Source organism: Heterocephalus glaber, unplaced genomic scaffold (assembly GCF_053883595.1).
Source record: "Heterocephalus glaber isolate CG9 unplaced genomic scaffold, H.glaber_assembly_v1.0 deba00000122, whole genome shotgun sequence".
In the NCBI taxonomy this organism is placed as follows: domain Eukaryota; kingdom Metazoa; phylum Chordata; class Mammalia; order Rodentia; family Bathyergidae; genus Heterocephalus; species Heterocephalus glaber.
The window spans coordinates 11,418,925-11,544,528 of NW_028258138.1; the positions used below are offsets into that span (position 1 = coordinate 11,418,925).

The following is a 125,604-nucleotide window of genomic DNA, read 5'->3' on the forward strand; positions in this document are numbered from 1 at the left end:
ACACACTGGCTGCCGATGAAGGGGTCATGGCTTAGACCTGCCATGAATGTGCTGCCCAACTTTGGAGAAGTCTTGTTCCCTAGACAGGACTGCAATAGCCCTTTTCCAGGTGGCTATGGTAACGGGTCTAGAAAGTATACATTTTTTTTTTTATGATACAAAACTTAAAAAGTCAAAGCCTTTGGTTCCCAAATAGTTTCGGGCCATCTTCTGAGAAGGGAATACAAGTAACTTGGGCCCTTAAGTCAGAGCCATTTAATTTTTTACCTGTGAATAATAGTTCCCTGGCCTTGTCCTCTCCACATCCAGCCATTTTAAGTTCCTGGATGTGGCTGCCCAAAATGCCTCATTATCTGCACACCAGCTCAGGCATGCATATCTGTGGGAGGGGGCTGCCAAGCCTGAGATGCTTCTATCTTCTCGGTCCAAGTCCACTACCCACCCTTCCCATCCCCCATTTCTGTGTGCTCACAGACAGCAAGTCCTAGACCTCACCGTATGCTGTGAAAGCACATCTACAGAGAAGGACAAATCTGTACCCCCTTTGTCTTTGGAACCAGATGTCTGAAAAGCTCCCTTAAAAAAAACCCTCCCACAAATAATACACTCATTTACTACTCAGGAAACACGCTCCTTTCATTGAAAAGTGATGACATTAAATTGAACCAGCTCCCAGTATTGCTCTCCGTTATTCTCACTGTGCCTGTGGCACATGGAAGATCCTACAAAGAAAACAAATACAATAACCAAGAGGCTTCCAGACCTCCCCTCAAAATATAACAGTCTTGCATTCTTTCTGAAATTTTCTCACTTTATGATACAGCTACATGCAAACAGTTTAAGTGATTTCATCTAGTAAAATCCAATGCCTTTTGATAGGTAAGTAGATAATAAGGCTATCCAAGGGTTGTTGCTTGCTTGGAAGATCTATCGAGGATGAGAGTCCAAAAAGAACACTGTCTATCTCCAGCTTCCATATTTAGTGATGGGTGCTGGAAAGAGTGTGATGTTCAAGCATCGGCAGAGTCGGGAAAGTTATACACAAAATTGTGCAAAATTTCAAGAAGTCACATAATTTTGAGACTAACTTAAAAATGCAAAGACTGGTTCCTTGTAGGAACCTCAAAAATACCTGTTGCCATGACAGCTTGAACTGCTGTTAGCTTTTTCCTCTGACCACAGTGGCCACACTCTGATTTCTCTGTGACCTTAAGGACACTGGCTCCAGTGCCAGCTCATGCAGGACTCAGGTGTCCTTAAACTACCAGGAGCCCCAGGTTTCTCTTCATCAAAAAGGCCAGGCTTGGGACTAAGTTTCTGTCTCCTCAAAAATGTCGTGCTTCTTACAAGAAAGCATCAAAACTCGACACTTGCTCTTTTATCTCACCAATCAAACTTGGGAGAGAGCTTTGGGTAGTGAGAAAATAGAGTCCTTCTACTTTCTAGCCACGCCACCCTCTAAGCCTTCATTCCCTAGTCTGAAAGGGGACACAGGGTTGAAGCAAGGTAGCACATATGAAAAACACTGTGGGAACAGGTCATGAAGTGATAACTGATCCAAACATCGAATCTAACCCCCACACCTCCACAATCTTACCCCATCATCCCTCATCTGGGGCTAAGACAAGGACAATACCCAGAAGCAATGTTTAGCATTCTTCACGAGACATTTCAGAGGCACCATGGGAAATCTGAGCCCTTCAAACTAAAAAGTGCTGACTCATCTTGAACTGCCACGTGCAGTATGTCCGATAGTCCTGTGCAGACAGACCTGCTGCAGGTGAAATACAGCAGGGATGCCGGAGTAGAATATACTCCCAAACACCCCTCAGCTCAATTCCCACTTAGATCTAATTAGTCACGGGCCAAGAACTTAGGCAATTGACTGTACTCTTTACTACGTATTATCAGCAAATAAAGAAGCAGTCATAGTGAGGAAAAAGTATATTTCACAGTCATTATAAAAGTACATATATTTAATAATGGTGACATAAATATAGTCCTTATTTATGACCAAATCATACAATTAAAACGGACTTTTCCCCCTGGACTTCGCCCTCGCGGCAGGTGGGTCATTTCCGTCAGTAGCTACAGGCTGACTGAAATCACAGGCAGAGGCAAATCAAGGGACAGTCATGAGTCAAAGGGACAACACACTCCATACTTACCAAAGGGGTAGTCAAGTTTTCCATATAAATATAATAAAATAATACAGAATTGAACATTTCTTCTTTCACTCAGTTTCATAGATTTCTTTGGTGCTCACACACACCAAAAATACAGCTTATTCCCTTTCCTCAAAGCCCTCTCCTCTCACTGATTCAGAGTAAGCCTGAGCCCGGAGTCCACGTTGCCAATGGCAACCTGGCGGCTGGTGGTACCACATCTGCAGCAGCTCTCGAAGAACAATCAACATGTTCTCCACAAGCTAACAATGGGGAAACACAGGTTGGCAGGAAAGTAAAATGCAGGAAAAGAGACATGAGGGTCGACAGAAAGTTCACGGTGCACTGGTACTTGTTTTCCCAGCCTGCTCAGCGGGGCGTTGTAGGTGGAAGCCATCTTGACAAAAGGATTCTCCACCCATTGAAAATCAAGCATTTCATGTCAAAAGGAGAGAGGGTCTTTTGGATGATTCTTTTTTCTCTGCTTAAAAAGCTCCATTAGAGCTGGGGTGATCTCATCCGAGGGATTGAGCAGCCCCAGGTTCAGCCAACACAGCTAGGTGACTTCCACAGTTAGCTCGAGATCTGGTTTCTCCTTGCCGAATCAGAGCTGGGAGGGGCCCAAGGAAGTCTCCGCTGCAAAGGGCTCGCTGCTGGGGCAATGAAGGCTGTTGTGCCATTCTCAAGGGACGTGGCCCACCTTGGGATCAATGGACTGAGGTGACCCCTGGAGTGGCCACAGTGGTAGTCTCTGGTCACATCTACACTGCATAGTCAAGAGTTGAAAATTCCTGCCAGGAACGGTGCGCATGCTCATTATCCCATCTACTTGGGATGCTGGGGCAAAAGAATGTTAAATTCAAAGGCAGGCCGGGCAACTTAGTGACATCTTATCTCAAAATAAAAAAATAAAAAGGGCTGATGATGTAGCTCGGCACTTGAGTACTTGCCTAGCCCTGGGTTCAGTCTCTAGTACCACAAAAAAAAAAAAAAAAAGTGAAAATTATTTAAAGATTCCAGGCCATTCCACAGCCCATCTCCTAAACTAACTGCTACCCAACCTGTGCCATCTCAGTCCATTGATTCCAAAGTGCACCAATTTTTCCCCTTCTTGCAATTCTGCCCATGACCGAGTGTCTCCTGCCAAAGGCCAGGGCCCAGGCCCTCTGCAGAGAAAGCCCCTATCAGGCTCCAGCTGGATGCAGTCAGACAACAGCAGGGTGTACAAAACGCACACACGGGGATAGCACAGTCACAAAGCGGAGACACATCTTTGGTTCAATCCTTGGTAAAAGGTGCGAAAACACGGCATGGACTGAAACCCTGTTTGGGGGGTGCTGCTTTCCTAGAGGAAGGAAGCGTCCTGTATGTGAACACGCGCCCTGCCCAGCGAGCCTGTTCCCAGCTCACAGCACGAGCTGAGATCTTGGTCTCACTTGTTTCCTGGGCAGAGTGAACGCCACACGGCACGGAGGAATGTTGCCCTCTTGCCACCCGAATCCTGCCGCAGCGCTCTTTCTCTCTGTAAAGAACCAGCTACGTCCCATGCCTTCTTACAGGGAAGGATCTTGGCTCTGTTGGTGCAACAGAATGAACACAGGCCAGCCGGGCTCTTGCCCCTCCTACAGGCCACTGTGGTCCAATGCCCTTAAAAACCACCTGAGCCAGTTTTTCTGCCCTCTGTGCTGCCTCCTCGACTGCAAACATGAGTTTGGTCAGACTGCTTTTCATCTCTCCACCCAGATTTCTAAAACTCATGCTATTTCAATTTTTTTTTCCTTTTTCCAGTACTGGGAATCAAACTCAAGACCTTGTGCTTGCCAGGGAGGTGTGGCACCACTGAGCTACATCCCCAGCCCTATTTCAATTTAATGACATCCCATAAAGAAAAAAATTTCTTTGGACAAGTCCAGGCATCGGTAAGTCCCCTCCACCATCGCCACCAAAGTCTTGCTTGGGAGGGAGTTTCCTTCAGCTGTTTTCTTCCATCAGGGTCCAGACTGTTCCATCTTTAGCCCGAGGATCTGCTCCATGTTCCTTGGGTTCCTGGGGCCCAGTGCGCTGGGACACCGCTAACACCCAGCTGCAGAGATTCGCTGTTAGTTACCAAGAGAAAGGCCGCTTCACTCCAAAGGAATCAGCTATAAGGCCTCGATGAACAGACCTTGGATGCTGCGGGTCTCTCTGAGGCTGGGACCAACTGCTGAGCAGAGAGCGGTCCCTGAGCAGCACACAGGCAGCACAGAGTGAAGAAAGAGCTGTAAGGGTCGGGATCAGTCTTGTCGGATGCCTGGTTTTCAGCCTCGAGCCCAGCAGTGGGAGACAGAAGAGGGCTTGGTGAGTGGGTGGGAGGAAGGACAGTCTGAGGCTGGAATCGACCGCCCCAGTAGCCAGGACTCCTGGGGATTTCCAGCGTCTCAGGAGTCCCCAGGTGAGGTTGGGTTGTGCAGGCTTTGGGTGTGTGGATTTGGGCTGACCCATGGTTGGGAGGTTGCACAACAGGTATAGAAGAGGTCTTTGTTCACACCCTGACAGATGTGTGGAGCTCTGTTCTGTTGCTTTCCTTAGAGACCCAGAATCTCGCCAGTCCAGGTTAACACTGGCCCTTGACCCCATCAGCCAGGTCAAAGGTGAGGCTGCTGGGGGCTGTGGGCTGCAGCGGGGGCATGCTGGCCTCCGGGGGCCTCTCCACCGGGGGCTGCAGGCTCTGGTGGCGCTTCCGAAGCATCTGTCCGATGCCCATCATGGGGAACCTGCCCCGGCTCTTCACACAGTTGGGGCTCCCCAGAGGCTGTGTGGGGCCATTGCTGGGAAGTGGAGGTGGAGAACACACCCCCTCCTCTTTTGGGGGGCTGTTCTTATCCTCGTAAGCAAAAGAGACCAGAGTGGGGTGCAAAGGAGTTTGGAGAGGTGCTGTGCTTCCAGACAGCAGCCCTGGGGACAGTGTCCTCTCGTTGGAATTCCTTCGAGCCAAGCTCACTGGTGAGTTCAGGATCCTATAGCGATGGGATGGCGACAGGAGTTCTATGTGGTCATCGCGGTCGACAGACTCGAAGGAGCGCACCATGTCTAGCATCAGGGGGTCTTCCCGGGGGGGGATGCTGATGCTCCCAGGCCCTTGCTGATGGGAGTCCAGTTTCTTTAGGGTCCTGGGGGTCCTGGGAGGTGGGACAGGGATGAATTCCATGGAAGAAGAGGCCACACAATTGGAATCAGAGGTCTTGCGGAAAATACTGCGGCAGCCGAAGGAATCTGCACATCAAGAAAACAAACAAAATCAGGATGACAACCACAGAGACAGTGCACAGGGCCCTTCTCTTGCCAGTGCGGACCAACACTTGACTGAGTCGGTGACCCTTGGACGGCAGGAGGTGAGAAAGAAATGGCTTAGCTACAGCAGAGAGGAGACGTCTGTAGCATCTGGTCACCCCACATAGGGTGACCCTAGGATGAAGGGTGCAGGAGGAGGTCTCAGTTTAATACAGGCTTTCTGTTTGGTGGCTTAAAATTCTAAACCCTGCCAAAGGGGTTTTGAATAGAAAGGCACATGTGCTCAATGGGACATCTATAAAACTTCCGGAACAGTGCAGAGCCTGACTCACTGAACCCCTCCAAACCTGGTCATCTGACACTGGAAAGACTTTCCCTGACATACCCCCTCAGTACCCAGTTTATTATAGTACAAATACACAGCAGAAATGTTATCACCTTAACTGTACAGTTCAGTAGCATTAAGTATATTCACTTTGTTGCACAATCTCCACAGCTATTTTCATCTGGCAGATCTAAGACTCTGTGCCTACTAAGCACCAACTCCCCATTCTCCTGCCCCTTCCCCTCTTGGCAGCCACCATTCTACTCTGCCCCTGTGAATCCAACTGCTCCATACCAGTGGGATCATACAGTGTCTGCTGTGCTGTGATGGGTTCATTTCCCCCAGGCTCATCCTGGTTGTACCATGTGTCAGGATTCCCCTCCCTGGTAAGGCTCCCTCGTGACTTTGATCTTCATGCATCCAGATCCAATTCTGAGCAGGGAAGTTCATCTGTATGGCTCAGGCACCCAGCCAGGCCACACGGTTCCCATCTCAGGTTGGCACAGACTGGAATCCAGGTTTGCAAACTGTGCCAGAAGTGAGGGAGACCCCTACAGGTTTGGAGCAGAGGGAAATAAAGCCAAATTCATGCAGAGTAAGCTCTGTCTTAGATTCTTTTCTCTGCATAACACTTCATAGGTCCCACAGAAGCCCGGCTGCAGGAGCAAGCTGCTACCTATTGGGAGTGGTTTCGGGAGCCATGGAGGACACTGGGACTCCTCTTTGCCTACATAAATAAATACAGACACCAAAACAAACCTCCTCCTCAATCCCTGAGATTCATCATCAGAAAGAAGCAAATCGCTAATCGCTAATGTCCCAATATTTGCTCAGTGCACAATGTTTGCTCCTCCGTCCAAGGTCCGCTGCATACTCCACACCAGGGAGGCCGGATGTTTGTGCAATGTGGGGCCAGTGGCCACTGCCCAGGAGTCTCACTAAGTGCCCAGCAAATCTGAGCTGCCCTCAGATGGGCACAGCCCTCTGCTTCAGATCAAAGGAATTAGATGCGACTCAACAGTGCTCTGTTACAAGAACTTCTCCTCTACTTCATGGTTGTGTGGCTCCTGTGTCTCCTCCCTCCGCGTTTCTCCTATGTGTGCTAAGCCTGTGCCTGGTGAGCTCCTTTCTACTTCAATGCTCATCCCAGAGCAGGGAGACTCACATGAATCAGCTGTCTACCATGTGCTGGATTCCAAACCATGTGGACAAACTTCCATGCCTATGTTATTTCATCCACCCAATAGTCCCAACAGGCAAAAGCTACTACAAGTAAGGGAACCAAGGGAGACTCTGTGCCTACAACAAGCAGTCCAGCTGGGATTCGAACTTGGCTCTGAACACCCCACCTCCACCCCAGAGCCCAGACTCAGTCACAACTCAATGCCTTACCAGGCTACTCTTCTGGACAAGACTTCAATGAAACCAAATCCCAATCTACGCTTATGTGCACTGTCACTCTCTGCTCCTAAACCTGATTTCTATTTCTGCACTCCGTGTTTACTCCTGCTACACCATGCACCCGTCCCTGGCTCCAGAACACTGTGTCTCAGTCTCAGATCCCACACACCCACCTAGATTCCTACACCTGGGTCTCTTCTGTAACACCTTCTACCCTTACTGTGGCACACAAGACCACGCACCCCAATCTCCACTCCCATACTTCTATATATCCCAGTATCTGCCTCCACATGCCATAACCCCATTCCTGCTCTGCAATCCTGTCTACCCCTACCTCCTCCCATAATGCCATGCACCCATCTTCTCAAATTCACCCTGCACAGGTGGCTAATACCCCACTGCTTGCTCTGGACAGCTCTCTCATTGCCTCAGGTGTGTGAACACAGCTCCCCCAAGGTCGGGAATTTCCTTGCCTGGGGCCACACAGTACTCCCCGGTGAGGGGTGCACAGCAGACACAGCTCCACAGGAGCGCGTGCCGGGGTCCCCAAGGCTGCCTCACCTTTGTCGGGGAAGCCACACTTGGAGGCCTTCCGGTCCCTCAGCAGGGCTTTGGTGTTGTGGATCTGCGTGATGAGTGAGGCCGAGGAGGGCTGCTTGTGTGAGGGCACGTTCTTGTCTGGCTTCTTGGAAAACGGTCGGTGAAGAAAATCCCCTTTCTTCTCTTGTTCTTTGGGCTTTTTGTCCTTGGAATCAGAAGCACACACATACACTCAGACACGCACGAGATTATGCAATGCGATTCCTGTTCAGAAAGTCATCCAAACAGATGAGAATCTCTAGCTTCTCATTGACCAGGTTCTGTTGACCGAGGGAAGAGCTGAGGCTGAGCCAAGACTGCCTCCAGCTCCCGGGCATGGCCTTGTTTAATGTGCACTGATGAGGGCAAGGCTAGCCTAGGAGGCCATTTATTCCAGAAGAAGAAGAAGCTGAATGAACTCAAGTAGAGCAGGCCAAGACTCAGCCACAAAGAGGGGAAACAACTGAGTCATTTATAGGAAAATGGATGTACTTTGAGAGCATAATGCTAAGTGAAATATATCAGACCTAGAAGGTTAAAGATTGCATGGTTTCTCTTACATGAGAAACACAAAATTTAATTAATTTAAAGAAAAAAATAAAAGATACCTGATAGGAAACATGGAGGTGGTCTCTGTGGAGATGGGAAGAGGAACTGGGGACAGGAAAAGATAGGAGGTCAGTGGGGGAAAGAGGAAGTAAAAAGGGTAGATGTGAAATGTATAGGTGCCAACTCCCTACGATGAGCGTAATTATTATGCATCACAAACATGTACTAATGAAACAAAAGAAACTAACAGGAGAGGCTCTGTATGATCAAAACTAAGTGACTGTTTAAATTTTTAAAATTTATTACAGGAAAAAACACACTGCTATTAACCCCCTTCAAAATACTCCCCTTCACTTTGAACATCCTTATCCTACCATTCTCGCCACCTCCTGAGGCAGTTCTGCAAGTCCTCTTTTACGAGTGTCTTTAGCTGTGCTCTCGTGGCTGCCTTGATGTCCTGAATCGACTCAAAATGTTTACTTTCCATGGTCATTTCGACTCTGGGAAAGAGCCAGAAGCCACACGGTGCAGATCCAGCACACAAAGTGGGTGAGGACACATGGTCATGTTTTCATCTGACAGAAGTTGCTGAAATATTTTGAAGTGATTAAGGACACCAAGGCAGCTGTGAAAAGACAGGAAAGATGACTTCCAGAACTGCATCCAAAAGCAGCAGGAACAACGGGCTGAGTGTGTTTGAAATGAGGAGGAATATTTTGAGGGGGATTCGTGGCAATGTCTTCTACCATAAGAAATCTTTTAAATGCACACATTCATTGTATTTTTGATCACACACTTGTAAAGTGGTGCCTTAAGGCTTCACCCACACTAATGACTTTTCAGCTTGAGATGTAGCCCCTTGCATTTTAACATTAGTGAAGACAAGGAAGCGTCCAAGATAACTGGACAACGCCATGGAACTGCAAATATGAGCACTTACTTGAAGACCGAAAACTCACATGTATGCAGCCTGTTTGCTGTAGACCTTGCCTATATGGACCGGATTGTGTTCCCTCTGACAGGAGTGAACTTGACTATTTGAAATATCTTCAACCCCACACCCTGTAGCATAAAGCCAGGGACTCAGAGACAGCATAACAAATAGTTATTGAAACGTAAAGGGAAAAAAAAGGCCAGTGGAAGCCGAACTGAACTCAAATTAATTGAGTTCGAGTTTCTGGGAAGGGTGATACCACTAAGCTCTCTTCTTGGCCCTCAACACTGTTGATGTTTACTGGGAAACATAGGCAACCACATCCCTGACCTTGCCCTGGCTGAGGAAAGAAGACAGATTTCCACATTTTTGCCTTCAACTTGAAGAGCATTTGCAATTCAAGAGAGCTCATCTATTTTTCATGTATGTTGTTGAAAAGCTTCTCAAGGAAACCCATCTCTGCACCTTTGCAACAGTGGCCTCTGTGACGAGGGAGTTGGATGCCATTGGCAAGTGGGACTCACTTTGTTCAGTTTTCCAGTGGGGGAGAAAAACAACAGCGATGAAATGGAAAGTGGGGGAAGGGTGCTGGGGCTTCAGAGCCATCTCGAGAGGCAACAGCTCCCCGGTCTAAGCCTGAGTGGCCCAGCCCACTGGCGATGGAACCCAGCAAGAGGTGACACTTACTCCCTCCGCACCTGCACAGCTGTCACCCGCCTCAATGACACAGGGAACCTGATGCAGCTCTCTAATGAGGTGGATTCTGTTTTCCCCTTTAAAAATCAAGAAACAGCCTGGGGTGGTTAAATAATTCACCCAGGAGCAAACTGAAAACTCAGATTCTCACGGCCCAAGCTTGATGCTGCGAACCCTTGATGTGACTCACACAGCCTGGGTGGGTCCAGGCGATGCCAGGGTGGGAGCTGAAGACCTGACCCAGGCTGTGCAGGGGAGGGGGCCACTGTAGCCCTCCAGCTCCTGACAGCACACTGTGGAGGAGGCCATGTGCTTCACGCTGTTTTCTGATGCTATGCTTTGAATGCTCCTGCAAAGTCTGTGTTGAAACTTAACTGCCATCATAACAGCACTAAGAGGTGGGACCAGAAAGAAGCCTATAGTCCCACCTACTGGGGAGACTGAGGCAGGAGGATCACTTTGTCCAGGAGTTCAAGGCCAGCCTGGGCAACACAGTGAGATCCTGTTTCAAAATCAAAACAAAACATATTCGAAGAATTAGGACCTTTAAGAGGTGATTGGGTCATAAGGGCTCTGCCCTCCAGAAGGGGTGAAATCTGGTCCTCGTGGGAATGTGGGCTCCGAACAAAAGAATGAGTTCAGCTAACTTTTTCTCTGTGTCTTGGACATATTTCCTAACCATGTGATGCCCTGCATCATGCTCTGATGTAGTAAGAAGGCCCTTGCCAGATGTCAGCATCGAGAACAGACCTCCAAGCATCACAAACTATGAAAAATAAATCTCTGTTCTCTGTAAATTACCCATTCTCAGGTACTCAGAGCAGTAGAAAATGGACTAAGACATTTAGGGTGCTACAAAGGGAACCTCGGTGCTCCAGGTCACCTTGGTCAAGGCCAGGAGAGGACAATCATGATTTTCTACTACTTTAAGCTCCTTTGCTTCCATGAGACACTTACAGGCCACTTTCTCTAAGGCAAAGGAGAACAAGCTACACACACACACACACACACATGCACGCACACACATGCACGCATGCAGGCACGCACACATGCACACACACAGCATCAAAAGGGTTAAGTAAGATCTGTCCTGAAAAGTTGGGAAGAATTTCTGCCTTTAGTTCAGTCTCTGCCTGTGTCTCTCCTCATTCCTTCTTTCGCTTTCTATCTCTCTCAAAGTCACTATTTCTACCTGTTAACACATTAAACAGGAAAAAAAATGTACGTTTGTCGGTGGTAACATAAACTTGTACAACTATGATGGAAATCTGTATGGAGACTTCTCAACAAGAAAGTTCGACCCAGCTATTCTTCTAGGAATCTTCCTGAAAGAGTTAAAGATACCATATTCCAGTGATACATGCACACCCAAGTTAATGATCGCAAACTCACGACTGCTAAATGGTAGGAATGGCCAATATGTCCATCAACAGATGAATGGATAAAGAAAGTGTGGTATTTACACACAATGGAGTACTACTCTGCCATGAAGAAAGATATGCTCAAGGCATTAGAAATGGATGCACCTTGAGACCTTGTGTCCTCCCCAAACCCCCAACATCTTCCTCCAGACAACAAGAATCAGAGCTTTCATAGTAACCAGTTTCTAGGGACCTGTCAAGAATTCACTCCTGACCACTCCAAGAGTTCGAGAAACCCTGGGCTTGTCCATGTAGAAGGGTCAACTGCCCAGAAGAAACGTGTTTGTTGACAGCCAGCTGATCTCATTGCCCTCCAAGCACAAGTTACAAATGCAACTGATCACCCAGTTATACCTTTTCATTTGCATGGTTTTCTCCAAAAGAAATTTTCCAGGAAGCAGGATACTAAACTGCTTTACATAACAGATCTTTGGAGGAACTAATCTCATCCTCTCTTCCACAGGCGTGCTCCCCACCCAGTGGTGCTGCTGCCTACAGGGGCCTGGCTTCTCCGATCCTCCCTGGCCAGTGCTCCCAGTAACCATGTAGGCCTCAGGGCTGGCGAGGGAACTCAGGCTCTCGGCTCTTCCCTGCATCTGCAGTACAGTCTTGCATCCTCATGGCAGATCAGAGAGGGGACCACACAGGGCCCAGACAGGGCATGCCTCTCCACAGTACAGCTTTTTGTTCTCTAACAACTCTTTCCATCCACTGGAAATATGCTTGGACATTTACAAAACTGAGTATTTTGAAAATGTGGCCACATGAAGGATTATCTACCCCCAAACTCTTTCAGTGTCTTGTATCACTTGATGGAAGAGGGGGTGCTGGTCGCTGGGCTCCTGGGGAGAAATTTGTGCAGGTGTCGGCAGCAATGAGAGGAGGAGGCTGGGTCCTTCAGAGATCTGGTCCCTCCCAGACTCTTCCCTGATGGTTCTGCCCCTGGGAGCGTGACAGACCCTGAAGAATGACTACAGGATCCTTCCTGGAGCCCCCAGAACACTGGCATGGCAGTGGCTTGTCAGTCTGGATATCTAGAATCCACTCCTGGCTCTGTCTATAACTTGCTGGGTGACCTTGGGCAAGTCACTTCACCTTGAGCTAATTGAGCTTCCTCCTCTGTGATCAAAAGTGTGGCTTTTTGAGGATAAGCACAAATCCACATTGCATCTGCTTTACTGTGTGAATAGCAAGTGCTCTAATTTAACAGGGACGGATGCTCTCAGCTTGCCCATCACCCCAGGCTGGAGGAAGACCTGCCGCCTGGGAAACTGGTCTCTCCTCTCACTCAGAATGGACTATGGAACGTGATTCTGGCAGCAGAGGAGCCCGGGGGTCAAGGCCAGCAAAGCTGTCAAGTCCAGCCCACTGCTGGCTTTTCTGGAGTTTGCTGATTAACCTGATGACAGGGAGCCTTATGCAGCTGTTTGGAGCATCAGAGCCAGGTGCCAAGCACTAACACCTGGGATGGTCCGGGGGCCCATGGACAACTGGGTGATTAGTCTTGGCTCCTTGCTCCATTACATAAGAGAAAGACTGATTGTGCCACAGAAGAAAAGCCATGTGTGAATTAATAAAAAGAAAGCCTAGTTCATAAATTAGGCCACTGAGCTAGGAAACCCTGGACTGTTTGCAAGCTCCACCTCTTACCCAGGTAGAAACAGGAAGGCGTAGACAGGTGTGTAGTTATAGCAAGACAATGAAACACTGTCAGCACAACATAGAAAGCATCCATCTGGTCTGAGGGGATTCTGATAAAGCCACCCACTCACAGCAGGATTCTGCAGGTTTTAACTCAGAATGATGATAGTGTTTGCAGGGCCTGATGCCCAGGGCAGAGATTGGCCCATCCTTGGGATCATTCGTGATGGTGAATTTCATTTGTCAACTTGGCTAGGCTAGGTACCCCGCTGTTTGGTCAGACAACAGTCTAGATGTTCCCACGAAGGTAGTTAGATATGATTAACATTTAAATCAGCAGCTATGAAGTAGATCATCCTCCATAATGTGGGTGGGTCCTAACCAATCAATTGAAGGCCTTAAGACAAAAGACAAGAAGGTCTACAGGAAAAGCTGCCTTACACGCCTCTGGACTTGAACTGCAGCATCAGCTCGCCCCTGGGTCTCAAGCCTGCTCGCCTCCTCTGCAGATTGTGGACTTGCCACCCCCAGAACCAGGTGAACCAATTCAACAATAAAGCTCACTATCTCCTCTTCCCCCAGTGTGTGTGTGTGACAGAGAGAGAGAGAGAGAGAGAGAGAGAGAGAGAGAGAGAGAGAGAGACTATGAATGTATCTGTTTCTCCGGACACCTTGACTTAACATATCAGAACCCCCAAGATCTTACCTGCACAGCATGGAATTCAAAGTCTCTTGTCCAGGTGTCCAGGGAGGCCTGTGAAAAGCACCATTTTTCAACAATTAAGAAGCTGCACCTGCTATTTATTCCCTAAACCCTACCCCCTACCACTTCTCCTATAGCTCTGACTGAAAATTATTCATCTCAGTGTTTATACACACACAAAAAATCCAACCCCCAAATCAGAGTGGAAGTAGGCGGCAGATGTCCTGATTTATATATATGCTGACTAGATTTTTCAAGGTATACCTTTGATTAAAGTCTAAGACTCAGAACAGAGGAAGGTTCTAATGAGGAGCCCTCAGCTGTGTGTGTCTCAAACAGCAAAAAAAAGCCAAGCATGGTGCCGCACGTCTGTAGTCCCAGCACTCTGGGAGGCTGAGACAGGGGATCGCAAGTTCAAGCCCAGCCTGGGCAACTTAGCAACCTAGCAAGGTCCTGCCTCAAAATAAAAAAGGTAAAAAGGGCTGGGGATGTAGGACCTGGGTTCAATTCCCAGTACCACACTAGAACAACAACCAGGAGAAACGCCCACGGAAATGGCACCCAAATGAAGAAGCAGAGCCCAGCCAGGGCCCAAATAACTCCTCATCCCTTCCCAGCCTGTCTGCGCACAGAAGTAACTACAGCTTTGATCGCCCAGAGCACAGACCGTCTGACCTGACTCTGAACTTTGTTTCCCAAAGTTATACTGATTTTTAAATAAGACACAAAATGAGCATTTTAATGTTGCCCCTGTTGTGAGTTGAATGGCATTCTCTCAAAATTCAGAGGTTGAAGTCCTAACCCCCAGGGCCTCAGAATTTGACCTTCCTTGGAGGTCAGGTGTTGAAGGGGGTAATCAAGTTAAAATGAGGTCATTAGGGTGGGGCTGAATCCAAAAATGACGGTGACCTTACAAAAGGCGGAAATGTGGACACAGAGACAAGCACACCAGGGGATCCCATGTGAAGTTAAGGTGGAGAGTGTGGTGAGGGGTCTACAAGCCAAAGATTGCCAGCAACCGCCAGCGGCCAGGGAAGGGAGCCAGAGCAGACTCTCGCAGCCCTTGGGAAGAGCCAGCTCTCTCACCACCTGGACCTAGGGTGTTCAGCCTCCAGAACTATGCGACAATAAACTTCTGCTCAGCCGTGGTCTCTGTCAGAGCAGCCTGATCAGACTCACCCAGTCTCCCTGTTACCCTCTGTGTAATTTTTCTTCCAAAACCCCAATATCACTTTTCGCTTCAGAAAAGACCTCCCGCTTCTCTTTCACATTTTTAATGAACAGTAATTTTTTAAAAGACTAACAAAAATGGCTTTGAGTCCGATATGACTTAAATAGCCATTTAAAAAAAATGACTGCCCACCTCCACCCACCGTGGTCCCCAAAGGACTCTCTGTCTTAGCAAGGGGGTCCTTCGGGCACATGCATAGGTGTTTTCCGATGAGATGGGTGTCCCCCTTTTACAACCCTACTTCCTGCCTTTTATAGGAAGAAGAGATCGAGAGAAGAAATCACAGCGCTGTCGTCCCAACAGGGAAGGTCTTAAAACTGAATTCAGCTCATTTTTCTACTTGGAGAAAAAGACTAGAATGAAGCAGGAATACCAGGCCAGTCTGGTGCCCAGTGCACAGGGCACGGCTTTGTAGCATGCGAGCCACACCCAGCCAGCGCGCACAATCCTGACACTGTCCTCGGCTCCCTGTCCCCATCGCCCTCCACCCCAGTGAGGCCACCTCTCCTCCCACCACAGTGGCAACAGGAGTGCAAGAACGGAGGCTCTGAGCCTGGGCCCTCACAGACCTGCCCCGTGCCTTCTCTAACCGGCCCCACTCCGCTTTCTAGGTTCCGACAGAGACAAGTTGGGCGATCTCGTAATAGCCCGTTATTTAATTAGCAGTAGTACCGCTGCCGTTGGGAGAAAACACATGGATCATAGAAAATTGAAATGTTGTTTGCCCATTAGTGTTCCTATTTAAATCCTAACTGTTCCATATTTTAACAAATGTTGAAAACGTTCGCCATGTGTTTTGGGGCCAAGTGAAATAACCGTCAAGAGAAGAAGGATCTGAATGAAAGAAGGGGCCCTTTCCCTTCAGGGTTCTGGCACTTTCAGACACACGGCTGCACAGGCTGGGTGTGAGGGTCCTGTAGAGAAGCGTGCCAGGTGCATCGCAAGGTGGCAGGGAGCCACGAAGGGCACACACACTGGGCGTTCACTTCGAAGTTTGACTCGAATGCAAACCAAGAGGTAGAGGAGCCCAACCGTGAGCTCCACCCTGGCCTCAGCAGGGCGATCACCTGCAGTGCAGGCACTGTACATGGCCCCTTCCTGCCTTGAGCTGTGGCCATGCATGATGCTAAGCTTTGGGCACCACCTCACTTTAATCCAGCAAGGGGTCCCCCTGCCACAGTCCACCTCTCTTCTTGCTTGTCCCAGTTCCATCTACTTTCTGAGACTCAGGAAAGATCCCAAGGTTAATTCTTTCATTTGCTCATTTCGCAAAACACCTACTATGTGCCAGCTGGGCAGCATGCAGGCTCTAGGATACTGAGTCAATCCCTGCTCTCGAGGAACTCATAGTCCACAGTGGGAGAGAGGTGTTAGCCAAACAATACTCAGGCAAATGAGAATCTGGTACCGGGACCATCCCTGTAGTACAACGTGGTCTAACAACTGGCCTGGAGAGATGGGATCCAGTGGCGGAGGTCAAGGAACGGCAGCGATCCATGAGGAGCTGACCCCGCTTTGGGATCTGAAGACACCTGGACACTGGCTGAGCAAAGAGGGATGGGGAGAACATTCTGGAAGAGGGAAGAGCATGTGCACAGCCCCATAAGCAGAGGGAGCACTGGAAGCCCGAAAGCCATGGGAGTGGGCTGGGTGTGTGCTGGGCGTGAAGCGGCCACAGGAGCTGCGACAGGGTCATGGCATAGAGCCTGCTAGGCTTCCAGCAGGGCAGCGACAGGATGAGAGCAGGGGTGAAAAGCGGGGCCACTTAGGAGGCCATGGCAGAGGTGCAGGGAGAGGCTGGGCCCCTCAGGGTGGGCATGGAGACAGCAGAGGGCTCCGGGCTTAGGAGCGAAGGCAGCAGAGCTCAATGAGGGACTGGCTCTGCGGCTGAAGGAAGAATGCACTTCACAGGCTCCTGGGTTTCCGCCCTGTGCCCAGGGAGGACGGGGCTGTCACGGAGGATGAGTTGGGGAACAGTTTAGTTCCGGGCAGGCTAGATTTGAGACATCTGCGCTCGTGCCAAAGGAGGTCACCATGGAGTAGGAATTGGCCAGAGGGGTCTGGAGCTCAGGGACAGCTGAGCCCCTCACCACCCCACTCGCCCGTCTGCAGTGTGGAAGCCACCCGTGGGCCTGAGGCTCAGCTCCTGCCGGAGACAACACACCCTCTGAAAAGCTCATCTCCAATCTGTCACCCTGGTGCCCTGGGGCCAGCTAAGGGAGGAGGCAGAATCCCATCCCCCACCCTCCGTCCTCTCAACCCTTTGGGTCCGTCCACAGAAGCCCTGTTCTTTCTTCTTTGCCTCCAGCGTCAAGGACAGAGAGGCCGACGTTCACTGACTTCACTTCTCTTCCTCCTACTCTACCCGATCCATGCCTCCTCCACTTCCATAAACCTGGCCCCCCAAACATTCTCTAGAAAGCTAAGTGCTGGGCCAGCTCTGCTGAGGTTTTCGGTGTAACCTCTTCTCTGTTCCCATAGTCTCCCTGGCACCCTTCCCTGGCCATTCATCACCATTGTCCTGCTGGTTTCCCCTCCTCCTCTGCTCCCACGCTCTGTCTAGAATGGGCAGCCAGGCATTCCAGCCCTGGCCTCAAGTTCTCAGCTGGCCCAGTTCCTGAGTTCCAATCGTGTTCAGGCTCAGCGCCATGCACTCGAGGTCCTGGTGTTCCCACACAGGGCTAAGTCAGGTGAACCCCAGAGTGAATTCTTCCCCAGCAAAGTGCAGGACTGGTGTAATCAGGATGAAAACTTTACACTCGAAAGGTACAGAGGGAAGTGGCCAGGGTGCGATGGTGGACCCCGTTTTGATCTCTTCCCCAGTGAAGGAACTCCTGAGTGTCCTAGCAGAGGATTCTGTGACAAGGACTCAGGGGACAGGACAGAGGTTCTGGAGGGGGAATGGGAACAGGTTCCCTGGATAAATCACCAAGAAAGAAACCACCTGACCAAGGTTTTCAGGAAGCCTGTGCTCCCGGCCCTGAATCTGGAGTTCAGAGACCATCTCCTCACACACGTGGGTCTGGGTCCTGAGCTGTGACGATCTGCCACAGGACCCTAAGTTTTATTCTGAAACCAGAGAAGGTTGGTGCTTTTCTCTCAGATGTGTTTAGGTACCATGAACTCAGTGAGGAGAAAAGCTTGCTTTTATCTAGAACTTTCCCTGCTTTCATGTGGAGTTTTCCCCCCTCGTCTTACTTCCTCTTCTTGACGAAAAGAAGCGAGATAGTCAGCTATATTTTGAGCACATTGTTTTCACTTTCTGGAGCTCTGACAGGGGTTTCCAACCCTGGCTGCTCACTGGAATCACCCAGGGAGTGTTACAAAATACCAACCCCAAGTCCTGCCTCCTATGGACAGATACAGTCGGTCTGCAATGCGGCCTGGGTACCAAGATGTTTCAACACTCTGGGGGACTGAGCGTGGACACAGTGAGAACCGTGGTTAGGAGCTGGTGGCTTCGCTGCTCACCAATTCTCAAGGGCTCGATTACAAGGGTATCTATGGGTACTGCCATATCCCACGCTGACTGGCTTCCTCCCCACCGATGGAAATCTTTTTTTTTTTTGTACATATGTATTGGGGATTAAACCAACGGCCAACATAAGCTACATTCCGGGCCCCTTTTACTACTTTTTAATTTGAGACAGTCTCTCTAAGTCGATAAATTGCCCAAGCTGGGTTCAAATTTGTGATCCTATGGTCTCAGCCGCCCAGCGTGCTGGCATTAAAGGTGTGAGCCACCACACTAGCAAATCGACTCTTCTTAAGAGCTCCAGGTTTGCTTCAGGTTCACTTACCTCATAGGGCTCCTTGGTGGTCCTGCACTTTTCTATCTGGTAGAGCTGGGTCTTGTAGCAGACACTGTCCTGGATGTCAGATTTCTACCAGAGAAGGAAAGAAGCATGGCTTAAGGCTTGGAAATAGAGACACCCATTAAGCGGTTATTAATTTTTAAACCAGTGCTTGGCTGAGGAAGTATAAGATGGGTGGCAAGCAAAGCAATGACAACGCGAATTCTCATTCCAGACTGCAGCCTGAGGTATGCCCTGGACCCAGAGGCAGGCTGGCTACTCTATTACAGGCTTTCCCAGCAAAGGGTCAGGTGACCTGGGGCTGGTCACTGGTTCCTTCTGGGCTTCTGTCCTTTCACCTGTACAACAGAGATGACTCTGTGATGGGAAAGGAGATACCAAATAGGTGAGCTGGAAAGAATAACTTATTTCATTGAGCCACTAAAGACATAGATCTTGCTTATTTATTTTAAAATAGGAGGCACACACGTCCCAAAAGGAAAGTCACAGCACTTCATTATATAGCTTTTAAAAGATGAACAACTCATGTAAGATCATGCAGGTGTAATCTTGTCTGGGAACTGAGAAAATTAAATGACTGATTAATTAAACAACCAACAAGTAGTTAATGAGTGCCCCGATGGCTCTCCAGCTTAAAATACATGTTTCTTGGTTATAAAAAAAGAGCAAACTAAGAAAGAAGGGAAGAATTGACAAATAATTAAAATGTAATGTTTTACTTTTTAGTTCCCCAGATTGGATTTCAAAATTATACATGGGTTGTGAGTAACTGGCTGATAAGATTAATAACTGGGACAGTGCATCCAATGCAATTAAGTTAGCCTTGTCTGGAAATTACTGAGCAGACCAGCTGTGTTCTGTGGGGATTAATTCACTCTAGGTTAAAAACAGCCATTGCCTCGACTATGCATTTTGAGACCAGGTATATGCTACAATTGAAGAGTTCAGTATTAAACAGACACAATAAGATAAAAACCCTCTCTGGTTCAAACTATGTCAGCTGAATGTCTAGGGAATGCTTTCCGTAGAGAAAGCTGACCTCAGCCTTGCAACACTTCAAACTCTGATGCTAGACAAAACTGGGGGCAGAAGGCAAGACACCCAGACAAATGAAGACACAGTCAAAGAGCTTCCGGAAAAAGTCTCTCTTGCTTGAGATGATGGGAATGACCAGAACTTGTATCTGTAAATGTGGAAGCAGCCATAAAGAACACCCCTTGGTCGTACTTGGCAAGGCAACCTGGAATGCTTGAATCTGCTAACCTACTAAGAAAAGTAGCAATGTCCTTCTGTAATATGTGAAATCATGAACTGCACAATATGCTCAGCTTCATGAAAACACTTTTACTTTCTGGACATCATTCATCATTTGAAAGAGAACACCAGTCATCAGTGTGTTAGCTTTCTTCACATACCTTGGAATCATTCGATAGCTTAACCTTTACCCTCTATAGTATGATAGTCTCCAAATGAAACCACCTTGAGCCCTTACAAGTGAAAATATTATGTGCAGCCACCTACAATAATGCATATCTATATTTACAAATTACATGCATGTACCATGTCCTCATATACCATCCATATTATAAAATATATGATAAAAAAAAGAATTAATAGGACAGGATAAGAAGGAATCCGGGACATGTGATGTTGTGGTTTACATCTAGATGACCCCTCAAAACCTCAGGTGCTCCTAGGTGAGGCTTTGGGGAGGTGACTGGATCATGGGAGCGAAATACTCATCAGTAGATTCATCCACTTATGAGTTTATAGCTCAGAGTGATATTGGGGGTGAAGCCTGGTCAGAGGAGGAGGTCCCTGGGGGCATGGCCGGAGGTGTCAATCTCCCTCCTCTATCTCTTGATCTCTCTCTGCTTCCTGCTGCATGCCTTGAGCAGGCCTCCTCTGCCAGGCCCTTCTGCCATGCTGCCATGCTGCCATGCTGCCCTGCCTCAGAGCCAGCCAACAGACTGAAACCTCTACAAACTGCGAGCAAAATAAACCTTTCCTCCTTACAGAGTGAGGCCACCCCACATTCTTGGTCCTTCTACCTGTGGTCGTTTCCTTTTCTCCTTTTCTGCCATGTTGTGATGTTGTCAATGGGGCTCTCATCAGAGGCCAAACGGATGGGTCTGCCTACTCTTGGACTCTCGGCCTCCAAAACTGAATGAAATAAACCTCTTTTTGTTATAAAGTGTCAAGACTCAGGTATTTTTTTTTATAGCAACAGAAAATAGAACAATCTATACCCTATGTCAAAAGTCATGTCTTCCTGGGTTTACCACTTCCTGCATAGATTTCCTATGAGCAACACAATCACACAGGCCCATCCCTCAAATGCAGGCTTAAAGCTATAAATCTATCCCCATAGAAGTGCTACTCCATTACTGTTTACACTGAGCACTTTTTCCTCCCTATAAAACATCATCCTTGGTAATTGGCCAGTAATTCTGTAAAGCTTTTTACTGTTGAGAGTGCTTCTTCTCATGTACATCTTTTCTTTGGTGACTCACCAAGAAAAAGGTTCTGCAACTAATTTCCTGTGGAAGCAAAATCTAGCAAATATTCTAAGCTGAATCAGCTTGGAAACATCTGCACTTGAATCCAACCATTTAACAAACCTCTTGTCGAGCTTCTTCACGTATTGAGAAAAGTTTTTAAGCCATCTCCCAAAACTCTCTGCTACTCTGGCCATCTTATCTCATGGGCATCATTTTTGTCATTTCTGCCATGGCAGGGAGAATATCATTTCCCCAATTGCATATGGATTTTCATAATTTTGCTCTAACATAGAAACCTCAAAAACAGGTTTCTAAACTATTGCTGGTAGCATTTTGTGACATATCGGTCTATCCTATGACTTTAAATAGCACTGAAAAAGCTCTAGCAGCTTGTTCTTACCATCTAGATTCTGAGCATCTTCCTAACAGAGATGACTACATGGCATCAGATCTCAAGGTGCAATACATACAGGGTCAAGGTTCTCCTTCATGAAAGTGAATTCCTAATCAAATATCAGATGGGCTTCCTGCCAGTCCTGAATCTCTGGCTGACTTCCTGTTAGATCTGGCCCACAGCTACTCTTCCAGGCATAGGCAAGAGAAATCACGTGCAGAATCCACGTTGACCTGGATCCAGTTTTCCTGGGAGAATTCTTTTTTAATCACTGTCCATTTAAAGAGAGGTGATTTAACCAACACTAGATACTGAACCCCCTTTCCTAGACACACACAAACTTCTTGTGGCCAAAGCATGCAAGGGACCAACAGGTGAGGGTACCACTGCCCACCCAATGCTGTGAGGCTGTCAACTATCTCACATGTGACATAGGGCACTTGGACTCAGACTGTGTGAATGTGCCAGGATCAAGTTGCTGAAGCTCAATTTCATTCTTATTTCCTGGAGAAGTAAATGTAAACACAGCCATTTCTCGGTATCCTTGGGTAATTGGCTCCAGGTTCCTCCGTGGATAGCAAATCCATGGATCCTCAAGTGCCTTATGTAAAATGGTGTGGTGTTTGCATGTAGCCTATGCACATCTTCCTATATACTTTAAATCTCTAGATTACTTGTAATACCTGATACAGTGTAAATTCTACGTAACTAGTTATTATACTGTTACCGTTTAGGGACCAGTGACAAGGAAAAAGTCTGTACATATTCAGTACAGATGCAATCTAAAAATATATATTTTTGATCTGTTGTGGGTTGACTCCTTCTGATACAGAATCCTTGCATACCGAGGGCTGAGGGTAGCGGCTTTCTAAAGCTATCCTTTAGAAGTAAATTCCTGACAGGCACTGCTCTTCAACTGTTATGACCAGAGAAGTCCCCGGTTTCTCTAACATGGGGAACCAAAGAGCTAAGAGGGCACAGAACAAAAACAGGCAACTGAGCTGAAGGAAAATGAGGCTTGAATTCCTCACAATTCTCCCCAGGGCTTGCCTCTATGGGGAGAGAATAAAAAAACATCTTGGATTCAAAGTGCTACCTGAGAAGCAGGTTTTGCTACTATTTTATCCCACGCTCAAGAAACTCAGCCTCACGTTAGGTTAAATAAGCAGTTTGGATCAAGTGTCAGCAACTGAGCAACCCTGGACCGAAGGCCCCACTTACCCCTGACAAGTAGCGCTCAAGTTTCTTGTTTAAGAGGAAGTAGATGGCGAGGGTGTGGCAGGCGCGGTTGGAGAGCACCGTATTGATCACATCACTGTTCTTGAAGCCCAGCTTCTCTGTCATGTGTAGCACCACACTTGGGCTCAGGTCCTCCAGGGAAATCCTGTGGGATGGAGAGTCACAACTGGTCAGCTCTCCAGTCTGATGGAAGGGCTCACAGCAGGGCAGAATAGAGCTAGGCCACACAGGCCTCTGTGGACAATCAGGTTCATTCGTTCACTTGACTTCTTTTTATGCAAGGGTTCACACACACAGAGGAGGGAACAGCACACAGCTGGCCCTGTGTTTTCGTGGGTTCCTCATCCGTGCGGTCCAACCAACTTTGGATGGAAATTATTTGAAAAGACTTTTGCCTGTGTACTGCACACATAAAGACTTTTTTCTCATCGTTCTCTAAACAACACAGTATAATCACTATTTACCTTGTATGAAGTATTGCAAGTAATCTAGAGGTGATTTGAGAGGAAGACGTGCATGGGTCATATTCAAACAGCGTGCCATTTTATGTAAGGAAATTGTATCTGCAGATTTCGGGCATCCTTGGGAGGATCCTAGATACAACTTCCCTTCAGGAATACAGGGGGTGACTGCGGATACCACCTGTGTGTCCTCACCCAGATATATCGATAGCACTTTGCCACACTGGCTTCACCACTGTTTGGGGGCGCTAAAGTATTTTAAATTACAGACATCATGACATTTCACTTATAAATACTTCAGTGCGTGGTTTTAAAGCCCAAAGCCATCCCCTACAGAGCTACAAGACCATCAACACTCGGGTAAAATCTTAATAGTCCTCTTAATATCATCTAATACCATTACATTCAAATTCCCCAACTGTGCCCCCAAATTTCTTTCCAATTAGACATCCTTTCCACAGAATGTATTTCTTGGCCATGGGCGGAGCACACATTTAGCCTGTCTTTGGGCTGGGAAGGGAAGGGATTCAGGAACTAATCAGACCACTAGAGGACCTGTGAGAATGCACAAGTTCCTCCATTTGGGGAGCCCACACTCAGCTAAAAATCGGGTTGCTCTCAGAGGGGGAAAGGCTGAAGCTTGTTCACAGCTGTATTCTGAAAATAAACCCCTTGGGATAAAATGCCAAGGAAATACGAGGCATTCTTTCATTCATCAATTCATTCACTCACCCACCAAATCCCTGCCACGTGGAACTGACTTTCCAGGAAAAGAGAATATAAATCCACTTAGTCCTTGTGACAGTCCTATGAGCGAGGACTATCAGCATCCCCATTTTACAGACAAGGAAACTGAAGTAACTTGTCCGTTGTCACACAGGCAAGAAGTGGCCTCTACAGAATTAAAACCCACGCAGCATGGCTGGAGTCTGGATGCTAAACCTCTACTCTCACTGCCTCTCCACAGACATGTTGAATGGCCACCAAGAACAAGAAATCAAGGTGAGGGTTAGAAGGGGAGTGCACTGGTAATGGGGGTACATCATCAGATAGACCACTAAATCCCTCGGAGATACAAATAGGGCACGAGTGGGCAGAAGACAGTCATGACTGGATGGAGAGCTCCCAGATATTTCTGATGGAGCCTCAAGAGCCGTAATGCCCAGAGAAAGCCCCAGAGTGTAACCCCTACTTGGAAAGAGGAGGAGCCCAACTTCCCTGTCCACATGGCCAGCTGATAGGGGTGCAAGGGCAGGACTAGGTCTCCTGGTGTCACCCACTGCATTGGGGTAACCTTTATTGGCGGCTCCTCCATTAGGCTGGACTAAGCGTGGCCCGAAACACCCACCTAAAACCAACAGTGAAATCTGCTTCCGCATTCCTGTTTGGCCCCAAATTATAAAATTCTAGGTAACATGTGGGAAGGGGAATGAAATAACTAGTGGTTAAAAAAAGATATTCATAACATATTTAAAAGTATATGGTTTGGGGATGCAACTCTAGTAGACCACTTGCTTAGTATGCTTGAAGTCCTGGGTTCTATCTCCAGCACCATGAAAAAAATTTTAAATAAATAATACAATTATTGGCCTTATGATGACTACAGTTTCTTGTCAAAATGCTTAACCCAGGAGGGTGCAATTGTTTAAAACTATCTGGTAACACCAGTGTAGGAATGATAATGGTCCCATCCCTAGCCAATCAGAGCACACCTGAAGCTGAGCCCCAGGCCAATCCAATCGTGGCCTTATAACCTCAGCCCCACCCTCTGTCTGGAGCCTGAGCCTTCATGGTGGGGGAGAGTGTAGAGTAGCACAGGGTGCAGGGCTGCAGGGCTGCAGGTAAGAGGGGGATATGCACAGGGGCAGACACTCCATTTCTGCCTTTTATGTATGATGTCTCCAAAACCAGGAGAGTCCTGCCAAAATGTAGGCTGTCGACCCACTCTTGACAGACAGTAATACATATTTTAAACATTTTCCAATAAGTAATGTATATATTGGGTGCTATCCAATGTCTGTTATGGAATTCGTGTTATATCTGGGCATTTGGATGATACAGAAAATGGAAAAGTGTCCCACCACACAAGGTATAACTTGAACTAAGCACATTCACAGTAGGCCCATTTTTATACTACTTTGGTCTCATGCTGTCCCGTATTACCCATGACCTGCTTTCCTCCCACCGATCTCCACAGCTAACTGGAGGGGTGGAGAGCTGTCTAGACTCCTTCAGGGAGACAGGAAAAGGCAGCCGGGCCAGCCCTGTAAAATGTCTGTGCCCAGATCAGCAAGGCCAGCAAGGGATCCAGAAAACATCTGCTGACTGACTGGCATGAACATTTATTATAAAAATTTATGCTTACAGCTGTTTTCCTCTTGCCTTATGGACATCAACTCAGAGATCCAAATGCCTCTCTAGGAGAAGTCTTTACAGAAGAGCAGTGTGAAGTTTAGGGACTTTATTCTCTCTACTTTTCTAAAAGGCAAACATTGACAACATCTAAAACAATTAAATCTGGGTTGTATGAATCTGTTTTGTCCCTGGAACAAAATATCTGCCATATACAACTTAAAGAAGCAAAGGTTTATTTTGGCTCAGTTTTCAGAGGATTCAGTCCATGGTCTGCAAGGCAGAGCAGCAGAAACAGCATGGTGGAGGGACTCTGCTCACAGCCGGGAAGCCAGAAGCAGAGAGGGAGGGCGGGAGAGCCAGAGAGAGCCAGACAGCCTCTCCTAGGGCAGGCTCCCCATGACCCCCCCTCCAGCTGGGCCCAGCTCCTAACAGTCTGTCCAGCTATGAAGTCACCAGAGGATCTACTGTTGAGGAAAGCCCCACCTCCGAACATGGGAGACTGGGGGACCTTCGGATGTAAACCATAACATGGGGCTAGAAATGCAGGGAGACTATACGCCACACTCTGTACAGAAAACATTTCCTTTTTTAAATTGTTTTAGTTCTTTCTCCTTTTATCTATAGGCTGGTAAAACCAAAAAAAAAAATTATCGAAAGTACATTTTTGCCTTAAAGATAAATGTCTTTCAAAATAGCGTCAATAACAGGTACCTCTCCCAACAGTTTATAATTCTGGTTTCCTGTCTTAAAAACTGATCACTGATCAACCTGTAGCAAAAAACGAGCAACAGGCTTTGCAAAGGCAAAGATCGTCAACGTGGCAAAACCAGTGTAGGAAGGTGAGTTTAAGTGTTAACCTACCAAAGCCTACCTACAAACCCAGGAAGAGCTACAAGGTGAGATGTCCCATCCTGATTCTTTGTCAGTGGTGTCAGTGTTTGTGGTGAATAAGGAGAGGCTCACTGTGTTTCTGATACGGCATCACCTACTTCAAGAGCCATGCAGTGAGTGGACCGAGGATGCTCATTTAGATGGTGATCACATTAACTTCACAACCCACTGGGCTGCCCGCAGTGGCCCCCTTTAACGGAAAGCATGCCTGTGTGCTGCTATCTGCTGGCAATGAGGCACGGCCCCTCAGCTCTGCTTTCTGGCTCTTGTTGGGGATAGTACTGCTGGTGTCTGTTTCAGATACTGGCCCAAATTGAGCAGGTGTTGGAAAACAGCAAATCTATTTCCAGGTTCCCTTGGTAACCCAAGTAATCTAGACTCTGTCTAAATTACCACCCATAAGCCAAATGCTAGAATTCTAGATGGCAACCAAGAGAAACCACCTCCTCTGAGGCCACAGAGTGTGTAAATTGGGTCCAGCAGCTCGGATCAGGCTCCCTAGAATGTCCACTCCTGTGTCCCCTTAAGTTGTAGAACTCCCGCCCCAAGGAGCGGCCCTGCTGCCCATCTTGGTGGGAGAAGTGGGCGCTCAGCGCTGATGGGCTTGGTGGATGTTTCCAGCACTTCCCAGGCACTCTGAGAGCAGGACCACAGAGGAACCCCCTCCCTGGGCTTTCGGTCTCCCACCTGTCCCCTCGGTCAGTGGTTCTGTGGTCCTCATCCAAGGTCAGACAGACGTGCAGGCCTGGCCTGGTGGGATCGGAAGGAAGGAGCAAGGGGGACCCAGTGACATAGTCCCAACAGTCAGAGACCACCACTGGGACAAAGGAGAAAATTCCTGGGCTTTTAGCCTACTATTTATTAAAAGCATGATTTGTGTTTTCTTCTGAGGCAGGGACTTAAAAGTGGTTTTTGCTAAAAGCTGACTCTTCACTCAGGAGTACAAATGCCCAATAGGTAACTAAAAGGAGAACAAAGCTTGCCCTTCATTTGTAAAACTCTGGATCAACTCCTTCTAGTTCTGCATAAAACACATGAGTCATTTAAGGAGTGTCTGACTAGAAGTTGGCTAAACAACGTTTGTTAGCCCAAATTCACCTACCCTCCCTTAGGATAAGAGATTTACAGGGACATTCGGCTATGCCCAGAATCTCCACTGCCCTAAACCTGTGGTCACCGTGGATCAGCAGAGCTTCACGTGACCGAGACTGCCCTTTAAGTCGTGAGGATTAGTCCTCTGGGAATCAAACTGTCCCTCAAGTCACAAGGGTTCAATTTGAACTACAAAACCAGGGCTGAGATAATAACCCATGGGACCTTGGCCTGCCTCTGCTAATCCTGAAAAGCCAGCATCCTGCTTTGTCGAGTGGGCCGATCTGAACCCCCGCATCGGAGTGTGTGCCTCCAGCCCCTCGAGGTGCAGAATTTTCCTTATTTGCTTTTCCTCTGCTTGTTAGGGGGCTGGCTTGATCTTTATCAGAGCTGTGTTTCCCCCTATTTTCTCTCACTTTTTATTAAAGTTTTTTTTTCCTGCAAAATTCACGCTTCAGTCTTAATTTCCATTATCATAAAGTAAGAGCCCACTCTCGCCAGTAACACCTCCCTGTCTGCTCTACAGAAGCCAAAGCGAGGGTACCCATTCCCTTACTCAGGATGGTTAGCAAAATGCCAAGCAAGCTTAAGAAAAGCACATGAAGTGTTTCCCTGGACTCATTTTCAACTCCAGTCTGCACCCGAACAAAGTGTGAGCTTCATGAAAGCCCCTCGGTGGCCGTGTGCCATGGGTTCCCGTGTGTCGGCCCCGTCCTGTATCCCACCGCCTGGTCACTCAGGCAAGTCCCCAGGGAAACTCAGCCTCAGTGATTCCTAAGTTTTCTTCTTGCCTCAACACTTCAGGCAGGAGGCTTGGGGCTCAATGAAGCAGCAGAAGAAGAGTCTAAGGGTGATTTTGAAAGAAACAGTTTTTTAAAAACTTAAGAGTTTAGGACTTTTAATTTGTCCTAAAATCACTGAAACAAAAATTATGATAAGACATTCTGCTTCCCTTCACAAGCCTGGAAAACAAACACACACACACACACACACACACACACACACACACTCAGGCCAAGGTTTCTCTAAACAGCCCCTTCGTGGGAACTGGAAAGAGGTGTCCCTCAGGGAAGATGTGACCCCTTAGAACAAGGGTTGGCATAGGGAACGTGGCCTGATTTCAGCCTCCACTGGGCCTCTGTACAACCGCATGCTGTGGCCCCGTCTATACTTCCTCTCCCACATGGAGACTGGCCTGGCTGTGGCCATGTGGGCTGGAGGTATAGAAGGACAGCCAGGAGTAAAGGCCACTTCGTCTCAAGTGAGGAAGAGTTTCCTGGCCAGGACTCCTCGGGGCAGTGGCCCAGCCTGGTCTTGCCCTGGAAGGAGTCCCTCTGGGTAAGCCACATTACCTGTTGGGATAGGTGACATTACAGGGCACTTTGCCCATGTAATTCTCATTGAGCCAGCGATTTGCCAGGGCTTGCTGAATATTTGGCCTCTTCACAGGATCTGGTTCCAGCAGGGAGCGTAGGAAGTTGATGGCCCCTGAAAAACATCGGGTGAAGAATGGACCTGTGTTATACGCTGCACAAGATACCACTGAAAGCCACGGCAGGTCACCTGCCACCTCACCTGCCCTGACTTCCCACCACTGCTGGGGTGATCTATTCTCTGGGTCTTGAGGAGAATGCGGGTTCAGCCCCACCTCCCTAGGAATATGTGCCAATGAATCTTGTCATCGTTGTTCAGCCTAAACACTTTGCTATAGTCACGTCAGCTGTGCTAACCATAAAGTAAGGGAAGGATATGCAAAACCATAAAATCCAGACAACTCCTTGTTGTGGATTAGATCAAAAATGTTCCCCCAAAGGCTCACATGTTCTAAAGCTGGGCTTTTGGAAGGTGATTAGATCAGGGGCCATTACACACATCAGTGGATGTATCCCCTGAAGGTTCAGGGCAGACTATGCTGGTAGGAGGAGGGGCCTGGATGGAGGTGGGTCACTGGGTATGTGGCCTGGAAGGGTGTGGTCTTGTCTCTAGCTCCTCCCTTCTCTCCTTGCTTCTTGGGTTCATGGTGTGAGCAGCTTTCCACCGCTGAGGCCCTTCTGCTAGGTGACTATGGACTGAATCCTCTAAAAACCACCAAAATAAAAGTTGAGTATTTTGCCCCAGCAATGGGAAAGTAATTAAGATACTCCATTTCCTTGCATCCCAGCCAAAAGTAACTTTAAAAATGCCCTCTGTCTCCCTGCATCAAACATTTCTAGAATACCTGCTATTTATTTACCCAAGCACTAGAGACAGGAAGCTAAGTTCATCTCCATGAGGAACATTTCCATCCTTTAAGATTGTAACAAGGGTGACATACATAACATGTAAAAATATCCAACGAAGGTCACGAGCTACAAAACTGTTCAGCAACAAAACAGGCAGTAGGTCCAGATACGAAATATGGATTCCAGGGATCACTTCAATCTGAAAAGACTCCGCCTTGCTTGAGTCCTATAGCATTCTATTTTCTCATTCTATAATCCTTCTTTTATGGGACACTATTATATTGTCTCCCAGTATTTTAAAAAAATTCTTTTGTGTAACTTTATACATGACATCCAATTTCTAACATACCAACAAATAAGCCCCAGAAAATAATCTTAGTTTGCTTGGTTGCCAACTTTTTCTATCTTTTTCTCCAAAGCTATTTTTTGGTTTTCTAAGAGAATCTTGCTTTGCAAAGAAAAATCATAAAAATTCTGTCTCATTGGCTTTAAGTCGTCATTTCAATGCTGCTCTTAAAAGAACGATGGGTTTTCTATGAATAGATTTTCTGCAGGGCGGAAATAAGGCCATCAAAAGAGGACCCCCTTGTGAAGTGAGAAGCAACCCTTGCTAAGTCCCCCTCCAGCAGGTCCTAATGCAGCTGACGAGGTCACAAGGTCATCTGCCTTCACGAATGCAGTGGGTAAAGATATGTAGAGACACCATAAAAATCACATTTAATACTACAGATCTCATGTGCTTGAGGATCTAGTTCAATCCCCAGCACCACCAAGAAAACAAATTCAGTGGACCTTTGACTTATGAACTCGATTGGTTCCCGAGGGCTGGGTGTAACTCAGTCAATACAGCTGAGATCCGGGTGTTTACCTGGGCACACGCTATAGGCAAATGACTCTTCCATTAACCTAACTAACCCAAGTTGTTTGTATGTCAGGGTGGTCATAACTTGAGGGTACTAAAGTACTATAGCTGGGTCTCCAAACTTTCCTAAACTATTCTTTGTTGGTCTGGAAAGCAAACAGAACTTCAAAAGGACTCCCTGTTCCGAGCCCCTTACTCCCTTCCTTCAACACCCCTACACTGCGAGACCCATTTGGATCATAACGAGGTGCACCTATCAGGCAAAGGGAATCGAACCCGGCACGCTGTGGAGTCAGGATGCTCTCTGAATGGCCCCTCCCAGGACACAGCTCAGCCTTTTCAGACTATGATTAACCAGAGGAACAGGGATAAACCGGATGTGCGTTTCGTTCTATTTTCATAATCGAGTGCTCTACATCTTCACAAACTACTGATGAGCACAAGTAATTTTAGTCCAAATCTCTGCTGATGAATTTGATTTCTCTGAACGTCATAAGCATTGCATTACTATCCTAAAAGGACTTTGAGAACATCCTTGTAGCTCTTTAAAGTTTTTGTTAGGGTTTTGAAAAATCGCTATGTCTCTGGGGTAATAGGGATTCAAATATTCCTTACCATCCAGGACAGCCATGCCCAGCATAGTCACATGCCACCCCCAACCCTTTAACCCTTGGGCCTCCATTCTGTCCAGGAGCCCTGGGACAAGCCACATGGAGTGCTCTGTCATCCTGCTTAGCATAATATGAGTCACACATTCCCATGGTGTGAAAGGTCCTGTCCTTTACTTGCTGAGCTAGCAGCTTTCCCCAGTCTGGACCACCACATGTGAGCACCGGGATGTTATGCCAAGGCTAAAGGTGACAGATGAAGCCATCCGACTTCTCCTCAATGCTGCCTGTTGCATGTAAATGAACCCACCCACCCCACTAGAGGCCACTTCCTCATCACCTCCAGACTAAGACTAGGCTGATCTGTGATCATCCCAACAGTTAGGCCTCCTTGGAAACCTTAACTGGCACTGGCTCAACAATCGGCTGTGCTAACACTTCTCCCTTAGCTTCCTGGCAGTGTATCTGTGGCACACAACCCTCTTAATCAGAAGTGGCTGGAATGTGTTGTAAATGCTACCTACCGCCAAGGTTTGGTGATGGAAGAGTAAACTGTGTAGAATGACTAATCCCTGAAAGGTGCTCACTTCTCTGTGACATATAAGTGCCAAAAAGCAGAAAGATAAACTGGCCCAGAAGAGAGAATTGGAAAGGCCCCCAAAGCTTATGGTTTCCAACTATGTGGCAGAAAAAAAGGGTGCTTCTTTGAAGGCATGTTCTATGAATTCATAAGGGCAACAATGCTGTATTTTTTCAACTCAAATTTGGTAAAAATTCTTCAAACTGAATATAAAGAGAGTACTAGGATATAACAAATGGGATCGTCCAAATAGGAGTGGCATATTCATCAAATTAATAAAGATGCATGCTCATGACACACAATAAAATTGACATTTTCTATTTGGACTGACATTACCCAAAATATAAGGACTTAAAGACAACAGATAATGTCCTCAAACTGGGAGGGGGTACATCATACTCAATAGAATAAGGATGGGAGAGAAGTACCACAGTAGGGTAGAAAAATCCATTTTCACCCAATCACACTTAATCCTTCTGAGACTCATTTCCTCACTGGTAAATTGGAAACTTGCACGATTGTGTGAAAACAAGATGAACATAAAAAAATACGTACACGTGGTCATTCAATAAATGGCCAGAAATGGTGAAGCAGTATTTATGGACATAAGCGGATGACATCATATGGGATATAAAGTTGGACTATGCTTGCTAGGAGGAGGAGAAAATAAGCTTGGTAGAGTACAGAGGCCCACAAACAGAGGGGGCAGTCAGAAGGGCAGCAGCTGATCCCCAAGCCTGAAGTCACTCAGTTTATAAACAAGATACAATGGCCTGGGCTATGTATGCAGCTGGCGCCCAGCTCTGGGACCTACACTGGGCCAATGCTCGATCCTGAGTGCCCAAATGACTCCATCAGCCACCTTCCCAGGTCACACACACACACTCCTTTACACCAGAGTCGGCAGCCTATATTCTCTGAGCATCGATCACATGCAAGCACCACTGGAGTAAAGCCTAGTTGAAGACAGATGTTTATATATACCATAAGGAAAAGCAAATGGAGGAGGCATCAGACTCCTTAGCTGGAAAAGCAGATCTAGAAATGCAGCTGATGCTTGGCACGTCAAAACAAGTACAAAGAGGACGAGGCCCCAGTACCGCTCTCTGCTCAAAGCAGCAGCATGTGAAGTTAGATCCAACTCCTGCAGTACTCAGATTGCGTGGAACATTTTTAGTATTTCTTTTCTGCAGGGATCTTTGGACTGAATTTTAACATTTTAAGGCATATATACATTTTTTTACTTCTTTAAGGATAAATTTAATTTCCCCTAATCAAAAAACACTTAGTTCATAGGGCCGGGGATTTAGCTCAGTGGTTCCGGCGCCTGCCTCACAAGTGTAAGGTCCCAAGTTCGATCCCCAGTACCAAAAAAAACCACTTAGTTCATGATCGGCTAAGGTGAATAAAGCTCCTACGAGTAAACATGGTATGACTCTGAAGTTGTGAGAAAGATTTTCTTGTATTATTAAACTCCATGACCTTTCCTGGCTGCCCAGCCCAGGCCTGAGTTCTTTCTCCTCCTCTTATAGGCTATGTGTTCATAAATACGTCTGGCTTCCACACTAGGGTTCCACTGCCTTGTCCCAATACTTGAGTGAGGCCATTTCCATGTTTCAGAAGCTTGAAGGTATAAGTGGAAAGAGATTTCATGCTGGTGAAAGACTGGCTGTTTCTCTTTTGCTCATTCTTTTCAGCAATATTGAAAATGAAGGCTCTTCACTAAGATTAGAGGTTCCATTTGACCCAGCTATTCTCCTGCTGGGAATCTTCCCCAAAGAATTACAAGAACCATACCACGGTGATATATGTGCACCCATGTTCATAGCGGCACAATTTATGATAGCTAAAACTTGGAATCAGCCCAATTGCCCATCAACTAGAGACTAGATAAAGAAAATGTGGGGTTTTTTTAATAAAATGGAGTACTACTCAGCCATAAAGAATCAGAAATTAGAGACACTTATAGCTATATGGATACACATCGAGGCAATACTCATAAGTGAAATAAATAGGACACACATGTGTAAATACCGAATAGTTTCTTTAGTGTGAGAAACAAAGTGTAAATAAGGACTAAAAGGTATAATAAATAATGTGAAATAGGAAGAAGAGGTGCAAAGGGGAAGGGGATGTGGGAGGGGTAGGGGAAAGGAAAGAAGGGAATGGAATTAATATGACAAAATGAAAAGATGGAAACAAAGTCTTTGTAAATAGGGAGGGGTGGAGGGGTTGAAGGGAGGGCAGGGGAAGGGGGCAAAAATAAGAACCATGACATATTATATGAAGGTACAGATTTCCAGTGATGAATGTCACTATATTGTGTACCTAAAATGTACCTACAAAATTACTTTAAGAAAAAGAAAATGAAGGCTCTTCCTTCAGCCTAGAGCCCTAAGACAGGCAGAGCTCTTCAATCCTTGATCCAACTCTCCATAAATACAACCTGAGTGAGACTAAACCTGTGTAGTCTCAAGCCACTGAGAACCGGAGGTTGATTATTACTGTAGCTTAACCGGGCCTATTGTGCCCAATACAATGAGAAGGTGGCAGATCAGCAGTTCTCCAGCTCCTCAGATCCCCAGGAGGATTTGGAGTGAGCGCTGTTTACCCTTCCCAAGGATGTAGGTGTAAATATCCTTCTACCTTTCCGAATGCTGGGTCATTTAGGACAAAGCAGGCTCTGACGATCAGAGGAACGTTAGAATCACTCCGAGAGCTGCCAGTGTTTATCACTAATGCTGTTCTAAATGGATCTTGCCTGTGGGAATACAAAATGGTACAGCTGCTCTGAACAAAAGTATGGCAGTTCCACACAAAACTAAATAAATACCTGTATGTGCTTCCTATCTGACCCTGCAGTTTTACTCTTAGGCATTTGTCCCGGGGAAATGAACCGTGTTTACACCAATACCTGTACGTGAATATTTATAGCATCTTTACTCATGACAGTCCTAAACTGGAAACAACCCAATGGTCATTCGCTGGGCAAATGGTTAAACAGTACTGATGTCCACGCCAGGGAACACTGCTCAGCAATAAGAGGAAACAGAGTTCTGAGGCATGCAGCAACAGCAACTCGGGTCTCAAATTTCTATATAGCATTTTTGAAGTGACAAAATTATAGGGACAGAGAACAGGGTAGTGGGGCAAGGGTTAGGCAGAGTAGAAGGACAGGATGTGGCTGTGGCCGTGAGGGTAGCACAGGATCCCTGAGATCAACTACACCATGTATGCTCCATGAACTAACAAGTGTGATGAAATCGCTCAGAACTAAACACACAGCAGCGTACACACGAAACCATTCAGAACTTATGAAACTGGAATAAGGTCAGGAGCTGTAATCAACAGTAATTTGATCAAATAATACGCTACCATTATACCAGACCCTGCCATTGGAAGACACTGGACGAAGGACAGACGGGCCTCTTATTATTACAACTGTGTGTAAATCTTCTTTTTAAAAATTCTTATTTGTTTACAAAAAAATAAAACTATGCCCGCTATTCTCTACCCCCATATCCTGATGTTTTTAGTTGGAGCATAAACACTATCAAATATCACACATTTCTATATTCTTTCCCACTGATAACAGCGTACAAGCTCAGGAGGGTAAGAGACTGTTCCTCATCTTCCTGCCACCTAGAACACACCCAGCACGTAGCTGGTGCACATTTCATATGCATGGAGTAAGTGAATGAATATGAAATATGAGTGAATGAATGAACATTCTTCACAGTGCTTTGCAGCACTTTCTACATTTCTGGAAGCACTAAAACTTAAATATAACAATTCTATCACCAGTTTTGCACATTTCCTAACTCTGAAAGTTATGGCTCTCAGAGAAGAAATATTTTTAGAAGACAGAACTGTAACTTATCTTCCCAAGGACATAAAGCCTCCTTTGCCAGCAACCTCCAGGGATTCCACCCTCCTTCACAAAGGTGAAAGTATGGCCAGAAGTAGATAATTATATACTGGAACTCATTTCGGCTTGGATTACATTGGCAAGCACAAATTCTGGGTCAGCTTTGTGGACACTTTATTAATTCAAGAGACAAATACTTAACAGCAGTAAAATAAAGTGCTAGACTTTAACCATGTATCATAAGATGAAGTTAAATAGCTGGTTTGGTTTGGTTTTTGAGATAGGATCTTGCTTTGTTGTATAGCCTGGCCTTGAACTCACAATGTAGCTCAAGCTGGCCTTGAACTTGTAAGGATGCTCCTGCCTCAGCCTCCCGAATGCTAGGATTATAGGCTCGTGCCACCACGCCTGGCCTGAATTCTTCTTTTATTTTTTGGTCAAATGCCTCATCCCAGTGAAGCTGAGTTTATCTAAGAGGACAATTAAATGACCATCCAAACCAAGCCTAGGCCACATACTTGATATGAATTTTGATGTAAACAAAAAGATTTAACTGGGTTAATTTACTGGATCTGAAACCAAACCTTAATACAAACTGTTTACTGAAACGTAAACCAGCTAAAGTTTGAGAGTACTTTTCAAACACACCTGATGATTAAGTCAGATGAGTAACTGAACCTCTATACATTGAAAAGCTTTTGAATAGGCTCAAAAGCTCACATAACCCAACAAATTACAGTACAGACCCAACCTGAATGAAACTAATATTTCTTTACAGTGAGTTGACTAAAGAAAACACAATAGAAATGGATTATAAACCTTCTTTTCCAAGCCAAGATTATAATATGATGAGTTTTAAAACAATCAAGCCTGCAATTATTTTCCAAGTAGAGAACAGAAGATCTTTTGATATGTGCGTTTTGTGCAGAAGGAGGAAGGAGGAAGTTGGGGTTTTGGAATTCTAAAGGAACAGAAAAAGATACAGGTGAGTGAAGGGAGTGGCTGGCCAGAGATGGGAAATCAACCACCCCTTGAGACTTCGCCTTAACAGTGGGAAGAAACTGACCATCATGGGATCATTATAACAGCACTGCTGCAAAACAAAATACTGCTTCACAAATGGCTCCAAATCAGTCTGGGCAAAGGTCCTTGAACTTTGAGTCCAGAGCAGCAGATGCCTTACCTGTGGACAGCTGGGTGGGGAGGGGGTTCATCTCTTTGTCCACCATCTTCTGGTACAAAGCCCTCAGGCTGAAAGGCTCCACTGTGAAAGGCAGGGTCCCAGTCAACATGGCATACATGTTCACACCTCTGAAAAGAGAAACCAAAGCATGAAACCAGAATGCAGCCCCAGGGTGGGGAGGACAGAGGACAGAAGCTTCCGTGTTGCCGCTGTGCGGTCCTGTGACCTCAGCAGTCCTCCTTCCTAGCCACCCTTCTAGACCCTCAGCAACACACTGCTGCATAGACACTGAAAGGCTCTACCCTGGCTTCTGGAGATGAGCAAGACTGGAGCTTCCAGAGCCACCCTTGAGGACAGAACCACCACCCTCTCTGTTTTCTCAATCATGTACGGGTTGAGCATTCCTATTCCCAGATTCCAAAATACTCCAAATTCTGAAATTTTCTGAGTGCCACCATGATGTCAGAAGTGGAAAATTCCACCTCTGGCCTCACGAGACAGGTTGTAGTCAAAGCACAGGCAAAGGAGAGGTGCTGTGTGACATTACTGCCAGGCCATCTATATGAGGTGTCTGTAGTACATCAGTGAGCTTGTGTGATTAGATTTGGCTCCCACTCGCAAGATATCTCATTAGATATATGCAAATATTCTAAAATCTGGACAAAAAATCCAAAATCTGAAACAATTCTGAGCCCAACCTGCAGTGGGAAGAAGTGAACAGTAAGGAATTTCAGACGAAATTATGGAAGATATTAGGATGCTCAGATAAAAGTAAGTCCTGCTGTTATGTGGTCTTCCAAGTATAATTTATAAGGTAGCATCTGGAAGAGGCCACACTAAAAGCTACAGGGCAAAGACTCATCTGGGAAAACCAGTTCCAGGTTGGATAAGCCCACCGGGTCCCCACTCAGCCCTCTGAAACCAGAGCCTCCCTCCTAAATCCAGTGTTTTGCTATCTTCTTGAATTTTGCCTTGGCCTGTCACTGGACATTCCTTCCTCCCCTCACTTTTTATTTTATGACTTATTGTGTGACTGGCACCTGGCCTTGGCCCAGTATCTCAGCTGTGGTTGAAATACCTTCGGAGTGGGCTGAGCTGCTTATATCCAAAGCCAATCAAGCAGTCTAGAGAACAGCAACATCTTCTTGGAGGTTTTTTCTTTTCCTGACGTGCAACCCTAATATCATTTTGATGAGATTTCCTGATGGAGACGAAAAGCCTGCCAGGCAAGGAGTCTCCACCACTCAAAAGCACCCAGAGGAATATGTTTTTAAAATGGGCAATGGGATTTCTGTCAAAACAAATCCAACGAGAGTGACTGAAATTAAGAAACTTGAGGCCTAATTCCACTAAGGCGCCTTGGAATTACTGTGTTCCAGATAATGACAGGTACCGGAGCCCATGGGCTCTGGCTAAAAATCATTCTCAAATTTCAGACATATGGTAAGACGGGTTCCTGACCTGAACTCACAGTGGAGTTAGGAAGACAGACACACAAATGTTCATTCCACACATTCTTGCAGAGTGCCTCTCTGGCCCACACAGGGTGTGGTATTGGTGAAACAGAGAAGGATGCCACCATCTTGGATTTAGGCTTGGGGAGAAACAGGCCATTAATAAAAACACACATGAATAAATGCAGCCCTTTCTAGTGGTGAAATGTGCAAAGGGAAGAAGAAAATGCTAAACTACACCGCTTTTGATCACAACAGGAGTTCAATTAAGGGAGACAAAGGACTTACAAGTGAGCGCACAAAGACAGAGAAGCCTCTTGGGTAGTGAGCATAATGTGTACGAGTTTTTATATCTCTGGCTGGCTGGACATGAGGATGGGGAAGATAAACTGCATAAACCAAGAAACAGAGACATGTTGGGCAAACCTGTAATCCCAGCACTCTGCAAAGCTGAGACAGGAGGATCTCAAGCTCAAGAACAGCCTGGGCAACTCAGCCACTTAGCAAGAGTCTGTCTCAAAATAATAATAATAAAAAAAAAATTTTTAATGGCTGGGAGGGAAGGAAAAGGAAGGGAAGGAAAGGAAGAAAGGAAAAGGAAAAAGCAAGCAAGCAAGAAAGAAAGACAGAAAGAGAAAAGGAGACAAGAATAAGCAAGGCATGTGCCTAGCTGTTCAGAGCAGTGATTCTTGGTGTGCATCTAGTGGAACACATTCCCGGGCTAAGAAGAGACGGGAAGAGAACGAAGTTCTATGGCCAAATACTTGGGAAGTTGTCATCTCCTATGAGTGGATCAAGGGGCTCAGAATGGGAGCAGCAGAGTGCAGCAGCAGATGCAGGGTGTTGGTCTTTGAGTCGGACAGAAAGTCATAGTGTGCAATGGAAGGACAGCAAATAACCACCAGAGACATTCCGAGGGATCGTGCCAAGTTGCAGATGTGGGAAGCTGAACCAACGGTGGAGAGGGAGACAAAATGGAGGGGGCTGAGGAGACAGCTTGGGGGACCTGGGAACCTACTATGCAATGCTGCATTTAGACATATTTAAGGTAGAACCAAACATCTTTGCTTCAGAGAATTTGGGGAGACTGATCAGAGGGAAAGCTAAAACAGCCTCAAAACTGTGAAATTTCTATTTAAAAAGAGGCCTTGCTCACATGGCTTGAGTGGATGGAAATCCCCTGGCACATCCCACCAGGTGGCTGGGGACCACAGGAACCTCCAAGGCAAGCTGTCCCCAACCTCCCTAAGGTAGCCTGCCCATCTAGCCAACTCCAGGCCTGAGGAAGGGCTTCCCACTACTCAGCCAAAGTCTACATCTTCTGTGCATTGGCTCTCCAACAGACTGGTTGCTTTTCCACGGTGAGCACTTTACATATTGAAAACTGGAATCAGGACCTCCCTGCCCCAGGCCCTTTGCCTGTGCTTCATGTAATATGGTTTGGAGGCTCAACAACCGGGCTCTCTGCCCTGAAAATACACCAGCTGGTTCATGTAGTTAATTAGTGCCAAAGTTTTCATGCTCTGTAACAAAGAACTGATTCTTCAACAGAATTTGACTGAAGTAAGCACGAGGAGGGGGCGATGAAAGGATTCTATCCATGCTTTCTTCTGTGTACTTCATCTTATCTCTAACATTCAAACCCAAGACTAAAAGTCCTGGTACTTACACAATATGTCTTCCATCCCCAGTACTGCAAAAAGTTTTAAAAATAAAACTTAAGAAAAGTATAACTCACTCATAGTGAGTTAAACTCTATTTATTTATTTATTAATTAACTTTTTGTGGTACTAGAGATTGAACCAGGAGTCTTCACATTGAGCTACATCCTCAGGGCCCCTCCCCTACTTTTTAAAGACATGGTCTCACTAGGTTGCTAAGTTGCCCAGCCTGGGCTCAAAATTGTTGTGCTCCTGCCTCAGCCTCCTGGGTAGCAGAGGTTACAGACGTGTAAGTGGTTTATAGTGCCCCCACCTCACACGGTGTTTCTCAGAGCGAGGTACATGGATGCATTCCCAGGGGCTGATTTTCTTTCTGATTATGTAAAAAAAAACAAAAAAAACAAACACATAAAAATCTTTTACAGACTGGAACCAGGACATCCAGATGACCACCACATAATTAAGGACCCCCTGCACCATACACAGACTCGATTTCAATGCCTACTTTCACACTGGAGTTGGCCAATACACAATTTTTCCTAAGAAAATCACTTTTATTGTCAGAGGTTAATGAGAGAGGAGCAGAAGTAGACTTAATTTGTCAGGAATGCTTCTTAGCTTGAATCTGTGGAAAGTCTCTGGATAACTGGAATAGGGCAGTGGTTCCCAAAGTGTGCTCAGCAACATCAGCACTGCCTGAAAACTCATTGCAAATGTGCATTCCTAGGCCCCAATTCAGATTCAGTAAATCAGAACCTTAGGTCCCTGAGATCTGTGCTTTAACAAGCCCTTGGGTGCTCCTGGTCCACGTCCGAGTTTGGAAGGACGAAAAGTGGGAGAATTAAGTTATACCAAAACGGGTCTGACAGACTCAAAGAACCTGTGCCCGACAGGGATAACTGCACTTAGACTGTGCTCAGGCAGCTCAGGTCCCACTAAACATCAGCCACTGCATTATATTAAAACGTGCTTAGTTGGAATATTTTGGAGATCTTTAGTCTCAGTCATATTTAATTTTCAAGTTGATTTGGGTCTTTAATTGTACAAGGTGTAAATTTAAACAGTTTAATTCTGAGTCCATGCACTTATAAAGTAACATTTAAGTAAAAATAATCTAAGTCAACGTGGAAGTTATCAAGAATGTTCTTCCTTTAAAAGGAGAGCATAGAACACTCAATTTGAAGACTACTGCTGTCTGGCCTTTTTATGTTCCCTTTCATCTTTGGGGACACATGGCTTCATGTCACTGGAGGGGAACATCAAACAGTGCAGAATGCACCCAGGAAGTAGGATACCTCTGTAATGGTGAGGAACTCCAACTTGAGGAGTTTGGCGAATGGACGGAACAAGAGGACCAGCTCTTTCATGAAAGTTTCTTTCTTTAAGGAGACCTGGAGACCAAAGTGTTTGCCCTCTTATCATTTATCTGCTTCAAAAGATGACCAAAGTCTCAAGTCACAGCATGTTCCATTGGTCTTTGTTCTCTTCAACCTCTGGCTTGGACCACAGATAAAGGCAACAGAGGCTTTTGTTAAAGAGGGCACCACTGCACTCTGTGGTCCAACCACGATCCAGCAGGCGCTTTCTACAGAAACTCTTGGTTGTTTTATCAAATGGACTCCAGAATTACAGCTCTCTTGGAGGAGTTAATCTTCAACAAAAACAGTCACAAATCCTTATACAGAACCTAGCTCTCACCCCAGGGCCTTTTATCTATAAAATATGGATAATAAAGCTGCCTACCTCTCAGGTCGTATGAGAGTCAAATGAATGAAGCTGGAGGAAGAGCTGAATGCTGTGCCTGGCATCAGTTAAGTATGCAATAAATGTGATCTTACGTTTCATTAAAAAACTTAACAGGTAAAGAGCTGCAATTACACCTGTGCTCTATTGCAAAATAATAATGGAAACCTACATTGGTAGTCAGATAGGCCTAGGAGAATTTCAAAGGGAAACCAGATTGGGTATTTTAATTCCTCTCCCCTAGAGTTTTCATACATGTTTAATATCTGGATAAAAAGAGATCTAGTCCCTTTGACATTTCACAAGTATGCAAGAATACCAAGGGGAAAAAGTGGAATGCAGTCTATAAACCTCCATAATCCCATAGAATTACGAAAAGTTTTGAAACATGTTCAGAATTTCCTTATGGGTCTTTTGAAATATTGTCCCAGGGCTTCTTATTTTTCCTACGGCACATGCAAGACCCCTAAAAATCAAAGCTAGTTTTAAAGAAAGAGCATTTATAGACAGGTGAGAGGGAGAGCAACAAGAAAAACAAGCAAAAAAATTACCATTTTTGCAAGTGGAAAGAAATAATGGTGACTTATTGTTGGGTGGAGAAAAACTCAAAGGATCTTAACCACTGTGGAATACACTAGTGTCAAAAGAAAGAATGACACAGAAGGGCAGCTGAAAGAGGAAACGGTCCCTGGAAGTGTATGTGGAATCTTGGGAATTAAGTCAAAAGCCAAATGGTCCTTCACTGGGAAAGAAGATTCTCTCCACCACGAAGAAGTCTTGCGAGGACCTTCTGCTCCCGTTTGGTGCTCAGACTCCTCACTGTTACCCCTCTGGCTTGATACCCTGCTTTGCAGTCATCTGACTATGGACTGACACTTCCAGAATCTATCAGCCCGCTGCAGACAGGCAGGTCTGCGCATGCCCTATGGAGGTCCGGAGTCGTGCAGAAGACATCGAATCAGCCCGCTGCAGACAGGCAGGTCTGTGCATGCCCTACTGGGTCCCGAGTCGCGTGGAACATGCAGAATCAGCCCGCGCCCCGACACAATCCCTGGACCCCCACCCCCACTCCTCTGTATAGCCACCTGGTTCCATACTACAAAGACACAGAGGACACCGGACCACCAGACCACGGTACTGAGTCCCGCTGCTCCCGGCCCAGAGGTAGGGGCTTCTGAGCCGCCTTCCCACTGCTCCTGGTCCAGAGGAAGGGGCTTCCCAGCCACCATCCCTCCTGATGCTCCCAGCCCAGAGGAAAGGGCTTTTGGCCCACCTTCTGTCCCGCTGCTCCTGGCCCAGAGGAAGGGGCTTCCAGGCCACCATCCCTCCCACCGCTCCCGGCCCAGAGTAGGGGCTGCTGAGCTGCCATCCCCCTGCTCTGGGGCCAGAGGAAGGGGCTTCCCGGCCACCATCCTTCCCACTGCTCCCAGTCCACAGGAAAGAGCTTTTGGGCCACCATCCCTACTGCTGCTCCCGGCCCCTGTAACACCTCTCCAGCTCAGAGGAGGTAATCCCAGCAGGCACCAACAGCCCTGACCCCAGTTGAAATGAGAAAACATGTAAATAAGTCTCAAAACCAGACTTCCAGATCACCTACAGCAACCCCAAAGGGAAATGAGATGGAATCCTCTGATACTCAACCACCTGGACCCACTGAACTGGCAACAAAAGGGGATCTGGAAAAAATGAAATCAGAAATAATTTCACAGATAACAGGAGAAATTGTGCCCCTAGTGCAAGACATGATTAATAAATCTAGAGAGGAGCTCAGGAACATGATGGAATCCCAACATAAGAAACAAATGGAATCCATAAAACAGATGCAAATAGATTTCCAGGACATGAAAAACTCCATTGAAAGTCTACACAGCAGAATGAGCCAATGTGAGGACAGAATTTCAGATATAGAAGATAAGATTGCAATTAGTGACCAGGAAATGAAAAATTGCTTCAAAATTATGAGGGAACATGAGAAATCAATCCAGCAGCTGCTAGATGATGCAAAGAATAACATAAGACTGATTGGAGTCAATGAAGAAACAGGAGAGAGTGTAGATGACATAAAAAATCTCTTCACAGAAATAATGGCAGAAAACTTCCCAAGCAGGGGAAAAGAACTTGACATACAGATAAGTGAGGCATATAGGACTCCAAATAGCCTTGATCAAAAAAAATCTACACATAGGCATATAATTGTTAAGATTCCAGAAACACAACAGAAGAACAAAGTTCTACAAGCAGTTAGAGAAAAGAAACCAATCACATACAAAGGAAAGCCCATCAGAATCACAGCAGACTTCTCAACACAAACCAGCAAGGCAAGAAGAGCTTGGAGTAACATAACTCCAAGCCCTAAAAGAAAACAGCTTCCAGCCCAGACTGATGTACCCTGCAAAACTATCTTTCAAAACGGATGGGGAAATAAGATACTTTCATGACAAACAGTACCTTAGGAACTTCATGAATACCAAACCAGCACTCCAGAGAATTTTACACAATAGCCTAGGAGCAGACATTGAGGATCACAACCCCAGGAAGCAAAGCAGAATGAAACCATCTGTCATGATAAGAAATTAAATGTAAAGGGGGAGAACCCAACAAAAAGAAAAAGTCATGGCAATGACAAGTCAATACGTTTCAGTTATAACCATCAATGTTAATGGTCTCAATTCACCAATCAAAAGAAATAGACTGACAGAATGGGTCAAGAAGCAAAATCCAACAATATGCTGCATACAAGAAACACACTTCATTCAAAAGGAAACTCATAGACCGAAAGTTAAAGGATGGAAAACAATACTCCATGTGACAGGAACCCGAAAAAAGCAGGAGTAGCTATCCTCTTTGCAGATCAAGTAGATTTCAAACCAACACTGATTAAGAGACAAAGAAGGACACTACATCCTTGTAAAGGGAAGAATCCGAGAGGAAGAGATGACAATCATAAATATATATGCACCAAACACTAGTGCGCCCAACTATAGAAAACAAATAATAACGGACACTAAAAGTCATATATGCACTAATACAATTGTAGTGAGGGACCTCAATACCCCACTGTCACAAATAGATGGATTAAAGATCTCAGTATTAAAATAGAAACTCTGAACCAGTTGGAACAGAGGTTAGGTAGAACCCTTGAAGACATTGGTGTAGGAAAAGATTTTATGAACAAAACCTCAGTTGCCCATGAACTGGCACAAACAATCAACAAGTGGGATCCCTTCTTATTAAAAGGCTTTTGCACAGCAAGAGAAGCCACCAGCAGTGTGAAGAGACAACCCACAATGTGGGAAAAAATCTTCACCTGCTCTTCCTCAGACAAAGGTCTACTATCTCGAATCTATAAAGGACTTAAAAAGATCAGACCTCCCAAATCTAAAGACCCAATCTGAAAATGGGCATCTGAAATGAACAGACATTTCTCAAAGAAGTAGAAATAGCAAATAAATACATGAAAAAATGAAAAAATGAAAAAATGAAAAATGAAAAAATGAAAAAATGTTCAACATCACTGGTCACTGGAGAGATGCAAATGAAAACAACACTGAGATTCCACTTCACTCCAGAAAGAATGGCTGCTATCATGAAATCAACCAATAACAAATGCTGGCAGGGCTGTGGGGAAAGAGGAACCCTGCTCCACTGCTGGTGGGAGTGTAGACTGGTGCAACCACTGTGGAAATCAGTATGGAGATACCTCAAAGAACTAGGGCTGGAAGTCCCATTTGACCCAGCTATTCCACTGCTGGGGATCTTCCCCAAAGAATTAAAAGAATCATACCACAGTGATATATGTGCATCCATGTTCATAGCAGTTTGTAATAGCTAAAACTTGGAAACAGCTCAAATGCCCATCAACTGGAGACTGGATCAAGAAAATGTGGTTTTTTTATAAAATGGAGTACTACTCAGCCATCAAAAATGAGAAATTAGAGACATTTATACCCAAGTGGATGCACATTTAGGCAATACTCTTAAGTGAAATAAATAGGACACACATATATAAATACCAAATAGTTTCTCTGGTGTGAGAAACTGAAAGTGTAAATAAGGACTAAAATGTATAATAGGTAATGTGAAATAGGAAGAAAAGGGGCAAAGGGGAAGGAAGTGGGAGGGCTAGGCAAAAGGATAGAAGGGAATGGGATTAATATGAGAAAATAGAAAAATAGGAACAAAATCTTTGTAAATAGGGAGGACTGGAGGGGTTGAAGGGAGGGCTGGGCAAGGGTGAAAAATAAGAACCAAGAGAGACTATGTAAAGGTGCAAATTTCCAATGATGAATGTCATTATATTGTATACCTAAAATGTACCAATGATTAGAATGAATAATCGATAATGCAAAATAGGAAGAAAAGGTCCAAAGGGGTAGGGGTAGTGGGAGGGGCGGGGACAGGAAAGAAGGAAAAGGAAAAATGCTGAGAAATGGAAAAAATGGAAATAGAGTCTTTGTAAATAGGGAAGGGTGGAGGGGGTGAAGGGAGGGCTAAGAATGGGGAAAAAATAAGAACCAAGATGCATCATGTAAAGGTACAATTCCCAATGAGAAATGTAATTGTGTTGTATACCTACAATGTACCAATAAAAGAATTTAATAAAAAAAAATTTTTTTTAATGCCAAATGGTGGTCCTGACATTTAGTCTGATACATAAAAACATCCCTGGAAGAAAAGCCGGGGACCCACCTGCCATCCCAGAGTGGAGAGACAGAGTCACTGCTCCCTAGAAAAGTCACCAGAGGGCTAGGGATTTAGCTCAGTGGTTCTGGCACCTGCCACGCAAGCACAAGGTCCCAAGTTCAATTCCCAGTACAAAAAAAAAAAAGTCACCAGAAACTACCAACGTTCAACAAAGCAAGTAACAGCTCTCCACTGGCAGGTGGAAAATCAGATGCCCTGTCCTCATGGGCCACGTGATGGGAGCCTCAGAAACCCCTAGTTTATGCCGATGTGCAGCTAAGATGACCTTTGAAGTCATACCTTTCTTCTGCATAATTCTCCAAGAACTGCCTTGAAAAAAATCAAAATAACTCTCCACCTGAAAGCAATATCCTTCCATCTTTCAGTGTCAACTTTCAGTAATACAACTTGTAATTTAAAGTCTTGAAAGTAGAATAGGAATAGATCCATCCATTTAGAAAAATCTCAATCTTCAAACCTGCTCCACTGAATGGTCTGTGTGTAGTTAGAAATTATTTTCTTGTGGCCTTTAAAATGTTTGTTCCTTTTCTTTTCCTCCTCCCCTCTTCTATTTGCAATGCACATGCTGGATACAAAAAAGAAAAACCTCTTAGATTTTATAGCTTAAAAATATCAGAAGCTAAAGGAAGCTCCTTTTTAAAAGCCAAAGCCCTGAACTTTCCAAAAGGAACATTTGTCTCTTCTTTCCACTTCCCCTGCCAGTCTTCATATTGAAGAGTTGTGAATGAAGAGACAGTTCTTCTATGTCTGATCCCTGACAGTAGCTCATGGTATCTGGTAGTAGTTTTACAAAACACTGAGTCTGAGGCATAGAACAAATTCTTCCACTTCCCCTCCTAAACACCTAGTGCTATATGAAGACAGGAGAACTGGAAACAAGAAGGCGTCTTTCAGCCAACTTGTCTACCAAAGACACTGTAGACCGACAGAGATATTTTTCTCATTAAGTGAACACAGATGCAGTGACCTAGGAAGGTGGCCTGCATGTGCTGTGTACAACTCTCCACTAGACACCGATTTTCACACAAATGCTTCACCCATCCTACAACTCCCACGAGAGCAAAGAACAACTCTGATGGAAAAAATATTACGTTCTCCATCCTTTGGAGACAAAGCTCATAATGTCCATTTTTCTTACCCTTGGAGACTTGCTGGAATTCTCCAATGAGCACTGTAATATTCTGAAAACAAAATTAATTTTGATTCTTTTCAATTCAAAGGTACATCTGCGTTAAAGTTTTTTTAAATTAGCATACATGCCGTTCTGGGGAAAAATGGATGGGCAGTAATAAAAGTTTGATGCATAAGGATGAACATTTTGCTTTTGTATCCAAAATCTCAAAGTTCACTGGAGCCATATATACATGTATTTCAAGCATCTGAGCCAAAGGAAAGAAGTGAATGGTTTTATGAATTTTTTAACGTCCTGAAAATAATGGAAACTCCCCAAGAAAGAGCCAACGTTTCCACTTGTATTGATAATTCCTGCCTCACGGGAGGAGTGGCTCAGGGATCCTATGTGTAGAGAAGAGCTTCTAAGGCCTCCTGGAATGACAGGTTGGTTTTCTTCTTCAGTCAGTCTCAGAAGTCTCGGAGCAAGTCCCTGTCAGACTTCTGGAGAGGGGAGTTTACTTCTGATTTTGGAAGTGAACTTTATATTCTGGGGTTGTTGCAGAGCAATAAAAAAAAGAAGACATTTTATAATAAGTGTGTCTAACCCAGAGAAAAAATGGGTTCCATTTTCACTCTCATCTTAAGCAGCTTTTTAAATTAAATTCTCTTTGGGTTTTCCATTTCCAACTCTGCCAGCAATGCCGCGGGCACCAAACAGACACATAACCTGTATCTCAGACACAATACCCCAAAGCAGTGGAAAATAATTTCTTCAAGAAGGCTAAGAAGTCTTATGTTTTTGTCAAGATTAAGAGCAATGATAATCAGATATTCCACACTCCCTGGCCTTTGCACCCACTGTGCCCTCTGCCTGGAAAGCTTCCCACCTCCTATCTGGCCAATTCTACCCACCCCTCGGGAACAGATTAAATTTCCTCTACTGCCTTCTTAACCTCCCTGTGCAGCTGTCCTTACCTCTTTGACTCCACCCCACTCACTGGATCTATTCACGGATAAACTTGTAGGTGAGTAGACATCTTGGTTGGGCTGTGCTATGGTCTGACAAGTGCCCCCTAAAGGTTCACATGCTAGAGGGCTGGTTGCCAGGCGGGCACTTTGGGGAGGTGGTAGAGCCATTAGGAGGTGGGACCTCGGGGAGGGCTATAGGTCATCGACAGCATGACCTTGAGGGGGATTGTGGGACTCCAGCCTCTTCCTCTTTTTCACTTTACTCTTTGGCTTGTGATATGAGCAGTTTTGCTCGACTACGTGGTCCCACCGTGATGGGCTGCATCACCACAAGTCCAAAGCCATGGGGCAACCCATCATGGTAAGCCAAAATAAGTCATTTAACTCATCATCTCGGGTATTTTGTGGTAATGATGAAAAGCTGATTAATAAAGGTTAGTGTAACAAAGTGCCAAAGACTGGACAGCTCACACAACAGGTATTTATTTTCTTACAGTTCTGGGGGATGGATGTCCAAAGTTAGGGGGCTAGCATAATTGTGCTCCAGTAAGAACGCTCTTCATGGTATACAGAGGGCCTCCTTTTTGCTGTGCCCTCACACGGCACAGAGAGAGTACAAGTGTGACACTAATTCTATCATGGGGCACCTCCCTCATGACTTCATCTAAATCTAATTACCACCTAAAGTCCCGTCTCCAAATGTCATCACACTGAGGGTGAGGGCTACGATATATGAGTTACAGGGTAGGAACACAACTCAGTCCATCATAGTAGCTGAGTGTGCTACAGTGCAAAAAAATTTTAAATGATGCAGTTTCGTGGCCATACCCCCATAAAGAGTAAGGTCTTTCCTCCTGCCTCAAAGCTTGGCCATCCAACTGACTTTGGCCAAGGAGAGATCAGCAAATGTGACACAGATGCACCTGGAAAAGTCTTGTGCACTAAGGGATTTTTCCACCATCATGTGAATGAATTTCTACATACTTCGTGCTTTTCTTCTGTGTCTCCTTCCCAATGAGCTCCAGGGCTGAGCCACCATGATCTGAAAGACCTGTGTCCACATAGCATTTTGCTATTTATCAAAGGCTTTTGCATCCATTACTTTCTTTCACCAGGATTAAGAACATGGCCTCATTGGAGCTTTGCAGAGCACCTGCATCTGTAAATCACCTTTTTGGGGGGAAAATGCAATTAAGTGGAGGTTAGCACAGAAAAGCCCGGCTGCTTCAGGTGGAAGCTAGCCATACCAGAACCAGGATGGGGCAGGCAAGAGAGACGACAGCATCTGGGGTGTCCAGGCATCCGCTCCATCCCTCCTTCCTGATGCCACCTGCCATTCTTTCTAGGTGTAGTCACTGCTTCTGCTTAGTAGACAGAGTCAGAGCAAGTGGTGACAGGCCAAGTGGGCCAGAAAGAGCCCTCACTGAGGCCCAGGAAACTTGACTTTAATCATGAAGTCTGAAACTGAGAAATGGAAGATATGAATTCTTGTCCCAGGTCTAGTGACTTGGCAGAAGGAGCAAGAACAAAATCCAACCTTTTCACAACTTGTGCTTCTACTCTCCATTTGCCATCTCTCCAGACAGCTGATTTGCTTCCATGTCACGGTGAGCAGTGAGGGACAGAAATCCCATCCTGGGCATAGAGAAGGCTGTGACACTTGTCAGGAGACATAGCCTAGGGGTCCCTGCAGCTCCAACAACCCCATCGCTTCTTCCTCCTACTCGAATTCTATGTCTTTTTTTTTTTTTTTTTTTTGGTACCGGGGATCGAACTCGGGTCCTTGCGCTTGCGCAGCAGGCAGCGAAACCACTGAGCTAAATCTCCAGCCCTCGAATTCTAGATTTGGAGGAGACACCTGCTTCATCTGACATGGTCTGGAAAAGGTCCTCGTCCCCAGGCTGAGCCTCATCACTATGACAACTGGGGTCAACACAGTATTTCCCATCCCCATAAGAGCAGGACCTCAGGAGTACACTGTCACCTGCTCTCCAACCTGCCAATCTCTGTTTCCCTTTGGCCATCAACATCTCTTGCCTTCTAGGTCACCATGATCACATAATACCACTTTGGAGGGTCTCTTGATAGCTCAGGCTCCCATGGTCCTTTTTGTTCATTTATGCAGAAATTCTGCTTTATATTTAACACAAACAAGTTTCCCAACTTTTCCAACATGGTTTCTTCCCACTGAGAAGAGCGAGAATGAAGGGATTTACAAATAGGACAATGGCAGACCGTGACAGGTGCCAAAGGGGAAGTGAAAAGGCAAGGACAGCAGATGGGATCCTCTGGCAGGGGATGCAGAGGCTCTGAGTGGCATTTCAGCAGGAATGTGGGGTTGGGTGGGCCATCTGCAGAGCAGGGAACAGCATTCCAGGCAAAGGAAATAGCAGGTGCACAGCCCAGAGGCGAGCAAGGTGAAAGGGCGGCCAGTATGTCTGAAGAATCACGGGCAGAAGACGTGGCGAGGTGCAGAGAGGCAGGAGATGGGCGGACACAAGGTGAGTTCCACACGGATGGTACAGAAGCCCACAGCGAGATCTTAAGCAGGGATCCGAGTGGGTCCTGTAACCAGAATGTGAGGTCTGTGAGGGCAGGGCTTGGCTTTCTTCTCTTCCCAGTACCCGAATGAGTCTAGGTAAAGGCCATTCTGACAGTTTCCGCAGAAACGATTATGACAGTTGTGCAGAAGAGAGAAGGAAAGCCAGGCTCCGGCGAATCACTGATGATGATCTGTTCCAGAGCCTACCCTAATACATGCTTATCAAACACAGAAGAATTATTTCATAAGGAAGGAGCAGTGGAGACAGCAGGAGGGAACATCGACTTTTATAAGCTCAATAACTTACATGGACCAGACATCAATTTTGGGGCCGTATTTCTTTCTGGCGAGCAGTTCAGGCGCAGCATAGGCGGGGCTGCCACACTGTGTGCTGAACGGGTCGGAGTAACCCAGGATCCCTGCACAGTTGCTCAACCCAAAGTCTGCAAAGAGGAGAGGACAAATGGACTCCAGATTAGAAAACTGCAGGAATGAAGAGGGACAGGAAAGGGGCTGGGGGTGCAGCAGGAAAGGAAACATTCTCTCAGGCTAACACATAATTTAGCATCCAAAAGGAAATCCAGCAGCTGCAAACCATAACCTCTGGATATGAGTCTCAAGACAAAAGAATGTCAGGTGGTGGTTCCCTTGCCTAACTGGAACATTTTACATCAATCCTCACTGTAAAATCCAGCTAGAGCTAACAGCATGTTGAACCAAAACATATTTCCATCAAACCTTGTAAATGAGTCGTTCAGGGAAAGAGCGGCTGTGCTTTCGAGGACTAAGGCAGGAAGGGAGAACGAGCAGACAGGCTTGGAGGCAGCGGTCTGGCTTCCCAGCGGGGGAAAGGTGAAGGAAGATTGACCTTTCTCTGGCTGGTGGCTGGGGTCACTCTCCGTGACACGCGATCCAGCCATTTACAGCAGACTTCTTTGGCAGAATGTTTGCATTTCATTAAAATCTTTAAAAAAAAATCCCTCCCAAATGTATGCAGCACATATGGAAACTTGAAGAGGGAAAAATATACTGAACAATTTAGGCAATCCTGCAAGTTGGCTGAAAAAACAACGCAGGGAGGCTGGTGATGCCAACCAGACTCAGTGACCTCATGGCGTTGCTTTGTTCCTGGAAGATGAAGGCCCTGGGAAGAAAAGCCCGATGATCTACAGCTCTTCTGGATCTATTACAGCTTTTCTGCTGTGTTTACTTTTGATCTTAAAGATATTGCAGCTGCTGGGCAATTAGAGAGCTGTTAGTGTTGTGCCCTCCTGGTATCTTTCCTCGATCTTTGTTAATCTCAGAATGACAATCACAGTTCATCCTTTGAACTTCAGTGTAAATATTATGATTCTAACCCCAAGAAAGAAGACTCCCAGGTTACAGAGCTTGGTTAGAGATTGGCTCCAAGTCTGGAACAAAACCCTGGTACTTTCTCAACGTGCACTATTTATGTCTAGTTTCATTACTTTCTCACTTCACACTAACGTGTCTCCACCTGCAGAGCTGCAGGAAAGCTCAGTATGGGGAGAGCTGGGAGCCCACAGAGTTGTCCACACCTGATGGCTCAAAATGACACAGCGAGAAGTTTCCAGACAGTCCCCGGATTAAGCTATGCCATGAAACAGCTTTTCTAAAGAAAACCCTATCCAAGGAGAGGTCTAAAATCTCTTTAAACACTGAAAATTACCCAAACTCTTTGGCTCAGACTCTGGAGAAAGAGAGCATACAATAAAGATTGGCAAACCAACCAAACGGGAAAGCTGCATGTTTGAACACTTGACTTTTATGTGTTTTGACAATTTTCTTTTCCCTCTTATCCTGCCTCCTCCTATCTTCCTGTACTCCCTTTCTCTCTCCATCCCTACCCTCAGTGTCTGCCCATTTCCTTTCCTTTTGCAGCAGACTCCATGTACCCTACAGAGAAGTCCTTTGGTCACTGGGCCCTCATCATAGGAGGGGTTATTTGTTATAAAGGGCCTGAGGGACTCTGTCTTCAAACTCCAGTGTCTTAGATGCAGGATCATTTAAGCCAAAGAGAGAGGTATTTTTATAAGGAAAAAAATATCCTATCATGTTTAACATTGGAAGATTGTTTCATTGCTAAGAGCACCTACTACGGGAAAGTGGAAAGTCAGCATCATAGAACAAAGATGACAGTATAGTATTATTGGGAGTGAAATTTTTAAAGGAAACCTTCATGATCTGCCATATTAAAGGCCTAGTCTCATAGGAGCCCTAGAAACTGTATCTCTACTTTTCTAAGATAAAAGTCAAAGACTCTGCTCCTCATGTCAGCAAGATTCCAGAACAGCAAAAGGCCACCTCATTCAATTCCCTCCTTCAGCTCCCCTGACCTGGGTCTCTCAAGAGAGGCAGGGAAAGAAGAGATAAGAGACCAGATCACTCTCCATTGTTCCTGGTAAATTGGAGAACAGAGTATGGCCTTATCTTAAGCCCAGTTTTAAGAAGATAAATTAACAGTGGTTTGGGGAGAGGGGGAAATAGAATCTGCATTTTAAATGACTTGTGCTGATGTAGCCAAAAGGATTTGATTTAAAATACACTGTGAAGAAATAACCAGCATGTTTCACATTTGTAATTGTGATTATTAAAATTTTACACATATGCCTATAATTAGAATCGTGAAACGAGAGAGAAGTTTGCCTCCCAGTAATGTCACATAGGTCTGCCTCAATTAGATTTGGTAAATACATAAGCTAATTATCACTCAGTTTTTCTGAGAGCTGCAAAATGAATCTCAAAAGAACACCCAAGTGTATGCTGCTTTGGAACATATACAAAATCATTCTAAGCTGTGGCTCTTCCTTTTTAAGATTATACTAAATTTACCAAACATGAGATTGCTTTTTTTTGAAGACAGTAAAACATCCTGATTAAATCAAACCTTACTCCTGGTAATTCTAGTGAATGTGAAATGCAGCTTAAGTAGAATTATTTATACCAAATTCTTTCAAAGAAAGAGAAACTATTAAGAAGAAATGATACCAGCTATAATCACCTTTGAAAAACAACTAGGTAATTCCTTTGCAGAAAACGAGGTTCAAAGGCCTTTCAAGTTACAAAAAGACTGGTAATGTAGACCTTTGATCCACATTGCCCAACTCAACACGAGAAAACACATAAGACGCTTAGTCTCCTTCCCTAGAAATCAAGGAAATACAGATTTTGCTAAACAAAATGTAATTCCCAGTTGCTTCCTGAGGTGGCCTAACATCTCTTTTATTTATAGGTGTAAGCTAGGGCTCCTTAGCTTTAGCTGGTCATGAGAAAAATGAGAGCTGTTCTAGCAATTTTGTTCTAGCAATCTTGGCTCCTAACATCTGGTCATTTGCCAATAGACTGGGCCTATTTTGTTCTGTTAAATTGAATTAAGTTTGGCCTAAAGCTGTCTCTGTACATGTTTTAAGTTTGGCCTAAACACTCCACCATACATGGTGAACTGTAATGTAACCTGATGTGTAACAGAGTGTAACTTACTGTTGTAACAAAGAGCTGAGTCTCAGCCAATCAGAAGCAGTTGACTGTTCAAACCTTGTTCATATAAAATGGTTCTGAGCTGGAACCAATTATGCTTACTGTAGCTCATTCCTGTTTTCTGTATGTCACTTCTTTTTCTCTAGATATACATATAATCTATGTGGTGGGCAAGGCCTCTGAACCATTTTTGTTCAGGACTATTGTCGACTTCTAGGATCTCAACGCCAAATAAGGTTTGCAAAATTATATGTGTTGTAATTTCATCTTTTACAGTCCTGATGACTGGGAATACCTATTTAAGTGCCAGTCCAGAGGCTGCCAGCTGAGAGGTGATGACTCTGAGGGATGTGAATAATATAGTTCCTGGTCTCCAAAAACCAACCATCAAACTCAGCACGAGGGGAACTACAGGCTTTACTTTATGTATTAATTTCTTCATATTACTTGTACAACATCTCCTCTAAAAAGATTTATTATTCGGCCAATCTGTGATCTACTTACAAATGCACCTGCTCTTTACAGTGACTGGTTCTTCCAGAATCTTCTGAGCAAACTTCAAATCAACAAAAAAGTCTGTGCTTTTCAACATTACTCACTCCACAGAATAATTTAATAAATGGTCATATGGGGCTATTACTCAAGGAGAAAGAAGAGAGAACAAAAACCAAGGCAGAAAAGTATGGCAAAAGAGAATATAAACAGTATGAGCAGTGCCTGCTGGAAATTTGGAAACTACTAACCTACATACACTGTTCTCTGCTTGACTTACTAGCTTTGTCTACATGACACCCTACCTTTACTGTAATGTGTAACCAGCCTTTATCAAGCCTGTTTTCCTATAATCTGTGCTGTTAGGACAACTCTAACCCAGTCACCTGTAAAACACAAATAACTGTTCCACCCTGCCAGGAAATCTTTTTAAAAATTCTCCATTCCTTACTCCCCATCAGGACACTCCTTCTTTCAGGCCCAAGATCAGGCAACGGTCCTCCAGCAACTAACATGAAATGGTAAAACAACGTAACCAAAAGAAAGTCCTTTGAATGATCTAAGAATCTACTAAGAATAGATTCTTTAAAATGCTTTTGGGAGAAAAAAAATTAGTTTCCTTTTAAATGCTAATCTTCTAATGCTGGGTGTATCCATCACCATGTATCAAGGCTGCTTGGTCCTCTAGCACAGGGCCTGGACACCCTACACCTTTGAGCCTGGCCTGTGCTGGATGCCAGCTGTGATTCCAAGGTACCTAGTAAGTCATCTGAATGATATGTTTTGAAGAGTCTTGAGATGATTTTCAACAGTTGCTTAGCAAAAGCTCCTTCTTGGGTACAAGAGTTAAACTCCCAAAGTCCTATTGATTCTTCTCTTTTTCTGCTAAGATAACTTCTTTCCAAGCCATTGACATAGAAGAAATTTCTCATAGTTGGTGTGAGAAAATAGAGAAAAGAGAAGAATAAAAGTGCTATTTAATATTGGAGCAGAAAAACAATGACCAAGAGCAACTATATCACCAAAACAAAACCAACAAAACCATCTGAATTCTTTCAGAGAAGGAGCCATGAAGTGAATTCACTTAAGGGTTCTGGATTATGAACCAATGATGAATTACACTACTCTGGAGCCTCCTAATTGTACAGATTCTAATGATCCCTCTATGGGCACCACCATTATATCATGGGACTGGGGTGAAGACTGTATTAAAAAGAGAAGGCAAGTTCTATTCTTCCTTATTTTGGACATCCATAAATTCGCTGAAGAGTAGAATAAAAATAAACAGAAGCTATAAGCAGCATTTCTGAGCCAAATTATTTTCCACTATTTTTAAGCAATGATCTTGTTAATCTAACTAAATATCACTTCCATTTGAACTTAAGGAGAAGCTGAAGTTTAATCCAAAGAAACATGTTACAAACAAATACTTATTTGGAGCTATCAAATTCATTTCCTAATCAAGTTATGGCATTTTCACCTTTCTAATTATGTTTAAATTATTATTTAAGTAAGCTATTAAATTACTGCTAAAATTAGCTTTCATTTTCAAAACTATTATTGAATATTAGACACAAAAGAAGGTAACCTAGAAGTTTGATTTGATATAGACCAGGGATAATTTTTAAGGTTGAGAACTGACAACACAACACTTAAAAGATAATCTTGCTTAAAAAAAAAAAAGGGGTCATACCAATCAGCTTGATATTATTGTCTTCATCTAGTAGCAAATTTTCTATCTTCAAGTCTCTGAAATAAACAAAACCACATAACATTTCAGATAAGCACTTGAAACAGCGGCATGACATTTTGCTTCTAAAAGGAAATGAACTGCTTTAGAGCCACTTTTCACCAACCCATAAAGCTTTTTGCTAAAACTCACTCAACCATTAAGTAAATATTTATAAGACATGATGGAATTAATTATCATCAACTATAAAAGCTAACAAAGGATTTCAGAGAAGACTAAGCAAGAGTGCAGAAGAAATCCTGAAAAGTTTCCAGCTGTGGGACCCACACTGGAACTGGAAGTTAAAGGGCAGAGGTTAGAAGAAAGTAGAACACACCATGAAAAACAGGGGCTGTCTGAGCAAGAAAGGGATGCAAGTGTGGCCGAGGGTTTGTGACACTGTGAGCAACATCAACCAGCATCAGGAGCAGATTTGGGGAAGCAATTCCAAAAAACTGGAAGTGAATTTATCAGTTCTATGACCTCCATGTTGGAGCTCAAGTGTAGTGACAAATTGGCAGGTGATGATATATTAATTTCTTGAGCAAGTGGATATTATCAGGGGCATAATAATAGATTCCAGAGATGTCACAGCCATCATTCTTGGTGTTGTGCTCAAGTATATGTTAACCTGACATGGCCAAAGGAAGTGGAGTTTACAGATAAAATGAAGATTGTTAATCAGACAAAAGGTGATAACAATGACCGATACTGAAGCGACAAAAGGTAATGGAAGGGAGCAAAGCAGTCAGAGTCACACTGAGTGTGAGGTGGCTGTGGTGTCTGTTAGTCAATTATAAGCTCCTTGCGGGGAGAAAACGTGTCCCATTGTTACCACCGCTCCCCACATCCCACATACTCAGCAAACAAAAAGTCTAGTTTGCCAAAGAGATCACTTAGAATTTCAGACACAAAATATATATCTGGGCAAAAATACACATGTGGGCAAAAGAATATATGTGGTCATCAAAGTCATCTGGGTCCACAATTAGAAACCCTGCATCTTGATAGCCTGTCAACTTAGACACGCCTTGAATATTAATTAGGTAAGAATATTCTCTCTTCTGTTTAATATACATTTTTTTTTTTTAAATCTCGTCCATTGTTTTGAAACACTCTTTTCTTGGTCAGGCTTTTATTTTCCTACATTTGAATAGAGAGATGGACAATATATATGCTCTTTTTCTTCTTGTCTCCATTGTAGGGAACTGAACAGCATAATTGTGATTAAAAAAAAAAATGGAACTGATATACCATATCAATGTCTAGAAACAACAGGAAAGTACTTTTGCCAGGACTACCTGGGGTAAATAGGACAGCAGTGTCCCATTTGCTTTTTAGCAGTGTCCCAGTTGCTTCAAAGCTTGGTCTCGTCCATCCTGTTTCACAAGAGAAGCCAGATATCTGGATTTTGTCTCAATTTTTAAATGCTGATAGCAAACTGACATTTAAAACAATAACAACACTATGTGGGCCAACCTTCCAGGCAAAATGTGGCCTGCCAAGTACCAGTTTTCAAATGCACTATAGGTAGAAGCTGAGGCTTTGAGAGGACACAAGATTATTCAGAGAGAGAATGGGAGAAACAAGACCACGGACCGCATGCAACTGGGAAAGGGCCATTCACAGTGGACTGGAAAGGAACCGCTGGAGGCAGGGAAAACCAGGGAGGCTGTTCTCGCGGGAACGCTCCAGGGTGAGATTTCCGGGCAGGAAGAAGAACTAAGGAGTCAAATGGCAAGCTCTACGAAGTATCCAGGGCGGGCTGTTGGTAGCCTTTGGGCTAGACACTGGGATGCAAAGGTAGACCTGCGCCAAAACGTGCAGCTGGGAAAGGGAAATGGATACTCCCCATCTAATGCTCTCACAATCAGTTCAAATGGAACAGTACACAGTTCACTTCAAAACGATGTCTGCCTTTAAAAGGCATCGCGTAAGTCTGATATAAAGTAGTCCCAAAGATAAGGTGGCCCCCACCTCTTTTTCCAATAGGAAGACCTTGCCCCTTAGAAATGAGGTTTTGGAAAAATACAGATATATAATATTTAGAAATGAAATAGAATTATCAAGTGATTGTCACATATCTGTAAAGCTGCATCATCATCCTATGTAAGACCATATACTAAAATGTTGGCCTAATTCATTTTAGAAATGTTTCCACGCCTTCACATTTCATGAAAAATTTTATTCAAATGCATTAAGGCAGAACCAAGATGGTTCTTTGAGTTACTATACAACATTTCCAGGGGGACGCAATCTGTCCACTGGGCTATGGTTTGTGATGAGCACTTTTTGAATCTATATGTGATACACTTGCTAGGAATCTTATTCCAAACCATAAGCGCCCATTTAAAATCTCTCTAACCCTCGGTGAATTGTTTTCATTCTCTGAAATTGTTGCAACTGTGAGGCCATAGTTCTAGAAATTGTGATTAAAGCCACATAAAGTGGCTTTGGTTCCTTTCTGCCAAATTCTAGACATCTCGGGTGACCTGTAGAGTCAAGTCAAGGTTAATGTGTGCTGGTTAATCTTGACTGTCCGCTTCATTGGATTACGAGACTCCTGGGGAGGTGATTAGATTGCGAAACCACCAACCTTCCTAATGGATTAACCATTAATGACTCCATAGCAGAATAGGCTATGGGAGGAAGGGCTCCGTTGGAGGAAGTGAGTTATGCAGGTGTGACTTTGGAGATGATACGTGGCCCTAGTCCCTTCTCGGGGCGCTTCTCCTGCTCTCTGCTTCTCCAATACCATGAGTTGAGCCCCTTCCCTGTACCATATCCTTTCAGCACATTTTTGCCTTGGACCCAACCAACCATTGGCTGAAACCACTGTCAGATATCTTGGCCCAGGAACAAAAAGCTGACCAACACAATGTGAATGTATCTTCTCCAATTCATATTTTGTTGTTGAAAATAAAGCAACTGAAATTGTGCCTCCGTAACATGAAAGATTTGCGAGGACTCACTCTTTAAGGCTCACTCAACTCTTTTCTGAAGATAATTAAGACATCATATAAGCCTGACTTCTATTCAAACATATGGCATAATTTCAAAACACATGCACATACACACACAAAACACTGCCAGCAACAGCCCAAACTGTGAGTCTGTAAAAACTGATTATATAGCAGTAGCACTATTTAAATCTAACACAAGGCCACAGTTTGTTTCAAGTGAAACTAAGCCTCTTTGCCTGGGAAGAATAGAAGTCACACTAAGTCGTTAAAGAGAAATTTGGTTCAGAACAAATATTTTTGAGAAAAACAGATGAAAAAGGCATGGTAAAATAAAGCAATTGCCAAGAATAATAAAACTAAAACAGTGTGATTCTAGGGCCACAAAAGCCTAGAGAACAAATGATTAGGAAAATGATATAAATGAAAGACTGAAAATAAGAGAAAATGCAACAGAAAAAAATCTACTTTTGAAATCGGGGAAATGTCATAAAACCAGGGGAGGGAGTATAAAAATACAATTATTAGGAAAAATGAGAAAAATAAGTTCAAAAGCCACCATCTTCCCACCCACTGCATCCCAAAGCAAGCAACCCCCAACACTTACGAAAAATGGATAGAACAAGCTTAGTCGACTGGAGGTGTTTGCCCATATATTAGCTTTTTGTCCAGGTCACTGAAAGATCTCAGTGGTAACAATCTGTTTTAAGGTTCCATTATTGGTTAACGGAAAGTTCCACTACATTAGTCTCTGTGCATGTGATCAGTATACTTCACACTGCCAAATGAAAGAGCCATTCAGTCTCTTTTGGCTTTCTTTATTTCCTCCTGCTTTGTCTTTTAAAATATATCTGAAAGAAGGGGAGGACTGCTTTCCCTCTCATGCTTCAGGGAAAAAGTCTCTAAAGTCTAATTTTGTTGGGGCTTGGGTTTTTTGAGACACTCTCACTATGTAGCTCAGGCTGGCCTCGAACTCATGGCAATCCTGCCTTAGCCTCCCATGTGCTAGCATTACAGGTCTATGTCACTAGATCTAATTAAAGTTTAATTTTTAAGGGCCGGGGATTTAGCTCAGTGGTTTCGCCGCCTGCCCTGCAAGCGCAAGGACCCAAGTTCGATCCCTGGTACCAAAAAAAAAAGTTTAATTTTTAAAAGTCACTTTCACCTAGGTACAGTCAGCCCTCTGTTATCTGTGGGTTCTGCATCCTCAAATTCAACCAAGCTCAGATCAAAACTATTCATGCAGGAAAATTTCATCTGTACAGAACTTTTTTCTTTGTCATTACACAGTACTGCACAGCAAGTATTTAATAGCATCTGCAGTGGGTTAGGTATTATAAGTAATCTAGAGATGATTTAAGGTATATGGAAGAATTTGCATAGGCTACATGGGCCATTTTATATAAGGGACACCTGTGGGGAGTGCTGTCCATGGGAGGTCCTAGAACTAATTCCTTGCAGATTGCATACTGCAGGGAAGGCAGTATTTACTCTAATGAGTGGAAAACGTGTGGACACAAATGTTTATAGCAGCTTTATTCATAATTTCCCCTAACTGGAAGCACCCAAGATGTTCTTGAGTAGGAAAATGGAGAAACAAACTGTGTTATACTGGAACGTTCCACAAGAAGAAGAAAGGAGGACACAATAGAAAGATGAGTGGCTGCCAGAAGCTGGAAGTGGGGGAAATGGGATGAAGAAGTGGACAGACGCACAGGATTTCTAGGGTTTGAAATTATTTGTTACAATTGTGAACTGGTGGCTGTAGAACACCATTCATATGTCAAAACCCATAAAAATGCACATCACAGAATGAACCTTAGTGTAAACTACTGACCTTGGGGAAGATTAATATATCCCTATTGATTCATCAATTGAAATAAATAACTACACTAACCAAGGAGAACACAGGGTAGAAGGAAAGTATGAGGGAACTCTCTGCAGTTTCTATGCAATTATTTAAACCTAAAACTACTCTAAACAAGTCTATTAATTTTTGTTAAATATCTTGTAGATATTTTCCCTTTCCTCCGAGAATAGTACCAAGAATGCTGGGGCTACCACCAAATCCCTCACTCAGCCTGTTCACTACAAGCATCTTTAGCCACCTGCAGTTATTACCTGAGTTCTTTCCACATGGCAGGCCACCTGGACCCTCTGCTCAGCTCCTCAGCAACAACCAAAGAGGCCACATATGATCCCAGGAGATCACACAATTGATTTGAGTTTCTGTTCTTTGATATTTTGTTTGTTTTACTCTTGCTTCTGAGGCAGGGTCTTGCTATGAGGCCTAGGCTGGCCTCAAAGTCACAGTCCTCCTGCCTCAGCCTCCCATGTAGTAAGAATTACAAGTATGCACCACTGCACTTGGATGAGACCACAAAATTGAGAGACAACTTCTTGAATAAGAGAGGAAGAGTTAATTTATTCATGAGGTTTCAGTGTCAGTGTATTACAACATGCTTTTTCAAAAAGAGACAATGGCAGGTCTCCCCATCCTGAACACTAGCTCCATCATTCAGCCTCCCTGTGATTTAGGTGAAAAGCACAGTATTCACTCAGGCTTCAACCTAAAGGCAAAACACCTGACTCTCTAAAGTGTCTGATTTGCCCTATGGGAAGGAAGGTGTGGACAGAAAAATGGTGGATGGGGAGAGAAGCGAGTGTTCCATTTGGTATCTGTGGTCCCTGACCTGATGAACCAATGTAGGGAGGAGACGGAAGTGGGAGGATTTTCCTTTAGTTGCTCAATCTGAAGAGTTCCTCCCCATGGCAAGTAAACTTGAAATTCAGTTTTAATCCATAGCTGGAGACAAAAGGGAAGAAAAAGGGAACAGCCCCTAGATGGATGAAAAAGAGTCTTTTCTTGGGCAAAGGGGCTTCACAGAGGTATAAGACTTATTTCATTTACCATAAAATCCTCCAGGCTCATCCATGTTGTCACAAATGAGAGAATTTCACTCTTTTCTATGCTGAATAGTATCCCATCATGCACATATACTACATTTTCTTTATCCATTCATCTGTGATTAAACACCTAGGCTGACTCCATATCTTAGCTACTATAAATAGTGTTGCAATAAATACAGGATACAGATAAAATAAATCTTTCCTGCCAGGCATCATGGCACACACCTGTGATCCCAGCATTCCAGGGGCTGAGGCAGGAGGATCACCGTGAGTTGAAGGCCAGCCTGGGCTACACAGTAAGTTCAAGACAAGCCTGGAATACATAGTGGGACACTGTCTCAAAAACAAACAAACAAACAAACAAGCAAAAAACCTTTTCTCCTTTTAAGTTGTTTGTATCAGGTAATTTGTCACAGCAACAAAGAGGACTAACACAATCCTAAAGGCTATTTATTACATTAAATGAAGTAAGCCAGGCACAGGAATACAAATGCAGTACACTGTCAATCATTTGTGGAAGCTAAATAAGTTGACCTCTAGAAGTAGAAAGCAGAATGTTGGTCACCAGAGCGTGGGAAGGGTAGAGGAAAGGGAGAATCAAGAGAATGTGGTGATTGGGTATAAAAATACAGTTAGATACGAGGTCTAGTGTTTTACAACACAGTGGTGGGACTCTAGTTAACAATAATTTATTGTAGAGTTGAAAGTACCAGAAGGCAGCATCTTGAATATTCTCACCACAAAACAGTGGCAAACATTTGAAGTAACACCTTTGAAGTAATTACCTTGATTTGATCTTTATACATTGTTATATATACAAACATCATACTGTACCCCAGTGTTACGGTTTAGATATAAAATGTCCCCCAAAAGTTTCAGGTATTCAGAGGTTGGGCTTTTGGAAGGTGATTGGATCATGGGGGTGTTAGACTCATCAGTGAGCTAATCCACTGATGAGCTCATGGCTGAATGTGCTGTTAGGAGTGGGGCCTGGTTGGAAGTGGCTTGCAGGGGTGTGACCTGGAAGAATGTATTCTTGTTCTTGGCTCCTCCTTTGCTCTCTGCTTCCTGACTGCCATGGGTTGAGCAGCTTCCTCTGCCTAGGACCTTCCACCATCCTGTCTGCTTTGGAGTATGCTGACCACTGACTAAGTCCCCTGAAACCGTGAGCCAAAATAAACCTCTCCTTTAAGTTGCAGCTGTCAGGTATTTTGTCCCAGCAACAAGAAAAATGACTAAAATACCATAAATTTATGTAATATGTTGATTGAAAAGAATTTTTTTAAAAGAAAAATGAAAAAAAAAATTTCTCTTTAGACTTAAAAAAAAAAGATTTAGGAAAACATGAAAGGGGATAGGGCAGGCTGGCACCCAAAGATGGGTAATATAAGGTAAGATAAGGTGGCACATTAAGGTAGGTTCTCTAGAACAGTGCTACAAAGACTGGGGTATCTTCAGAACATATGTAAGTACCAATGCACTGGTGAGGAGAAGCCATGGGAGAGGTTCTTCAGCAAAGCATGAGGAGGGAGCCCAGCTAAGAAGACAAACAATGGGTACAGGCAAGGAAAGGCTACTGGAGCCCTCTCTGCTCCAGCGGGGCAGACCTGATGCTGTATTGAGTAGTGTGTGGGGATATTTTTCTAGATAGTCAGAGAGGATCCGAGGGAGGAGATCTCTTCCACACCCACTCAGACATCACCTAATCACAGGCCCTTTGTTCTCAGCTCTTTTAAAGGAACAAATGTAGACAGGCCATTATTAACAACTAAAAGTTCACCCACAGGTGGTCATGTGTGCTTCCCTTTCCCCCACCTAAAGTCTCCTTGCATTGCTTTAAAATGGTCATCTCGAATGTTTAGAGACTGGTATCAGTGACTTCTAGTCACTGCTTTCCCAGATGGAGGAGTTCAAGGGAGGAGAGTCAGGGAGGACTCTTGCTGTGACAAACATTTGCGTTCTGGATGAGGGCAGGGTAGGGGGTGCAGCCACTCTGACCTTGCAAAGCAAAGAGGCAGGCAGAAGCAGGGTAGCCTGTGAATGTGCACATGTGCACACCTGAGTACATGTAACCTCACATGAATTTGTGTGCACAAGTGCAAGCACACATGCATATATGTGTGTGCATGCATGTAGGGAAGAACATGAGTGTGCATGTATGGATATGTACGTGCACATGCATGCATCTATGTGTGTATGAGCAAGTGTACACGTGACATGTATAGTATACATAGTGACAGTATGCATAGTATGACATGTATAGTACACGTGTATAATATGTACACATGTATGTGGAATCATCTATGTGTCCGTATCCTACAGTGTGGAGATTGTCATATGTGTGTGCATGCATCAGAGTGAGATAGGAAGAAAGGAAGATTTCTCCTCATAGCCCAACCATGAAGGTCAGGTCAGGACCCCAACAAAGTGGAGGTGTGGATGGAGGAGCAGGAACTCAGGAAAGAGCCTGCACAGGACCCTCAGAACTGAGACGCAAGATGGAAGTGGAGAACTGAATGCCAGAAAAATGACGGGGCTGAGATTCAAGGAGGGATGAGACCCAGAGGAGCAGTGAATCCCTGGAGTTGGAGCGCTGAGCAGAGACCAAGAACAAACATGGTGGCCTGGGGAGGTAAATAAAGATAGACTTCAGCACGAGGCTCTCTCTTAACTGATCAGCTGACCACCATGGACAAAGCATCTCAACTCCTGAGCCTCTGATTCGTCTTTGAAAAACAGCATCCGAAAAGGGACTCCTGGACAGGGCCACGAGCTAAGGAAATGATTCTATGTATGATGCTTGCCTGTTTGGCAGGCCACTCCAAGAGGACACAAGTCCTAACAGTGATGAGGTGAGAGGGTGGAGGTAAGGAAAAGAAAGTTAAAGATTCTAAGACGATATGCATGAGGTCCTGAGTTCAATCCTCACACTCTGAGAAAAGAAGATTCTAGGATGAGGGTAATAGAGAAGACTCCAGAAAAGGATTAAAAGGATGATGAATTTGGTGACAAGCAAACAGTTTTGGGGTGCATGGCCCTCCAAATGGAAGACCAGAGGGATGGGGCCCAGAGAGGGCTAAACCAAACCCAGACAGGATTAAGTTTAGGAGGGAAACTTTTGCCTGTGGGGATGGCCACAAGATGAATTTTAGTAATAAGCCAAGGATAAAGCATCCAAGAAAAGCATAATAATCCCCAAGGCAACAGGCATTTTGTAGTTAACAAGAGTTTTTTAGCTTAGGCCTTATCTTCAAAAGCACTGTATTAAAACCAAATGATTTGTAAATCTTTGATTTATTTACAGCATGGGCATGTTGGTAAAACACAAGAATAATTTGTTAAGTATGGATCTGATTTATTTATTCAGAATGAAACCTTTATTGAGTTCCTAAAACGTTCCAGAAACAAATTCTGTTTATAAAAATGAAAGAGCTAGTTGCTAAAAGGATGCCACTCTACAAATTGTGACCTGAAACTTAAACAAAGTAGCACAAAGTCAATGAAGAAACTCCCTTGAAATTCTAGAGAGAATATGAAATGTTTCCGAGAGCCTGGGACTGGCTACCAGAAAGCCAACTCAGACACTAGCTGCTCTCATTTGGTGTCCCTTCCTTTATCACATAAAGTCTTATTGTGTGTCCCCTGGGCTGGGCACTGAGCTAAGTTATGGCCTAGGTAGAAGACAAAGATTAAACAAGTAAGAATCACAAGATACATGCTTAAAAGGCAGATGGAGGGTGCTGTGGGACCATGTGACCAGGAAAGCACCCAGCCTGGCTTCCCAGAGAAAGTGTGCTTGGAGCCGGGACCTACCTGGAGGATGAACAGGATTCAGCCAGACAAGATGTCAAGGGTGGCACCCACAGAGGACAGCTATGGGCCCCTGTGTATCTAGAACTCACAAATGAGGAGGACTCAACAATGAGCCCTTACGGAGGGGCTCAGTTTGAGCACTTTATACACACAACTCACCTAATCACCCCCAACCATCACATACAGTGGATAAGCTATCATCCCTACAGTGCCGATGTGGCAAGAGAGGCACCAGTCTGAGAAATGCATCCAGTTCTGCTTCTAAGTGGTAGAGGCCACACATGGATGCAGGCTTTAGTGTCAATGCTGCTCACCATTGTTCCAATCAACCTATGGAGCGGTTAGGCTATGGCTTTGCAAAATCATACATTTGCAATCACATTTTTCAAAACACAATTGTTATGGTTTAGATCTAAAATGTCCCCCAAAGGCCTCATGGGTTTGGAGGTGGGGCTTCTGGAAGGTGACTGGATCATGGGGCACTACAGTCATCCTTGAATTAACCCACTGATGGATTCAGTAGCTGAGTGTGCTGGTGGTCAGAAAAGGCAGGTCACTGGGGACATAAGCTGGAAGGGTATCTGTCCCTTCTCTCACTCTCCCTCTCTCCCTCTCTCTCCTTCCTGGTCGTCATGATGTGACTAGTTTTCCTCTGCCAGACCCTTCTGCTATGCATGGTCTGCCTTGAAGCCAACCAACTAAATACTGAAACCTGTCAAAAGCATGAGCCCAAATGAGCCTCTCCTCCATTAATCTGTGGGTGTCAATATTGTGCCTCAGTGATGAGACAGTGTCTAAGACACCAATTACACCTAAAACCTTTGAGGCAACCAGGGCCTCCAAGAAGGAGCGTACTCTTGGCAGAAAGGCCTGGGATCCCCAACAGTTTCTGGACAGGAGCAGAAATGATTTCCCTCTCATCTGCCTCCCCTCCCCTTCCCTTTGGGGCAAAAAAGACTTACAATTTAAAAGACCTTCTTAATCCCCCCGCAAAACAGGTTGTGCCTGCTTCTTGTCAGACTCAAGAGAACAAAGCAAGGCTCCTAGCCTTCCACTGCATTCCTTCTGAGCGCCAATATTGATGAATGAAGAAGGTCACGCCCCTGGGAGTGGCCGGTCGACACAGGTCCACGCACTGGCTCCAGTAGCCTTTGATCACGGTCCCTTTCTTCTCACCCTACAGCCCCATGGCTGGTCGCTTCCTGCTTAGGGACGGTGGCACGGTATTATCCTCTAATGTTTGGTCTGTATAGTTTGATTGGGCTTTGTTATTTTTGAATGAGCAGATGAATCTCAAATTAGCCTCTTAGCAGAATCGGCCTGCCTTCTTGTTGATTCATGTTAAGAGTCCATGCTTTGTATACAATGGGCAAATCATCAGGTTTTGGCATCCTGCCAGGAGAGCACTGTTGCAAGGGGAAAAAAGAGAAAACACAAACTGCCCATATAAATGTAGAGTGTTTCAGGCATTCCTGAAATGGAATAATGAAAAAGTTAGATCACACTCTACCTATGTGAAAATGAGTAACAGCTCTGTGAATAGCAAAAGACCCAAAGACGCCAGGCAGGTTTGGTTCATATAAAGTTGGGAATCAGCTTGCATGGGTTTAAATTCCACTTATAATAATAGTTAAATTATTTTTAAAGATTTGTCCTTTTTTTCCGGTGCTGGGGCTAGTACCCAGGGCCTCACCCTTGCTAGACAAGTGTTCTGCTAGTGAGCCACTCCTAGGCCTGTAAGATTTGTGTCTTGTAAATGATATGTAAGTAGTTCTGGGTAGGTAAATAAATACTCAGAATTCATAGCACAGGAAATGGGGCTGTGACAGCACTGAGTTGACTGGGACATACTTAGTTTCACAGCATCAGCTGACAGGGAACCGAAAGCCTTTGAAGTCACGGTATACCTGTAGCCAGAAAAACCCAGTCTGAATCCTTTTGGATGATACAATATATTTGCTCAGAAATCTTCCCACCAGGCACACCAGGGCTTCTCTGAAATGCTATGCCATCTCACTCATTTGAAAAACCTAACCTCAAAATAATTCATGACATGCATTCCTCCTCGGCAGCACCAAGAAGAAAATTCACCAAGGGAGAGGGCTACAGTAAAAAGTACACAAGAGTGGTTACAGTAAAAAATAAATCAGTGGCAAGCCAAATTATAGATGCTAAAATTTATGAGTATGGAATCTTCCAAAGTCAAGAGATTCCACTAAAGCCTTCCATAAATATATTCTAACCAAACCGTTAATGGGCTGTCTGGACCACCTGATCACTATGCCCATGTGCAGTGACAAACAATAACATGATTTCTAGAGAGAAAAGCAAGGAAATCCTTCTAAATCTATATTTCCATTGTCCTCAAACTCTCAAAGAACTGAGCTCTCACTATTCCTGGATTATGAATATATTTCCAGGGAGAGAGAAGGAGGAGAGAGCTGGAGATAAGACAGAGAAGCAGCGTACTGTCTTTGCTATCAAAACATTATTAAATTCATTCCTTTGACATTCTGACAGTAATTGCACTGAGAAGGATTGGATTTTGTTAAAATTATTTTAAAAGGGTTGTTGAGAATTTCCTGCAGCAGAGACCTGTGTGCAATGCACAGCTTTCACTTGATTTTCCTTTGTCCTCATGATCCTGAGAGGCTCGGCACTCATCTCATTTTTGACAGCACGAAGCCCTTGGAAAAACACCCTGAGTCCTGCCCTGCAGAAGGCCCTGCCCCTTGCAGTCCCCTGGTTCTATTTTCTGCTGTGACCTTCGGAGTCACTAATCCAAGCTGATTCATTCGTGAGGTTTCTGGCTCTGTCTTCTTAATGAACAAAGACAGAAGCAGGCACCCTTACAAACATCATCTTCCTAATAATGGCAGAGCCATGACACTGCAGGCAACACCAGGGTATTGTTGGGAAGAGCCCAAAATAGTGCTATGCACTTCAAATTTCTGAATGTTCCTGTCGTTGATGATGTAAGCCCAAAGCGTTCTAATAAATCGTGATTGTGTGACAATGAGTGAGTAAGGTGTTTGTGGAGAGGGTCCCTGCCCTCAGTGGATGAGCCCTAATGGTGCCTCAGAAGTCCTGAGCAGAGGGACTTCCTCATGGTCCCTGGGCTTTGTAGGGACAAAGGAGAGCATCCCTGATGCCAGTCTCATTAGGGAGGACAGCGCCCTCTCCACCTGGAAAGTGTGAGAGCTCTGATGGCTTCAAGCTGCTTTCTCCACTGATCAGAGAATGAATGGCTTTCAGACAGATAAAAGGTACTATCAGCTGTTGAGTTTTGAAAGAAACGCATGTTTCTTCAAAAGGTTAAGCGGAGAGTTGTTGTATGACCCAGTAATTCCACTCCAAGCAAACCAAGAGAAATGAAAACATATGTTTGCACAAAATCTTGACTACAAGTGCTCATTACAGCATTATACATAATATCCAAAAAGTGGAAACAACCCAAACCTCCATCAGTTGATAAAGAGATCAACAAACTGGGATGAATCCATCCAATGCAATTTCATTTGCTTATAAAAAACCAGGAGGAAGTACTAATACATGCTATAACAGGGGTGAATGTGAAAAATATTTTGCTAAGAAAAAGACATCAATTACAAAAGATGATTCCATTTATATGCAATGTCTAGAATAGGCAAATCTATAGAGACAGAACACAGATTAGTAGCTACCAGGAGTTGGCAAAAAGGGAGAATGGGAAGCAAGTGCTAATGGTACAAGGTTTCTTTTCAGGGATAATAAAAGTATTCTAAAATTAGATTGTGACGACAGTTGCACAACACTGAATAAACGAAAATCATTGGATTCTACGCCTTCATATGGTGAGTTTTAGAGTATATATAATTAGATCTCAACTTTTAAATGTTTAAGCATATGTGCGTATGTAAGGATACATACTCATAGCTTATGCTTTGACTATAGTTCTTAAAACTAGAATTAATTAAGAATATTATTAATTTTTCTCAATAATTGAGTAATTAGTGATTAAGCATTCCATGAAGAACCATGCATTTATTAGTGAATAATTTGGGCGGAGGGAAAGAGGGCATTTTTATTTTTACAATTTATTTTATTATCATACTCAAAGCAGGCAACCACCACCAACAGCAATATCAGAGAACATTATTTTCTCTCAGTTTCTTTGTAAAGCCCCTTCCTAGGAAGGAACAGCTAGTATAAACAAATTTGGTTTCTGGGGAACATCTCTAGATTTCATGGGCAAGTCCACAATTTGAATTCAATTCAATTGAATAAAACTGCTATTGAGCAACTACCATTGGAAAGCAAACACAGGGAAAGCACCTATCCCTAGCACCAGCTGAGTAGTAACCTCATGGTGTCTCCCCTTGGGTTCTTCTTTTAGGCACCTGAGCAACTGATCTCTCAATCTGGTAAATAATAAGAACAGCACCTGTCACTTACCTGATGCTTACTGAGCACCAAACGCTGTTCAAGCTCTTTCTATCAACTCATGGTCATGACATCAATGAAGAGAGAAGTAGTAGTATTCTCATTTCACAGATGAAGAGGCTGAAGTTCAGAGAAGTGAAGTAATGTGCCCAAGGTCAAACAACTCTCAAAGGGCAGAGCCAGGACACAAGCCCAGGCACTCTGGCTTTACACACTACTCTTTGAACCCCAAGTTGATGTTAACTCAACTTAAGAAACAATTCTGTGGAATAAATTCTGTAGAAAACTTTAAAATAGGATGCAATTACTCAGCCTTGCTTGGAGCATCCATTTAGCAAAGATTTGGCGATGATCAGCCCGACATGGCCCTTACCTGTGGACCACCCCAACCCGGTGCAGGTGCTCCACTGCAGAGATGAGCTGCCGGATGTATCTGCGAGCTTCGGACTCCTCCAGCCGCTTCTTCTCATAGATCTTATGCATCAAGTTACCTCCAGGACACAACTCCATGACCAGGTAGTAGCTGTTTTCCGTCTCTAAGATATCGAGGAGCTGAGTTATGTTGGGGTGACGGATCATCTGCTGGATCTGCCCCTCCCGCCGAAGATTTTTGGTGACATAGGTGTCCTTTTTGGCTCTCTTCTTATCAATGACTTTGATGGCCACCTAAGAAACCAAGAGCATAAGTGTTATTAGACACTGCAGGCAAAGGTGATTCCTCAACTACTCTCAAGGACACTAGGAAAATTCACAGCTATTTCCCTGTACCAGGAGAAACACAGGGTCTAAAACATCAAGAATAGAGGTGTGGCTCAGTGGTAGACTGTGTGCCTAGCACCTTAAAGTCCCTGGGTTCCATCCCCAGCACCACGAAAAAATTAATTAACTAATTAATTAAAATAGCATCAAAGGAAAAAGCAGAATATCATGAAAAAACAAGAGATTCATTTGTTAAGGAAGAGAATGGAATTTAAGGAAATGTCAGTGTTCAAGAAGTAGTGTTCTAGATGCTCCTCAAAGGGTTACTGTCCAGTGGTTTCTTCAGGGAAGAGGACGAGAGTGAAATCCTGACCTCTGAAGCAAGGGGCTCTCACCATTGTCTCTCAGGACACTCTCGCCCCCCCAGGTCTGACGCGCAACACTCCCACCTCAGAAACAGCTAACCCTGTCCTCAGTCTTCATCTAGGATGTGCTTAGAAGCCAGGGGAAGCACTGCCAGAGGACCCAGCTTCTTTGGCCTTTGTTGGCCCTTCTCTGCCCTGCACGGGCCCTGGCTGCCTCTAGCCTCCGACGCTGACCTCCCTCCCAGCATGCATCACGTCTCGGTGATCAGGAGCCAGCTTCACATCTCAGCTCCCAGAGCAGCTCATCCTGAACCACATCCCCACCGCCAATGTGTCCTGAAAGGGAGGCTCTTGAGGGAGGGAAGAACAGAGGGAAGGAAGGAGGATGGAGGGGAAGGGAAGGCTTTCTTCTCCACTCACTCTGTACCCTCCCCAACTCTCCCTTTTCCTTTATGGGAGCTACCTTTTCACCCTCCAGGCCCTGGGACACCTCACTGTTTCTTAGGGCCTCACTGCCCCTTCTAATGTGACCGGCCATTGAGCGGTGTCAGTGCCTCAGCCAACCGCCCCTTCCCCTTCCCTTCCCCTCTGCCCACCCAGCACCTTTCTCCCCCGAACCCGACACCACTGTTCCTCAGGAATGCTCTGCCACACAGCCAGTGAGCCACGGGGTGCAGGCCAGAGACAGCAGACTGTCCATTCCTCTAATTTCCTCTTCAGTGATTACATTTTGTACCTGTCTCACAGTGCACTCAATATATTAGTACAGCCTTACAGGTATGTAGGTAAATGATGGATAAGTAAAGAAATATGTTTGCAGTGAGAGACTCAGATGTTATCTAGGGACATAGTTCATGACAAGATGAATACATAAAAACCTTAGATCTCATGTACAGCATGGTGACTGCAGTTCACAATAAAGTACTGTATACTTGAAAACCGCTAAGAGAGTAGATCTTAAATGTTACACACACACACACACACACAATGATAACTCTGAGATGATGGACATGCTAATAAGCTTGACTGTGGCAACCAGCGCACAATGTACACACACACATCAAAACATCACACTGTACACAGTAAATATATGCTCTGCTTCTCTGTCACGCCTCAAAAAAGCTGTGAAACAATACTTTTTTTAAAAAAAGAAAATGAATAAAGTAGAAACCACAAGCAAACTGCTTAAACCAATGAAAGGCCAGCCACTAACAGCCGACCTAGACTAGTGCACCGATAGCCTAACTCTTCTCCATGACTGGTGTCCTGGTTTCCTGAATTCTCTCCATGCTCTGCCTCAAAGTCAGTGAGCCCAGAACCCTGATTTCTCACTAAAGCCTTTTGGGGCTCACTGCTGCCTGCCTGAGTTCCTGAGCATCTTCTTGTCAGCCATACCATGGTTTCCTCTTTACCCAAATTCCCCAGTGCCAAAAGGCCAACTCAAGAGCCATCCTCTTTCTAGAGAGACTGCCACCCCAGGTTCCGGAACACTTGGATTTGTAAGATGTGAAGCTCTCATCGCTGGAGCCCAGCCCACTCCCTTCCTCACACACAGTGCCTTATAACTGCAAGTGACCAGTGGGTTACTAACCAATGCAATCATCAGAGCAAAGACAGCTGTGAACAGCTGAATCTGCTACCTCTTCTGGAGAATGGAGTTTTGTCTTACTAGGGAATTTCAGGGCCTTTATCCAAAGATATAAAGAACAGCCAAGGGCTGATGATGATCAGGACAAGCTGAGGGCCTCTGCCGGCGTGAACCTCACAGCTGGGACCTGAGTGTCCAAAGTCCCCACCAGCATTCCTGGCCCACCGAAGTGACTTTCCCTCCAGCTGTGGGTGAGCCCAACTCTTTCAACAGATGCTAGACTAACGGCTTTGTAAACTGTTCATTCCTGATTCCCTCTAAATATATTTATTTCTATCCTCTTGAGGGAATGAGAAAAGATGCTGAAAAGTACAATTAAGTTCTATCTCTGCTTGACTCTGTTGCAATGTTATAAAATTACACCCTTTGGCAACAAAATCTTAAAAGTACTATGGATAAACAGCAATCTAAAAGCCAGGCAGTAAGACGATCAGCCTTTTTTTTTTTCTTTTAACAGAGCACTCAAGTATTATTAGGATAACTTATTTAGCTTGTTAATTGCCTGTGCTAGGTTGAGTAAAAGCCAAAAAAATTAAGTGGGGGTCCCTCCCTGGATCACATCAATGTGACTGTATTTGGGGGAAAAAAGACTACAGACGTGGTTCAGTGCAAGACTTTGAGCTGAGATTCACTTGGATTCCCCGGGTGGGCCCTACATGTGCCCTCCTGCATGTCCTTACAAATAGAGACCGGGGAAACTTTACACAGATATGGGGAGGAGAAGCCCACATGAAGAAGGAGGGACAGATGGGACGGGGCCACAAGCCAAGGATCACAGACATCCACCAGAAACAGGAAGAGGCAAGGGCAGACTCCTCCCCTCGAGGCTCCAGAGGCCACATAAACCCTGCTAATACTTTGACTGTAGACGTCTGGCCACAGGAACTGTGAGAGAAATCACTTCCTACATTAAGCCACCATGTTTGTAAATTTGTTACAGCAGCCACAAGAAACTGATACCTTCTCTAGGGGAAAAAAATAAAATACAGGACATTTTCCTGATACAACCCCTCTGGGGTACCTCTCCAGGCCTTATGAGCCCCTCCTTGGAATCATGGATAACACTACCTGCTATGGTTTAGATCAAAAAATATTCTCCAAGCCTTGCAAGCGTAAGGACCTGAGTTCGATGCCCGGTACCAAAAAACAAAATTCTCCAACTCAGGCATGGTGGATCACACCTGTAATCCCAGGGCTCCGGGAGGGTGCGATGGGGAGATCATAAATTCAAGACCAGCATAGGCAATTTAGCAAGACCTTATCTCAAAATCAAAAAAGGGTTGGTGAAGGTAGCTCAGTGCAAAGACCCTGGATTCTATCTCCAGTACAGTACTGGCAGAAAGAAAAGAAAGTTCTCTGAAAGTGCACTAATTTCATTAAAGGATCAGTCCATTGATGAGGTCACAGTTGAATGAGTTCTTAGGAGGCAGATCTTATTAGATTAGAGGATGTAGGTCACTGGGGGCATGCCTTTGAATGTTATATTCTATCCTCAGCCCCTTTGTCTCTCTCTAGTTGTTCCTTGTTTTCTCTGCTTCCTGGATGTTATGAGGTGAGCAACTTTCCTCTGCTATGTTCTTCTGCCATGCTGTTTCTGCCTTGAAGCCAGCCAACTATGGACTGAAACCTCCTAAGCCATGAGCCAAAAGCAAACCTTTTCTCCTTTAAGTTATGTATGTCAGATATTTTGTCCCAGCAACAGAAAAGTGACTAACATAGCACCTTTTACTTTCATTTTAATCATTTCCTGAGCTAGCAATATGTGGTACAGTCCTCCTTCTCTTTCTCTCTCCAGGCATGTGCCGCTCTGTGCTCCTTACTCCTCCCCTTCACTGCAACCCCAGGGGGCTTCTGACAATACCTGACTGAAACCACCCTTCCCTCTGTTCCCACCAGACCATATGTGACCAGTGGGGAGCAGGGTCACTACTACTACCCCACCAGAGCCCTCCTCCCAGAGCTGAAACAGCCATGCTGGTTTTTGCACCTACCAGATCCCTATAAAGCCCTAGTAAGTGGTGAGCAAATATCTGTGATGATGACCCCTATGGACAGAACGGGGAGCACAGATGACTCTTTCCAGGCAGCTGGCCATCATGATCACAACTGTATGATTATCATAATCCTAACAGTGCTACCTTCCAACATACCAGGTGGGTTCACCTGGCCTTTTTTGGGGTGGTTCTTATACTTTCCTACTTCTGGGCAAATGCAGTACACATGCTCCTTGATTTTTGATGGGTTCTGTCTCAATAAACTCACAATAAACTAAAAATACCATAAATGGAAAATGCACTGAATTCTCTAACCCACGGACCAGCCTGGCTTAGTGATACAGCGTGCTACAGAACATCAGCTGTTTTCCCCTCATGATCAACCAGCTGACTGGTAGCTGAGCTCACTGCTACAGTCCAGCATGGAGAGAAAGAGGACTGTACCACATATTGCTAGCCCAGGAAAAGTTCAAAATGCAAAACAACAAAGTATGGTTTTGTAGATTATTTTCACACCATCGTAAGGTTCAAAAATCCTAGTTTAAACCATCTTAAGTCAGGGACTGTTTCCAAATGGTCTCCCAGCTTTTCTCAATTTCTTGTTCTTCTTTCGGCCTCTCACCCTCCCCTTGAGGAGCAAGGCAATGGTGTGATCCAAGATGGGAAATGGGTAACATCCCAGGGAAACCACCCAGTCCTGTCACCTCCAACCAGTTGTCCCAGTCCCATCTTTAGGTCATCTTCCAGAGACTTCTGCAAAGCAGAGCTGAAAAATAGCCCCCTGAAGAGAGGTCCATATCCCAATCCCTGCAAGCAGTAAATAGTACCTAATTGGGGAAAAGGGTCATTGCCGATATGGTGAAGTTAAAGGACCTATGATGTGGAAACTATCCTGCCTTAACTGGTAAGCCCCCAAAGCCTTCACTAATGGCCTTAACAGGAGGAGGAGATCAGACACACACACACACACACACACACACACACACACACACACAGAGAGAGAGAGAAGGCCATGTGAAGGTAAGACTGGTGTGAACAGAAGCCCAGGAATGCCAGAGGCATTCCAACCAAAAGGCGGTCAGAATAGGCAAAGTACAGACCTCGTGGAGGGTCTCTAGAGGGAACATGGCCCTGTTGACATCTTGACTTTGGCCCAGTGAAATTGATTTTGCACTTCCAGACTCCAGACGATGAGAGAATAATTTTCTATTGTTTTAAGTCACCAAATGTGTGGTAATTTGTTACAGCAGTCCCAGGAAGCTAACACACCAGGTGTGTTCCCCATCATCGTTTGATGTCTTGGTTCCCAAGTTCTGTTGGCCAAGAAACCAAGCCACCTGCCCTGGGAGGTTTCCCATCACTGTCCCTCATCACCAGCTTGTTTTCCTTCACCCTCTTCACTGATAACAGTGAACCTGGAATGCCGTTCATAATTACACAAAACCATTTAATCAACTTCATCTATAACAACAAAACTGGAAACAAAATGACTGGGATATTAAGGGAAAGGCAATCAATGACCGGCAAAGGGAGGCATCGAATTTAATTTGACAGCAATCTGAGATTTACAGGCAAAACAGATCCAACATTGATTTGGTCAGGGTAAAAAGGCCATTGCAATGAGGGGTCTATAGCTGAAAAATAAATTGCTTTAGGCAGGAGGGTTTCGAAGAGTAAGAGTAGACCTGCTATTCAGTGACACTAAAATAAATTTAGCATGTTCCACACAAAAGGAGAGAGAGTACCAGTGGCCAATACCAGTGCTGCAGATTCGCTGACCCCTGGAGGACACAGTGCCAGCAATGAGCTGTTGGAACTCCCAGTCTGGTCTGGGGGATGAGGGTGTGTATGTGTGTGTGCTGAGGGAGGATGGAGGATGGAGGATGTCAGGGGAGTATCTAAGCCTGGATATCTTCCTGAGCACATCAAAGAGAAAATAAAAGTAAAGAAAATCCTATGAAATGTCAGTAAAACCACACTCCAGCTCTTCAATGGATCCAAGGTGCAAAGCCTCCCAAAATTTCACAAAGGAATCTGTTTTCAAAGATTGCCCCCACACTTCCAACCATATAAGTAGCAAAGTCTTGCACAGCTCCAATCTATGACAGTTGAAAGCAGATTATTCATTAACTTCTTTCATTAATTAAGAAAACATATGTCTCACAATATGGGAACACTATGTTACCCCTCCTCCTTCCTCAACCAAACAAAGATGCCAACCAGTGATGGGTAAAGTCAGCAAACTGACTTTTAAATAAATACTTAAGCCCATAAGAAATGGAAATCTCTCAAGGCTATAAAATGAGTGAATCTATAATCACTAGGCAACAGCTACAGAAATGGAGAAAGAAGTTACAGGGGAGATGTGGGGACCCTAAAGAAGGAAATGAACTGGTAGAAAGGGCTGACCTGCACAGAATGAGAGCTTGGCTCTTTCCAACATGAGAGAGGAGAGGAAAGGACACAGATGTGGGTCCCAATCCATGAGCAAAGGGGCCAGCTGTAAGAAAGGGACTCATGCCCAATGCTTTTGTCATATGATCAGTAGAAAAACCATTGTACAATGAAGGATGCCCAAAGTCATCTGGGTGCAGTAATGGTACACACTTCCATAAACCAAGTGGTCCCTACAATGATGTACTCAAGGCGCTGAGTGCTGTGTCTGGCTCTTTAAGTCAATGCCATTATTATCATTACCGTTCTACTTTCAACGAATCAGCCTGCAGAGAGAGCAAGAAAGCATTCAAGCTCAAGTTCACTGGCCAAAACAAGAGTGCATTTCCTTGACCCACTGTTGCAGTACATTAAACAAGAAGCCCAAACCACGTTTTGGTGTTTCAAATTCTCTGGAATGGAATTGTTTTTAAATCCCAAGGCAGTAGTCGTCTATCAGTCTAGTCTCTCATCTTCTTTAAATATTGACTTAGCTGAGACTATGTACATAGGAGCAGAGTTAAAGAGATTTTAAATTCATCCCTTCATCCTGGATCACCCTTCACTTCCTTTAAAATTCATTGCTCTAAGCCATATCAAGAATTGTTGATGTATCCGATCTCCAAAATGAAAAGTCTGATGTAAAATGGATCTTCCATGGACTGAGAAAAAGAAAAAAACATTGATCAAAGAGACTCCATTTGAATATTACAAAAACATACATACATGTTTTACCCAGTATACAATGTATGCTGCATTTTAGAAAGTTCATCCATTCGTCAAAGCACTTCTGCACCATAATGTCTGAAATAATCAAAATGCATAGAGAATGGGAGGTTAACTGAATTTCTTCCTACATGGAGGTGAGCCAAAAAAAGGAGTTTTCTTTCCAGAACACTTCGGCATCTAAATGAGTACGGTGTGCTAAGCTGAAATTAATCTTTCGTTCAACAAACATTTATTGAGCATTTAAAATACACCTGATACTGTTCTAGGTAACAACTGTACCCTATCAATCATGGCTCTTCCTGCTCATTTGTGGGAGATAATTCAGGTTCTTTGTAGTCCTTCAAAATCATTTTCTATTATAAATTAAACTATATCTTCTCCAAAATGCATATATTGAAGCCCTACCTCCAACGTACCATATCTGGAGACAGGGCCCTGATCCAATAGGGCCGGTGTCCATATGAGTAAAGAAGGGACACCGGCCATCTGTAAGCCAAGGAGAGAAGCCCCAGGAGACACCAACCATGCTGACACCTCGATCCCAGACCTCAGCCTTGAGAACCATGACAAAAAATAAAGGTCCATTATTTAAGCCCCATAGTCTATGTCTATGGTAGATGGTTCGTGAAGCCTTGGCAGACTAACAAGCCATCCAAGCATCCTATAATTCTATGAGATCCCCTGCAAGAATAAAACTGTAAGTACGAACCAAAGGACTGTGGTCGGATCTCCCAGCTCCTCTCCTGACCTCACCTTGCTTTGCACACTGCAGGGCGCCCAACCCAGCAGCACAGCAGCTCGGCACAGGGGCTCGGAAATTGGGCGCCATGACTTCAACCTGTGACTGCCCCTCGGAAGCTTGGACTTCTCTCAGCCTTAAGTTTAAACACACACACACACACACACACACACACACACACACACACACACACACACACACACACACACACAGTGGAGAGAGGATAACAGTGCCAAACTCATAAAATGGTGGAGAAATAAATAAGGAACCCCATGAAGAGCATTTAGCACCAAAACATTTATCAGAGTCCACAGTGAGCAGAGGTCGTTAGGATTTTTGTGTTTTGCCCGAGAAAAGTGGGTAGAAACAGCATGAAGTCCCCATCCCTTTCTCCAGGTCCCACCCTCAACCCTCCTTCCGGCTGCTCTCACCAGATCCCAGTGACTCTCCCACTTCCTGCCTTCCCACATTCCACACCTCCTGCTTCTCCTTCTGCCCCAACCTTGAGTCCTGGCCCAGCCCCTCCTTCCTCACCTCCTCCACTGCTCCGACACTGACCACCATACACATGTGGCAATCCCAACGCCTGTGCTGCCCACGCCTCTTTCCTGAGCTCTGATGTCCCCCCTCCACTCCTGGCCCTGAAAACTGCCACCTCCCTTGTACCACCCAGGGCTCCACAGCTCGCTTAGCCTCCAGTAACTACCTGCAGGTGGCCCCAACAGTGCTTCTCCGCAGCTCAGCCTCTCCTCTCCCCTCCTCATCACCAGTCCCACCCTCACCTCCTGAAATATCCCTTCCCTTTCCCATGCGGCACTGGGGCCCAGACTGGATTCTGCCTCCTGTCTCCAGCCTCCATCCTCCTTGCCTGGAATTCCTACTCCCATTCACTCTCCCAATTCCCACAGCTTTCCTCTCTCTGGCTTCGGGTCACATTTTGCTTCATACTTGCTCAGATCACCCTGCACCTCCACCACTGTCTCATCCACCACACAAATGTTCAGCTCAGTCACGTTCCAGTCAATGGTCAACTGGCTCTCCTCTGTCCTTTCCAGAAGGCAGGAATTGTGTCTGGTCTCCCAGTACCTACCTAGCACAGTGCTTGACTCATCAAGACCAAGCGAGGGAGGAAGTGAGGGAAGAGATGGATGGATGGATCGATGGATGGGTGGATGGATGGATGGGTGGGTGGATGGATGGAAGACTCCCCTAGTCCCCTACAGGTGTCAGTATAAGTTCTTGGTCATCTCTTCTCCTCCCTTGGGTAAGTCTAACTATTTCATCTCCAGCTTCCTTACCTACAACATGAGTAGCTTTAAGTTTCCCTTCAACTCCTAAAATGGTAGCAGGTTGATGCCATCTATGGATTCAACTTGTAAGAGACTTTGATGTCGAACCATAGAGTGCCCTCTTCGAGATGCCCATTACAGTTTATATCTAGATGTCCCCCAAAGCCTCATGTGCTCACAGGTATTTGAATCATGGGGGTGTGATACTCACCAGTGGATTAGCCCACTGCTGACTTACGGCTGAATGTCATGTTGGGAGGTGAGGCCTGGTCTGAGGAGGTGGCCACCGGGGCATGGCCTGAAAGCTGTATCTCCTTCCCTCCTCCCTTGATCTCTCTCTCTGCTTCCTGCTGCCATGCAGTGAGCTGTTTCTCCTGCACCACACCCCTCTGCCACGACGCCCTGCCTTGGAGCCAGTTAATGGACTGAAAACTCGACACACTGTGAGCCAAAATAAACCTCTCCTCCTTACAGTTGTGGATACCGTGGCTCAGCAATGAGAAAGTAACGAAGACAGCCCCCTTCTGAGAGACCTCCCGACCAGCTGCAGCCCCACCACCTTTCTCACAATCCCCTCACCCGATTTTGTAAAGTACAGTAAGAATCCCTCCTTCACAGCCCAATGTCCTCCCACCTCCAAATCCCTCCTGGACTCTTGAGTTCAGCCCTGATCAGAATGAGGATCCTTCCCACCCTCGTCCAAGGCTCATGCTTTCCTTAGAACACACTTCTGGCAGGAAGCCCTGTGAGCATTTCAAAAGGTGGCTCAGCCTCATGTACCCAGTGGCCAGCAGTACCAGGGCAGAGAAAAAGCTCAATAAACACACCCTGGACTAATGACAGGGCCAATGCATGGAAAGGGGAAGAAAGCAGAGAGGAAGGGAGTGATGCAGGGGACAAAGGAAGGATAGGCAGATGGCCCGCTCAGGCCCTTCCCCAGGCACGTGTGTCCCTAGTGGCTCCACTTTGGACTGGATAGCAGGCATAGATAGGATTTCAGCTAAGTGCTGCTGCTGGAGAGTGGGTAAGAGGAGACTGAATGGCTCTGGGTGAGCCGAGCAGAGGGAAAGTTAGGAAGGCTGCCAAGTTCAAGGCCACGGAGCCATCCAGCCTTCCTGTGGCAGAAAGCAGCTTCTCACTCCCTGAAAGTGTGCCTAAGAAAGGGATCAGCTTTAAAGTGGGTTGTCTGGGGATCCTGCAGTTCCATGACTGAGGGACCCTAGTTCTGCACCTCCTGTCCTCTTGTGCCTCCCACCCCAATGCCTAATTCTGGGCTGTGCTCCCACCAGGTACCCTTTTGCCCTCTCAAACTTGTCTGAACCATCTGCCTCCTTCTCCAGAGCCCCTAATCTAGGGGGACTGGGAGGCTCCCCTAGAGCAAGAGCCACAAAAAGACACCCAGACTCCCCATTTCTCCCATGGGAGGAGCCGAGGTCCTGATGCTGCCTGCACCACCTGTCACCGCCACTCACTTCCATTCTCATCTTCCCAGCCAACTGCTGACTCCCTCACTGGTCCTCAGACTACATGGAAGGGTTGTGACCCCAGTCCTTGGCGACACACTCACGCCCTCAGCCCCAAGGCTGTGGAAATGTCTGCTTCCAGGGAGGCTTTTCTGATCCTACTCACATTCACAGCATTGGCACAGTGCCCTTCTGGCCTATCTCCCCAAGGCACTTATACCTCTGAATCCTACAAAAGCCCGTTCCCTGAGAGTTGGATCTGCCTGGCCAACCCAAGCCCCAAGAAGAGAGAGACTGTCTAGTCCTTGTTAACAATATGTTCCTGATGTTCCAAACAGCACCACACACAGACAACGTTGACTCAATTTTATTCTTTTTATTTTGGGGGTTCATACTAGGGATTGAACCCAGGGTCTTTGCACTGAGCTACATCCCCAGCAATTTTTAAACTTTCTTTTATTTTCAGGAAGGTTCTTAAATTCTTAAATTGCTAAGCTGCACAGGCTGGGCTCAAATCTGAGATCCTCCTGCCTCAGCATTCCAGAGTTCTGGGATGACAGGGGTGCATCACCACATTCCAACTAACAGATATTTCTTCAATGAATGAATGGATCCAAGCACACTTTGGAAAAGAGGATTTTATTAACCAGACCTTGTTTGGGTTGAACTGTGCTCCCTGTCAGATTTATAGGTTGAAGTCCTAACCTTCAGTGTGACTATATTTGGAGAAAGGGCCTTAAAAGAGGAAATTAAGGTTAAATGAGGCCCTAAGAGTCCCCAATCTAACAGGACTGATGACTCGATTTTATTTTTTATGCACACACAGAAAAAGGCCATGTGAGGACACAGCGAGGAGATGACCGTCTACAGGACAAAGAGAGCAGCCTCAGGAGAAACCAAGCCTGCCCAACACCTTGAGCCAGGGCTTTCAGGTTCCAGGACTATGAGACAATGAGCACCTGGTGCCTCTATCCCTCCAGTCTCTGGTAGTTTTTTATGGCAGCCCAAGCAGAGGACAATGTTACTAGTATGATTTGTATGCAATCTCACTATAAACAAAAAACTCTGGCTGACAACACTGGACGAAATGAACTGAGCAGGGTAGGCAAAAGAGGCAGCCCCAAAAGGCAGAAAGACAATAATGACAGAAGACCCAGGGCTCTCTGCTCCAGCCCAAGCCTGAATCCAGTGGAAAGGGGCTACAAGCTGCAGTGATTAGCATGACCCAGTGGGAAGTTTTGCAAATAAATTGGTTTCACGCCTTTTTCCAAAGAAACGATGTGTGTAAATGCATCAGAGTGGAACGTGCACCCATGTGGATGATACATATTTAACAGGAAGCAGAAAATATCCTTTGCCTGCTTTATAATTAATTTCAGCATTGCTCTGATTCTCAAGGAACCATGCTAGACAGCAAACACACGCGGCTGTCTTTTATGGGGGCCATTAACTGCTGCTATTTGTGTAGCCCAGCTCAACTGCGGCTGACCCCTCGCTCCCAGCTGGCCACCCTCCCGCTGCTGTGAGCTAAAATTCATGCTTTTGTAAATGAGGGGAAAAGTGTTCTTTCCTTGGTTTTGAAAATGAGGGTGGCAGGCGGGAATCCTTCATCAGGGCAGATCTCGGCCACAGTGACATAACCTGTGTTGGGTAAAGACAAAAGACTCAACTTCCTTTTGAGGAAAAAAAAAAAAAAGCCAGCTGCCAGGCCAGGACTGGGAAACCCTCCCACACCCACCCCGTGGAGTTCTGAAGCCACGTTCCCAGGGGTACTCTGCACCCGCCTGACTCCAGCTCCAATTCACTAAGCAAATCACCCTGGAAACACATCCTGTTGGTGGGAAAAGAGATACTGGTTCCTGAAAGAGAGCAAAGAATGGCAAACAGAGCATGCTGAGATATCAAGGCAGGACACTTGGGCTTCACTGACAAGGGGATGAGGGGAGCTGGGTCATCGCTGGGATTCTTATCGAAAGCTGCTACTTAGATTAAGTGTGCATTCTTCCTCTATCATCATCAAGAGGCATTTATGACCCACAAGGATAACATAAACCTGAGTGACCCCAATTCCTATGCAGTGGGAGTTCACCGAAGCTCCTAAGACAGGTAATGCAAACATCACTTCTCTGTGGTTTGGGAAAAGGATCCAAAAGGCCAAGCTGACAACCAATTACAAGACCATGTGTAATTCATCTCGGTGTTTCCCACAGTGCTTGGCCTCAGAAGCCAACAGATCGATATACTGGCTTAAAAAACCCTGACTGTCCAGTGCGGAATCCCCATCGACTCCGCCAGCAGCATTTTCTGCTCTATTCCTTTCTACTTTAGCCCCATTTTTAATTATCCAGAGTATAAATCTGTGGCGAGAAAAGAAGCCTTGAATCACAAAATCTAAAAGCAGACAGATCCCCAAAATCCAAAAGATAGCGGGCATGGCACAAGTGTACCTCTTCGCTGCGCTGAACTCAAGGCAATAAGCAGCTCCCTACCACCAGACACCCCAAAGTGGGTGGCCTGCACCTGGCTCTCCCTACCCAGCCTCCCTAAGATCATACAATGGCTCCTCCCTGAGAAAAACTCCTGTTGCTAGAGTGATGGATTCCCTTTATTTTTCAATATCCCTTAATTATGTTTGCTTCGGTCCAGCTAGCATGGGGGCCGCTCTGGGTTTCTGCTCAAACTCGGTCTCCAGGTTCCTTGCAGAAGCTTCCTTCTCGGCCAGCCCTACCGCCATAGATCATGCACCTCTGCCTGCCCAGCACTCCCTTGGCCCTCTCCTCCTCCCCTTCCTTCACACAGTGAGGCCCCCATTGTCTTTCTAAGGATGGTTATAACCATTATCTGTGCTAGGAAATTTGTAATTGAAAGGCAGGATGCCTTGTTGAAAGATTAAAATCCTTCATGATCCGGAGGCCCTCCCTTCCCTCTCCATTTTTTTTTTCTTGGAACAAATCTTATTTTGACTAGTTTCCATTCTATCGATTTTCATTTAGCCCCCTTGTTGTTGGTCAAATAAAGTTTCCATTCTTTAAATCCTTTTACCTAATAGTCATATTATATTGCTTACATTTTTGTTTATTTAAGAAAAGTTGTACTGTGGTTAAAAAGCACACAAAACTTAGCATCTGCCACACTTTTTTTTTTTTTTTTTGGTACCGGGATCGAACTCGGGACCTTGCACGTTCAAGGCAGGGGGCAGCACCACTGAGCTAAATCTCCCACCCTCTTCCACATTTTTAAGTGTACAGTTCAGCAGTGTTAATGGATTCACACTGTTGTGAACATGCCCGCCAGGGACACCTACGTGCTGTCTTCCAGGCTTTCCAAACATCCAGCCCATCAAAACGTCTCTGTATTGACAGTATTAATTACTAGTCAGAAAAACTTACTGTCACTTCTGAGCCACCAGACACTCCTGGACATTAGCATGTCCTACATGAAATGATGCAAGAGGCCCCCAGGGTTCAAGGTACAACCTTGAGATCACAGCTCAGCTGCATATCCAGAGCTGTGTGACCAACATTGCTACATAGTAGCTACAGAGAAAAAGGAAAAAGGAACAGGTGAAATTAATTAACACATTTTCTATAACCCAAGCTATCCAAATTCTTATCATTTCAGCATGCACTATATTCTAAAATCCTAATAAGCCGCCACTTTCCATGCTCCTTTGGTACTATGCCTATGTATTTTACATTCAGGGCACACCTGTCACACTTGTCACATTTCACATGTTCAGGAGCCACCTGTGACAAGAAGTGACCACAGCAGACAGCAAAATTTTGGCTGCTTAGCTTTACACAAATCATTTATCCAGTAAGCCCAGGATCTAGTAAGCTAAGACCTACCATTCAACCAAAAAGTCCAGTAAAGGGAGGGATCAAGACATATCCCTATTTTGTCATCGACACAATGCATGTGACATGACCAATCATTTGCCATGTGCAGCGAGGATTAAATTGTCCCTTTTAGAACCCAATGGTGGGGTTCCAGAGTACCAGTATGAAGGAATCCCAGGCAAGAAATTTCATCTCATTAAATCTCCGACAGTTCTGTTCATCAGTGACCTGAGGATACTAATGGTGGCCGAAGTGATCATGCAATATGCTTGGCATAGTGACCATCTGTTCACTGTGGTTACCACCAAGCAATGATAAATGACAATACAGTGAGGTTAGGATAACATGGATAGCTGGAAGTGGTGCTTAGGGGGAAGAAGGAAGAAAGAAGGGGAGAGCAGGGAAGGACAGGGCAGGCCAGGGGAACAAGCATGTACTGGGATGTGGGGAGAGACATGGTAGCCCCACGAAAGCTGAAATAATAGTTGTGCACTAAACTGAGTACAGGAATCCTTACATGGCTCCCGTCTCCCAATCCCTAGGCCCATTGGCCACCCATTCCCATGAAGTTCTCAAAAACCCTCTGCAGGTGGCTTTGCCACGGCACAGGAACACAAGGCTTCCTTCCTCCCCACCTAAATCACATTCTAAGAACCAGGGCCAGCCCATGCCTGTGTTCACCAGAAAGGGAAACTAGGCATTTTCCGCACACTACTCTGATTTATTCATGTGCATTTACGGTGTCAGTCGGAATAAAGCAGAATTTGTGTTCCTGTGAGGACTCCATAAATCCTCCCAGCCTCTGTTCTGCTTGATGGGAAGTGTACTGCTCGGTCTCCACTGGCAGTGATAATGGCTCTTGGGAAGGCCACAGAATGCACAAGCAAACAACGCAAGACCTCGGAGGGAGGTGAGTGTGTTTGCTCATCGTGTGGAAGGGAAGGAGGCTGCACAGACAGGGCGTGGCTGAGATCCTACAACTCAAGCCTCGATTCCTTTTTCTTTCTCTTTTTTAACACGGATCGTTCCTTCCATGTCTTCACCAACAGCTCCCGGCAGTCATTTGCTACAGCCACTCTAGCAAAGTACCACACACAGGGTGGCTAAACCCACAGCAATGTGTGGTCTCCCAGCTCTGAAAGCCACAAGTCCAAGGCCAAGGTATTGACAGGGCTGGTTTCTTCTGAGACCTCTCTGGGTGGCTTGCAGACGGTGGCCCCTTCTCACTGTGCTGTCACCTGTCTTCCCTCCGAGTCAGTGTGGAAATTTCCTCTTCTTATAAAGACCCCAGTTAGACTGGATCAGGGCCCACCCTCATGACTTCATTTAAACTTCTTTACCTCTTGGATCGCCACGGGACTGGCGGTCAGAACTGCCAACACGTGGGTTGGGGAGGGGCACAGGCAGTGCAGCCCATGGCACCCAATAAAACTTGCCACAAATTTTAGACACAAAAAAAGAAGCAGAAGATCTATAAGACAGGACCCCAAGCCCCTGAGAAGAAGGGATGTGCCTTGAATAAAATCAGCATCAACAATCCCAAGATATCTCCAAACATGACACCTTGAATTTCTTTTCTGTCACAGGTTTTCTTAGATGTGAACTCAATATCCTATTTTAAGTAACTGACTTTTCTACAAATAAGTATACCTTCTGCATCTTAACTTTGGACATTCTACACCTTCTGCTTGTCTTTGAAAAAGGAGGCCACCATCTTTTTGTTTGTATTTATAACCTTGGGTTTTCCTTTTTCACCTGATTTTAGTGATATACAAAATTCAGGAGACAGCAGATTAAATACCCTTTCTACTTTTTATCATTTAAAGTTTGGCAAAAAGAAAACTAAGATAGAAAGAGGCCAAAAGAATAGACCACAAAAGGAGATTTCCTAAAAGAAATTCATGTTGAAAGTCACCCAGGTTCTCAGTATTTAAACATAAAAAGCCAACCTGTTGTAGTAAAGGGCCCCAATCTGTATACAAGACAGAAAGCTGTGACTAATGGCTTAGTTTACAGGAAGAGGGGGACTCAAGCTGATTCTAGGAAGAGATAATTGTTTGCTGGCACCATATTCCATAAAGAGATCTTTAAGATTCTTACAGTAATTGAAACTATTGAATCAGAAATTCACATATAATAGATAATGTGAAATAGGAAGAAAAGGGGCAAAGGGGAAGGGGAAGTGGGAGGGGTAGGGGAAAGGAAAGAAGGGAATGGAATTAATATGAGAAAATGAAAAAAAGGAAACAAAGTCTTTGTAAATAGGGAGGGATGGAGGGGTTGAAGGGAGGGCAGGGGAAGGGGGCAAAAATAAGAACCAAGAGAGTATGTAACGGTGCAAATTTCCAATGATGAATGTCATTACATCGTACACCTAAAATGTACCAATAAAAGGATATACAAAAAAAAAAAGAAATTCACAACCCACCTCCAGATAGACTATATTTTTTTCCAGTGAATTTTGTTTCATTTTCTTAAGTGGTAGGTATCAAGACTTAAGAATAATATCGTCGAAATCAGATCTCAAAAAACAAAAAAAAGAGGGCAGGAGTGGAAGTTTAAGCCTATAATCTCAGCACCCTGGGAGGCTGAGACAGGAAGAGCACCAAGTTCAAACCTAACCTGGGCAACTTAGCCTCTTAGTGAGACCCTGTCTCAAACTAAAAACTGAAAAAGGGCTGGGGGTGTAGCTCAGTGTGAAGGCCCTGGGTTTAATCCCCAGTACTGGAAAAGGAAAAACACAGAGGAAAGCAACCACTTCAACCAATACTGGGTCACATTAGACACAACCCAGAATGTTTTAGCAAGCTTAACTTGAAACATTTTTCTTACATCCTCCAAAGTCTTTGGATCTCACCTGTGGTCTCAAAGAAATAGCATCATCTCTTGAACAATGTGACCAGTTAAGGAAAGGTTGGAGGTTTTACTTTTAATTCTCTTAATGGGAGGGGTAAGCTTTATTTAATGGGGGTTTGGGGACTTGGCTAGGGTCACACACACCATGGCCATTCCAAGACTGAGACACAAATATTCCACTTCCATCCAGGACACTAATATTCAGAATTCTTTTAAAGTGCAGACCTCTAATCTGCCTGGGAATGTAGCTCAATGGTAGAGCACTGGCTTAGCATATGTAAGGTCCTGGTTCAATCCCCAGCACCAAAAAAAAAAAAAAAAAGGTAAAATATAGACTTCTAATTCATCATTTAGTTAGACATCTAGCTATAAACACAACTCCTCTCTGTCTCTCTCTCTCTCGCTCGCTTTCTCTCATGTCCTCTCCCTCTCTCCCTTCCTCTTCCTTTTCCTCTCCCTCTCTCTCTCCAGAAAATAAGTTAATCTGTATGAACAAGAAACAAAATTATTTTCAACTCACCAGTATTTTTCACTTAGTAAGCCTTTTTTATTTTTACTATTCCAATGGTAAAACCTAACGAAACAATGTGAAATCTATGCATCCAACATGAATATTTATATAGTCAAATCTAATAGAGGAATAATTTCAAGAAACCAGACCATCACAGACTTAAAAGCAATGTTTCCAATTTAAAAGAATGTGATCACTAACTATGAAACACATTTTAAAATTCTGAGATCTCTTTTTTAAAAAAAAGTTTTAGCAAAGGGGTAACTATGACTGAAATCATTATCCTCAGTTTATGATCACCCATCCTTCTGGGTCCCATACTGTGAATCTGGGTCAAGCACTAGTTTTCCATTTTTTTCATCACAATTAATGGAGCCTGGTTACGTCAAAATCAGGTTGGAAAGATCTTAATGTTGCTTTCACAGAAAGAAGACCCACTGGTTGCACCCTCTCCCCCTCCACCAAAAATACAGAGACAAATAGGACAAAAGGAAAAGAAAATTAGATACTTTGATGGTCATATTTTTATGAGTGGATCAGTAGTGTAGATCTCATTATACTGATCACACTCTCATCACCACAAAAAGATTAACCACTAGTGTGACGGCTTCTAATTAAGCAACACACAAGGTAGGCCATGACCATCATTCATGGGCCAGACCAATCATTACAGTCAGCTGTCTGATTAACTTAAGCTTTGTAAATACAGTCAACTCTCCATATTCATGGATCTGTATGCAAAGATTCAGCCCGTCTCAGATGGAAAAGGGTGGGGGGAAACAACCCAGAAAGTTTCAAAAAGCAAAATTTGAATTTTCCACACATGGAGCACAGGAATACAGGGACATGCAGGCATACCTGCTGCGGCCTTCTGCCACCTCACACATCCTCAGTCTCTCGAGAGCACCTGTAGCTGGAGCAGGCTTGGCTTGGAGTCTCATTCATACAACATGTAGTTAGCCCTGTGATGGTTCCAACTGTACTGAATATGTACAGACCTTTTTTTCCTATACCAAATTTTCTTGTTCTTATTCCCTTAACAATACGGTGTAACAACTATTTGTGCAGAATTTACATCGTATTAGGTATTATAAGTAATCGAAAGATGCTGTAAAGTACACAAGAGGATGCATGTAAGTTCTAAGCAAATACTATGCCATTTGATGTAAGGGACACGAACACCCACAGACCTTGGTACGGGGGGGGGGGGGGTCCTGGAGTCACTGCCTCACACATACCAAGGGAAAACTGAATTCAAACTAGTTTAGTTATAGATAAGAATAAAATTGAACTGGATAACTGTCACTTCTTTGTCAGACAAAAGAAATACATGTGCACACTGCAGTCATGAAACTACAAATCTCAAACTGCAATAATCCCACTTATTAAGCACTTGATAAGACCTTGTAAGCCATCCTCCATGTTCCATGTAAACTCCACACGCTCCGAGGAAGATATAGCAATTCCCTTCTCTGAAGAGGGAAAAGCTTTGATTTACACAGATGAAGAAACCTGCCAAGGATCACCCAGCTGGAACATGGTTGAGCCTGGGTTTGACTCAGTCTATACATAAGCTGCTTCTTGACATCCAGCAGGGTGACCGGGCCCTGCTCAGGCAGTTCACTGTGAACAAGGGAAAGCAGTAACATCTCACCATCCAAACTCACCACACTTTAAACCCACAATGCCCAAATCTCTGCACCACTGATGTCCTAAGGAGACAATCTGTCTTGGGGGGCGGGGGGTAGTGGCTCAATCACTCAGGATAGAACTCAGTTTGCAGAGAAAGAAGCAGTATGGGCGGGATGGAGCCAACACAAAAGGATGACTGACAAGTTTAAACACTAGCTGAACACAGGTAAGTAATGTTAGGCTCTTAACTCGGATCTGAAAAGCTCCCTCTGAGAAGGCCTCCCATTTCTACTGCCAGATGAGCAAGGTTGACTTTTGCCTGCACCTCAGCCAAGGCTGGCTACTCCTGTCCCTCACCTGTCACCTCCACATCAGAAAACTGCTGCCAATGCGTCAACAGCCAGGTGTACAAGCCTAGAAGTGTCTCCCCAGGACAGTGTGGATGGAGTGAACACCCCCTTTCTCCTCACCTTCAGTGACCCTCCCAAATCTCCCAGCAGGCCCACGCCACAGATTCCACAGGGGAGTCCAGGCAGGTACTCCCTATGGGTTCAATTCTGTCCCTAAACGATTTCCTGTTGGTTACTCTGAGGTTATTAGGGTGGACTCTAATCTAATACAGACATGGGCACACACAGTGAAAAGGCTGTGGAAAGATTGGTGTTGGCTACCATGAGCCCTGGAACCACTGAACCCCAGGAGCAAGACCTGGAACTGACCCTTCTTTAGCACTTTCAGAGGGCACTTGGTTCTTCGTGCCAGCACCTCGATCGCAGGCTTCTAGCCTCAGAAACGTGTAACAGTAAATTTCTGTTGTTCTATATCACCCACTCCGTGGTATGTTGTAGTATCAGTAATCTAACACAGAACTCAAAGGTCCTGGCATCCGGTCCATCCTGAAACCCCTCTGGGAAATATTTTCCAACTACTCTGCATTCAGTCCATCAGAAAGTTAAAAACTAAACCACAAGAAGCCCATGGCTGACTCTGGATAAGCGTGACTCCCAGAATACTGATTAACCAAAGTGTCACGGTGCACACCAGCCTCAGCAGAGTGATGTTGACAGCCAGACCCACTAAGGAAACCTTTGGACTGTGACACAACCTCAGATGTGCAGCAAGAGATTCCACCAGACACCTTCTCTCCCCTAAGCTTGTCTAAGTACCCACTCTTTGTGAAAAATCATATAGGCATTGGTGAAGATTTTTTGTTTTAATTAGTAAGACCCAGTTCTACCCTACATAGCCCTACTGTATGTTAAGGAAGCCAACATCCATTCATGAATGCCTAGGAGCTCACAAACAGCAGGAGAGGTGACAAGGGAAGCAGAATAAAAGGTGGGAGACTTGCTTTCGGCTGAGCAGATGAGACAGGCTCCATGGGTGAACATGGCATTCAGCAGGACTGGCAAGGTCAGCCTGGCAGGGCCCCAGCAGGAGGCAGAGGCAGCCAGTGCACTCCGACAGAGGACTCACCTGTGCCAGCACCAATACAGGGAGAGAAACTCAGAACACAGCCCAAAGACTGATCCCAAGGAGCCCTGAACAAAGGGGACTGAATTTGGAATTTGCACTGTAGATAATCGGAGACCCCAGTAAGGTTTCTCCAGCACGGCTATGGCATGATTGGAGTTCACTTCTAGATAGGATGGCCAGGATGAAAGAGGACTCAACGACGAAACCAGCCCATGGCAAAGGCACTGATCAGTAGGACAGAAATCAAGAAGCAATCCAGAGGTGGAACTCACTGGAGTCAAATAACTTGATGGTCTGAAAAGCATGGCAGAAGGAAGGCAACACCAAGACACAGAGCTGGAGAAGCAGAAAATGGCCAAGAGGGAAATGTGGCTGCAGAGAGGTTAATGCAGGTTCAGCACATGGTATAGGTGGAATCATGTTATTCTCCCCAGGTATGTTAACGCCCTAACCCCCGAGTACCTCCAAATATGACCTCACTTGGAAACAGGGTCACTGCACATGCAATCAGTTAAGAAAGGGTTATTTGGATGGAACCCTAATCTAACAGGGCTAGTGTCTTACAAGAGGAGGGGACACAGATACCCACAGAAAAAAGGCCATGCGAAGATGGAGGTTGGAATGAGAGTGAGGTAGTGTCTTAATCCATTTTCTGTCACTATAACAACATATTACAGACCGAGTAATTTATAAAGGAAAGAAGTTTATTTAGCTCCCAGGTCTGGAGGCTGGGAGATCCGAGAGCATCAGTGAGGGCCTCATGTTGTCATAACACAGCAGAAAAGTAAGAGGACACATGCAAAAGACAGAAAACAAGCGGGGCAGGCTCGCCTTGTAAGAATCTGCTCTGTAGGGGATGTAGCTCAGTGGTTCCAGTGCCTGCCTCACAAGTGCAAGGTCCAGAGTTCAATCCCCGGTACTAAAGAATCTGCTCTGTGATAACCGACCAAGCCCTGGGAGAATGACTTTAGTCCATTCGAGAGGGTGGCACCTCCGAGACCTCATCACCTGCCACAAGTCCCACCGCCTGCTACACTGGGGACCAGCTGTCTAACACGTGAATTCCAGGGAACATATTCACACCACCGCAGGTAGAATTAACCCAAAGAAGGCCAAAGATGGCAGGCAACCACTAGAAGCTAAGAAGAGTCCATCATCAATCAATCAATCGATAGACAGATAGATAAATAGATAGGTAAGACTGTCCTCTCCAGGTTTCTGAGGGAGCATGGCTCTGTCCGTATCTTGATTTCCTGTTTCTGGCCCCCAGAACTGTGATTAAATAAAGTTCTGTTATGTTAAGCACCCTGCTTTGTGGCACGTTCTCACGCACCCTCAGGAAACTAATGTACAATGTAAGAAGGGCAGGTCTAAGGAAGGTTAGTGCAGCAGGAAACTGTTGGCAGTCTTGACTTTTAAAATCTTTTCCTCTACAGTCCCAAGTACAGAATGAGCCTTTTCCTCTCCTACACTCACACACCCACTGAAAACGGTGAAGGAGGGTGATAGGAACTTAGGAGCAACTTCGAATCATTACGACTGGCCCACAGCAGCATACATGATAAAAGTTCACAGCACCAAACCCTGAAAGGCAAGGTGCTCACAAGGGGTATGCCTCACACGGTTCCTACCCAGCTATTTAGGCAGATCGACATCAAAGGCTTCACTATCCCATCAGCTCTCTTAAAATGAATAAAAGCTGCCCTTTCACACTTCCCAGACTCACCCTTCCACACAAAGCTGGTCTGATATTAATCATTCTCTTCCTTTGCAATTCCGGAAGCCCCTACCCCACTCCCACCTGGCTCTACTCCACCTGACAGCATAGCTCAAGGCAGGAGGTGACCGAGAGACAGGAGGCCTCAGAGTCTAGAAGAAAAGTAAGCTGCAAACAGTACATTCAATATAGCTATTTTTGCTCTAATTAGAAAAAAACCCTAAAATATAAAGCTTGTCCTATTAAAACCAGAAAACATACAATGGTTTTGCCAGATGCAGATTCAGGACAGGATATGTGGCTAAAAAAGAAGGCTGAGCGATGCAGCCAGGGTCACTAACCTCTCTCCCCTCCCTTGGGAAGCCAGACCAGCCAGAGGGCTCAGAGCACCAGTCAGTTTTCAGAGCCCAGGGTCTTCTTTGGCAGAATGTCACACAACCACGCTGCTTTCCGCAGCCCGTCCCTATTCTGCACGGGCTCCCTGATTCTCTCCCTTTTAAATTCCACCATGCCATGAGCCCCAAGAACCCTCAACAGTGAGTAGCTCTTGGGTGAATATTACAAAAAGCCAAGACATAGGGAAGAGAGGCAACGAAGCCACCCAGGGGTCCAGGCAAAGCTTTCCACCAAAGCCCAAGGGACACTTATGCCCACACAGGGCACTTGGCCTTTTGTATCCACAGTTCTACATCCCCGGATTCCACCAGCTGTGGATCAAAAATACTTAGGGATTTTTTTTAAATCCCATTATTCATTGTTATTCCTTAAACAATATTATAAAAACTATTTGCATAGCATTTACATTATATTAGGTATTATTAGCAATCCAGAGGGCTTACAGTATACAAAAGGATAGATAGGCATTGGTTATATGCAAAAACTACACAATTTTACTGTATATAAAGCACTTGAGCCCCTGCAGATTTAGGTATCTGAGAGGGATGCATGGGACTAATTCTCTGCAGATACCAAGGGAAAACTATTTAACTTTTGGCTATGTTAGTCAGCTCTCTGTCACTGTGACAAAATACCTGAGATAATCAACTTATAAGGAAGGAGGATGTATTTTGGCTCATGGTTTCAAAGGCTTCATTCAGTCCATGGCCAGCTGGCTTTGAGGCACGGGGTAAGGCAGAATGCATGATACCAAATGCACAGTGGAGCAAGGCTGCTCATCCGATGGCAGCCATAAAGGGGGTGGGGGGTGGGGGGTTGCAGGAGATACTGGGAGAAAATTCACCTTTTGAGGGCACATCCCCAGTGACCCACTTCTGCCAACCGGGCCCTATGTCCTGAAGCCCTCACCACCTCCAATAGGCCACTGAGTCATGAATCCATGCACGAAGTCAGATCTCTCATTATGCCATCACCTCCCCAAGGCCCCACCTCGGAGCACTGCTGTACTGGGGACCAAGCCTTAAACACATGAGCTCTTGGAGGACATACAAGATCCAAACCACAACAAGCCCTGACCACTCTATCACCTTCATGGCCTCGTTGCCCTCGTCTGTCTTTTGCTCTTTGTTTTGAGCAATCAAAGTCCTTGAGGGGGAATAATAAGATCAGAAAAAACATAACATGATACTATGAGTTGGATTGTGTGTCCCCCGCCCAACTATTGGAGTCCTAACCCAGTATCTGTAAACATAACCTTACTTGGAATTAGGGTCTTTGCAGATGACCAGTTAAAATGAGGTCATTAGAATAGACTCTAATCCAATGGAACTGCTATAAATGGGGAGATTTGGACAAGAGGTAGCCATACATAGAAGGAAAGAAATGGGTAGATTCAGGGAGAATGCCATTCTCAAGCCAAGGAACACACGAGGCTAAGAAAAGCTGGGAGAGAAGCCTTAGAAAGACCATTACCTCTCAATATTCAGAAGGACCCAGCCGGGGATTTAGCTCAGTGGTTTCACCGCCTGCTGTGCAACACAAGGACCCGAGTTCGATCCCCGGTACCAAAAAAAAGAAGGACCCAACCATTGCAATGCCCTGATCCTGGACTTCTAGACTACAGGCTGTGAGAAAATAAATTTCTGTTGTTTAAGCCACACAGCCAGTGAAGATTCATTACAGCAGCTCAGGAAATGAATGCGCATGACAACGTGCTATTAGCTAGCACAGTTTTGGTGTGAACACTTTTGCAGCCATACAGAATAGCCTTTTATTCCCCACAAATCATACATAAATTCTTCACAAGTCACATGCAATTATAAACAACATAAATGCCTTTTACAGACCATCCTAATCGTTTGATATATCTAAATGTGTCCCTTCAGAAACTCCAGTAGGAACTTAAAACACAACATTCTTTTGATGATTACAGAAATGTGCCAAAGAAATCAGCCAACCACTGTTAGCACTAAATATTTTCCCTTTCCCTCTGTCCCATCCGACAGCACAGAGAACTGCACAATAAAAACCACCAGGAGTCCAGTCAGCAAGATGCTTCCTTACCCCAACACCTGTATCTAAAAGTCATCCATTTGCAGGTGTTGTATCTGGACATAATGTGGCTGGGAACAGAGCAGAGTTTTGGGAGGCAGGAGGTGTGAGAGAGAGGTCCCAAGTTCCTTCCCACAGGAAAAAGTTACTGAAGAAAAAGAAGGAGCTTGTTAGGAAGGGCTTCCATAAGAGAGGAAGTTTCTCAGCATGATTTCCTGAAGTTGACCTCACTGTTCAGGACACCCAGTGGATTTGGATGTACGAGCACAGAATTACTTTGCTAGGCCTGCCTGTCACACACCATAGGCTGGGTGTCTAGTGCCTTTTTTTGTCCATCCTGGGGTCCAGAAGTCCACAATCAAGGCATTGGAGAGGCTGGCATCTCCCAGGGCCTTGCTTCTTGGCTGCTAAATGGCCACCTTCTCCATGTGTCTTCCCATGGCCCTTCTCCTGTGTGTGTAAGAGTCTGTGCCCAAATTTCCTCTTCTATACAAACCCCGGCTATACTGAATTAGAGCCCATATATATGATCTCATTTCACCTTAATCTTCTCTCTCTGAAGATCTTATCTCTATGCACAGTCACATTCAGAGGTACTAGAAGTTAGGGTTTCCATCTATGAATTTTAGGGTAACACAACTCAGTCCACGGCAAACACCGTCACAGGTGCAAGACTTGTAAGGGCTCATGGAGCCCTGCTTCTCCTGAGTCTGCATGTCCTTACACCAAGTGACAACACCTCCCCACCCACTGCAACACACAAAGCACCAGTTTAGGAGTCTTCTCGGAGCCCAAAGCCATGCTGAGCAACTATATTTAAAAGGATACTTATGCCTGTGCACCAATGAGCTGCAGCCCACCCAGCTGTTTGTGATAAATCAGAAGTTCCTTTCCTAATAGTGAAATTTTCCTCTGTCACATAGAGATGGATGAGCTTCTCAGATTACACACAGAGAAACCCAAAACCACCACAATCCTTTCCCAGAAAAAAAATACCTATTGAAAGGCTCTGGCTTTCCATTCTCTCCACTTGGATGTCATCGTCACAGGCCCCTTATTAAACTGTCACATTATTTACTCATCCAAGGAAGAAACCATGCAAAGGGGGCTGATGAGCAATCAGCACTTTGGGGAGGTTTTTTCTCTTCGAACTCAAAAAACTGGGGTTGCTCCAACTCAGGTTGAACAGCTGTTTCAGCTCTTAACACACAGGAAGTCTGAACTCTGGGTCCTGCATTGGATTGAGTGATGACTCAGGAGACAGGAGGTTATAGGTCTTGAGGGTCCGGTTCGGGGCATTTCCCAAGACCATAATGGTCACTTATGCTGGAATATGTCTTGTGTCTCCCTGGAAGTGAATGTCAGGAACACACTGAATTCATTTCCTGCCCACATTCTTCATCTTGCTTCGCTTTCTCTTACAGAGCAGCAACACAGTAGATTTTGACAAAGAGGGACCAGGACCAATTCAGCAGATTTTTCCTTGAGATTCCCTAACCTCCCGGGAGGCTTAATCTATCACTCTGGTAGGAAATACTTCCTTTTTCATTGTAACAGCATGCATTCTGTGTCTGTGATTCACAGCTCAGTTCCAACTCTGGAAGGCAGGCTCAACAGAGGGCAGATCTGAATTCTGCTCCTGCTTCATGTCTTTGCACTGGGCACTGAAATTCAAGCCCCGATTGGCTTGTCAGTCTCTGCACCCTGAAGGAAAGGGTATATTTTTCCTCCTGAAAACGTGGCTGCTTGCTAAACCATGTAGCTATATCCACCCAGAGGAGACGCATTTCTCCATCTGGTCTACCCAGAGGAGGCGCCTTTTCCAATTGGTCCACTTGAGGATATGCTTTGTTCAACTGGCCTATTCAGAAAGACTAACTTAATTCTATTTAGCCTGCCCAGAGTGATATCTTTTTCTAATTGGTCTGTCTAGGCATAATTTTCCTAATTTGTAAAAATTTGTACAAAAGCCCACACAGGTTATCGGCAGATCTGTATGAACAAGCCAATCAATAAATGAATTTTTAAAATTACCTCTACAGCCAAGTAACATAACGTTTTTGTTGTTATGGTTGTTGTTTTGTTTCTAACCACTTACAACTGTGAAATTTCCCCAGCAATGTGTAGTCTGAACCCACAGCCCACTTAGTGGATGGCTTTAGATTAAAAAATAAATCTTTTTTTTCTTTTTGTGACAGGGTCTCGCTATGTATCCCAGGCTGACCTTGAACTCATTATGAAGCCCAGGCCGGCCTCAAACTCACAGCGATCCTCTTGCTGCAGCATTCCGAGTGCTGGGTTATAGGTATATGCCACCACACCAGGCTAGGTTAAAAAATAAATCTCAAAATAAGTCTTATGAAAATGGAAAAAGTTTTCCATGAGCACACAGGAAATAATTTGGAAAAAGGAGACGCCATCAGTGATTTCTCTTTTCCCTTTTCTTTCTTCCTTCCCCTTCCCCTAGGCCTGGGATGACCTTCCCTTCTACAACAAAGAAGTCTTAGACATGGGTTCTTTCAAATTTGACATTTAATACTTTAAACTCCAAAATTAGCTCTAATTCAAGAAGCATTCCTGTCCCACAGGCAACAGGAAACAATCAATATCCTATTCTCACATCACAGGACAACTGGCTGCCAGATGCAGCTGAAAAGGTACAGGAATAAAGCAGTCTGAGAGAGGCCAGCTTGAGGGGACATTATAGAAACTGAAAACACAAATTTTGGCAACAACAATGCAAGACAAAGTTCTCTCAACTCAGTGGCAGAATTTAAAGAGATCTTAGATCACACTGAAAATGACACAGATTTCCACTAAGGGGTCAGTTTTTAAAATGGAGCTAAGTATCCCCCAAAACTATAAATGCCAGAGAAATCATAACCCCTAAAAACTGTGAAATGTTTGCTATCTATTGCAGAAAGGTTGCTACTAAGTCCAAACACTGGGAATTAAGTTGTGCAATAAACCTTTCTAAGCCATACCTATTTGGTAACTTGTGGAGAGAATCACCTATAAATTTGTTCTTTCTTTTGTGAAAATGACTCTCCTTGTGGTTTATATCTAGAAGCCCCACCAAAGCCTCAAGTGCTCATAGGAGGGGCTTTGGGGAAGCAACTGAATCATGGGAGCGTGATACTCATTAGTGGGTTTGTCCATCAATAAGTTTATAGCTAAATGTAATGCTGGGAAGTGAAGCCTGGTTGGAGGAGGTGGGTCACTGGGGGTGTGGCCTGGAAGGGTCTAGCCCTCTCCCTCCTTCCTTGATCTCTCTCTTTCCTATCTGTTTTTGCCTTCACCAACCCTCTTCTGTGATGCTCCTCTGCTGTGCTGCCCTGCCTTGGAGCCAGCTGACTATGGACTGGGACCTCTACAAAATGGGAGCCAAAATCAGCCTCTCATCCTTCGAGTTGTGGGTGTCAGGTACTGTGTCTCAGCGAGGAGAAAGTAACTAAGACAACTCTACTGTTAAAGGGGACGCAATGCCAAGAAAGTGACCTGGAGGTGAGGCAAGTAAGGGTTCCATTATCAGACCTCCCTAGCACTATGGCATCAGCCCTGAAAATGTAAGGACCCAGTAATGTCGAGCAAGGGCAACAAGGAAAAAGCAGGAGGCAGAGAAGCAGGGATTGAGGAATATTCACCAGGAGCTGCTGAGGAAGCCCAGGAGAGGCAGATAGGAGGCCATCGGAATCTGAGGAATGCAAGACCTTTGTGCCCCTGGTATCCTGGGAGACATTCCGGTTCTGGGAGGTGAGATTACTGCAGAGGCACCTCCCCTCCCCTCTAGCCTTAAAGGCAAACTCCATCACCCATGATCAACAAAGAGGGCATCTGAAAGAGCCTAATTTGCACAAGTCCTTAGGTTTCCAATATAACTGTAACAGTCTCGGTGAAAAACCAGCTGTTAGTATTCACTAACATACTAATGAGTACACTTTCAGGCCACGTGTTTCTCTCTCTCTCTCTCTCTCTCTCTCTCTCTCTCTCTCTCTATATATATATATATATATATATATTTTTTTACACATATACAGAAACTTAAGTTGAGAAGGCTTGAATACCTATTCTACATGACACCAGTAACTTAAGCCATTATGTAACAGGTTGGAAAATACAGGCCAAAGTTCCTACTTAACATAAAGACTTATCTGCAGAAAACAAGGAAACACTGTCCCCATTCACTAATAACATAAAGTCATATAAAGCAAAGCCAACAACAAATCCTCCAATTTCCATACACCTAAAATTAAAGAGAAAACAAGATTAATTGGTCTGATTAGACAAAACATACAATTTCAACCGGGGCATGGTGGTGCACACCTGTAATACCAGCACTCTGGGAAGCTGAGGAAATATTGAAAATTCAAGCACAGCCTGGGCAATTTAAGGATTTAGCAAGATGGTCTCAAAACCACAATTTTTTTTTTTTTTAGAGAAGGCTGGGAACATATGCTAAGACCTGAGTTCAATCCTCAACACTGCAAATAAACAAACAAATAAATTAAATTTCAGTGTGCCTCTCCCTCTTTCCACCCCCCCCAGTCATAATGAATGAAAAAGCAAATGACCAATGAAAGAATATTTACAAAGTAACAAAGATTAAAAAGTTAATATCTTTTATATGTAGAGTTCACACGATCCAGTAAGATAAATGGGGGAAAAAAATCACTAACAATAGTTCATAAAAGAAACAAAATTCAATCAAGTATATAAATTATGATTAACTCTACTAATTATCAAAATGTATATTTTAAAAGTCAGTTTCATACAGCACTGGATCACATAGCATAATACTTTTAGGGTGCAATTTGGCAATGTCAAAAACCTCCTAAGTATTTACAGAGAGACACATATGAAGATAGGGCAGCAACATTATGTAAGGAAATTTTCACAGCAATTTCCATGTCCAGCAATTGAGAACGGGTTTCAAAAACTGAAGTACCTGGGCTGGGATTTAGCTCAGTGGTTTCACCGTCTGCTAAGCAAGCGCAAGGACCTGAGTTCGATCCCCGGTGCCCCAAAAGAAAAAAAAAATTGAAGTACCTCCAAATAATAGACCCTTGTATAACACCAAAAATCAAATTTTGAAAGGATATTTATCAAAATCTATATCTTTTCCATAAAATGAGAGTAGTTACAATGCAATATGAACAATGCATTCCAATTCTGAAATATATATATTCAAAGGGGAAAAAGAAAAACCAACCTTGACTATATCTGTACCACATGTAACTGGCTCACCTAAATGTTCAGTGATCGTCACTGAATTATGTGATTACAGATGATTTTTATTTTCTTCTTCAAGTTTCTGATTATTTTCTACAAGGAATGGAGGGTGTGAGATCATGTTTAATTAACCAGGAAAAAAAAGAGGCTTTTTTTTTAAGTAATCTAAAACAGAGGGGGAGTAGATAATGAACTGTGATTAGTAAAGTACATAGCAGGTGGCAGGGTTAGCAATGAAGAGTTTAAGTGGCAATAAGAAAAAAATATGGTAATTACTAAATACTAGACTGGATTTATTTGAATGTGTTAAGAACCTCAAATATTCTAAAAATACTTAATACTTGGTCAAAAATACTTTAAAATATTACTTTAAGGGCCAGGGATTTAGTTCAGTGGTTCCGGCACCTGCCGCGCAAGTGCAAGGTCCCGAGTTCGATCCCTGATACCAAAAATAAAATAAAATAAAATAAAATATTACTTTAAAAATACTTATGCAAGGGTGTGACTCATGGGTAGAATGTCTCCTTAGCATGTGTGAGGCCCTGGGTTAAATCCCCAGCACACAAACACACAATCTATATGTAATACATACATATATATACACACACATATGAATGACTCAAAAATGTGTGTAAATATATTGCTGATCATAGGAAAAACACTGACTAATATTTGACAATTCACATATCTTCTAAGAAAGTATGCTGTTGAGTAATAAGCCCTGTGAAATCTGGAAGACATTATCCTTCATCCGATTATTGGAAAGTAAGTATTTGCTATTCCCTGCACTCTCAGGTACATCAGTTGTCTTAATGGTCTTCCACGACAAAAAGAGAACCTTCTTCCTGATCTAGGAAAAAGCATCTCAGAGTAATGAATAAGGTGGGAGCACAATAACCACATCGCACTTTCCCTCCAGAGAGAAACTGAAGTTTTATTACATCAAATTGGCCTTGAAATTACAACTACTGCTCACAAATGTTAGTTTTTAATAGAATAAAATGTCATCCTATGGGAATGACACTTTACAAAAAACCTGGGGAAGTGTTTTCAAAGCAAGCTTTCTTTATTAGCTTTATTAAATGTAAATGTTCAACTGAGAACTGAGTCATAGTCTACTCTCTCTAATTAAATTTTTAACCTGGAATAAAGAATGTACTTGGGAAGCTAGACTTCTACATGAGAGCAGCAGTAATTCCAACTGAAAACCAGATTACATAAGTGAAAACACTTATCTTTATCCATTTGGTTTCACTGAAGTAGGGCTCAGATAAAATGCTAAAGAATTCTGATCCCACAAGCCACAAACTTTCCCCAAAGTTTCATTTTCATCCCCGCTCTTCATTCCATTTGTCTCTGATGTCCTTTCTCAGCCCAAAGGCACAGGAAGCTGATCCAGCTCGAGATGGTCCACATAATAAACTGGGCCAAAGCACGGGGCATTTTGTCTTGTTTTTAACAAATATTCTGTGTTCATTTGTGGAAGTAGACAGTTTAACAAGGAGACATTAAGAGACTGTTCACTGCATAAGACATGCACTGGCAGCTTTACCATTTGATTCAAAAACCTCTCTTCTATAGATTTTTCTTCCTCTATAGCAAAAAAAAGCCCTAAAGTTAGACCGAATTGCAACTTGAGCTACTCCAAGTAGTTACCAGTGCCCACTGCTTCCTTCACTGAGAAAGTGTGCTGTCAATGTTATGTGTCCATATTATACTTTGCATGATACTAAGTTATATTTCATATTATATATTCACATACACACATGCATTTGTGTATATATACACATATACCTTTGCATGCATATACATTTGAGTGCATACAGCGACTCCATACTAGATGGCAGTGCAGCACTGTAGACACGGAGACGCAACCCTTGCTCTCCTGGACCACCCAGGGAGAGGTTATGGCCCACATGAGCCCACCAGTGATGCCTACAACTTGGGGCATGCCTCCACCACCTAATAATGACCTGATCAACTGCTTACTAATACTTTTATTTGGCATCTCAGCGAGGACTCCAAACACTCTGTGAAATTTGTACTTGGGTGAATTTGGCTTTGCCATCATCGGAGGGATTTTCTGTGCTCAACTTGAGCGTCCTGCACAAATCAGGACACTGGTCAACCTAATAAGAAGAGATCTTGCCACAAAAGGCTGCTGGGAGGCACAAATTGTCTTATGCAGCAGAACATCTAGGCCACACCCCAGCAGATGGAAGGAGATCCATAAAGGTTAATCATTATTACCGTTATCAGCACTGTATTATCTCCTCATGGTTCAAGCAAAGAACATGCACTCATTTCTTGCCTGTTGGGTTTTAGTGATTTGGGAGATCACAGAATCTCTGTCCTGCCTCCAGGTAGACAAAGGAATCACTAGGAATCTGAACATCATCATGTCATCCTTAACAGAGACAGCAAGACTGGTGGTTCTCTGTGCTCCGTGGCCACCGATTCTCTCTGCCCACTCTCAAGCTGCTGTCTACGAGCTCTGGCAAATAGCAGGTGACCAAGAAAGCTGCCACAATGAACAGGAGTGTCCAAAGAGAGGCAGAGAGATGACCTGCCAACTCACCAAAAACCATGAGGAAGGATGTAAGAAGACCGGAACTTAAGTGGGGCATTAAAACTAGAGAAATAACACAGGGACGGAGGTCAAAATAAATCAAATGGCTCACGAAATGGGAAAAAGAAGCAAGCAACATTCTAAAATGTTGTAGGAATTTGGCTTAGGAGACTAATGAGCTTATAAAAGAAATACAAAGAGACAGACTCCAAGCCTACATACATCTCCATGGGAAACATCCAAAGAAATGTATGTTTGCAAATAGCAACTGCTCCATCTGTTGCAGTGTCGGTACATTTTCTCAGGAGAAAGCTGAGGTCCACTGACAGCCCTATGACACTGCAACATATTTGTCTGCTCTTCTCCATTCCACTTGTCTCTGATGTCCTTGTTGGTCTCCTGTCACTCCGGTACCTAGGGGCCTACCTTAACAAATTCCTGCAGAAAGAACAGCTATTTCTGGGCCAGGGTTCTTCTACACAGCATCAGCCAACCCATTCAACCTCAGGTATCCTCAGATGCAGCCAGAAATGAGAGCTACAGAAAGAGCCTATGGATCTATACAGACTGCCAACTTGTGCATTGCCACCCAGGGGCCATCCTCATGTCCCAGGAAGCTCAAACCTTTCTTTGACCCAGCCCAAAAGTATTCCCTGGACACCTTCTCCTTGCTAGGTGCTACTCTAGGCACCTGGTACTGCATAGGGCAAGGCAGTGGTCTGTCCCTCATGGCACTTAGCAGTCTACCAAAAGGCAGGTAATGATAAGAATTGAATGGTGCCTCCCCACCCCCTCAAATTCATTAATTGGAGTCCTAGCCCTCTGTACCTCAGAATGTGTCTTTATTTGTACACTGACCTTATTTGGTGGAAGTATTCAAGTTAAAAGAGGTCTATATTTAAAAAGGGGAAATCAAAAAGGGATACAGAGACAGACACACACACACAGGAAAGACACATGAAGGGATGCAGGGAGAAGATGTCTATGCATAAGCCAAGGAGAGAGACCTGGAACAGCCTCTAATGCAGCCCTCAGAAGGAACCAACCCGGCCAGTCTTAACCTTGAACTTCCAGCCTCCAAAGCTGAGAGCCAGAAGCCGCCACTATTTAAGACTCAGCCTATGGTATGTTCTTACCAGCAGCAAATAAGGTGGATGAGGATGCAGAGGAGTGTTGTTATAAGTCTGCATTTCCATTGGATGGCACTCAACAACAGCATTCATTGTATTTTTTATCATATCTCTTACAGACACTCATGAAAGAAGACTTCCAGAACTGCTGCAGAAGTGGCATGAACAATGGGATAAGTGTGTTTGAAGTGAGGGAATTCGTGACATTGGATCTTTTACTGTTACGAATTTTAAATTTTTAAACATTGATACACATACCATCTAAATATCCATTCAGAAGGAATGGTTAGGTCAACACAGCACCTCCATACAGTAAATGCTGTGCAGGAATTAGAAAAAATGAGGCAGTTCTGTAGTAGTTATGGGGAAGGAGGTTCAAGACGTATTGCTAAGTGAAAAGAAGCTAGATACTGAACAGTACATACAGTTTAAAAATAATGCATCCATACCCACACATTGACAAATATATATGTGGGCTTGTAGGTAGATGGGATATCTCCAGAAGAACCCACAAGAAACTAGAAACAGAAGTCCCATCTGGGGACGGGCCCCAGGAGCTGAGGTGCGCCTACTAGAGGCAGCTACTGCTCACTTTGAACCCTTCAAAGCCTTGAAACTTCAGACCATGTGCCTACATGACCTACCCCAACACATCACCAAATATACCCAAAAGACACAAAAGTGGCTACAAACCAAAAAGAACCAGCAATTAGAAATGGCATAGCTAGGGCAGAGTAGGCCCTAGCTGCATTGCAGGTGACATGGGCCTGCTAAAGATGGCTCTGCCCTGAGTCATCTCCCTGTCCATCAGAAAGTCTGAATCGCTACTCTAGCTGTCAAAAATCCACCTGCCCACAACTCTCTCAATGACTCGGCCCCCAGTTCAAGAGTGATGGAGGGAGGAGCTGTCTCTTTCCAGGGCAGCACCACGGCTTCCAAATCAGATGTGCTGGTTTCAAATGAGCACACAGCATGAGGTTCCATCCTATAAACACCAGGAAACAGCGGCGCCCTGAGCAGTGCCACTAAAGGGAAATGTGCCAGGATAAGGCCAAAATGTTCTCCCAGATGCGAAGGGTGTGCGCAACGTAGAAGCTGCCAACACGCCACCTCACTGCAGGCTGAGAGTGAGGCAGCTGCCTGCTTGGCTTCAGGAGCTGGCCTAGATACAGACACAGACCCCCGAGCTGTGGCCCTGTCCCTCTCGGAGGACAACAGATGCTGGCAGATTCCTCCTCATTGCTAAAGGGCTTTCTCCCCTGACTACTGGCTCTCAGCTGTGACCTCCTCCCAGCAACTGCCCCCATAAGACCACACTGGCTTCCAGGATGGCTCCTGTCCAAGACGTGGTCTGGGCCGAGGTAGAAAGCCCAGTCCTCTCGCCCCAACTTGAACAAGGGCCAGCGCAGCTCTAAGCTCCACAAGCTTAGGCAGAGCTTTGGGTGACAGTACACAGGAGCCTGGCCTCTCTTCGTACAGTGCTACTTTGTTCCCGCCCTCCCCTCTGTTTTCCTATCCTTCCCCGCTCCCTTCTTTCCCCTCGACTTTTCCATGCTTCCTGAAGGCATGTCCATCCCCTTCCCCAGATCAGCTGGCCAGGAAACCACCCGCAACACAATACAACAGTCTAAAAAGTTGAACTGTGTCCTCCCAAAAGAAATCTTCAAGTCCTAACCCCAACTAGCTGTGAATGTGACCTTATTTGCAAATAAGGTTCCTTTTAGATGTGATCAAGTTAAGATGAGGCAATACTGGATTAGGGTGGACCCCGCATCCAAAGCCCTTAGGAGATATACCAGGAAATGTGGAGACAGAGGGACACTGGAGGAGGAAGACCGCGTGAAGGCAGATGCAGAGACCGACCAGGGCACTGCAGCGACAAGTTAGGGATGCCGAGGATTCCTGGCAACACAGGAAGGGTTGGTCCCTTGAGCTTCACTTTGGACTTCTGGCCTTCAGAACTGAGAGAATACATTCCTATGGCTTAAGCCGCCCTGTCTGTGGTGATTTGTTACAGCCCTCCTGCAAACTAACAGAGAAAGTCCGAGAGAAGATCTACTCCAGATCACCCTTCTACTTGGCACAGATAAGAGTACAGCAACTTGGTTCCCACTTGTGCAAGGCTGTTGCCAGCATCTCATGAGAAAATGCATGGAAGATCCTGACTAAACCATAAACACAATACCACTAGGCTGGGATTCATGATAAAAGAGAGACAATAGCTCTGTCAAGTTTGACAAGGTATCAGCCTACACGGGTCGGGTCATATTCAGGCCCTGAGCTGCAGCTCCTTTCCCTCTGGTCATCTTACCAACCAGCGGCAACCCCCTGCAGAGCATGAAATATTCAATTTAGATCTGCACTTGAAGACAGTGGAGCCCAGGCTGAGGAGAGGAAGTGGCTCCACTAGTTAGCTAAAATAAGCCTCATCAATTGGGTTGCAATTAGCCAAAAGAGCAAGTCTCTCAGTTACCAGGAATAATCGAGAGGAGGTGTACATCCCAAGGCAAATGATACTTCCTGCCCAACTACCTGCCCACGAATACTCAGCCTGCCCATCTCTTGAGTGGATGTGGCCACTACTCCCCATCACCTCTGGGAGGATCAGCCCTGGGAGAGATGACAGCTGCACCACCCAGGAACGGCCAGCAGCTGCAGAACTCTGCAGCCTCGCAGACTCCAGTCAGATTGGTGTGTACAGCACCGAGCCTACAGCTGTGACTCAACACCTGCAGAGAAAATGTGTGGTTGTACTCCTCTTCGTGGGCACCATCATTCTGCACGGCTGTACTGACTCAAAGCACCCTTTGAAGTTTACGGGACCTCTATCAGTGAACAGTAGGAACCGAGCCCTATGTGCCAATTTCCATCATTCCCAAGTACTTCAAAAAGATGAGGCCAGGCAGGAAGTTCAAAAGAATGTGCCCGAAACTGCAGCATGCAATCTGGCAAATTATAGGCACTGCCTTGCCACTTGGGACACACCGAGCAAGTGCTTTTGCAAACGCCTCCTTTTTGCATGAAGTCCCTGCTGAGGAGTAATAGGAATTTCCAGTTCTCTAAGCATGTCTTGTTCCTCAGAGCTATTACCCCTTAAGTTTCTAGCACTTAGAAATACAGGATTTAGCACCTGTTTGTCTCTGAAACACTTGCTAAAAATGGATCTGCCAAAAGGCCACCTCTAAAATTAGTCATATTTCCTGCTCTGCAAAACATAGTAAATGGTATTTTTGGTAACTCCTTCATTCCAGGTATCTGGCTCTGTCGTATTCTACTGGCAACTCACTAAGCAGGCAACCCTTATTTTTAGCCCAAAAATAGCTCTAATGAAAGTGATAAACATGCTTTAAAAAAAAAAACTGAGTGAGAACAAGATATTTAAATATCTTAATTAATCATTTTATGTAGCCAACTTTGTCTCTTAATCACAGAGGAAGGTAATGATGGCAGGGACCATTTGTTCTTATAATGCAGTTTGGGTTTTTTATTTGCTTATTTGTTCCGGGGTTTGGTTTGGGGTTTTTTTGTTTTGTTTTGTTTCTTGCCTTTCTACCAAACCAGCTCTACACCTGAGATATACTTACACTTTTCTCAACCAAGCTTTTCCAACTACATTTTATCGACTTTTTAAAATGTGAAGATTACGTTCTGTGTACCAAGTACTGTGCATGTCACAGGTATCAGGAACACACTGGGGCAACGTACACAGCCTCTCAGGGCCTCTGCGAATCTCTGCCCACATCCCTGCTAGTAACTTTGCTCTCTGTCTCAAAGCCACAGTGATACTTTGCAGATTCTAGTTCTGTGATCTTTTCCCCAGTTTAAAACACCAACTTGGTTAAGTCCCTGACTGAGAACATATCAATTAAGAATTTCACATAATCTAACGAATGGTGCTTTTCAAGTCAGATTTACAAAGATTGCAACTCAAAGGCGAAGGAGGACAAAATTAGGTCTCACCCCAAAGCCATCCTCTCAAGCAGTAAAAGGGCCATCTAGATTCAAAGTACTTCCAAACAAACAACTTCAGAGGACAGGCAGGTACAACAGTGTCCCTTTGGCAAAAGGAGCCTCTTGATAAGATGGAATCAAAACCTGAAAGTCATGTGGTCTCAGACTGTAATTCCTGGCAAACCACAGAGGATTTTGCCCAAAGCATTTTGGAAATGTCCACTAACTCACAACGCAACACACACACACACACATACACACGCCCACCAGCTCACGCGTGCACACACACAGGAACGTGCACCACCACTGCCAGCAGACTTCAATCAGCAATACTCTGGATTTTGACACAAGTCACCCAAAACAAAGAGTATTGTTTGAGAACGCAGCCATGAAACAGAAAAGCTGGGGCCCCCTCATCATCCCTTTCTATTTCATGAACTGATTTCCCAAGACAAGCTGCCTGCAATCCTTCAGGGTGGGGTGGGTTGGGGAGGCCACACCTATTTCTCACTCTTATATTCATGACTTTACTTGCCTTCTCCTATAGTCTGTCCTTTCAAAAAGAAAGGAAAGGAGCAAAGTGAAGTGCTTTATCCAAAAAGCATGTACCCCAAGAAAAGCAAGAAGTGGGGAGAAGGTGGCTTCCAGGCTCCTTTTACATCAAGGGCTCCCCTTGATCTGCTCCCTAAGGCCATACCCAAAACAAGAGTGGGAATGCGGACTCATTAGCCCAGTGACCCTTCCCGAGCACAGGCACAGTCTCTCTCTCTCTCTCTCTCTCTCTCTCTCTCTCACACACACACACACACACACACACACACTAATCTCTACAATCTGCTACAGCCCACATCTATTAGCCCACATCTATTAAGCATTAAAGATATTGGATTCGGGAGATAAACACCATGAATGACACCATTGTTTCTTTAAAGCCCACAATTGACTGAACTAATATCTAGGTTTCTCCCGGTGCTGGAAGTCCCGGGCCACTGATTCTCACGCTGGAGAAAAACATAGCAGGAAAACCAAATTTTCCAACATAAACATCCTCCCCTGGCCTCTTCTTCCCCGCTAAGAACCACAGTCCTTAACTAGACCAAATCAACTGGCCTGAGGAAATCATTTTACATCAATACTTTCTCTCAATGCAAACATGAAATGAGACTCATCACTTCAGAAAGATAAATAGGAGGTCACCAGGCTCTTCCTTTGGAACCCACTGGGCAATAATTCCCTGCGTTTGGGGTGGGGTGGTAGCATAGGGCTCTGAATACGTCCCCAGGCAGTTCGACCCAGGCCAAGAGCTTTATGTTAAGGAGCAAAAATGCAGGGAGGGGTGCGGAGCCTGAAACACTGCCGGAGGCCAGAAAGCAGAGAGAAGCCATGAGAAGCTGTGGGGTGGGGGAGCGGCATGCAGGGACTCTTACTGTTTGCCACTGTGTGGTCAGCATACTCACCTCTTTTTGCTGCCTTTAGAGAGGAAATATGCATGACCAGCCTATATCCTCTACATTTCAAATGCAAATAAACTTCTAGCACCTATTTCCACCCAGACAGGATAAGTGAGCTCACTAGGCACCCTAACCGACTGACTTTGAAGTGCACTGCAGACAGCCCGCTGCCAGCAAGGAAGAAAGTGTGGTTTGCTTACTCCCTTTACACTACAATGAGGTGAGAGAGGTTTGCTACTTCTTACGAAGCTACTCAAGGGAGTTCACACTGACTGCTCCCTTGGTGCATGGAAATTCAGGCCAAAGGCACTTTACCTAAAAGAAAGGAGTACCCTAACGGGAACAGCTATAGGCACAGGGCAAATGGTCAGGGTGACAGAAGCTTGCACCAAAAGGCAGGGGCCTCCAGGACAAAGCAGAGAAACTAGAGAGAAATTAAAGGTAAGATGAGGCAAGAGAACAGAGGGAAGCATGTCTCTGTCACCACAAGTCTTGAGGTGCAGCAGATTCCAGGGCAGAGGGCAGAAGGTTCCTGTCTGCCGCTGTTGCTCAGGTAGGAAGCCCCGAGTTCCCTCTTCCCCACTCCTGTGTGAGCAGCCCCCAACCTGCCGGGAGTCTTGAATCTAAGATGACCTGAGCTTGGCAGCCTGAAACAGCTCCTAGTGTGGGCCAACTCCGTCTGGGACAGCCTCGTAGCCTGGGGTGACCCAGCCTCAAAAGTCAGCCACACAGCTTGTGTTGATTCTCACAGACCTAGGCTGCACTGGGATCCACCTGCACCCGGCCACCTAACTGCTGATTAGGCTACAGAGGTGTCCCGCCAGGTCTTCGCGGTAAGGGGGTCCCCTCTGCTTTCCCCCTCTTCTAGCAACGTAAGGAGGCATCTCCTGACTTCTGAAGTTTGGGGGCATCTGTAGGTAGTTCTGCACCTGCCAGAAGCAAAGTCTACTGCAGCTCCCTCCCAGGGGCTGGTGGGACATGGAGGGGTTGGGGAGAAGGAGGAAAGAGGATGAAAATGGTTAGGGGTGAGACTGCGGGAGAAAGTGGGGTACAGGTGGGGGAAGGGTTAACGGAGAGAAGTACAGATCCAGGGCCGGACCCTGTCGTGCAATGTGTGAAACCTTCCTCTGCAGGAAAAATTCCCGTGCTGCTCCAGCCCCCGGGTGGAGAAGAATGGCTCTAGGGTCTCAGGCTTCCCCCCACTTTCTCCCCAGACCCCTGGGAAGGTCTAAGCAACCCCAAGAACGGCCTAATGGACTCTCCCGACCCCCGACAGAAGAGCCCGTGTCCTCTAGCTCTGCTTCCCGCCTCTCTGCCGATCCCCCTCTCCCGCTCGCTGAGAAAGTGCAGCCCCCACCCCAACCTCTAGGCCTCGACCCCCCCCCCCGCGCGCGCTGGTGTCCGCCAGGCGGCGCCCTTCTAAAAACAGAAAGGCTAAGCGAGGCTGCTTCGCGGGTAAATCAGTCGCCCCCCGACCGCCACCCTCCTCGAGAACTGACCCTAGCCCACCCACCAGTAAACACCAGAGGACCCACTGCCAGGGCCTGCGCGCGAGCCTGGCTCGACCCCTCTTTAACCAGAGGAGAGCGGGGCGCCCGGGCACGCGCTGCGGGGCTCCGGTGCCAGGGCTCTCGGCGGGCGGGGTCCTGCACCCCCGCGGCTCACCTTCTCTCCAGTCAGCACGTGCAGCCCCTCGCGCACCTTGGCGAACGAGCCCTCGCCCAGCTTCCTACTGCCGATGAGGTAGTTGCCCACGCGCTTGTGGTGCTGGAAGTCGCGGAGCCGCTCGCGGGGTACGCCGCTCACCCAGGCCGGCAGGAAACTTCCCTCGCAGGCCGCCGCCGGCCTGGCCGCCTCCTCCGCGCCGCCGACACCCCCGGGTGCCGCGGGCTCGCCCAGGAGCCCGTCCCCCGCCGCCGCCGGCATCGCGCTCGTCCGCAGGCTCCCGCGCTCTCAGCACCTCCTGCTCCTCCTCCTCCTCCGGCTCCTCGGCTCCTCGGCTCCGCGCGCCGCCGCCTGGGGTCTCTCCGCGCCCCGCGCCCGGATCCGGGACGCTCACGCCCCCCGCGCCACGGAGCGCGGCGCACAGACAATAGCCGCGGCCCGGGACCCGCCCCAAGAAGTTCTGCCTCCCAGGGTCGCCTGGACCGCTAGCGCGACTCCGAGGTCCCGTCCCGGGTCCCGTCCAGGGGGCTAATGACAGTCGCCTGCGCGGGTGCGCGGGGAGCCGCGCTGGCCCGGGAGGGGCGCGACCTCGTGCGGGGTCCTGGAGCCTCCGCCGCCTTGGCTCTGGCTCCGCGGTGTGGCCCGCAAGGGCTCCGGTCTGGTCGGTCGCTCCTAGCCGTGCGCCGGGCGGCCGCTCCCGCCCGAGAGGAGCGCGCGGCGGGCTGCAGGAGCCCTCTGGAAGGCAGCAGAAGAAAGCCCCATTCAGTTTGAATTTGCAGAAATTTAATCCGGCGGCGGGCGGCGGGAACAGATGCGAGCTCCACTCGGCAGCCTGGGCACTTTCAAATCCCTCGTAGCCCCTCCTTCCCCGCGCGCAGCAGCCAAACTCGACCCTCGCTACAGAGGGGAGGGACGGGAGGAGGGCGGAGTGGGCGGCGGAGCCACCTGAGCGCCAGCCGGAGGACCCCGCGCGGCCTCGGAGACGCGCGCTCCCGGGCCGCCCCGGTCAGGCCGCCTCCGGCTGCGCGGCTCGCGCTGATCCCGGGCTCGGGCTTTCTGGACCTTTCCGCAGCGGGGTGCCCCGCCAGCCGCACCCAATCGGGGCGTGGGGAAGGAGGCAGAAGCTCTAGAGCCCGGGAACTGTGCTTTGGGCTGGGAGCTCGGCACACCGTGGGACCCGCGGGCCCTGGATGGATGGACACGGGTGGGTGGGTGGAAGGAAGGACCGGGAGGTGGCAGGGCGTGTGCCCCGGCTCCCGCGCAGACCCGGCTGCTGTCTTGGAGGAGGGGCCGCCGCGAGGGTAATAGCGGCGGCGGCGGCAGCGTAGGAGCCCGGGCCGTTTACACCTTTTTCGCCTCCACCTGAAATGAGGCGCGTGACTGCGGGATGAGCCGGACCAGCGCTCGCCGCTCCTCGCTGCTTTTGTTCTGTGAGCGCTGTGCTCACGGCGGTGCTCCCCTCGCGAACACAATTGCGGCGGCTCTGACGACATCGGACCTCTCTAGGATCCCCCGCTAAGTACTTTATGTGCATAGTCCCTAGGATCCCCCACATCCACCCTGTCCGGGAGAGGCTGGAGCGTCGGTAGGCGGGCGGCATTTGCCAAATGCTACCTGTTGAGGTGCAGACTTCGGCTCTGAGGCTCCAACATCAGAGCTGAAAGGGAGGCCGCGGTCCTGGCGAACTTCCTTTCATTGTTATCTCCCAGGTGGACCAGCATGGCACCCTGGGTCCCCCTCCGTGCTTTGCGATGGGAGAGGGCGCAGACAGCTGTCATTAATCCAGGCCTGGGGGCTCCCTGACCCTTCTGAAAAGTGACTCAAAATAAACACTTCTGTTCTATTTTAAATAGAGGCAATTTTGAATATGCTACTTTGGGCCACGCACACGGTACAAGTCACCAGCCTTAATAGTATGACTGAGCGCTTTGTGCTTTCTGTTGGTCAGAGCGTCGTGCCCATTTTCCTACGTTAAAGACACATCTTAATTTTTTTTTTCTTGCGGGGTTTAAGGGACGTCTTTACCCTCACTCTACCTCTACAGTTTCTACAGAGCTCATTCGATTGTTTTCATGTCTAATTCAGTAGTCAGATTTTAAAGGGACAGTAACGTGGGAAGGAGCAGTAATCGACAAGGCCAGCAGAGTAGATGCGCGACAAATGTTTAATGAAAGAGGAGTATATACAGAGCTCACTCCGCAGTCAAACTCGTTCTGCATCCCATCAGGAAAGGTTGTGGTGCTTCCCAGATGTATTAATTTGAATTGTTTTAAATTTAGAATATTAACTCTGTACAAAAATTTAGAGATTTAGGGTTTAAGGCGAATTTCAGAAACTGTTCAAAGCTTTTATGGCAAGACAAAATGCTCCACACAAATGGTAGAAGTCATTTACAATGATAGAGCAATTTTCTTTCCTTCTAATGTTTTAATTATCCTCTCAGGGTGGAAGTCAGGAAAGGGATGAAGAAGAGGAAAAAAAAAAAAATCCAGGCCCATTAAATCTTTTTCAAGCCTGCTGCCTGGATCTGATTCAAGTTCACTGCTGATTCCATCAGCTGGGATTGATGCCAAAGAGAAGTCCACATCCCACCTCTGCCTGGGCTCAGTAACTGGTCTGTGAACCTCAGGTCCTATTCTCTGAAATGGTCTTGCTTTATAAGGAATGATTTCAGAACTTCCATTCTGCAAGATAAATCAGTCCACAAGACGATGTGTTGCCCTCCTATTAGGTGTGTAAGAAATGTCTGCCTGGATGGCAGTCGTCAGCATTGAAGATTACTACCTATCCCATACTAAACTCTAGCCTCAGGCTCCTGTGGGGTCCCTCAGGGCATTACATTTCAGCTACCTTTGTCCAGATCAGACTTTACCTATGTCATACTCTCCCCAGGCTGTTGCCTCTGACCTGTTTCCTCCTAGCTCATTTCCTTCCCTGTCCCATGCATCCCTGCCCAGCCAGTGAGCTGCAGGGAGCTTCTTGCCTCTCTGGTCTTTCTCACCACACGGTGCTCATTTCACAGTCTTGCCTCTTACATACTGCTTATTATGAATGTCTTTCTCCTCTTTTAGATTCATTGAAGGCAGGGGTTGTGTCTCATTTTATTTGCATTTGCCCTGTAGTACCTAGCTCAGTGTCTGAGACATGGTCATTGTTCAGTAAATTCTTGCTGAATAAATGAATGAAGGTGATCATTCACTGGCTCTCGGGGAAGTTTTCTGCTCTAGACAGCAAGACCCTACTGTCCTGGGGGAGACAGTAGTAGTCACTTTCTAAAAAACATTTTTAGTTAAATTGTTGGTTGTCTTTGGGGATCAACAAATACAATCATTTGTCTTATCAAAGAGGGGCTGTCCTCTAATTTGGAGGAGTTAACCCTTACGAAAACATTACCAATCAGAACGAGCTGGAGAGCCTGAAAAAAATGGTCTCAGTTGACTTGGACCAGCTGCCTCTTCCTTCCCCTTCTCCTTCCCGTCTCCGCTTTCCATATGGCGGAGAGACTGCCTGGTGCTCCTGCAGAATGCCAGCTACAAGACCCAGCTGGAAGCAGTTGAAGACAATTAGAAGTAATCAGGCTGGCACGGCCAGAAAATGAAAGTTGGCTAGAAGAGGTTAGGCTGGTGGGCAAAGGGAGAAGGAGCTGATGGCAAAGCAGAGACAGCAGGTGTGAGAAAACTTTGCCTGGAAGATATCCTGCAAACTCTGTTCTCCCTAAACAAAGCATCCCATAAATAATAAAGTCTGTACTTGAATCTGTGCTGTCCGAGTTCACGTCTGCCATGATTTTTTTTCATAACACCCAGCTGTTGAATGCATCAGTGCAAAGGATTAAGTCCCAAAGTCTGGTGTGCACAGGTAGGTAGCCTAGTGGGTTATTGGGGAACAGGCTGTCACCAGCACCCCACCATGAAATACTTCTTAAAATGAATCATGATGACTGACTCATCACTCTGTGCCTCAGTTTCCTTAATCTGTAAAATGAGGATATAAAGGAATTGTGAAGATTCAGTGAGATTATACACATAAAGTACTTAGCTTATCATAAACATAAATTCAGGTCAATTTTAGCTCATTCCTTCCTCCAATGCTACTGTCATCATCATCACACAGTAAAGTCAATCGAGAATTCCACAGAAGTCCACAGACAACTGTCCTTATTCCTGGTGAATCACAAACAGTGATCTCCAGGTTGGATCTCTTCCCTGAATCCGGAGTCCCCTGGCCAATCCCTTTGCCTCACCAGGCTACATAATGGAATCTCAGACTTCAGCTGAGGTTACCACGCAGGCACGCAGGCATGCACATTCTTTTCTTCCTGACCCATTTCTAGGGCTTTGCCCCGCAAAATCTAGCAGCAATCCTTTGCTTCCTCTCTTCCCTATCTCCATATTCAATCCCTCAGCAAATCACATGGTCTCTGCCTTCAAACTACACCCACCTGTGACCACTTCTCACAACTCTTTCCTTGTCACCGCACTCCCGTTGTTACCATCCTCACTCCCTTCTTCTACACCAAGCCAAGACCATATCTTAAAATGAGAATCAGATTACATCATATCCCAACCCTGCAAAATGATCAATGGACCCAAGCGGAAAATCCCCAAGTGCCTCGTCCTGAGGCGGCTCCTGCCCCTCCTCAGCATCTCCTCTCCTGATGCACAGCCCTCCTGCTCTTCCTGTGAGGTCCAAGCCCTTCCTTCCTTCAGAGGCCTTGACCTCATTATTCCTTCTGTGTCTCTGTACCTCAGGCTACAGTAACAGACTGGGCAGCCTAAATCACAGACATTTCGTCCTCACTGTTCCAAAAACCGGGTAATCTAAGACTTGGGCACCAGCAGATATATATTAAGGCATTCACTCTGTTATGGAGTCTGAGAAGTCCAATATCAAGGTGCCAGTGAATTCAGCTCCTGCTGAGGACTGAGTCCTCACATGGAGGGGGTGTGTGATGCACTCTGGTGTCTTCTTTTCACAAGGACACTAACACCTTCATGAGGGTCCCACCCTCATGACCTCAAATAAGCCTAATTACTCCCCAAAGATCTCACCTCTGAAAACCATCAGATGGGAGTGAATGCTTCAACATATGAATCTGGGGAAGGGAAACACATTCAATCAACAACACACGTCTACACCTTCCCAAGTCTCCCACTTCTTTCAGGGCTCTGCTGTGTCCATCAGAAGGTAGGAGATGGTCCCAGGTTTCCAAATCACCACCCTCTTTCCCCAGAGCCTGCTCAGTTTTTCTTCATCATTTATGCTCTGACAATGGAAGAAGGCACATTAGCTGTCTACGTGTTCACAGTCTCAGCTCAGCACCCATGTGAGCTGTACATGTTCAGCAACCATAGGACAGAGCTTGAGCTCCATTCTTGATCTGTCCTGTGAGAAAGAAGGGAGTTTCTGGACTTTGATTGGGCACCTGGAACATCAGGAGGTGTGGATAGATTCCCAGCAGACACTGAGCCAAGGTTCCAGAAGAAAAACAATCCATTCTTCACACCAGGAACCAAAGGCTGCATGCTTACATGGCGGCCTTGGTCCGGTACAGCTGAGTGGAGTGGCTATTTCAGGAGGAAAAGTGCATCCCCCATCTCCCACTCTAGGGGAGCCTAGGGCTTTAGGAATCTACATCTTGATGTTTGGCCCTTGACTTCAAATCCCAGATAGAGAGAGAAGGAATGAAATTTAGAATATTCTATAGGGAAGACTATCGCATGCACCCTGTCATGCATTTCCCATCTGGAAATGGTGTCTCAGCTTACGACAACTCCAGCATCATCTCAGTGGCTCTGCAAGCCCCTACCACCTGCATCCTACCTCTTTCCCCTTGCCCACCGTGCCTCTTAACTCCCTTCCCTGTATACTTTCTGTTCCCCGGGTATCTACAGCACTGCTCTCACCATCTTCCAGTCTTTCCTCAAATGCCATCTTCTCTGTGTGCTTTTTCTCTGATCTTTTCTCTACAATGCAAACATCTCCAGATCCCCTTTTATCCTTGCATCCCACTTCCTTATTCCCCATCCCTGCTTTATTTTTCTTCACAGCATCCGATGAATCACATCATTTCCTTGTTTACTTTGCTTATTGTTTATCTTCCTTTCTAGATTGTCCACTCCATGAGGGCTTGGATTTTGGCTAAGGGCACTGTGCAGTATAACTGGCCCCAGGGAGGAACCAGATGCAAATTTGTGGTGGTTGAATGAATGTGTAAATCACCATAATAAATGAGCAGGCAGGAAAGAGAAACAGCAAAAGTGCTAGAGAGAACATGCCTCCTAAGGACAGATTCGGGAAAAAAATCAATATTCATACCACAAAGATAAAGCTCCAAGACAAGCTCCACGTTTGGATTATGGCAGGAAGGGCAAGATCATCAGCTCTAAGCTTGGTGACAGTGGCTGGCTGGGTGCTACCCGCTGTCCATGTGTTACTGAGGACCTGGCAGAGCCTGTGGTAGTGAGGGTCTGAGTGGGACCTAGAGAGAGGGGCACCCAATGGCCCAGTCTACCATGTGTCCAGAGGAGGAGCCACAGTGGCAGGAAAAGCACAGTGACCCCGAGCCCACTAGCCGCTCACAGACCAGGGACCTCGCGCTGATGGCTGAACCCTGACTGGCAGTCAGGTAGGCAGCGCCGCTGAGAGACAGGCGCCCCCTGCTGGTGGACTCATCTCTGTTTTCCCAGCCTGGCACTGAAAGGCAGTCCCAGGACCTCCAGAAAGCGCCTCTGCGGGCACCCCCCCCCCCGCCCCCGCCCCGCGTGACCCAGGCAAGACCAGGCGCTAGCTGGCCAGCCAGCTCAGTGGCCCTGTGCAGGGCACATAACCTCTCTGCGTGTCAGCTTTCTTCATCTGGAAGGGAAGAACTCTGTCATTCCGAAGTCCCAGGACTGTTGCCAGGATAAAATGAGGCAAATCTATGCAAATATGCTCCCAAAATAGAAGCTATTTTGGTTATTGTTCTTAGCACAGCGGTCTTACATCAAAGTGGAAAATGCCTAGGACGTAAATCAGAACACGATACGTTTAAAATAACGTCAATGATGGAAAAGACGTGGGTATTGAGCGCCTCTTTGGTGGATGCTTTCTGGTGAGCTCTACGGTGGGATATAAATGCCTTCGCGCTTTGGGCCACCGCTATACGCTCTGCCAGACCCATCTCCACCTTAACCTCCTGGTCCCCGACCTTCTAGCTTTTCTCCTTTTAGGCCCCTGGTCAACTGGCCAGGCCAGTTATTTCTATTGGTGTGTGTTTGTGTGTTTGTGTGGTGTGTGTAGATACAAGATGATAGGGGCCGGGGATTTAGCTCAGTGGTTCCGGCACCTGCCTTGCAAGCTCAAGGACCAGAGTTCAACCCCCGGTACCAAAAGGAAAAAAAAAAAAAAAAGATGATGGAAGAATAGATATGATTGATAGAAAGATAACAGATGGGTGATTGATAAACAGATGATAGATGATTGATAAAGAGGCTAACAGATGGCAGATGCATGACAGAGAATGTATATAGATAGATGATAGAGCATGATGGACAGTGATAGATAATTGGAAGATAGATTATAGATAGATTATAGGGAGGTAAATCAATAGATACTGATAAATAGATGACAGATAAGAGAGACGGATAAAGAAACTGACATGTATTGATGCATGCCTGTAACCCCAGCACTCAGGAAACTAGGGCAGGAAGGTTGAGAGTTCAAGGCTGCCTTGGGCTATACAGCAAGACCTTGTCTCAAACAACCACAACAATAACAAAAATCATCATTACTATTATTTAAAAATAGAAAGATAGATGATCTCTAGATATACAGAGGATTGATTGAGGGTCAAATAGAACCATAGAGAGATGATAGGTGATCATTACATAGATGATGAACAACAAGAAGAGGAAAGAAGGGCAGAAGTGAGGAAGGGGAGGGAAGAGGACAGATATTCTCTATCTCCACCAGGTACATGACCAGGTGTACACCGAGGCTCCTCTCACTAGGGCTCCCCACCTATTAAGGCCCAGCTTGTGCACAATGCAGTGCAGTCACGGTCTACTTCTGGCTTGGATCCACCTTCCAAGATCCAAGCCTGTGCTTTCCTACCTCATCGGTGCATCCTGGGCGGCACCTTCCCCGTGTAGCACAGCTGTGGGCTGAGGAAGAGCCCCTGGTGCAACAGCGGCAGGAGTGTGAGGAGTATGGGCTGGGTGGTTGTCCAGGGGGCTGGACCCTCAGGCCCATTCAGGCTCCCCCCCGGGTGCAGTGCTGCTTTGTCTTGCAATGCTGCTGAGCCTTATAACTTTGTGCAGCTGACAGAACTCAGTCTGTGCAAGGCAGTTCTGGAGGGAAGGTCACTTGGTCTCCCATGTCCAGGTGCTCCTCTGCCAGGAGCTGGCATCAGTACACCAAAATCTCTTTACTAAAGAGTGTCAAATCTTCCAGTTCAGGTGGCAAGGCCTTGTTCCAGAACCCTGGAGGGCTGCTTTATTTCTCCCAAGGGACTACCGTAAACCACATGTGGCTGTCTTTCCCACCACTGCTACCACCAGGAGCCTCAGGTCTGCTAGATCATCCAGCTAGACCTACCCAAGAGCCCTCCTCAACACCTGCATTACAGCTAGCAGCCTTCCTTGTAACCTGGCCTATAGATCCAAAGAGTATTCCCAATGTGGAATATACCACCTCTAGACACTAGGGAGCCTACCGCCATTGGACTTCCTGCCCCAAGGTGGGTAGTGTGAGGTGCAATAACATTTTTTACCTTGGAGTGGATGCCCAGCATGCCTTCAAAACTAGACTTCTGCAGGCAAAGTAGCGGGCTTCTAAAACATGACTGGAGCCCAGGTATCTCTCCAAGGCCTCCAGTATACTTGCTGCTTCTTGCTCATCCATCTGATTGACAAGGCATGGAAATCACGGACCAGGAGATGTTCTGCAGGATGCAGAACTGGTCCAGCTTTGTTCAAATGATACATGTCAGAAGCCAGGAGTATCTGATTTAAGTGAATACAAACTTTCTTTTTTTCCTTTCTGATTGTTATGGAAAAGAATGCATTCACCAGATCAATGGTTGGTTACACACCATGTATTAAAGGTGGTGTTTGTCTATTTTAATAAAAATGCCACATCAGACATGGCAGCTGAATTAGGGCTACTTCAGTTGGAGTTTTCAGTAGTACACTGTTACTGTCAGGATGCAGTGTGTTTTGCAGGGACCAGGCTGGTAAGCTACATGGAGATACTTTGAAGACCAGCACACTTGCATCCTTTAGGTATTTAACATGGGTACTAATCTCTAGCATTATTCATCTGATGTGCAATTGTCTTTCAGGTTTAGGGTCTTCCACTTGGCCTTCTCCACTACAGTATTTCCCCACAAGCCAGATAACCAATGTGGCAGTTGTAGCAGGTGTCAAATGTGTCCATTCTAATTGCACATTTGGAAACTAAGGAAACAACCACCACATGAGTCCACAGACACAGTGCCTTGATCTGGGCTGAAACACCATTGATCATCTTGTCCCTATCTGCTCCACCCTATCAGTGGGCCATGATGAGGCTTTAGCTTTCCGGGTATCATTCAGACCCAAACAGTCATTCAGGTGTTTGGGTATTTCCTCATATTAACTATTTGTTATTGCATAACAAATTACTTTCAAACATAAGGGCTTAAAACAGCAACAAGCATTCACTATCTCAAAGTCTCTGTAGGTAAGGAATTTGAGAGTAACTTGCCTGGGCTGTTCCAGCTAAGGGTCTCTCATGAAATTATTGTCAAGATGTGGGCTGAAAGGAAAGAGGAAAAGAGGTGTGAGGGAGGTTAAAGGGGGAATGGATGCTATCAAAGTGTATTATGTGCATGTATATAAATGTCACAATGAAACCCAATATGCTGTGAAATCAGTATATGGGGAAAAGATGTGAACTGGAGCTACAGTCAGCTAAAGGCTAAAGTGCGGCTAGATGATTCCATTCCAAGAAGTGTGGCAGGGAGGTTCATGCTGGCTGTTACCAGGAGGCCTTGGTGCTTGAAACTCTCTAAAGGGTGCTTGGCATCCCTTATTATGCAGCAAGGCACAAGCTGCCCTGTGCTCATGGCTTGGCCTGAGAAGTTGCACTTATCACTTCTACAACGGCAATATTGGTGACCCAGCTCAGCCCTGTTTACCACAGGAGAGGACCACCCTGAGCACGAAGTTTCTCAGTGTCCAGACTGGAAACAATTTTCCACCCTGGAACCCACTGACCGAGGGAAAAGCCAGGTCTTTGGGAGGGAGGACTTTACCATCTCGTGGCATTGAGCACAGTGATGGTGCAGACAGTCTTTCTGTAAAAGGACCGATAGCCATAGCTCTCTGTGGAGTAGCCCTCCCTGGCTGCCACTCAGCTTAGACTGTCATCACAATAGCCACACCCACCTGACTTCAGGTGGTTTAAACACTGCCACCTGGCCTCCGTTTGTGCAGGATCCTGTCATACTCATCGATATCATTGAGCTCAATTCTGCAGGGGCATCTTCTACTGAGGCCCTGGGACTGCATCACTGGGCTTCTCAGTGTGCCAGAGTTCTCCTCATCAGCCCATTCCTTGATGCTTAGGAAAACAGAGTCCTCTGAGCCTTTGTGTGGCATGTAACCAACTGCTGCTATACTTGGAATGCTTGTGTCTTCTCTAAAAATTCATGTTGAAATTTAATCCCCAAAGCAACAGTAGTAAGAGGTAAGGCTTTTAGGAGGTGATTGGGCTCTGCCCTCATGGATGGGATTAGAACCCTGACAAAAGAGCTTGAAGAGCTGGCCTTCAGCAAGGGGACAGAATTTGCAGAAATTGTGAACAATATTTCTGGGATAAAAATATAATAGGGAGATGAGACTATTACATTCAAGATAAGTGAGTCCTCCAAGGCCTAAGTAAAATAAATGTGGAAACCAAAGCCTCATTTTAGATCAGAATCATAATATTTAAAATACTAACCAATCTCAAAAGAGAATCCTTAAAGATTATAAATAATTAAGCTCATACAAACAGAAATCAAGATACATAATAGGAAACTCGGAGTCCAGACCTGTACCAAAAATGTAATAAAAGATAGATTTCAATGAGGTCCACCTTAATTCAAGTCAAAATTATAGCTTTTGGTGATGTAGTGCATAATACAAAAGAAAACAGGTGCAAATGAAGCTTTGGTGACTGACTGGTGGTGTACACTTATCTCTAAGAGAACGCTAAAGACAGTCAAGGGAGAAATCCCAGGTACCAAGGTTGAAACAACTCCAGGGAAATATGCTGAGAGGAACAAAGTTAATTCTCAGGGTGTGGGGGGGATGCTATTCATGAACTCAGACCGGGAAATATTTTTATTTATTTATGCTGTCTATGATCTTCTGGATGTCCTAAAATTTTAAGAATTCAAATATCCTATAAATATTTTTCACAATTTATGCAGACTCTAAGTAGGATCAGACATCACTGACATGCACCTGAGCCTTTGTGTGGGGACTACAGAAACATCTGAAATTCTTCACAGGTGGCAGGGGACACACTGGGACATGGGGCCTCATGGCACCATTAGTTATGAATGTAAGTCAGCAGCAGCAGGAGTCAAATACTCTCACAGGGGACTCTGAACCCCATAAACAAAAGAGGAAAGAATATAGATAGCTCTAAGTATCTACTGTGGTCCTTCAGAGCCCAAATGTCTTGCACACCTTGCAGATGCCACCCAGCCAGGACATTAATTTCAAGGGAGATAATCCTTGGGGAATTCAAGTCCCCAAAGTCCTAATACAAATACCTTGGTATAATAGAAATTTTCTTAGTCTAAGGAAAAAAAATCATTGCCTAAATCTCCTGAGTGAAGTGGAATAAACATCTGAAAATGTTTAGATTTTTTTAAAGATGAATGAAGGGATTTTAAATTGCTATTTATTCTACTTTTTTAAAACTTATCTTACAAATTCTTCATGTGCAAATTTTCTTCTTTTTCTTATTCTTCTTCTTCCCCTCCTCCTCCTCTCCCTCGTCCTCCTCCTCCCTCTCCTCCTCCTCCTCTCCCTCCTCCTCCTCCTTCTCCCTCTCCTTCTTCTCTTAGATCCAGAGAAACACTTAGTAGAAAGTACCAATGTCCCCAAGGCACTAGTGGGAAAAACAAAGAATCAAGGTTTGAGCCCATAGTCACATACTCAAGCAGGCAAAGCTATGGCTGGAACAAGACTGAAACTATTTCAAAGAAGTGCTCACAATGGCAGCTCACTAACTGGCCCAGACAAGGATGTGTGGAAAGAGCAAGCACCCAAAGAACCATGGTAGGAAACTTCTGAATGAAGACCCCATGAGTGCTCATAGGCTGGCATAGGTAGTGATGACAACTTCACTGAAGTTGACCTCTGCTCCTGAACAGTAATCTGCTGCTGCTACAGTACTGTCAATGAAAATCACTATAAACATTTTATCTTCAATCCAGTCTCTTGGAGCCTTTGGTATTTTGTTCCACTAATATCATTTAGTCTAAGGAGGATAGATAGATAGACAGATAGATGATAGGTAGGTAGATAGATAGACAGACAGACAGATAGATAATGGATACACAAACAGGTGCATAGATGTTGTACAGGATGTCTTCCTGTTACTTTTGAAATATACATTACAATGGGCAGACTAAATATTAGATGCCACAAAGCCAAATATAGAATTGCAATTTTAAAGCATGTAGAATTTAAAACATGAATTTAGACGGTTTGATTATTTAAAAATCACAAATTGTAAAGAGTTTTATTGTGTTATA

The 125,604-nt window shown here is 45.4% G+C and overlaps 1 protein-coding gene across 2 annotated transcripts; it reads right to left on the reverse strand.

Moving 5' to 3' along the window:
* Nucleotides 1-1,929: 1,929 nt before the first annotated feature.
* Hunk (hormonally up-regulated Neu-associated kinase) lies at nt 1,930-114,336 on the reverse strand. 2 transcript variants are annotated; one of them, XM_004842280.3, is made up of 11 exons: nt 112,830-114,336; nt 71,370-71,662; nt 56,856-56,911; nt 51,480-51,615; nt 36,987-37,114; nt 29,016-29,151; nt 22,847-23,009; nt 18,716-18,799; nt 13,688-13,735; nt 7,723-7,906; nt 1,930-5,417 (listed from the first exon to the last, which is right to left on the reverse strand). In XM_004842280.3, the coding sequence occupies exons 1-11, from the start codon at nt 113,088-113,090 to the stop codon at nt 4,759-4,761; spliced, it is 2,148 nt and encodes a 715-aa protein (XP_004842337.2). In that variant the 5' UTR covers nt 113,091-114,336; the 3' UTR covers nt 1,930-4,758. The 2 variants fall into 2 exon arrangements, with proteins under 2 accessions (XP_004842337.2, XP_087069290.1); XM_087213164.1 differs by lacking the exon at nt 112,830-114,336 and adding an exon at nt 100,479-100,658.
* Nucleotides 114,337-125,604: the final 11,268 nt, after the last annotated feature.

Coding starts and splice junctions, on each gene's coding strand:
- Hunk (XM_004842280.3), bottom strand. CDS start 113,090: ATGCCGGCGGCGGCGGGGGACGGGCTCCTGGGCGAGCCCGCGGCACCC. Junction 23,010..29,015: donor AATGTCACCTATCCCAACAG/GTAATGTGGCTT, acceptor TCCATCCCACAG/GATTTCCCTGGAGGACCTGA. Junction 5,418..7,722: donor GTGTGGCTTCCCCGACAAAG/GTGAGGCAGCCT, acceptor CTTGATGTGCAG/ATTCCTTCGGCTGCCGCAGT.